General features: G+C 46.8%; 3 protein-coding genes and 1 pseudogene across 13 annotated transcripts; 2 read left to right on the top strand and 2 right to left on the bottom strand.

Moving 5' to 3' along the window:
• Positions 1-9,918: 9,918 nt before the first annotated feature.
• CST7 (cystatin F) lies at positions 9,919-21,407 on the top strand. Of its 3 annotated transcripts, none has more exons than XM_045981539.1 (4): positions 9,919-10,132; positions 16,690-16,862; positions 18,246-18,362; positions 18,876-21,400. In XM_045981539.1, the coding sequence occupies exons 1-4, from the start codon at positions 10,063-10,065 to the stop codon at positions 18,951-18,953; spliced, it is 438 nt and encodes a 145-aa protein (XP_045837495.1). In that variant the 5' UTR covers positions 9,919-10,062; the 3' UTR covers positions 18,954-21,400. The 3 variants fall into 3 exon arrangements, with proteins under 3 accessions (XP_045837495.1, XP_045837494.1, XP_045837493.1); XM_045981538.1 differs by lacking the exon at positions 9,919-10,132 and adding an exon at positions 14,889-15,745 and having other exon boundaries at positions 18,876-21,407; XM_045981537.1 differs by lacking the exon at positions 9,919-10,132 and adding an exon at positions 15,078-15,821 and having other exon boundaries at positions 18,876-21,406.
• A 1,107-nt stretch (positions 21,408-22,514) lies between these two features.
• On the bottom strand, positions 22,515-59,098 carry LOC123926512 (adipocyte plasma membrane associated protein). Of its 9 annotated transcripts, XM_045980415.1 has the most exons (11): positions 58,925-58,949; positions 46,984-47,100; positions 44,827-45,173; positions 42,446-42,561; positions 36,439-36,528; positions 34,476-34,568; positions 32,911-33,027; positions 31,449-31,623; positions 30,711-30,845; positions 30,087-30,279; positions 24,832-26,900 (listed from the first exon to the last, which is right to left on the bottom strand). In XM_045980415.1, the coding sequence occupies exons 6-11, from the start codon at positions 34,561-34,563 to the stop codon at positions 26,544-26,546; spliced, it is 1,065 nt and encodes a 354-aa protein (XP_045836371.1). In that variant the 5' UTR covers positions 34,564-34,568; positions 36,439-36,528; positions 42,446-42,561; positions 44,827-45,173; positions 46,984-47,100; positions 58,925-58,949; the 3' UTR covers positions 24,832-26,543. The 9 variants fall into 9 exon arrangements, with proteins under 9 accessions (XP_045836365.1, XP_045836368.1, XP_045836367.1 ...); XM_045980410.1 differs by lacking the exons at positions 36,439-36,528; positions 44,827-45,173 and having other exon boundaries at positions 24,832-25,999; positions 26,745-26,900; positions 58,925-59,080; XM_045980414.1 differs by lacking the exon at positions 36,439-36,528.
• An 8,578-nt stretch (positions 59,099-67,676) lies between these two features.
• On the bottom strand, positions 67,677-130,353 carry ACSS1 (acyl-CoA synthetase short chain family member 1). Its single transcript, XM_045980656.1, has 14 exons — positions 129,991-130,353; positions 119,982-120,078; positions 101,555-101,754; positions 94,266-94,441; positions 93,746-93,898; positions 90,444-90,591; positions 89,005-89,142; positions 83,131-83,223; positions 81,862-81,974; positions 81,330-81,456; positions 80,448-80,575; positions 80,271-80,334; positions 77,377-77,495; positions 67,677-69,364 (listed from the first exon to the last, which is right to left on the bottom strand). Exons 1-14 carry the CDS (start codon positions 130,280-130,282, stop codon positions 69,185-69,187), a joined length of 2,028 nt encoding a protein of 675 aa, XP_045836612.1. The 5' UTR covers positions 130,283-130,353; the 3' UTR covers positions 67,677-69,184.
• LOC123926683 lies at positions 73,297-73,991 on the top strand (annotated as a pseudogene).
• Positions 130,354-143,565: the final 13,212 nt, after the last annotated feature.

The following is a 143,565-nucleotide window of genomic DNA, read 5'->3' as shown; positions in this document are numbered from 1 at the left end:
GGGGAGGGCCTGCCATTGGGCCCCTGGCATAGAAAGGAACTTGGTGACAGCTAGAGTAGATGTAATAGGGAATCGTATCAGGTAGTGAGTTTTCCGTCTCCAAGAGAGTTTAAACAGAGACCAGTCATTGGGCAGAGAGGAGTCCCCAGGATTCAACATCCGCTGAAGCATGGCTTACTTTGTGCTGCACAGACACAGTAAGACAAACCAATGGATGAACAGATGGATCCTAAAGCAAATGTTAAAAAAAAAAAAAAGTTACTTGTGGAATGAATGAGGGGGTGGGCATATGAGTGTCCACTGAACAACCTGTTCATTTATGAAAAATTTTACAATAAAGTGTGGGAAGAAATCAAGTGAAGAATTTAATGGAATAACCATCCTTTGATCCTGGGCTGTGGTTCTTTAACACTGAGTCCTGTAAATGCAGTCAGCCACAGGGTTGGATCCCAGAGGTGTTGGTGGAGGGGGGGTGGGGGTGGGGTAAAACACCTCAGCAGATTACTCTGCAAGAATAAAGACCACTAAAGATGGGACAAAGGTGAGGGAAGTGGTAAAAACCAACCCCTAAATTCTCCCACACCAAGGGGCTTGTTCAGGAAGGACGAAATTAGAACCCGGGAATTGCAATCTGGAGATTTTTTACAAGAACCACAGAAAGTAATGGTAGAAGGAAAGCCACTGATATGTTATCTGTGGTTCCACATCAGCATCAAGCCAAATGAATGACACCCGAGAGCTACAGACGCTGGAGAGAAGATACACCCAGGGCACATAATTAATGCAGTAGTACGTGAATCACCAGATGCAGAGGGTGACTGTGGCAGAGACACCATCTCCATCCATCCATTTAAGTCAGCAATTATTCCATGAAAAATGCAGAGAGTAAAAGGGAGGCCAATCAGGGCCATGGGGCAGGTGTGTCTAGTGGGTGGTCAGCCTGAGAACTGTGCCGCTGTGTGAGGGTCTACCTGGATCCCCAGGAGCTTTGCTCATTCCCTTGGGGCTCCTGAGTAGCTCACTTGGTTAAGCGTCTGACTCTGGTTCGGGTCATGATCTCAGGATCCTGGGATCGAGGCCTGTATCAGGCTCCCCGCTTGGTGGGGAGCCTGCTTCTCCCTCTCTCTCTGCTGCTCCCCGTGCTTGTTCTCTCTCTCTCATAAAGAAATTTTTAAAATATTTAAATAAAATAAAATAAATTCTCACTCCCAGCTCCACGCCCAGATCCACTGAATGGGGGTTCACTGAAAAGAAAATAGGCCGCCTTTTTCCCAAGTTCGCAGGCCTACTCTGATGAGCGGCCACCGTAAGAACCAAGAATCACCCCAAAAGTTACCTGTGCCAGAAGCACGTGCTCTTGGGGTCCCACCCACATCCCAGTGCCTCAGTGCAGACAGAAGGTGGCTGCAGGCACCAAATCTGCCCCAGGTACTCGCTGACAAGTACTGCGACAGCCCTCGCCATCTGAGACCCCCAGATACCCAACAAGAACCTGCTCATTAGCCGCCCCACCCCCACCGGATGCTGTGTTCCTGCTTCACTCTTCTAGCCATGTCTTCTGGTGTGGAAATAAGACTACCCAAATGGGCAAAAGCAACATTTTCAGAGCTGGTGATGACAAGGGAGGTGAGCCACCATCTCCCGCACGTGACAGAGACAGAAACATAAGCCAGGGAGCAGAAGAGCTTTATGACAGGAAAAAGGAAGGTTTCAGGTTGGTCTGGGGACATGGCAGAGCAGATGATCAGATGTAGGGCATCCATGGGGCTGGCTAGGGAAGCCTATCAGCTTTCTTTTCTGGTTAATGCTAAGTTGGAAACAGGGACAAAAATTAGGGAAATTGGCCGTTATTGACCAAGGCTGACGGTTGGGCTAATTGCTACAGAGGCTGTGGGCTGGTGTTGCAAGCTCTGGGTCAGGATTCCATTGTCACTAACGGTGTGGCCACTGTCCATCATGTGTACCTGTCTCTCACTACAATTGCCTCCCTGATACTCTGGGTACCCCCCAACCTTTGTCTCCGGGTCTGTTCCAGGGACTCAGCACAGGACCCTCTCTGAAGCAGAAGGATGAAGGCTGAGTGGCTTGTGAGACAGCTGAGCTGGGGGCCTGCCCCTGAGGCCTCACGAGCTCATGGCCTGCCACCTTGCAGGCTGCAAGGGTGCTCATCCAGTGTGGGGGGGGTGCTCAGCCCTAAGCTTGGCAGCAACAAACAGAGGTCTTACTCTTCCTGTCACATCCTGGAGCTAATAGGGCAATGGCCTCCAGAGATGCCCAGGCCCTAACCATGAGATCAGTTTGCGTATGTGATTAAGGATGGTGAGGTGGGAGCGGGGCGGGGAGGGGGGGGGTTGCCCTGGTTACCCCTGTGATCCGTCAGCATAATCACACAAATCCTTAAAGGGCAGAGAATCTGGCTTTGGTCAGAGAGACGTGAAGAGGGAAGACGGGTCAGAGAGATGGCTTTCCTCATCAGTCAGCAGCTCCCATGTCCCTGAGATGGCCCTGGGCTCTGGACTCCAAGGCATCCTGCCTTGTGCTTTTTCCTCTTCATCCTCTCTGGTTCCACCCTCTTCCAAGGATCTCCCAGCATCCTAACTCCAAACCCCCAGGGCCGAGGCTATCCCTTGCACCTGAGAGCCCAATTCAAGGAGCTACACCTTATGGGAGCATCTCAGCAGGGCAGGTGGGCGACAATTTAGGGTGAACACGCCGTCAATCTACACGGGGCCCTCGGCTCTCCCAGTGCCAAGTAATAGGTCACGCGGCTGTCACTGTTCTGCTGGGTGAGGCTTAAACAGCCTCGCCAATGACTATAGAACAAAGTTCACTCTCAACACCACCAGTCGTTCCCCTGGGCTCAGGCAACCCCAAGAGTGACCCAATGATCCAGGACCGCATGATGAAGCCTGGGCTGGCCTCACTGTCCCCAGCTGTAGCCACAGGGAAGCAGCATGACTGTCCTAAGAAGGAGCACCCCAACACCCACATGCCACGCCCTTGCTGGTGCTCTTCCTTCAGCTCTTGCCCCTCTCCTCTCCTTCCAAGAGAGCTCCTCCCTAATCATCAGAACCCAGCTTCAATATCCCCTCTATAGAGACAGCGCAGCCCATCTGTTATGGAAGAGTTCCCTGGGGAGCCAATGGGTGAGCAGCAGCCTGGCCGGGAGTGAGGGCAGCTCAGGAGCAGCAATGGGAGTGCAGAGATGTCATGCCATGGACCAAGGGGACGCAAGCTGCCCCTGGGAAAGGGTGCGGTCCTGTCCCCGGTCAGCTCTCTTCAGTCAAGGATGATCACCCCCAGGGCTGGGGAAGTGGGTACCACTGGGGGCCCTGTGCCACAGAGCAGCCCAGGCAGAGCAAGCAGCTCTACCCTCTGCTCCTGCTGGGCAGCGCTGGCTACCCTCAGGGCAAGCCCGGGCCTCGGACACCTTCAGGACAGGCTCGATGGCTCTGCAGACAGAGCTCTGGTCTCCAGGCATCCGGCTTCTCCTGAACCCCTTGGCTACAAGCCAGCATGCCTACTGCCCCCTGCCCTGTCCTGGCCATGCCCAGCATGATGAGAACAGGCAGTACTCTCACTGAGTAGGTCAAGTCAGGGAGACAGTCTTTCCAGTAGGTAAAGACACTGGATCTTTTCTGGATCGACTTGTGGCAGGTAACTCGCCCCCATCAGTGCATCCCCTCCCACATGACTTTCTGACGATGTGACAGTGACACCGTCTCGCTGAGACTAGGGTTTAGCCTACCCTCTGGATCTACATGGTCTGTGGTTGCCCTGGAAGGAACACTGTCCATTTCTGGGATCACAGCACCAGCATGTGGATAAAATTCTCCTCACACTTTCAACAGCCCTGGAGAAAATGTAAACTGCATTCTCTGTGAACAGACAAATACAAAGACAAAGATCTGTCTTGTGGCCTCACCACTCAGATAAGCACCATGGACTCGAAAAAGGAAAGTACAGGCAGAACATAAGGGTATCAGAAACCAACAAAAAGAAAAAACAACAACGAAAAGAACGTAAAGGGATCAGAAGCCCATCAGCTAATCCTCTCCAGGGACACCCGGTTTTTGTTTCTGCCATAAAAACGATCTCTCACTCACAAAAAAAAAAAAAAAAAAAAAAAACAACAAAAAAACGATCTCTCACTCGCACAACACATCGAGACTCCAGAGGCTACTGCTCGCTCTGTGAGACTTTGTGACTTTTTGGCTCACCGCCCTTCTGAATGGTGTAGCAGCACCAGCTGCTGTCTCTGTCTCAGTGAATCAGGCCACCCACCATTAGATACCTCCATTGCCAAACCAGCATCTTCAGGCCAGTCAGAGCTCAGGAGTCACCCCCTGCCCATCCCAGCAGAGCTGGTGCCAATGTGGTGGGCACAGATGCCCCAGGGCCAGGCCCTGGGCCCAGCAGCTAGGACCCAGAAGCCAGAGCCACACTGCCAAGGCTTGGGCGCCTGCTCTGCAGAACTTCCTGCAATTTGTCACCCTCTGTGGGCCTCAGTTTTCTCTCTGTATAGTAATGGAACAGGGATGAAGTGAAGAAGTAGTCATAGCATGCTGAGGAAGTCCCCAGCATATAGTAAATGCCAGCAACACGTTCTCTCTTGCTGTTATCATTTCTGTCACTAACTGATGGAGCCCTGGGGCCCGGTTGTGGCCAAGACAGGCTGCAGGGAAGCTCAGGGTTGGGAAACAGCAGGGTGGTTCAGATGTTCCTGTGGCTTCTCAGCTGTGTGGCCAGGCAGCTGGGTACAGTACAGTGTTAGAACTGGATGGTCTGGTCATCTGAGCCCCTGGGCACCAACACAAGCTAGATTCAGGAAAGACAGTCAGCCATGAAGCCAGTGCTCCCCACCACCCCCCTAGGTCCCCTACCCAGTCCCTCAGAGCTCCACTCTGGAGTCTAGTCTGCCCTCCCAGGATCCCGGCTTGCACTGTGGGACTCTCCCTCTCCCACCTCACTACTCACCCCTAAGCCCCTGCATCTCCCTCACCTTCAGACTCTCCCCCATGAGGCTGGACCTCCTAAAATCCCATCCCTGGGGTGAGGGCCATGGACTGACTGAGGATGTTGGGTGCAAGAACAGAAAGTTGCCTTTTCTGGGATTAAATGCACTTGCTCAAGTCACAAGGTGTAAAAATCTGAGCCCAGAATCCCCCCAAACTGGCCTTCAGACCCCACACTCTTTCTCACCTCCGTGGAAACAAACAGATGTGCTAAAGAACATCAAAGTTCAGATAGAAAGTATCCCAAAGGGGCCTGCCAGCTCTTCCTTCTGGACAAGGCTATGGCCTTCCACTGTATCCTCTAGAATGCCAGGACTCTAGAATGTTCCCAGAATCCTGTGTTGCTAAGCAGGTGAATCTGCAAGTAGCCTCCTCTGCTGGAAAGAACACTGTGGAAGGTCCCGTTAACCTTAAAAATAAAAGTCACTCATCTTAACAGCAAAAATGGGTTTATTCAGGAATAGCAGAGAGTTACAACTTGGGACATGCAAGCTACTGCAAGACCATAAGCAAGCCCAATGAAGCAGAGAAGCATTATTTTATGGAGAAGGAGGAGGAAGTCAAGAGTGGTTATTTCGAACCTAAATCTACCAGAGAGAAGCAAGAGTTCAGGGTGATGACGATTTCTCATTGGCTGATTTGCAGGGGTAGTAGATTTCTTGCAGGAGAGGCAGTGAACATCTTTTCCCTAAGGGAGCCTGTAATGATTTTTTTTTCCTGCTGAGGACTCTTCTGCTGGGGGTCCGTAATTGACAACTCTTCCTGTAATTGGTACTGAGTGGTAGGACCCTACCTTCCAGCCTCCCCATCCCACTTTAGTGAAGGTTCCTTTACTAATTTTCACAGTCCAGACCTCAGGCTGAGCCTCAGAGCTGGTGTTAAGCCGGCTGAATAAGAATAAGCATGCTGTGTGACCCTAGGAAAGTACTTTCCCTCCCTGAACCTCACTCTTCTCATCTATAAAGCAGGGACACTGACACCCATCTTAAAGACAATACCTATCTTATGATCTTATGATGGCAATTCACTGAGCCAGTTTGCTAACTGGTGCATGCAGGAGGTGATCAACAAACAGAAGAAGCTCTTTTGAGTATTTCCATCCATGCAACAGGCACTCTCAGACCTTTCCTGCCTCTGCCTGGAACCCCTGATTTCCAAAGCTCTGGACCAGCTGACTTCCCAAAGTGTAGGGAGAAGGTCACTCAGCTACTGGTCTGACAGTTATGGGCAAACAAACCTTTGCCATCTTTTTCAAGGGATGTGACTTTTATGACCTTGTAATGGCATTGTCTCTTTATCCTTCCACAGATTCTATGAGGTGCATTTGCATTGCCACTGGTCTGCAGGTGAGACACAGGCCTTGGGGGCTCCCTTCACACCTGCTCCGATTGGACCTTCACAAACCACAAAGAGTCCAGCTTGTGCCCTTTGTGCACACGAGATTCTCAGGGCTCAGGGAGCCTGAAGTCACTTTTTAGGACATTCTCACTCCCTTGTTTGCCTTAAGGAGCCCAACAGACATGCTGGGAGGTCCAGATGGCTAGGAACTGAGGATGGCCAACAAGCATGTGAGCTTGGATCCTTCCCCACTTGAGCCCTCAAATGGGACTCGGCCCCAGTTGGCACTTGCATTGTAGCCTGGGGAAGTCCTGAAGCAGAGAACCCAGCTAACCTTGCCCAGTCCTTACCCGCAGTAAGGACACAGTAAACATGTGTTTCAAGCTGCAAAGTTTGTCATTGTTTGTTTATGCAGCAATAGATAACTAATCCAGGCATGTCATTGGATTTTGCCTGCAAACTGCAAAAAGAACCACAGTGGAGGTAACAAGTCAGACACCCTGAGAGCAGGGCCTGCCTGGGAGTTCACATGGTCTGTGCTGAGATGAACCCTTCTGCAGTAAATTTAATGTGTTTGCATTGGCTGTGAGGCTGCCAGCTCTGTCTAAGATGGCAGAAAGGAGGGACATCAGAGTCAGGGAAAGCAGGCCACCCGGGGGCCATGTCACCTAAGCTCCATCCCCCTCTTTTTACCCCAATGGGAGGCAAGGAAGAGCTCCCAAGAGATCCTGGGAGAGAGGGACCCAAACCTAGGTCCCCACCAATGTCTCTGCTTCCTACCCACCCAGCCAAAGGTATGAGGCTCCTCAGCTGTGCAGGCTGGGCCTTAGAAGTCCTAGCTCAGAGGTTCTAGGAAAACTAGACTCCACAGCTTCATGCCCAGTGGAGGGATGGATCTGGGGCCCTGGCCACATCTGCTCAGGAGGAAGAGCACCCTGGCCAGCCACATGTCCCTCCCACATCCATTCACCCCAGGAAACTCACATAGGAGCTGTGCTTTATGAGCAGTTCTTCATGTGGCGGGATGCTGCATGGCCATGGCCAGCAGTGGGCATCATATGGAGGCCAGAAGATGTTATGCGTGTCAGTGAGACAAGAAGACAGGAGGGAAGACAAAATTGGTTCAGTCAGTGCTTCCCAGACTTTAGGAGCCAAAAATTCTCCTGGAGAGCTTGTGAAAACAGCCCCACTCACAGAGAATCTGATTCAGAATGTCTGGGCTTGGGCCTGAGCATCTGCATTTCCCTCAGGTTGCCAGAGACTCCCGTTCCAGGGACCGCACTTCCAGCAGCAAGGGGGTGGAAGGACGGATGGATGATGGATGAATGACAGGGACTCAGCAGAAAGCCTATCACCCTTGCATCAGTTCTGGCAGGCCTCAGATGGGACAGAAAGAATGTGTGTAACACAGAGACACATGGCCACACACAATCACATACGCACAGAGACACATATGTATAGAAAAGCCTTTCATCCAGATTCAAGAAACACACATGGGCACACAGACGCATATGAACATACAGAGCACAGAGACACAGACACAGACATACACATGATAGACACACACAGACACCTGTAGGTACAGACATGTACACAAATATGTGAGCCAAGGTTCTCCAGAGAAACAGAACCAATAGGGTGGGGTGGGGGGGGGTGGCTGTGTCCTTGTGTATAAAGAGATTTATTATAAGGAGTTGGCTCATATGATTTGGAGGCTGAAAAATCCAACTAGCAAAACTGATGGTATAAGTTCCAGTTGAAATCTGAATCCTAGAGCAGGAGAAGAAGACTAATGCCCCAGGTTGAAGACAGTCTATTTGTGTAAATAGAAAAATATTTCTTCTTCTTCAGCCTTTAGTCTACACAAGCCTTCAACTGATTAGACAAGGCCCTCCATATTGTGGAGGGCAACCTGCTTTACTCAGTCTACCAGTTCAAAGCTAAACAAGAAACACCCTCACAGGCACACGCATAAATAATGTTTAACCAAGTATCTGGGCCAATATCTGTGACTCAGTCAAGCTGACACATAAAATGAACCATCACAACACATACACACAAGCACACACTCAAACAGACTTACACACAAGGCACATAAGTACATACCTAACCTCCTTTTGTGCACAATCAGAACAACACACTTACGTGTGTTCCTACTCCCAACATATGCAAAAACAGAAACAAAGACAGACTCATGGATGCACGCACACACAGTGAACAGACACAGATATACACACTTACACACATGCACACTCTTCCCCCAGAGAACCCTGAAACTATGCCTCTGTAGAATAGCTCCTTCCTGCTGTGGCACTTTCTGATTTAACAGGGCCCCTTGTGCCTTGCCCTGAGGCACCAGCCTGGGCTTGTCTGAGTCACACAAACCCAGATCTCCCTACCTGAAAGCAGGTATGCCATAGCAGGACCCATCTGGAAAAGGCTCATCCATCTCCTTTCCCCTGCCAGGGTAGTCCTAAAGTCGGGGAGGGAGGTGCCCTGCAGCTAAGACCATACAATGTCTTCTATCCAGCCCTGAGCATTTATACTGAGGAAGTCCCCAAACCCCCACCACAATCATCAGGGGAAACTGAGGCACAGAGAGGCCATCCCTCATCCAAGGTCACTCAGGTGTTAAAAGGCAGATCCAAATTCAAACAAATTCAAGCCATGTGCTCCAGAGATCCCACTCTAACTACTGGGTTGGGCATGTAAAGGGAAACAAACCAACCTTTGGGTCCCCATCTGTTCTGGAAAACCTCTGTTCTTCCTTCACCTTTGCCAGTGTGGAGCCAAAGCTGGGCAGTGATCAAACATTTAACCAGCAAACACTGCTGTCTGCCAGTTTCCAGATGCAGAAATCACATGTCTCCTGGTATGTCCATTCTCTGAAATTTCAGTCTATACCCCATTTTCCTCCCCACTTTCTAAGAGAGGATGCCCACTCACACCAGCAGAGCAGAGTCTCCTACAGGGGGCTGGCCATTCCGAAGGCTGGAATCCTGGGACTGAGAAGCATGTCCTTTGGAGAAGGAAACCCAGGTGATTCTGTTTTCAAAACCCCTGATTTCTTTTTAAGATTTTATTTGTTTGTTTATGAGAGAGTGAGCAAGATAGAGAGAGCACACGCAGGGGGGAGGCTGGGCAGGGTGGGAAGCAGAAGTAGAGGGAGAAGCAGACTCCCACCGGCAGAGAGACCAGTGCAGGCTCATCCCAAGACCAGGGGATCATTACCTGAGCCCAAAGCAGACTCTTAACTGATTGAGCCACACAGGCGCCCCGGCAAACTTTTTAAATGCGATGTCTCTTCCATGTGTATTTCAAGGGTAGACACTCGCAGAGGTTTTGTTTTCTCACAGCTCTCATTTCTCTTTCTCCTCCCCTTGCAAATAATCGCTGTTTGAAAACTCTATAAAGGAAGCGGTTGACTTTGTAGCCCAGACATGTGCAGGTGAGGAGCTTCTGGTCAAAATGATTCAGCAAGAAACCATCACCGCCCACCCCCAACCCCTGCCCCTCCACTCCTACTCCCACCTCCGCCACGCCACCCCTACTCCCATCCCCCCCTCCCCGCGCCGCCCCACCTGAGGCAGGCGGCCCCCATCCCGGCCAGGGGCGGTTTGCGGGGCGGGGCCCCCTCTCGGCTCCCTAGCACTACCGTTAGCAGGGGCCCCAGCTCCCCCAGCGCGCGCTGCCCTCGGCGCAGGCAGCCATGCGGCCGGTTGGGGTGCTGCTCGCCTTCTGCTGCCTGGTCTGGAGCACCACCGGGGATCATTTGCGAGGTAAGAGCAAGGTGTTCCCTGGGCCGCTTCATGCCGGGGCTCCGGAGCTCTGACCACTCCCGAGGCGAGGTCCGAAGGCGGCGGGACGCGTCCTGAGCTTCCTGCAGGGATCCCCAAGGCTCATTGCCGGCTTGCCAGCCCCGGGGGACTGAGCCTCAGCAGGGACAGGCAGCTCCCCTCCAGGCAGCAGCTGCCCTTGCGGGGTTCAGGGATAGGGGGTCTGGGGCCTGCCTAGGGGCAAGAGAAGCGTCCTCTGTCATCCCCTGCCCTGCGGTCTCAGCGAGGACTGAGAACTGTCTATCCAAGGGAGAGTTCCCTGTGGCCCCTCCGGGAGGACCAAGCTCTGGGATGCCCCTTGGTGGTTAAGCAGTTTCTATCTGATGTCTGTGCTTCCTGCCTGCTGGATGCTGTCCTATGACTTGCCCCCGCCCCCACCCTCCACCATAGGAGCCTAAGGATCAGACACTTCCTGCCTGGCCAGCACAGGGGAGAAGGGGAGAGAGGGCGCTGCTGCTGTGCTCCAGAAACTGAGGCACAAGGAGATTAGATTACTTGCCCAAGTTACATAGCCTTTGAGCACCGGTCCTCAATAGAGCACAGAGGAGCAGGCCATGCCCTACCCTCACTGGAATCATAGGCTGTGGTTGCTGGTGGAGACTTAGAGGGCCCCCACCCCATGTTCTTTTACCTCCTGGCTGGTGGAGGGATCACATGCCCTCATGGTGATACTCGCTTCTGGCCCCTGGACTGTCTTGGGTGAGTGCTGCAGGGACAGGACACACACCTCCTCTTTCTCCCCAACTTTCATTCTTAGCTCCCACGCTGAGGCCTCTTCTCAGGATACCACTGTCTTTCTCTGTCCCTCCCCCCACTTAGTACCCATCCCAGAGGCACAAGTCAGGGGAAGAAACCGAATGTTCAGAACAGAGAAGCACACTCGTCACACTCTTTAGTGAAAGGTGTCCTGGAGAGATGTGGAGCCTGCCATACTAACTGCACGGCAGTTTAATAACTGATGGTCACTGTCAGCTGTTTTCCCAAGTTCCTTTCCCTTACTTCCATTTCTTCATGGAACGAGCAGGGACGGGAACAGGACTGCTTGGGGACTCCGAGACAGGTGGCACTGGACAACTGTTAGTGTCCTCTCACCGGCAGGTCTGCCTCCCTCTGCCAGGGCTCACTGTTGGGCCAACCCCTCTCCAGTCCATCGGAGTCTCCATCGGAGCAGCAGGCCTCCCCTGTCAGACCTGCTCTCTACCACTGAGCACCAGCTGGCAAGTCCAGAGCCCACACGCACATGCAGAGAGCAGGGTACTACAGACTCCCCAAACCTTGTAGCTGTGGAACCTGCAGCCTCCCTAAGCCTCAGGGTCATCACCCAGGAGATGGGTAAAGAACTTCAGTACCCCTGGGCCTTGGAGAGGCCTGACTGCACCGGCACGTGGAAGGCATTCTCACTGGGCCTGGGGTGCTTGGCAGCCACCTGTCCACATCCCGGCTCTGAGTCTCTGCCATACCAGTAGCCTACCCACGCCACCCCTCACACCCCTCTGAAGCAATCTCTTCTGGTGCTTCCTTCATTTGACAGATGAGGGCCCCAGCAAGGGCCTCAGAATGAGGGGCTTGGAGGTCACTCTGTCTGGTGGTTGGACAGAGACAGGAACTCAGCCTACCCCAACTCTGCTCCCACAGCTCCCACAGCCTTTCCTTTCCCTCCTCGGAGAACAGATTCCAGTGCCTTCTTGTGGGGGTGACAGGGCCCCTGATGCTGGTGTCCTCTGGGCATGCGACCTCCCCATGTCCGGACATTAAAGTGCACTGACCTAAATGCAGAGCCCTGTGGCATCTTCCCTCCCTAAGCCCTTCAGGACTTAGGAAATTGCCACAGCAGAGTCCTCAACACTTTTATATTCCGTTGAAACCCAAAAGTCCTTTCTCAACCTGTTAAGAGATAACTTTCTCCTGGGAAGCTCCACAGGGCTGCCATGTCACATTCTGCCCCCCTCCCCTGTCCCCAGCCAAGCTTGCAGTGGCTCATCTTCTCATTACAGAGCTTTATAATTAGTTGAGCCTGGTTTAACCCTGCCCTGCACTCCCCTGGGGCCTTAGTCTCTCCCCTGTAGAATAGGGACCCACATGCTGCCTGCAGAGTGGTGACAAGGGAGGGACTCTCCTGCTCCCCAGACTTTGGCTGCGCAGCGCACACCCCAGGTATCCGATCTCTGAGGACAGTTCAGGCCCCCTTTCATGGGGAAGGGACTGATCCCCTGGCCCGGGCCCCGGGCCACCCAGCCTACACTGTCACCATCTGCTCAGTACTTGCTTGGTGGCCTCCATTCTTCCCTGAGGGAGAGCTCCTCTTTGGGATGTTTATTCTCCATGAGAAGCCTTTCCCTGCTGATTTCTCTTGAAGAATCCTAAAAATAGATTTGACTTTCAACTCTTTTTTAATTAAAAATGGAGCTTTTATTGTTTGTTTAGACAACTGCACTGATGAAGCTTTCCTGACTTAAAGCCTATATTTTAGGAAAACATGTAGTTAGATAAAAATAAACCAACTTCAGTATTTTCCCTAAACCTTTTGTAACATTACCGAATCACTTAGGACTGACATCATGTGTTCCAAAAGGACACACATCTGAGGTTCAGCCTCACCTACTTTCACTTCACTTTTTTTTTTTTTCCGAGAATGAAAGAGTGAGTGGGGGCAGGGGCCGAGGGAGAGGGAGAGAATCTCAAACAAAACCCCCTCAGCGTGGAGCCCAGCTTGGGGCTTGATCTCACGACCCTGGGATCATGACCTGAGCTGAAACTAAGAGTCAGATTCTTAACTGACTGAGCCACGCAGGCTTACTCTTTCACTTCATTTATAATCCTGTTCCATGCAAACTAAATTACATTTGATACATTTTATTTAAAAAAAAATCAACCACCTGGTTACTAAGAGTGACTTTTAATTTGAGATAGTAAGAGTGATAACTTTTTGTTGCTGTTGTTATACTTTTCTGTATTTTTCAAATTTCCTACCCACAATAGGCAAGCTTATAATCACAAAAAGCAATTTATACAAAGCAAAACATAGAAGCTATGTTGATCCACAGTAGGGAAAGGGGGGGCCCTAAGCTCTGACAGCCAGAATAGACTGGAGGTTCCATCCCTTGTGCAAAAGTAGCTTCTTTCTTTCTCTGCTGTCTAGAACTACAGTGAGGAACAGAAATGAAGCCTGCAGTTGTTTGCCCAAATGGCTTTTAGTTTAGAGTACAAATCACACTGGACTTCGTGTGGTGCCTGAGCACGGGTGCCGGAGAAGCAGCCCTTGGCTTGCCCCTCCACAACTTAGGGTGTCTGTGCACAGAGCCCAGGAACCCCCCCAGCACCACCACCTGAGTCACAGCCATGGGGGCGGCTTGGGGAAATGCGGGTTCCAGGGCCTGACCCAGCCTGACCAGTCCAGCTGCTGGCACTCAATAGTGCCAGCAGAACACAAGCAGCTTTCCTTGTTTCCATCTTTGGAGACTTTTAGCAAAGACTGTCCTAGGAGGGCTGGATTCTTGCAAAGGAGAATCCTAGTGCTGGTCGTGGACAGAACTCGGACCGGCAGATGGCCATGACCCTGTGTTGGGCAAGGTACCGGCGGTATGCTGTTTTCATCAGGGACAGAGGGCCGGATACATGGGGCTGCTAAAGCTTAGGGAGCCTTGCAGAGGAATCATGAGCTTCATCTTGATGTTTCAGCTTTGGACTCAAGAAACCAGCTGGGGGAGACCCATTTGCCAGGTGGGGCCCTGCTTGGTCAGGCAGTGTTGACCATGGGATGCCCCCCTCCAGGGTCCCAGAACACGCACAGACTCGTGTTTTCTCTGCCTACTCTCAGTATTCCTTCTGCTGCACCCCACATGGGGGAGGGCAGATGACACAGCCACATGCGCCCCAAACTCTCCTGGTGCTCACATTAAGCAGGGCTATCATGCACACATGAGCCCATAGCAGGTACACAGCATACAAGGCACCATCCTGCTAGGCAGTTCACCAGCCCAGCCAGCCCACTGGCCCCATAACCTGAATGCCATACAAGGTAGGGGATGGTTCCCTTAGCCCCCTTCTGTCAGTCCCCATGAGTGGGGGACTCCTTGTCGCTAGTGGGACATCCCAGTGCAGCTTTTGTTAAAGCTCCCGTGCTCTGTTGAATTCATGCTGCCAGCTTCCTCCCCTAAAGTTGAGATTTCTTCACCGGGGAACCAGATGGTATCTTGACTCCCCCCAGAGCTTTCATGCCTTCCGCCATTATTTTCTACCACCCAAATATACTCAGGTGTTTCGGGTCTGAGCTGGAGCTTGTCTCTCAGGAGTGGACAGGGTGGGGTGGGGTGGGGTGGGCACAGGTCAGAACCAGTCTTCCCACCTTATATATGCTCAGCCCGGAAGCTTGGTTACCACTGCCACTACCCACACTCCCCAAGTCTCCACTTCCTGCTGCCTCGGCACCTCCTCCTCCTGCTAAACACAGTCTCCCCAGACTGAACACAGATGCTTGAGCCACAGGGGGTCCCCGAGATCACAGCAGAGGGAAGCAGAGTGAAGTCTCAGGACAGTGCAGTCCCGTGGGGTCTTCTGAAAGGACACGGTGTCTCTCTCTGCATCCACCACCATGACCCCGTGTGGCTACTGGGCCCCTGAAATGGGGCCATGCCACTGAGCTGCCAAACTTCACACTGTTAAATTTAATTAATGAAAGAAAACAGCTCAACTCTGAATCATCTCTGGCATGCTAACATTTCAGGGAAATCTAGGAGAGTATCTTCCAAAAGAGAAGCATTTTACAAATCTAAAAACCCTCTTTCCCTTTTCCGTCCTCTCGGTTTATTTAGATTTCCCCCCCCAAACTGTTATTTTTTAAAGATTTTATTTATTTATTTGATACAGAGAGAAAACACAAGCGGGGGGAGGGGGGCAGAGGGAAAGGGAGAAGTAGGTTCCCCACTGAGTGCAGAGCCCAACACGGACTCGATCCCAGGACCCTAAGATCATAACCTGAGCTGAAGTCACACGTCTGACTAAGCCACCCAGGCACCCCAACTTTTTGTTATTTTTAGACATCAGTTATCCACTGTAGAAATTGACAGAAACTTAAATTAATCATGAGCCACCAACCAGAAAAGGCCACCATTCACTTGTGGCCATACAGAGCCTGTGGGGTTTTTTACAGCCCTGTTTTCTTTATAATAAAATCGGAAGTTTGTAACCCCAATGAACACACACCCATGGCAGGCCCAGCCTTGCCTCTCAGCCCTTCCCCACAAGCCCTCCTTGCTTCGGCCACGCTGGGGCCCTGAGCCCTCAGACCCCTCTCTCCTCCCGGCCCCCAGCTTGCTCTCAGCCCCTCCACTCAGACTTGGGCAAATGGCACAGCCTGGTCCTACATGTGCTGTGGACAGACCCCCGCACAGCTTCCACCTCGCTTCACCTGCTGCGCTGATGTTTGTCGTGCCTATTTATGGAACGTGGGCTCCAGTGAACATAAGCTTCTGTACGCCCAGTACCTGCCGGATGAGGAGGGCTCCAGAAGGGCCACGGAGCGAGCTGGATGGAAGAATGAAGTCAGGTCCTTCTTCGGTGAGGGCCCTCGGGGTGTGGCCCATCTCTGCTTCTGTGGGGCCTGTGACAGAAGATGTGGAGAGGAGAGGGGCGGGTATGGGGGCCCCTGGTTCTGTCAGACACGGGGGACCCATGTGCTGCAGTAGAAGCCGCTCATGTTCCTTACCCCATCTTTTATCCAAGTATGGGCCTCCTTGGAATACTGGAAGAGCATGGCAGGACGAAAGAAAGCCAATCATCCCTCCCTCCACCACATGCCAGCCCTGCAATGGAGCTGTATGGGATAAAGCCGCACGGGCCTGACCCCTGTCCTTGGACTTGCACCCAGATGGGCATGGCAGCAGGCAGCGCGTGAGGGGCATCAGGTGCTATGCCGCTGCTAGGTGCCAGGGGGCAGCCCCCGCATGGTCCAACCCAGAGCCTGGACGCTGGGTGGACTCTGACAAGATCACTGAGGGGGAGGACAGCAGCCATGTCCTCGCACAGGAGAATGCAGGACGGGCCTCTGGGCACTTCTCTGTGGTCCACTCGTTGGAGACCAATGGAGGGGCTGGATCCAGATGACAGTGTCCTCAAAGGCCAACTGGGCACCTTCTTCTAAGCCCTGGGGCTGCGTCCTATCTGGAGGCTCTGCCACCTGAAGACACATTCAGGGTTTCTTTAACACGTGTTAGCAACGACTCTGGGTTCTGCAAAAGACTGTGTGGGCAGGCACAGCAGGCCGGGACATTTCATACCTCATGGTGCCACCCCTCAGGCTTAGTCCTCAGCTCTGAGGAGGGAGCAATCGTGGGGCACACACAATGCACTTGGGGAGTGGGGCGGCTGGGGCTGAAGGGTAGGTAGACGGCCGGGGCCACACGGGGAGCAGATGGCAGAAACAAGGTGTGAGGTGCGACCCTGGGCCCAAGGACCCTGGTCATAGCAATGCTTTTGTCTGGTTCTGTGCGTCTCTGTTTCAGATTTTTGTTCCCAAACCCTTAACCCAGATGGGAAGCCAGGATTTCCCAAAAAAATAAACCCCCACGACCCAGGAGTCCTGCAAGCAGCCAGACACAGCGCTGAAAGGTTCAACAACTGTACAAATGACATCTTCTTGTTCAAGGAGTCTCACATCAGCAGAGCCCTGGTCCAGGTGAGGGTCGGGGACACCCATAAGAGGCCAGACTGCAGTGGCTCCTGTCTTACAGACCTGCCTAGTGCCCATCTGGAACCCAGACCCAGGCCAGGAGGCTGAGAGTGGCAGCCACAAACAGCCCATGAGCAGCCAGAGCCAGAGGCACCCTGGGCACAGCAAGAAGGCCCTGAGCTGCCTCTTGTGAAAGCAAGCTCCTCCTGGGCGGAGCCATCAGGCTGGGGCCCACAGTACATCTGGAGTGGAGCCCAGGAGGCCAGGGGTGGAACAGGCCCCCACAGATGGGCGTGCTGAAGGCTGTCAGTGGGGGAGAAGCAGAAAGCCGGCCTGCAGGAACCACTAACCCATCAGAGCCCCTGCCCTGGCTTGCCCCACCTCGCCCCATTGTCTGCACCACAGCCCCAAGGGACCTCTTGCCATTGTCCATATGGGCCCATGTCACTCAGAGAGCTTGCCCAAACCACTGCCCCTTTCCCACACACAAACCCCAGGGAAAGAGGGTGAGGGGGTCCCACTCTAACACCAACAATTGTTAGGCATACTGATAATGGTTTCTCCTATGTAATAGGATTATTGGAAATTCTTATAATCCTTATTCTTTTCAAAAATCGCAAATTCTTTAAGAGCAGCATATTTTTATGATTAGAAAGCATGTGGCAGGCAAGCTGGTGTGAGGTGGGCTTTAAAAGCCAATTTCCCATCAGAAAGTGTTACCTCCCCAGGGACTCAGCCCCAGGGACTGTGGGATCTTCCCGAGCCAGACTCTCAACTCCTGCTAAACGGAACGAGTTCCTGGTGCGCCTGCCAGTGCTCAAGGGCCTGTGGGAGGGGGCGGATGGGAAGTTATCCCTCAGTGACATTGGGACGACTTTATTCCACCTGGGCCTTGGCGGGGCTGAGGCTTTATTGCGAGACCACAGTGAGAATGAACCAGGTTGCTGCCACATGCAAGTGGAAAAGCTTTATTTTCAAACTGGGGGAAAAAACAAGCTACCACTTTTGGCACTCAGGGAGGGTCAGCACTGGCCACAGGTGGGTGCTGGGCATGGAGGTGAGGCACAGGGGCCATCCCCACTGATGGAGAGCTCTGGGCAGGAAGGAAATGTTACAGGACAGACTTAGAGCCTCAGTCTCTTCTGGGGACAAGAACGGGCATCGTGAACAGGAACGACAAAGGCAGAGAGGGGCCTGGGTCCAAGTAGCAGCTTCCCTCCCAGAGTTCTCTGGTGAGTCCCAGACAGGCCTCCTCCACACTCTCAGCCCCTTTAATGGGGCATATGTTGGCATCCTTCCCCCCTCTCCATGCCTCCTCCTGCTGGTGGAGGAGCAGCCACCCTTCTGTCCTGGACCGAGTAACACCCACCTGACCCTTTTTCCCCTTAGATCGTGAAGGGCCTGAAGTACATGCTTGACATGAAGATTGGCAGAACTTCTTGCAAGAAGATCCAGCACCCTATTCTAGACAACTGTGACTTCCAGAACAACCATACCTTAAAAAGGGTAAAACGAAGGGGTCTCACCACCTCACACCCACTCACTGCCATCCCAGCCCTCAACCGTTCCCCAGGACTTCGGGAAACAACTCTGCTTGCAAGTTTCCAAATCTCACTCCCAGCATCCCTGCAGTACCCACAGACCCGCGCATCCAACCACCCATCCTGAGGGGCACGGCTCCAGGAAATCAACACCCTGGGCTTGGGGCTGGGGAGGTTAGAACAAAAGGAGCTTTCAGACAGTTCAGAAATCATATACACACATACCCATGCAGGAGATAGCACACATGACAATCTAATTTGCAAAAGAAAGTGAAAAGCATATATTCTTAAACCTCTCAACTTCTCTGCAGATATGAAATTTGTCAAAATAGGAACTTAGGGCAGGGGGAGAACGTCATAAGGAAGAGGCATGCATGCACAGCCCACAGCAGCAGCACAGGCAACCTAACTGCTGTGGAATGTTTTGGGAGGGTGGCCTCTGCGACAGGGGGTCTCAGCGTGCCCTTCTTTGTTGCAGACTTTCAGCTGCTACTCAGAAGTTTGGGTCATCCCCTGGCTCCAGAAGTTCGAGGTGTCCGTTCTCCACTGTCACTGACTTCTGCCTCTCAGCCGCACTGCACTCGTGCTCTGTACTGCGCTAGGTCACGGCCCCGCCCTGGCTGTCACAGGCCCTCGGACCTTCCAAAGTAGTCCCTCACCAGTGAGCAGAAATGGGAGTGCCCTGGGCTCAGCACAGAGTAGCTGGGATTATGTATTGCGTATTTTCTTCTAACCCTAATTTCACTGATGCTCTGGTGGTAATTATTCAGGTTCTGGACCCCTGAGTGAGCTCCCTCCAATCCCCTCCCACCTGATTACCTGGTGGTCCCACATTCAGCAATGAAAGCACAGAGATCCATCCCTTTGACCAAATTAATGGTTACAGCACTGGGCAGGGGGACAAGTCAGCTATTGTGCATCTTGACCTTTTGTGCATGAATAAAGTTATGAATAAATATGAATAAAGAACTGACCATCTCAAAGCAACAGCTGTTGCTTTTTCCCTGTTAAAGGAAGTCAGGAAGGCGAGGTGAGCAGTGTGAGGGATCCCCCTCACTGAGTGGTCTTATGAGTCTAAGTGATTTCCATAAAGCCCTTTGGAGCCTTTTCCAGCCTTTCACTGCTAGCTAAAATATACTGAAGACCAGAACAGCTAGAAACAGGCCAGCCTGTGTCCACATCACGAACTGGTGTAACAAGTAGCACCCCACTTTGGAGGGCACTGGCTCTCCAGCTGGGCTTTCTTCTGACCAAGAGTCATACACCCAAGTTCCCTCCACCACCTTGGAGGCTCAGGATGTGCTCAGCTGTACCTGGGCAGGCAGAGTGCTGGGACCATCCCCCACAGCCCCTCAGGAGAGGGGAGCCTGGGTTAGGGATGGACGCCCTGTGCCGGGAGGGAGCAGTAGGCGCTGGCGTCCTTGTCAAATACAGGGCTCCAGCTGACACTGGAAGCAGTGCAAGGCCAGGCCACAGACATGCCCAGGAGCTTGCAGACAGAGATGGGCTTCACTCAGAGAAGACAGGCCCCCTGGAACCCTGCTCCAGTAGGCCTGGGTTGGAATGCAGAGCCTCTCACTTTGAATTTCTTCTTCTCCAGTCCTCTTCAAACTATAGATTAGTACAAAATACACAATACACTGCTGCCTTTAATATATATATGTATAGACTATAGACTTGGGGTGCCCGGGTGGCTCAGTCAGTTAAGCCTCCAACTCTTCATTTCAGCTCAGGTCATAATCTCAGGGTCGTGAGATGAAGCCCCAGGTAGGACTCCATGTTCAGCCAGGAGTCTGCTTGAGAGTCAGTCTCTCCCTCTACTTCTGCCTCTGCCCTTCCTCCCCTGCTCTCTTCTCTCTAAATAAATCTTTAAAAAATATGGACTTGATCATTCATAGGAAACAAAATCTGCATTAAAGACGTATGACAATTTAGTATGCAGCTGTAAACTTCATTAGTATGTACAACCAAAATTGAATTACCCTTTGGCTTCCTTCAGTGAGGAGAGAGCTTTTATTTCCATATCCTAATTCATTTTTGCTGGCTCACCTCCTTGTGGTCATTTAATTCAGGGACAGTGGTGGCAACTATGCCACAAGACATTTCATTTATTTGATGATTCTGAAGGCCATCCTTTCATCAAGATAAATGAGTTCACCAGCACTGTTGACCTCATGCATACATAAACAGGTTGGCAGGAACACTGGTGTTGGAGCTTCAGAGTCCGATGGGCCTCAGGGCACAGCTGAAGGGGCAGGACGATGCAGCAAATGAAGGGAGGAACCCATGTGAACTCCCAGTCGGTCTTCATTAACATTTAAATATGGCCCAGAGCACAGGAAGGCCACGCCTTTCCTGAAAATCATTACTTAGGCCTCCAGGGCTACGGCCCGCCTGGACTCACGTGGCCTCACGGTCAGACATGAGAATGCACACACAGATGTGGGGGAGAGTAGCCTCATAGGACCTCTGCTCTGAGCCCAGCTGCATCTGAACTTCCCCCCACCCCCTGGCCACCTCTGCCCAGCCAGAAGCCAGGGCTGACCATCCCTCTGGGACAGAAAAGGAAGCCTCAAATCTGAATCCCAGAATTCTCAGGTGTCAACATTAACCTATGCCCACAATTTTCAAAACATCATTTGGGGCCAAGTATTCAAAATCTCTTCCTGTAAAAAGAAGTGTAAGAACTAAGACAAACCAGCTCCTGCAGAAGACAGCTGACCGTAGGTCCCCAAATCTCAGGCTTCTGCAAACTTTCTCTACATGGGGACCTTAGAGTCTGAACTCTTTAATACGTCAGCTATTTCATTATTCCCAATCTGCTTTATGTTCTATACTTCACAGAAGACAACGCTTGCTTTTAATTAACTCTTAGACTGGGCATGGTGGCACCAGAAGGAAAGGGTCTGAGTCAGTGAGCCAGCGTGAGGCTACTCTGATTTGTGGAAGCCAATAGCTCACGTGCCTTGGTCCTCCACAGAGACACCTCTGCCAACCACACTACTGGAGACCTTTTGCTATAGCTGCCTGCAGAGCAGGTCCTATGGGCGTGAGGCTTGGTCTAGCAATGTAACTCTGTTCCCCCACCCCACCCCATGAAAGACTTCTCTCTAGACCAAGCACGCCAAAGCCCAACCTGGGAACGGACTGGCCAGAGAGCCATTTGGTAGGATTCAAACAGATGAAACAGAACACCTACATGGAGATGGTGTAACTTACTGTAGGGTAGCAGGCATGGTCTTATTAATAACTGGTTTTATTGCCGACTCAATTTTAACTGCTCTTTTAAACTTAGAGCTTTACTCTGACTCAGAGGGAATGACTCTGACACAGAGGGAAGCTGTGACATCATCAATGTTATTCTCACTGAGAAAATGTAAAGTTAAGTACCCAGGATTCTAAGACATACCAGAATTAGGACTGAAGGGAAAAAATACTCATTATTCAAGGTCTCAAAAACTGAGCAAAACCAGTCAAAATTCTTATAGTCTTGCCTTGAGTGTTCTAGAGTTTTCCCTGGCCATGCCTGACACCTCCTCACTAGCTATACAGAGATTCTCAAGGATTCAGCTCTACTGACCCTGCTCCAGGTGTCCGTCCAGCCCAGCCCCTCTCCAGGGTACAGGTGGGCCCTGGCAATGAGGAGTGCCCCACCATTGCCATGGGGACCACCTGTGAAGCTTGAAACTATGATGATGCTAGGACACTCTGGAAGACTGGGAATTCCAGAGGACTTTGATGTGCAGCCAACATCTAGCCCCGGGCTGGGAGGTGACCACCAGAGAGCTGGGTCCTGGGAATACCACCCTACCTCATCTCCCAGCTTTCCCAGCAAATCCCGAAGTCAAACCATGGGTTCTGACTCAGCAGTGTGCCCAGTGAGTCTGGGCAAGTCCTCTCCAACCACCCCCCACCAAGCCTCAGTTCCCCCTAAAAAATGACTATTATCTCTTTCCATCAGTAAAATGTCAGTGTTCACAAAAACACTTTATAAACTAAAGACCACTCTGCAAATGCATGTTGATGATAAAAATCATAAAACAGGGCTTCTGTCCTATTAAAGGTAGTATCTGAGTCCCACTGGAGGTTTTGTAGTAGATAATAAAGAAGCACACAATGAATGAATCACTTGATTTAATTTTAAAAGCATGTTAGTAATTCACATTAGGGCAAATCTGCTTTAAGTTTACAATAAAACCATACCACATATTTAAACTTAATGAGGCTATATTTTGTACCTCAGCATGGCAAATTACCAGATAAAACACAGGAAGTGACACGTTGACACAGAAAATCAACATCTAAGTCAAAATCAAGACTCCTTTGCTAAAAACTGTGAAAAGCAATTTACCAGCTTCTTTACCTTGGTGAAAAGCAAGGACTAAAAAGCAAAGCCCTCTGTTCTCAATCAAGAAGTCAGCTTTTATACATTCCGTACATTTGTTTTTTTTATGGCAGAATGATCACTTTTTACCTTATTTCTATACAGCTGATATATGGGGGTGCACCATCAACTATTAAAAAGTATTTCATAATCTATATGCAATTTTCTTTCCCCTAAAGTAACATAAATAATATTGAGTCGTTGACCTAACAAATTCTGGGTCACACCGGCTGGACTGAAGCCGGCATCCGGCTCTGTCTCATTGTTGCTGCACTTAAAGCCATCCCTGAGCACGCAACACAACAGACGAGCCAACCTTCAGATCCTGACTCTTTCCCCGACGATGAGACCAGGCCAGCGCAGGGGAGGGGGGCCACGGTCGGGAGAGGGAGCAGACGGGTTGTTGTCAGCCAGTGCGACACCGCACAAGCAGTTCAGGTTCTACCACAGTCATCATTTTGCCTATTTCAAATATTTCCTTGTCAAGTGACTGAAAACGATTCCAGAGACACAGTGTCTTATGTATTCTTACAAACAGCCAGGACAGAAAGGAGCAGGTATCAGCCCCATTCTGTGGGCTGGAAATAGGAACACAGTGTAATATCGACTTGCCCAGAATGAAGCACCACCAGGAGGTGATGGCCAGAGGCCGTTTCCCTGTGAGAGACACTGAGCAAGCCAGATGGACTGCTTGTCCCTAAGCAAGGTCCTGGCCAAAAGGATCCTATCAGCCCGCAACGGAATCAAACTCCATTCGCCAACCTTATTAGAGAAGAAACTCCCAGGCAACACCATCAGAAAAGGTTAATGAGCAGAAAAGCCAATTTAATTATCATTATTACACAGGTCCCCCTGACAAAATTAGGACCGGTTTGTACATACTTGTCAGGATATATAGCAATTTCGGGCTTGTGACACTCCAGCAAATGATATTAACATGTGCACTATTCATCTACTGGTCTATAGGTAAGGAACAAAGGGGTGTCAACAGGACTCCCCTAGATCCTGCCCTGTGGCATCCAACTGCTGGATCGTTCTATCGATGTGGCAGATTATTCACAGAGAAGTCCAGCAGGTCCATTCTGAGCTTCTGGGATCAACAGGCCTCTATCCACTTACTCAGGTCCTTGTCTTCAAATGGTTGATGGGGACTCAGGAGTCTTGAAAACCCTGTGGTTCAGAGTGGGGCTAAACTGAAGTAGGCTGGAGGGGACGAGCTATAGAAGGGAACACACAGGGTCAAGGGCCCATGTCCCATATGGCTCTGGAGAATACAGCTCTACCACTTACAGAGCTCTACCCACCAGCCTCCACACACTTTAGCACTGAGCTCTCCTTGCCCTTCCTGTGCCCCACCCCCAAAGACAGGTATTACTGCATTTTATAGTAAAGGTACTGAGGCTGGCAGGACAGCAGTAGTGAAAACAAGATCCCTGGACATCTCATCTACTGCTCTATCCACCAAACTCTGAGGCCTACTATAAGTCCTAGAGAATCACTGTACTTAGAAAGGTTTTTAAAGAAAAAATGGTTTAACATGGATTTATCTTCCCTGTGGCATGTTATGCTTCCCTCTAGCTGCAATGTGAAACCCAGGTGAGGGGTATCCCACAGGGGCCCAGACATCCACAGGGTCTCACTGTCCACTTCCAATGTCCATGTCCAAGAACCGGCAGGTGCAGGAAGAAAGAGCTTTGTGCACAGGATCTCCTGGACCAGTGGTGGTACCCAGTGCGAGGACTCCTGGCACAGCCTTTACTGTGCTAAACAGACTGGAGGCTGAGTCTGCAGAGGAAGGGGGCCCTGAAGGAGCCCAGGTATAGGTGACCGTCGTGCTCGTGCACTTCGCTGATGTAGGAGGCCACCTGCCCGTTGGGATCATGTAAGCTTCTCCGGAAGGCCCCGCTGTCGCTGAGTTCTAGAACAAGGCTGTACCGTGGTACAAACTTCATCACAGTCTCCTGACTAAACAGCTGGGAGGGAAGCACAGTGTGAGGAGAGGTTAGCTTCTGACCAAGAGGGTGGTGTGAGCAGATCCAGCCTGCTAAAAACAAGACCGCAGGCTCAAAATGGAGTCAGTTACGCTTAGCCCCAAGTCACCAAATTGAGACCTACCTTATTTACAGTTTGGGTTGTCCTAGAAATGGAATCTTAAACCAGTCAATCAGGAATCACCTGAACAGTACCAGATGTGTAACCTCCTTGCTCCCTCTCCCTCCTGCCTTTAAAAGTCTTTCATTTGGTACTGCTCCTCCCAGCTTTCTATCTGTATTGTATGGTCTCTGACTCATGAGTCACTGAACAAAGCCAATAAGCTGACAGGTGTTCGGCTGAATTTTGTTTTTCACAAATGCCACATCCCCTCACCATCCCGTAAGGGCCCAGCTCTTCTAACGACAGGGAAACTACATAAAGCAGAGGCAGGTTAACCCAGCTCCCTTGACCCTGGCACAGGGCCTGTCGCCCCGCAGACCTCCCCCACATCGGCCCCCATGCAGAGCAGGCCAAGGAGCCTCCCATCACCTGCATCCAGAGGCAAGGCTAGCCTGGCACCAGGATGGTAGCTTTCCAACACCCATCGCCACAGTACCCACCAGACCCGATGCGGGTGCCACTCCAGAAGACCTGGGTGAACCGAGAGAAGGGTTCATGGCTCCTCACATCCGAGGAAGACACAGTACTGAAGCTAAGCCCACGCTGACATGGACCCCAGAATGCCAGGTTTAAACCAGCACAGCCTTACTAGAATAAATGCCATGCCCTCAGACTGGGCTTAAAATATTTCATATGTGCAAAGTGCAAATGATGGAGATCTGAGAGTGGTTCATGTTGGAGAAAAGACCTGGACAGGTTAAATGAATGTGCCCCTGCCACCCAGGCCCTGGTGGCTCTGCTTGAAGCCAGTGTAGCAATAACGTCCACAAGGAGCAGAGCACCCTCCAGGAGCCCCATGGCTCAGCCAGGTCAAGGGCCACAAGGGACAACTGAAGGGTTTTAAGCAGAGAAACCAGAGCGTGAGATAACACAATTTCTGGCAGAACAGGATACCAGGGAGGAAATGACGACAGTATGCTACTGCATAAGACCAGTGAGTGAAAATTAATAGACAGATGTATACCTTTTAATGTGAGATGTATACCTTTATACTGTAAATGTCCAATGAATAATGTCTCCTAGTCATTGGAAAGGTCCAAGCAGCCATGTAAGTCAACTGTGTTCTAGAAAGCGGTAGGGCAATCAGAGTTGATTATAGCTTAGAATACTTCATAAGACTTCCCACGGCCCCTGAAATGCCACCTCACTTCAGTGCTAGGTCCTCCTTCTCTGTTCTCTCCATCTTATCCCTAAGGCATATCATCCCCTCTCCTGGGATTAAGTTGTTTTCCCAGAAAGCTCCCAAATCTCCACCCCAATTTCCAAACCCTGGGGCTGGCCCTTCTCCACCCAGAATTTCTAATAGCTCCTCAAACTTGATAGACACCCTGTCTAAGGAAACAGGGTCCTGGATACCAGCTGCTGACCCCGGCCTGCCCTTCTCTCCTGTCCCTGCAAGCCCAGCACCATAGGGTCTTATTACGTGCTCTGTACGTACCATCCCCACCCCAGGCCCTGCCCCACTACCCTTCCTGGCTCAGCAGCCTCCTCCACACCAGGCTTTTCACAGCCTGTGGAACCATGCTACAGGCTGCTCCCCAAGAAGCAGCTACAGTTGTCTCTTTAAAACTGTCTCATTCTACATCACACCTCTCCTGCAGAAGTCAGTCAGGGAGCAGCTTGTAGGGCCCAGCAAGGTAGGTGTGTGCAGAGGCTGGAACTACAGTGGCCCAGACCACGAGTCAGTCCAAGCAGGGTGAGGGAGAGTCCACACTGGGGGTCGGGCAGGGGCACAGAATGGGGTATTGGAGCCCAAGCAGGGCCTGGCACAGGCTGGCAGAGCCCAGGAAGAGTGAGGAGGGTGTTTACCTGGGGACAGCTTGGTATAAGCATCAGAGCCCTTGAGGAGAAATGCAGGCGCCTCACATGGCCAGGAGGAGGGAGAAGGCCCAGTGTGGATGCCAGAGCCCTAGCAGTGGCCGTGTGATGGGGGAAATGGCCACAGACTGCTGACATCCTGGGAATCTGATCAAACAGATATGAAGGATAATAGGATCCAGGTGTTTCACTATTACAGAAGTACTATTATGGAAGTGGAGAAAACCAAAATAAATCCTGTGGTATGGGACCAGAAGCCAAAATACCAGCACTACTTACAGTTTTCAATTTAAATAAACAGACAACAAATAAATGAACACATGTGTAAACATGTACACATACACCACATACACAGCTGACCTTGAACAACACCAGTCTGAGCCACAGCAGGTCTACCTATATGCAATTTTTTTTGATAAATACAATGCTATGCATGTATTTTCTCTCCCTTATTATTTTGTTAATAATATTCTTTCTCTAGCTTACTTTATTGTAAAAACACACATAACTACAAATTACATGTTAATCAACTGTTGCTGGTGAGGCTTCTAATCAACAGTAGTTGTTAATAGTTAGTCTTTGGGGAGTCAAAGGTTATATGCAGATTTTTGACCGCTTGGGGCCTAGTGCCCCTAGCCCCCATGTTGCTCAAGAGTTAAATGTATTTATCTATGTACGAATACAAACGCATATGTTCCCCAGCTTTGTCTGTTGAGGGGGACTAGGAGCAGTGACACACCAAAAGCCATGAGCACATGTAGCACCAGATCCCCTGTAAAAGGAACCAGGGCTCATGGAGAAGTGGTCGATTACGGAGTTGGAGCATGATAAGCCTGAACAACGTGTTGTGCCAGAAAGCAAGGAACCACTCCAAAAACAGTAGGGACATGTGCAAAAGTCAAGAGCCACACTGAGGGGGCTCCCGCTGGCCACAGCCAGACAATCTGAGCCTCAAAATAAATAATGGCAGTAAGAGATTATAAACCACTGAAAAATAAAGGCAACCATGAGATCACACTGATGTTTACTTATTTAGAAAGTACCTCCCCACAAAATACTTATTAATTACCAATGGAAAAAGAGTGACTTCACAGTGGAGAAGCCAACATTCATCACTGAATCACATGGCCAACGCTGCCACCACCAGTATGGGACAAGCTGACATCATGTGCCTCCAGACAAGACATACTAAGAACACATGTTCTGTGGTCTTCCTGCCAGAGACATATAACTTAAGTCTAATCACAAGAAATGTCCGATGACCCACATGGAGGAACATTCTACAACATGACTGACCTGTAATTCTCAAAAAGATCAAGACTGAGGAGCTGTTCCAGATCGAAGGAGAATAAAGAGACATGGCAACTGAAGGCCACACCTCAGCCTGGGTTGAATCCACGAGGGCAACTTCCCAAACCCTGATGATGACAGGGCATCAGGTCAGCAACTTACTTGCAAATAGTTCAGGGAAAGAAATTCTTTGTACCCTCTTGCTAATTTCCTAAGTCTGATACTATCTCAAAGCTAAAAACAAACAAAAATCCTCCATGACTTCAACGAAAGTTAGGATAAGATCTAGACTTTGTCATGTCTGCAAGGCTATGGTCCTCTCCCACTGCTCTCGATCTGCTTCAGGAAGGTGTGGAGCTCTCCTGTGCTGGGAACATGTGCCACCACTCCAGCTCCTTCTCACACTTGTAGCCTCATCTCTCTGAGCACACATCACTTCCACAGTAATTTCTGAGCACCTATCATGTTCTAGGTTCTGGGGACAAGCGAATGAAACAGAAGAACACCTGCCCTGATGGAGCATGCGTTCTGTCAGGGGCTGGGGTGGGGAGAGACACACCAGCACCACTTCACTGCGGGAAAATAGACAGGAATAGAAAGAGAACACCTACAACAGTCAGCTATTGGCATTATATGCATATCCCCATTACATTTTTTCAGTTCCTAATGAAATAGAATGATGCTGTTATTCCTCCCACTTGAAAGATAGAGAAATTGAGGCAGAGAGATCACATCATTTGGCCAGGGTCCCACAACGGGCCTAGACTTCAAAACCCCTGTTCTTAAAAAAAAACAAAAAAACAAAAAACAAAGAACAAAAGCAAAAACTAAAACCTGACCTTCCTCCTACCTCACCATTCTGCCTTCTTTTCACAGTGGGAAAAAATTCTGGCTCTGGAGCCAATGAGGCAAAGAAGAGGAAAATACCCACAGAACTTGCAACAAAACTAAAGGCCATACACTAGCGTCCAGGTGCCTACAGCCCCTCAGCAGGGCCCAGGCATAGGGCCCCGTACTGTGCAGACTCGGTAATTGCTGCCTGGTACCTTCCAAGGCCTTAAGTTATAATTATTTTAATATCTATTCAATATTCAAATCCAATCTCAGTTTCAAACGTCTATTCAGCCTGTGAAATGGAGCTTGTTGGAAATGAAGACTTCTGCATGACGGAAGTGCCAATATTAGCCAGTTCCTCATCCATAGTGTAAGACACAGGGAATTACACTGAGGACATTTCAGGGAAGCCACTGGAGGAAAGGCTTCATTAAAGGGTCTGTGGCTGGCCATTGGTGAGGGTGGGTGATTATTTTGTAATGAAAAAGAGTTTGGTGTGCTAAGAGGTCAAAGGTCAGGATCCTCTGGGGATGGGGGAGTATGACTGACAGGAAGGCTTCAGAAGGCAGGAGGAACCAGGGTGGGATGGTGTCTGAGGAAAGTGTGTCTCCATGTGTGGCTGCAGGAAGGTGTGCCTGACACCCTTTGAGGAGGAACAGTAGTGTGGTCTGCAGGGGCCCCACTTGGAGGCCAAGTTGCAGGGTCTATGGAGGCGGGGAGAAGGCCTGAAACAGCTATCACAAAGGGGCAGGTGTGATTGACAGGACAGGATGGTGAGGGTGATGGTAAAAGTACCCAGACAAGGAAACCAGAAGGGTAACATCAAAGAGTTCAAGTGTTTCACCTTACATTTCAGTCTGAAGCATAAAATGTGTTTTAAAGAAGTCACTAAAAGTGGGGCGCCTGGGTGGTTTAGCTAGTTAAGCATCCTATGCTTGACTCTCGATTTCAGGTTGGGTCATCACTCATCATCTCAGAGGCATGAGATCCAGCCCTGCAGCGGGCTCCACACTGGGTGTGGAGTCTGCTTAAGACCCTCTCTCCCATTTTCCTCCCCTTCCCTTTGCTCACTCAGACTTAAAATATAAGTCACTATAAGTACCAAATATTATAAGCAGCACAAGAATTTTTCGAGCTTCAAAAGTCAAAAAAGATCGTAATTAGATGCATTTTCATTTTGTTTTCTGGAATTACAGTTTTCACAGTTACCTTAAAAATCATTCTTTTTATATAGGGTCTCTCGGATAAGAAATCCAACATAGAAAACCCGGGGTTGGAGCGAATGGTTGCCATGCCGACCCAGTACCCTCCAGAGCTGCTAGGTCGGATGTTGTCTGGAAATCCAGGCAGGTTCTCCACGAACAGATCAGCCCCTCCCTTCATCAGGCCTGACAGGTAGAATCTGAAAAATTTATCCAAGCAAATGGTGAACAGTGGCCCCCAAATTTAAGGAAAACTTTTAGTCAAACACCAAAATTGATTTATAATTGTAAACGTGTCCACCGTGAAGGAAGACACAAGATGGTGAAAAGGGCATGCACCACCCTGGGGGAAAGCTAGAAGCGGTAGCAGGGAGTCGTCCCACCCGATGGGAAAGGGACCCAGGATGTGTGGTCAGCATTAAATTGAGACTCTCCCAGACTGCAAGTTACAAGCAGTCTGAGATGGAGGAGAAAGAAAAGGCACCCCTGAATTTTACTGCTTCCACTATCAGACAAAGGAGAAGGTGCCCTGCCCCATCTCCAATCATGTAGCTCAACACCTCCTTGCAACCCAGGCTGGGCCACAGTGAGCTATGGCACACCCCCAAAGCTCGGCTGGGGTCGCACGCACCTTCTTATCCTTGCCATGGTCGTCTCCGCCACCAGGACAAAGTCCTCCGTGGGAGAAAGCTGCACTCCATTAGGGAACCGCAACTGGTCCAGTAAAACCTTCACTTCCTTGGTCTCTGTGTCATACTCTAGTAGGCTGTGGAGCACCAACAGCAAATGCTCAAGCGGAAGAGTCTGTGGCCCCTGCCACCTTAGAGCCTTGCTCCCCTCTGAGCCTCAGGCAGAGGGCCTGTGGAAGGGGGTCCGCCTCATGCTGTAGTGACAAGGCCCCCTGGTGGTCCTCTGCCCAGACCTGACTCCAGGCTGGCCCCTGGGGGCCTTCCCATCCAGAGCAGACCCCAGGCATCCTCTTCCAGAGAACCCCTCAGTCAGTTCTCTCTCTGCGCTGGGAGCTGGCTCACCACCAGGGAGGGCCCCCATGGCTCCAGCCTCAAAGGAGTCCCCCTTGGGAGGGATGACCTGAAACAGAGGCCAACCTGGGAGGTATCACCCAGACTGCCTAGACCACATGCTCAGATCAACTGGCCTGTTTTAATTACATTTTTTCAAAGAAAAAGTGAGGACATCTTGTTGTTTTATTGCATCCATCACCTGTTTCCAGAAATCATGAAAGTCCTGTCTCTAGAGCTATAATATTATTCTCAGAAACACTCCAATGACTCCCACAGATAAGCTCTGTCGAAGTCACCCTGCCTGACTGATGATCTCACCGAGTAGAAGATCTGAAATGAACACTCACCGCCCATCATCCGTTCCCTCCATAACCAGAAGCAGGTAATCTCGTCTTTGCCATTTGCTGCTAGAATCCGTAAAATAAATCTTCCTCCCATCCTGAGTTATTGTAAGATCATTCACAAAGGACATTTTCCTCCCCTCAATGGGTGTCTCAGAGGAGATCAGCAGTTTCACTTCACCTGAGGTAGGACGAAAGAAAAGAAGAGAGGGAAGGAAAGAGGGAAGGACAAAGAAGGAAAAAAAAAAGAAAATAATGGAAAAAAGGAAGGAAAGGAGGGAGGAAGAGAAGACCTGTTTTCATTCTAAGAACTTGTATGTCAATAATTTCAAAGTCTCAATCAGCATACCTGATTTAAAAGGAAAAACTAAAATGAGCTTCTCCATGTCATATGCTAGTAGATTTATTCCCTCTTCCAGTAAAAAACACTGTTTTCCTTTCTTTCAGCTCTTAGAGATGAATGTTTTTACAAAGACTTCATTAACGGCAAAACCCTTCCTCTAAGGATGAGGACCTCTTCCTTTCACCAAGACCAAATGACTTTTGGGGTACCTGGGTGGCTCAGTTGGTTAAGCAACTGGCTTCAGCTCAGGTCATGATCCCAGGGTCCTGGGATCAATCCCCACACTGGGCTCCTTGCTCAATGGGAAGCCTGCTTCTCCTTCTCCCACTCTCCCTGCTTGTGTTCCTCTTTTATTGTCATTCTGTCAAATAAATAAATAGAATCTTAAAAAAAAAAAAAAGACCAAATGACATTTAAAAAATCTATTAAGAATCTTGGGTGAAAGGCAGCTATCTTTCAGTTTGCTTGACAGAAATACAAGATGTCCCATTCATCCAGTTTTAAATACAGAAATGGTGACAGTGGTAAACTTTAAAAACAGGAGAGTAACCATTTATAGAGTGCTAAACTGTCTCCATGTACAATCTCATTTAAACCCTCACACACTCTGACAAGGCAGGCACTACCCTTAGCCCTGTTTCATGGATGAATAACCTGTGCACAGAGAGGCTAAGGCACCTGCATAGTCACACAGCCAGCCAACGGCAGAGAGGGCTATCCAGAGCCCCAGACACCACCCCCTCTAACAATAACAAATTCTTACGTCATACAAACTCCCCTGCTGCAGCACATACAGGGAAAAAAATGGGACGAGGAAGTGGATGAAGAACAAATAAAGAGACAGAAAACAAACTGGAAGATAAGACAGAGACACAGAAAAATAAAGATAGGAGTTCTAACATTTTGTGGAATAGACCCTGTTGCTAAAACACAAATAGGAAATTAGGGTATTGTTAATTGATAGCTGATATGTGTAGGCAGTACTTCCAAGATTGTTCAATGAATAAGAAAATATTAGAGTTTCTAGTAGACTGTACTGAACAAATTCTATTAAATCCACTTATGCACATATTGTTTAAAAACATCTGAAATAATCCCAGAAGGAAATAAGGCATTGCTACGTACGTTTCCAGGGATTTACTTCAAATAGTCCCTTATATGCATCAGCCACAAAGAGGGTTCCATTGGGCCCTGCCCGAATGCCCAGGGGCCTTCCACAAGCAGGCTCATCATCTCGGGTTTCTAGGGAAACAAATGGATAGCAATCAGTGGCTGGTCCCAGACTGTACCTGTGCCTCCAAGTACCTATTCCATCCCTTCTTAAATATACATCCTGCTGTTCAGAACAGAAAAGGATACGGCATTAGAAACAGAGCTATTCCCCAGTATTCCAGTCCCCTCAGAACTTATGACATTGTCTGGTGTATCTAGAGGGACCACCTGAGAATATGGATCTGAACAAATCAACAGCAATTGGTATCCAAGAATTGCATTCATATCAGCATCCTGAGGCTTGAACAGTTAACTCAGGGACATCATCAGGACCCAGACCCCAACTCTAGAATTCCCCCCCAGGACCTCGGTAATTGTCAGTTTAATCCCTGCCTGACCTGAATATTCTGCCTATCTAGGGCCTTGGCAGTCTTCCCTCCACCTGGCTTAAAGGGAAAGATACTATTTTATTCCTCAGATTAATACCTATACTTTTTAAACCTGTGGCAATGCATATTTATTGCAGGTATGTTCACTGCCAGGCTTCGTATGCAGGGATACTTAAGTAAGCTGCTTACTGCAGGCATGCTCAGTGCAAGGTGCTTTCTGGGGGGTGCTTTATGAAGGGTGCTTACTGAAGGGTGCTTAGTGCAGGGTGCTTTCCATGGGGTGCTTACTACAGGAATCCTTACTGCAGGACACTTACTATTGGGCCACTTCCTGCCAAAATACAGAGTGGAAAAGGCAGGTTAAAAAAAACGAATGCAGAGTATGAGTCTATCACAAAACCAAAGTACACATGAACAGAAAGAGCTCTGAAAATCTATGCACTAAAATGTTAATAGTTAAATCTGTGAAGATTCTGAGGTGACTTTTACTTTCTCCTTTGTACCTTTGTACAATAAAAATGCATCATTTTTACAAAAGCATTCTAGCTATTAAAAAGTGGTAACCACTAATTAAACTGTGGGCTACCAGGTTTTAAACAGTGAGATTCTTCTAGTCTAATTTCCCCAAACCTGAGTGACATAGAGGTGTTTTCACTCTGAAAATTCCCGAGAAGCTAACGCAGGAACAACATTTCGACATGCAAGTGATAACCGAGCCGACTGCTTCTCCATAGCAGCACTCTGACCCTGACCATGGCTATTAATCTTCCTCAAAGTGACCTCAAGGGGGAATGCCACTACGGAATGGTGGAGATGTGGGGCCTTAAAGTAACTGGCAGGTGCTGGGGCCACTGCCTAGCTGGCAAGCTGCACCTGCATGGGGACAATCAGGTACCATGAGGTCCAGGGACCACACTGCAAATGAAGAGCTGCAGGTAACACTCAGGTCAGGCTCTGTTGGCCACGTGGTCAGGGGCTCTTCATCTGCAAGGGTGAACCTGACTTCTAAGGAAATTTACCTCCGCCCAGCCATTCAGCACCTTTCTCAATGACCACAGACATACATTGGGGCTGCTGTCACTGACTTACTGCATGGGCCTGAACCAAGCCAAGCGATGGTCTCTATTTCACCATTTTCAAGTTTTACAATCCGACCATCTGCTGTACCAGTAAACATCACATCTGTTTAAAAAAATAAAAAGGAACAAGAGAGTTACTAGATTAACCGAAGAACTGTGATCATACTGCCTTCTACAACAGAGGGGGCCTGTTTGTATTTTGCATCTCTAGAAAGAAAATGACAGCTTTGAAGATGAAGGAGAGGTATGTCTGAGTTCTTAAAAAGTCCTTAAAGCATGCAGTGATGAAACCATGGAGGCCTGGGGCACTGGCACGCGGGCTTCAACCTGAATGCTTTCTGTAGAGCTCGGAGGACGGGAATGAAAATGGCCGCCTAACAATCTCTGGCCCGAAGGAGCTCAGAGCTAAGGACCCTACCCCTCAATGTGCCCACAGAGAAAAGCAGTCAATCACTCCCATCTCCCCAGTCTCCCGGTGGCACTTGAGCTCACCCAGCTTGTGACTGAGCGTTTCTGTCTCTGGCACACAGCCCGGTTTGGAGTCTCCAAACCCAGGAGATTCTTGGTGCGCTGTTCTTCCGGCAAAGGAAGGTGGGTCTCCCCCAATCTGCCACTTGTAGGGTCCCTGCTCAAAGAGCAGTGGCCCGACTGTGCCACGGATCACAGTTTAAGGTAACCCCAAGCTGAGAGCTCACTCCTCAGCTCCATCTCTTAGTCGGCTTCCCCGCTCTGATACCTGTGAGCTCTGCTACTTAGACACCCTCGATTCTTCTGTGATCCCGTGGAACTTGAGACCACACTGTCCCTGTGAGGGCTCCACCCCCGCTTAGCCTCTGGAGCAATGTTTCTCAGTGGAGCAGACTTCTAAAAGTTTGGATTTTGTGCTCCATTGGTCCACATTTGCCGGGAGCCGGCCCTTCCCCCTGCGGTCTATCCTCCTGTTGCTTCAGATTCACTTCTCCTCAGGTCCTACCTTTCAGAAAATGGTCAATTTTCTGTTTCTAGAACTGCTACTCTTCTTCTCTTTGATCTCTTGTTGGGTTTGTAGGTGTTTGGAATGATTTGATAGCTGATCTCCTGTGACCTGATGTCATCTCAGTCTGCTACTCCTCCACTATCTTGATTCTCCCCTCTCCTGCCTGCTTTTCTATCTCCCTCTGCTCTTCCCTGCCCCAACCCCCTGCTCATGCCCTCTCTCTCAAAAAATGAATAAAATCTTAAAAAAAAAGAAAATCACTTAAGTAATCCATAATAACAACAGATTAGAGGAAAATCACGTGGTCATATCTACAGATGCAGAAAAGCATCTGATAAACTCCAACATCCATTCTTTTTTTTTTTTAAATTTTATTTATTTATTTGACAGAGAGAGATCACAAGTAGGCAGAGAGGCAGGCAGAGAGAGGGGGGTAAGCAGGCTCCCTGCTGATCAGAGAGCCCGATGCCGGGCTTGATCCCAGGACCCTGAGATAGCCCACTGAGCTACCCAGGTGCGCCTCCAACACTCATTCTTGATAAAAACCTTACAATAGAATATTACACATCAGAAATGATGAATATCCAACTTTTCCACCAACATGAATGGAACTGGAGGAGATTATGCTAAGTGAAATAAGTCAAGCAGAGAAGTCAAGTATCATATGGTTTCACTTATTTGTGGAGCATAAGGAATAGCATGGAGGACATTAAGAGAAGGAAGGAAAAAATGAAGCGGGGGCATTGGGGAGGGAGATGAACCACGAGAGACTACGGACTCTGAGAAGCAAACTAAGGTTTTGGGGGGTGGTGGGGGATGGGTTAGCCTGGTGATGGGTATTAAGGAGGGCTCATATTGCATGGAGCACTAGGTGTTATATGCAAACAATGAATCCTGGAACACTACATCAAAAACTAATGATGTACTGTATGATGACTAACCTAACATTAAAAGAAGAAGAAGAAGAAGAAAAAAATAATCTAGGGATCTAACACACCCGAAATTAAACTAATGTAGTGTAGGTTAAAATTAGGTGATAGAAGGATGGAGAAAAAAGTAGGGAACTAAATATATAATGTTTCACAACCTGTAAAAAAAAAAAAAAAAAAGACTTTCAGAAAATTAGGAATAGAAAGGCACTTCCTCAACTTGAAAAGAGCATCTACAATATACTGACAGTTAACATCATAATTACTGGTGACAAACTTAGAAACTTTCCTATTAAAATGAGGAACAAAAGCAAGAATGTCCTCCCTTCACCACTCCTTCACAATACTGTACTAGAAGTCCTGGCTATTGCAATAAAAGAAAGAAATAAAAGGCATACTGATTGAGAAGGGAGAAATAAATCTTTGTCTTTGTTCATAGATCATATGACTGTCTATGTAGAAAATCCCAAAGAATCAACAACAAAAAAAACCTCCTAGAACTAATAAGTGATTATAGCAAAGTTTCAGGATATAAGGACACTATGTAAAAATCAATTGCTCCCGATATACCAGCAATGAACAAGTAAAATTTAAAATTAAAAACAGAATAGCATTTATATTAGCACCCAAAAGAATAAAACATTTAGGTCTAAATATAGCAAAATATGTACAAGATCTATATGAGGAAAACTATAAAACTCTGATAAAAGAAATTTTAAAAATCTAAATAAATGGAAAGATTTTCCAGGTCCATCCAAAGGAAGATTCAATACTGCAAAAAAGCTTAGTTGTTCCCAACTTGATTCATAGATTCAAAGCAATCCCAATCAAAATCCCAGGCAGTTATTTTGTATATATCCTAAAACTGATTCTAATGTTCTTATGGTGAAGGAAAAGATCCAGAATGGCCAACAAAATATTGAAGAACAAAGCCAGCGGTATGACACTACTTGATTTCCAGATTTACTGAAATGCTACCGTAACCACGATATTATGGTAATGGCAAAAGAATAAGACAATTCCATGTAACAGAATAGAGTCCAAAATCAGACCCACATAAATTAGTCAAGTGATGTTTCACAATATAATCTTACATAATATATTATAATATAATGGAGCAAAGACTGTATTTTCCCCAAATGGTGCTGAAAAAACTGGACATCCACGTGTAAAAAATTAATCTAGACACAGACATTACACCTTTCATGACAGTTAACTAAAAATGGATGATAGATCTGAATGTAAAGCACAAAAGTATAAAACTCCTAGAGGAGAAAATAGGAGAAAATTTAGGTGACTTCTATCACCTAAAATTAGGGTGATATTAGTTATTAGTTATTAGTTATTAGTTATACTAGATACTAGATATTAGTTATTAGTTAGTTAGGTCACCTAACATTTGGGTGATGACTTTTTAGATACAGTAAAGGTATAATCGATGAAGAAATAACTGCTGTTGGACTTCATTAAAGGAAACTTCTGCTCTGTGAAAGGCACTGTCAAGAAAATTAGAAAACAAACCACAGACTGGGAGAAAATATTTGCAAAATATACATCTGATAAAGGAATTGTTATCCAAAATATTCAAAGAACTCTTAAAATCAACAATAAGAAAATGAACCTAATTTTGTAAATGGCCAAAAGCCTTAGATACCTCACCGCAGAAGATATGCAAATAGAAAATAAGCATATGAAAAGATGCTCAACATTGTATGTCCATTAGGGAATTGCAAACTAAAACAATGAAATACCACCACACATATCTCAGAATGGTCAAAAATCTAAAACACAGACAACACCAAATGCTGATGAAGATGTAGAGCAACAGGAATGCTCATTCATTGCTGGTCAGAATGCAAAATGGTTCAGCCATTCTGGAAGACAATCTGACAGTTTCTTGAAAAACTAAATATATTCTTAGAATCCAGCAATTGTGTTCCTTAGTATTTACCCAAATGGGTTGAAAACATAAGTCCACACAAAAGCCTGCATGTTGATGTTTATAGCAACTTTATTCATAATTGTCAAAATTTGGAAGTAACCAAGATGTCCTTCAGTAGGTAAACAGATAAACTGGTACATTCATACATGGAGTATTACCATCAATAAAAAGGAATAAGCTGCATGGATTGGAAGAACAAATATTTTCACAATACTTCACAATATTACTGAAAAGAAATGAGCCGCATGGATTAGAAGAATAAATATGCTACCTAGAGCAATCTACACATTCAGTGCAATCTCTATCAAAATACCATCAACTTTTGGGGCGCCTGGGTGGCTCAGTGGATTAAGCCGCTGCCTTCGGCCCAGGTCATGATCTCAGGGTCCTGGGATCGAGCCCCGCATCGGGCTCTCTGCTCCGCAGGGAGCCTGCTTCCTCCTCTCTCTCTGCCTGCCTCTCTGCCTGCCTCTCTGCCTACTTGTGAGCTCTCTGTCAAATAAATAAATAAAATCTTTAAAAAAAAAAAATACCATCAACTTTTTTCAAAGAAATAGAAAAAATAATCCTAAAATTTATATGGAACCAGAAGGGGCCCTGAATAGGCAGAGGAATGTTGAAAAAGAAAACTAAAGCAGGCAACATCACAATTCTGGATTTCAAGCTCTATTACAAAGCTGTAATCATCAAGACAGTATGGTACTAGCACAAAAACAGACACATAGGTCAATGGAACAGAATAGACAGCCCAGAAATTGACCCTCAACTCTATGGTCAACTAATTTTTGACAAAGTAGGAAAGAATTTCCAATGGAAAAGTCTCTTCAACAAATGGTGTTGGGAAAATTGGAAAGCCACATGAAGAAAAATGAAACTGGACCAATTCCTTATACCACACATAAAAATAGACTCAAAATGGATGAAAGACCTCAATTATGAGACAGGAATCCATCCAAATCTTTGAGGAGAACACAGGCAGCAACTTCTTTGACCTCAGCCACAGCAACTTCTTCTTAGAAACACTTTCAAAGGCAAGGGAAGCAAGGGCAAAAATGAACTATTGGGACTTCACCAAGATAAAAAGCTTTTTTTGCACAGCAAAGGAAAAAGTCAACAAAACCAAAAGACAGCTGGCAGAATGGGAGAAGATATTTGCAAACGACATATCAGATAAAGGGCTACTATCCAAAATCTATAAAGAAGTTATCAAACTCAACACCCAAAGAACAAATAATCCAATCAAGAAGTGGGCAGAGGACATGAACAGACATTTTTGCAAAGAAGACATCCAGATGGCCAACAGACACATGAAAAAGTGCTCAACATCACTCAGCATCAGGGAAATACAAATCAAAACCAGAGTGAGATACAACCTCACACAAGTCAGAATGGCTAGGTGCTGGCAAGGATGTGAAGAAAGGGGAACCCTCCTACACTGTTGGTGGGAATGCAAGCTGGTGTAGCCACTCAGGAAAAAAGTATGGAGGTACCTCAAAAAGTTGAAAATAGAGCTACCCTATAACCCAGCAATTGCACTCCTGAGTATTTATCCTAAAGATACAAATGTAATGATCTGAAGGGGCACATGCACCCCAATGTTTATAGCAGCAATGTCCACAATAGCCAAAATATGGAAAGAGCCTGGATCTCCATCAACAGATGAATGGATAAAGAAGATGTGGTATATACACAATGGAATATTAAGCAGACAGCAAAGAAACCCAAAAAACAAAATCTTGCCATTTTCAATGACATGGGTGGAACTTATTATGCTAAGCAAAATAAGTCAATCAGAGAAAGGCAATTATCATATGATCTCACTGATATGAGGAATTTGAGGAACAACACAGAGGATCATAGGGGAAGAGAGGGAAAAATGAAACTAGGTGAAACCAGAGAGGGAGACAAACCGTAAGAGACTCTTAATCTCAGGGAACAAACTCAGAGTTGCTGGAGGGGAGGGGAAATGGGACGAATGGGGTGGCTGGGTGATGGACACTGGGAGGGTATGTGTTTTGGTGAGTGCTGTGAATTGTGTTAAGACTGGTGAATCAGAGACCTGTACCCTTGAAACAAATAATACCTTATATGTTAATTAAAAAAAAAAAAAAGGAATGAGCTATGAAGCCATGAAAAGACATGGAGGAACCTTAAGTGCATATTAATAAGTGAAGGAAGCCAATCTGAATAGGCTACATGCTATATGATTTCAATTCTGTGACATTCTAGAAAAGGCAGAACTATGGAGAATAGTAGAAAGATAAGTGTTGCCAGAGGTTGCAGGATGGTAGGGATAAACAAGTGGAGCTCAGATGATTTGGGGGGATTTTTAGGACAATGAAACTACTCTGTATGATACGATAATGGTGGATACACATCACTTGTACATCTGTCCAAACCTATAGAATATATGACACCAAGAGTGAGCCCTATGGTAAATAAACCATGGCCTCCACGTCCTAATGACATGTCAGGGTAGGTTCATCTGTTGTAACACATTTCCACTCTGGTGTCAGTGCTGATAACAGAAGAGGTTGTGGGGGGTGGGGTGTATGATAAACCTCTGTACCTTCCCCTCAATTTTGCTATGAATCTAAAATGCTCTAAGAATTGCTCAACACTACATCAAAAACTAATGATGTACTACATGTTGGCTAATTGAATGTAAAAAATAATAAAATAAAATAAAATTTATTTAAAACAATAAAAGCATGTTAATTGGTGATTACTCTCCCCACACCCTCCTGAGGCCAGTGCCTTCCTCCACTGCCAGCTATATCCCCCAAAGGCAGATGGGAAGCGGTGGTTCCCTGGGGCCTACGCACACCTGCAGGGTGGGTAACAGACCCCCACTGTGCCTAACAGTGTTCGCATAGAGAACAACCAACTCCTTTAAGGAAAAAGGCAAGCCCTGGTGCCACGGAGCAATGAGGTGTCAGCCCAAGAGGAAAGGGAGGGGACAAGAGAAACATTCTTTGAAAGATAACAAAAAAAGGTCACTCTTACTCCTTGGAGTTCTATTTAAATATCAATTTTGGTTTTTCACCAAAACAAAACAACAAAACTTGTTATATTAATAAACATCAGTATGTTTTGAAGAGAAATACAAGGTTCTATCATGAAAGGTCTATCCCTCTTACAATTTTGACTGCCAGCCAAACCACTAACATTTGCAGAAAGGCACCAGACTGGGTCCTACATCCAACAGCAGGGGAGAGAGAAGGGGTCCATCCCACTGAGGGACCGCCATGCCCTGCCCAAGGCAAAGCCATACACACAGACACAGGAGTTTACCAACGCTGCAGGGAAGCATACCATACTGCCCAACAAGGCGGCCTGCCCCAGCAAGATGCTCAGAAATCCTCACGCCATTTTCAGCTCTTCAACTGCTCAGTAACTGTGTCTTTTGATTCTGGAGCTTAATCTTCATTCTAAAAGGCAGACAATGCCTAGTGGCTAGAGACTTAAGAATTAGAACCAAATCCATGTCTAGCTCTCAGGTTTGGGCAAGTCTGAAGTAGTTAAGTTACCCTTAAACATACCCACCAAAGCCAGCTTCAAACAAAACAAACAAAACAACGTAACAGTGGAAATCATTTGTAGTCTCTTTTTTTTTTTTTTTTTTTAGATTATTTATTTAAGAGAATGTGAGCTGGCATGAGCAAAGGGAGGAGCAGGCAGAGGGAGAGAGAAAGGGAGAAACAGACTCTCCACAAGCAGGGAGCCAACTCAGGTCTCAATCCCAGGCCCCGGGATCATGACCTGAGCCGAAAGTAGACACCCAACCCCCAACCGAGACACCCAGGTGCCCCTCATTTGTATTCTTTTCAGAAATGGAATCTTTGCAAAGACAAACTGAATGAAGAAACAATATCCTATCAAGTAACACCTACCTTTGATAAATGAGCTAAACATCAGTGTATGTTTCCTTTTTCCTTTCAATTTAATGGGCCCAACACTTTGAACAGAATAAAGTGCTCCACAGACATGAACTCAAAACCTGTAACTCAGAGAGCTGTCTACAGCTGAGGAGGACAGCCAGAGCCCCCCACCCCCCCAGGAGCAGGGTGCATCAAGGCTGCTCTGGCAGAATCCCCCCTCAGGGAGCCTTGAAGTTCCAGGGCTTTACTCACCCCCAATATTTGCTATGGACTCTGGCCCAATAAGTTGATTTTCAAACAGCCTTTCCGCCTGTTGTAACTTCGTATTTGGTTGCAGAACACCAAGCAAGAGAGGGGGTTCTTTGAAGCTGTAAAATAATGCAATTATAGGGATTTGTCTATAAGAAATACATGAAGAAAGTGTTTACTGAGGACATTCATGCATAACTCCCCACTCTTTGATAAAGAGGGCATGTTGCAATAACATCCTTAGTTGCCAGAAACACAAAGGTTAAAGAAAACACCATTCTAGGAGATTAGAAAAGGTCATAGTATTAAAAAAAAATTAAAATATGATTATGGTTAATGCAAGAACTTTGGTAATCAGCTGAGAGTATCTGGGGCCTCCACTTACCCAAGCTCCAGTCTCAGTCCCATGCCCTGGCACAGGTTAGACGTCATCCCACCCTCTGATTCACACGCCCTGGCATTTATTTTTCAGTGTCTGCCCAGTCATTAAAATCCAACTGAGACAGAGGGGAGTGGTGCTGATATCCCACAGCTGATAGCCTTGCTTCTTACTTCACAGAGATAACAGAAGAAATGAGAGGAGTTTGTCCCTGGCGTCACCAGCTTATCATCCAGCACAGATGCTCTCTGCCTCCTGCCTGTCCCTTCTCTCTGAAGCCAGGTTCCACTGGGCCCTGGACCCTTCCTCTGACAACAGACTGAGCTCCAGGGATCTTCCCTCTCTGCTGGTCCTTCTCAGCCTCCAAATCCTGCTAGTGGCACTCTCAGAAGGCAGACATGGTTGAAGGTCCTCTCCCCATGTCCTCTGCTACCACCCTGGTCCAGGCCACCATTTTCTGGTCCCTGCTTCCTCCATAGTCTCTACAATGTATATCCTCAACCCAGCACTGTGCACCTTGTGAAATACATTCAGATCACAGTGTTCGGTTCTCACAGCCCTGCAATGACCCCATCTCAGCTAGAGCCTATGGTCTTGCAGGGGTGCCCTTCCCCCTGCAGTCTGGCCAGTCACCTCTCTCAGGTCTTCTCCTCCTGTTCACTCTGCCCTCTACAGGGCCCTCCCTGCTGGTTCCTGACCTAACAGGCACCTCCCACCCTTAAATCCTTGGCACCAGCTCCTCTGTGCTCAGCCCTCACCTTCTCAGGGAGGCCTGCTCTGACCACCCAATATAATACACCGGACCTCCCCCCAAAGCCCAATTCCTGACACTCTATTTTCTCTATAGCCCTTAGCAGCTTCTCACTTCTCTGTTGCATATACTGTCTATCCCCACTAGAACACATGGCCCATGAGATCAGGGATTTGTTTGTGTTTTTCACTGCTGTATCTCAAGCACCTGCCATATAGGAGGTTCCCAACCAACACTTCGCGAAGGAGGAAGAAGGGAAGGGAAGAAGGAAGGGGCATGGAGGGAGAATACCTCCCAATTCCCGCCCTACCTTGCCCTCAAGCAGGGCAGTTTCCTAGCCACCCTTCCAGAGTGGGAGACCCAAGAGGGAAGGGGTGGATGAAGCTGTCAAATGATAAAGAAGTTTCCCTGTCTTGCCCAACACTTCCATTTCCAGCAGAACACCTACTGCCTCCTCTGAGTCAGGCATGTGCTTAGGACACAGCACAATTACCTTGAATTAAACTCCCCCACCCCACCCTTTCACTCTACCCTGCCTCCCAGTTATGGCTTTCACCTGCTTTAAAAGAAAAAAACAATCATGATTTAACTAGGAGTTAATAAAGTTATTAAAAGATATTAAGTTAATAAAGTTATTAGATAAGTATCTACCTAATAAAGCTACAAGTTTTACTTCTAAATGAAGAGAGCAGGGCTGCAACCTGCATACTTTGTTGAGAAAAGCCTAGGATATGGAGATGGACATAGCTAGGTTTGAATTTTGACCTTGGGAAGGTCAGCCCTCCCAAGGTGTACGTGAAGACTGAACAACACAGACAAGCCTGTACATACAGCCCAGGGATAGAGGACAATACACCCGAGACTCAGCCACCCCCTTCTGCCCAATCCTTGACCTTGCCTAATTCCCTATACAAAGGAAGTCCTCCAGAAATATTTGTAGCATCAACCTAATCAGTATATCATGCACCATCCCTGCCAACAAGCAGCCTGAGTATTATTTCAATAGGGAGGCAAGAAGAAAACTTATATGAGAAAATGCAAAGGATGGGCAAGAAAGGGCCCCAACTCCTGCAGCCTGAGCAGCAGAAGCATCAAGGAAGAATGGCCTCAGGAAGGCCAGCCAGGCCACATGGACCCTTGTTAAAGCCTGTGAACTCATAAACTCTTATCAGCCCCTTGTTAACTCCCAAGTGCTGCTAACTCTTATTAAATCCCATTAACTTCATGTGTCAAATGTATCCTGAAAGAACTGACCAAAATCCTCCAAAAGTCAGAATGTCTTGTATGTCCTATCTACCAAAGTCTGCACATTTTCCAAACAAGGAAGAAAGAAGGGTGCCTTGCATGGCAGGTTTTTGACAAGGCCCTGCAACCTTCCTGGTGACTGCTCCCTAGAACTGAAACCAACTGCATAATAGTCCATTCTGGAGGAGCGTGCACCCATCTTCATTTTTCTCTGTTGATTTCCCGGCAGTTGCTGAGTGCGGTCTCAGATCTCCCCGCCGGAGGACATGGACACCAGAGGTAGACTCTCTGAGGCACTTCGATCAGCCATCCTCCCTCCTGGCCAGCTGGCCGGATCCTGTTCCCCACGGCACCGGCTGGTGGAGAGAACAGAGGTGCAGCAGAAGCTGAGAGCTCTGCTCTCCCATCAGCGTTAATACTGTAACCACCCACTTGCTCCAAACAGTGTATTTCCCTTCCTTGTTCTTTTTGCTCTGAACAGAGTTTGAAAGAAGTCCTTTTTGCTGCTGCTGTTAGCATTTTCCTCCAAACCTCAGCTCATTTCTGTTCTTGTACCTCCTCCAGTCTTCTGCTTTTGTTCTGCATTTTGGGGTTGCCCCTTCCAATTTCTGAGCAAGTCACTTTCTAAATCTGAGCATCAGAAAGATACCTGTCAGCCACCTTGGTCTCACTGGGCTTCTCCTCCCTCTCCTCCTCACAAGGCTCATTTACTCTACAGACAGAACGCACTTTGTACAGTTTCAAATCCTTAGTGGGCCACTTTCCCTTGCAGTTTCTGGTCAGGAGCACACACCTGTCTTTCCTTTGAATTTCTTTCCACATATAAATTCACCTTTACTGAGATCAGAGGTCTCCAGTCACTGAAGCTCCATGTTCCCCTGCTCTTTTCACTTTCCTGGCTCTTCTCCAAGGCTAACTCCCCAGTCCAGAGTTTGATGCCCAGCTGTGCACACAGTTCACACTCCCACCTTAGCCAACGAGATTATTCAGAAAACCCCACATCAGTTAGTTTCTATTTGGGGTAGGTTGAGCCACATCCTTCTACATGTTGACAGGGGCTAGCAAGAGAGAACCCCTTTCACCCCCAATGTGTCCTGAGAGCCTCCCCATCAGGCAGGACACCAAGTATGACCTTGGGCCTAGCTCAGCCAGAAGACACATGGAGAGGTCCACCAACACACCAGGAATTAGAAGTCAACACCATCATGGGTCTACAATGCCCAGGCCTTCACCCAATCCCAATGTTATGAAAGCTAATTATGTTTTAACAGCACCATATACATTTACTAATTCTAAATCCAGCAACAGAAAAAGTTGACTCTTGTATACAAATGTCAGTCTAAGGTAGAACTGTGTCCTCTTTGTACCTTTGTATTCAGCTACCTACCTTAAGCATTCTAGATGCTGAATACATTCTCAGTGAACTGAGTACAACATAAAGCCTTAATTTTTATTTATAAAACACTTACACATTATTCAATGTTATATTCACTCTATAATGGGACACAGTTCTTGCCTGAAGTTTTTAAACTCACTTAAAATAAACTTCCAAAAGCTTCACCTCTCTGGAAAGTTCAAGAACAAAGGGGAATTTATTTGTCAAACTAGACTGCACAACCCTTTTGGCATAAGTTCAAATCAATGTCATAAATCATCACACCATTAAGAGCCTGGCTCTGCATTACTATAATTACAAACGTGAATACATTTCATAGGGTCCTGGGTAAATACTATTTTTTTTCAAGTTATAATGGACTGCATTACTCATAGATGCCCACCAATGAGAAGTAACTTAGGAAAAACAGAATACTAATTATAAGGCTTTTGAAAAAATCAGTACTTAACAAAATTTAAACGAAGTAACTTAACCTTTGTGTGTGCTTTTGCCACTTCAAATGAATTCATGTTAACACATAAACTTCTCTTATTTGGGATTTTTCTGGGTTTTATATGTGGTTTTTCATTTTTGTTTTTGAAATCTTATCATGAACAATACCATTCATATACTGTGTAACAGCTGATTCCACACAAACTCAAGCATTAAAGAAATCACAAATATCTCTCTTTCTTAGTAACTTACCTTTCAGAACAAATTGATTATCCTAGACATTAGCCCACCCTACCCTTGCCAAGCAAGCCCTCCCAAGAATGACCAGGATAGCTCACCTGAGAGGCTGTGGGTCTATGGGAGACTCCAGGAGCAGCATGGCTCCGAGCAGGGGAACGGTGAGGGAGACAGCCAGCATCAAGAAGGTCACTCGGAACACACGGCCACTAAAGGAGCTGCCAGAATCAGGGAAATACAAATCAAAACCACAATGAGATACCACCTCACACCTGTCAGAATGGTTAAAATTAATAAGCCAGGAAATGACAGATGCTGGCGAGGATGCAGAGAAAGGGGAACCCTCCTACACTGTTGGTGGGAATGCAAGCTGGTGCAACCACTCTGGAAAACAGCATGGAGGTTCCTCAAAAAGTTGAAAATAGAACTACCCTATGACCCAGCAATTGCACTACTGGGTATTTACCCTAAAGATACAAGCATAGTGATCCAAAGGGGCATGTGCGCCCGAATGTTTATAGCAGCAATGTCCACAATAGCCAAACTATGGAAAGAACCTAGATGTCCATCAACAGATGAATGGATAAAGAAGATGTGGTATATATATATATACAACGGAATACATGCAGCCATCAAAAGAAATGAAATATTGCATTCACGATGATGTGGATGGAACTAGAGGGTATTATGCTTAGCAAAATAAGTCAATCAGAGAAAGACAAATATCATATGATCTCCCTGATATGAGGAAGTGGAGATGCAACGTGGGGGGTTTGGGGGGTAGGAAAAGAATAAGTGAAACAAGATGGGATCGGGAGGGAGACAAAGCATAAGAGACTCTTAATCTCACAAAACAAACTGAGGATTGCTGGGGGGAGGGGAGTCGGGAGAGGGTGGTGGGGTTATGGACATTGGGGAGGGTATGTGCTATGGTGAGTGCTGTGAAGTGTGTAAACCTGGGGATTCACAGACCTGTATCCCTGGGGCTAATAATACATTATATGTTTATAAAAAAAATAAAAATAAATTATAATAAAAAAAAAAAAGGAGCTGCCAGAGATGGAATATACAAAGGGGATCAGCAGCAGCTAAGATGGGACAAGCTCAGCTGGTCTCAAAGCCTGTGACGCAAGAGCAGGCCTTTAGCCTGGTCTCGCTGCGAGACCACTGACCTCTGGCTTGTGATGAAACTTTAGGACTGTTTGCTATGATTGGCAAACTTGCTTCTGTTCTTTTTTTTAATCTTCCAGCTATGTGGGAAAGTCTTATCAGTTATTTGCCAGAGAGTCTGATAAGCTGAACCTTCAGTCCTCTAGTGGAGTCTCCAAGAGAGCAAATCAAAGAACTGGTAAACATAAAAATGGAATAGAGTGCGATGATGTAATGCAAACACACCCATCTACAAGAGAAGTGTTTACCAAAAGCCACTATTTCCTAGTACGTGGATTTAAAGCAGCAACGTTCAGTCCTATGGGTCCCTAAGATTCTCAGCTTTGGTGGATAAAAGAGATAAAGACAAATTCATGAAGCAAAGAGAACACAATTCAACTTGCTGAGAGTTGAATTCTCCAATCATTTTGCCAACTGCACCACACCTTCAAGAATTCAAAAGCAAATCTCAGCTCTCTACCTTTAGAGGGCTGACAGATACTGACAGTTAACTCACAAAGAATCTATACAATCACAATTCCAAGTCATCACTACTAAAGCCTTGGGAAGATCTAAAAGCTGCCTTGGGAATCTTGTGTGATGTTTTTGGACGAATGACCAATGGCAACTAAAATACCTCTCCAACGATCCTCACTAACATCATTACTCATGTGGTAAACAGCACATTTAGCCTCTTCGCTACTGCATAGGATCATTACTTGCTTTAAGTGCATTTAAATTTATTATATACTTACATCAAGATTAACTTTAATCAAATAAAATCATGTGCTCCTAAGGTGGAGAATCTTTCCCTATTACAAAAAAAAAAAAAGTTGACTTAAAGAAAAAATATCAAGACTCATACTTAACAAACACTTCATTGAAGGGCTGTGTTTTGTTTGAGTCTTGACAGGCTAGTCTTCCACTGTATAAACCTGATTCCAGGTACAGTACAGAAATGTGGCGCCTAAAGGCCAGCTCTAACTTCGCCAACAGCCAGCTATGCCACTTCAGGCAGGTTTCTTCACATGAAGCCCACGGGCTCCCCACTATGAAACAGGGTTTTATACCTCAATGTCCCTCCAGTTTAAACATGCATGATTTTAATAAATGAAATGGCAGAAAATAAAGCATCTGTTTCTAGTGGGTAGAAATGAAAAGCAAAGGGAAAGAAAAAGAGGAGAGAGGAGAAGATTCTTCCCTAGTGCCTCCAGAAAGGGACACAGTCCTGCCGACACCTTGACTTCAGCACAGGGAGAACTGTCTGGGACTGCCTAAAGTCAGAACTGCAAGTTCATACAGTGTTGTTGTTTAAGCCACGATGTATGGGGTCATTTGTCATGGCAGCCATAGAAAACTAATCTAGGGGGCGCGTGGGTGGCTCAGTGGATTAAGCCGCTGCCTTCGGCTCAGGTCATGATCTCAGGGTCCTGGGATCGAGCCCCGCATCGGGCTCTCTGCTCCGCAGGGAGCCTGCTTCCTCCTCTCTCTCTGCCTGCCTCTCTGCCTACTTGTGATCTCTCTCTCTGTCAAATGAATAAATAAAATCCTTAAAAAAAAAAAAAAACTAATCTAGTTTTCTAATTAAACTAGTTTCGTTGCCTGGAATTGGGGTGTTCCTGCAACAAATACCTGAACCTGTAGAAGTAGCTTTGGAATTGAGCAGCAGATAGAGGAAGGAAAAATACTGAGAAGCAGGATAGAAAATTTTGTACAGATTTCCTTAAACAGACTTAGTGGAAAAACAGATGGTAAAGACCCTACTAGCCAGGACTCAGAAGGCAGTGAGGAGCATGGTAGAGGAAATGTACATCATCTCAGAGGATGCCTAAATCGTTGGGAACAGACACCAAAGGCGCCACTGATAAGGGCTCTCAAGGATGTCAGAAACAAGTTATTGGAAGCTGAAGGAGAGCAGATCCTTATTATACTGCGTCCTGCAGCGATGTGGAAAGCAGAACTTGTAAATGATGAGCCAGGATGCCGAGCTAAGGCCCTTTCCAAGCAGAGTGGAAAGTGCAGTCTGGTTTCTTCTCCTTTCTCTTCCAGAGCAGGACAGCATAGGGAGTAGCACTGAGCAATTCCTTTTGCCTTTGACACTTCCCCTTTTGGTAATGAGAATGCTATTCTATGTCTATCTTCCTTCTAATAATCCTTCAAAAATGAATTTTTCTCCTAACTTCCCTCTCTGCACTCATACAGGTCTCAGAGCCCAAACCCTACCTAGGCAAAATGCTAGGTCGCCAGCCTTTCCCTTTTGCTACCTGGGAAAGGAGGTGATCCATCCCACAGACCTGGCTGGGAGAGGCCAAGGGTGCCCAGGCTCCTGGAAGGGAACCCTAGAAAGAGAAAATTCAGGCCAACATCTACCTCCCAGCTCTATCTCCAATCTCCAGGTCCACACAGTCTTCTAATGCAACTGACTGATGCTAGTCAAGTGTGCAAGAGCACAGTGCATGAAAATGCACATACCGCATAGATCAGCTGTGAAACTGTCATGACAGCAGGCTGATGCAACCTGCTGAGAGGTCTGAAAAGAAGAATGATAAAAACGATAATAAGAACATGCCATGCAACATGCTTCATGTGGGTAGCTAGCTAGGTGGAACTATGTATATCTCTACTTTTCAAAGAGAAAAGTGGTCAGAGAAAGACAAGTGCGCCTGCAGCCCACTGCCAGAACTGGAGGAGCACAACAGAGGGCCAGGTCTGGCTCTAAACCTGCAGTCACTGTTAACAACAGCACCTGCTAAGGACAAGCAGACAGAGAGAGGACCTAGTGCCCTCAGGGCCAGAGTTGGAAAAACTCAGAAAAACTTGATCATGACGTTATTCTGCACATTTCGTATACATGGGATCATACAGTATGTGACCTCCATGAATGACTCCTCCCACTCAGCATATGTTTTGAGGCTCATCCAGGCTGCAGTACAGATCAGTACTTCATTTCTTTTCACGACTCAGTACTATTCCATTGTAAGTATATACTGGCATATCTCATTTTACTGTGCTTCACAGACATTACATATTTTTTTTTACAAGTTGAAGGTTCAAGAACTCAGTGGAGGAGGTAACTGCTGATGTGGTAGAAACAGCAAGAGAACCAGACTCAGAAGTGGAGCCTGAAGATGTGGTTGAGTTGCTACAATCTCATGATAAAACTTTCACAGATGAAGAGTCGCTTCTTATGGATGAGCCAAGAAAGTGATTTCTTGAGATGGGATCTACTCCTGGTGAAGAGGCTGTGAAGATTCTTGGAATGACCACGGGGGAATCAGAATAGCACATAAACTTAGCTGATAAAGCAGTGGCAGATTTTGAGGGGATTGATTCCAATTTTGAAAGAAGTCATATCAGTGCTATCAGCAGCATCACCTGCTATATAGAGAAACTGTGAACGGAAGAGCCAATCGATATGTCAAATTTGTCTTATTTTTGAAGATTTTATTTATTTATTTGACAGACAGAGATCACAAGTAGGCAGAAAGGCAGCCAGAGAGAGAGAGGAGGAAAGCAGGCTCCCTGTGAGCAGAGAGCCCGATGGGGCTCGATCCCAGGACCCTGAGATCATGACCTGAACCGAATGCAGAGGCTTTAACCCACTGAGCCACCCAGGTGCCCCCAAATTTGTCTTATTTTAAGAAACTGCCACAACCAACTTAGGCTTCAGCAGCCATCACCCTGATCAGTCAGCAGCTCAAATGACAGTTAGCATTCTTGGACAATAAATTTTTTTTTGACTTTATTTATTTTTTCAGCATAACAGTATTCATTGTTTTTGCACAACACCCAGTGCTCCATGCAAAATGTGCCCTCCCTAATACCCACCACCTGTTCCCCCAACCTCCCACCCCTGACCCTTCAAAACCCTCAGGTTGTTTTTCAGAGTCCAAAGTCTCTTATGGTTAGCCTCCCCTTCCAATTTAATAAATTATTTTTTAACTTAATGTAAAGGTATGTACATTGTTTTCTAGACATAATGCTATTGCACACTTAACAGATTACAGTATAGTACAACTTTTCTATGCACTGGGAAACCAAAAACTTCATCTGACTCATATTATTAAGATAAAAGTGGTCTGAAACTGAACACAAAATTTCTCAGAAGTATGCTTGTATCAGAAGTGGTTTATCCACTCATTACCTGATAGATATATGGGTAAGAGGGGGAAATAAGGAGTGATTACTTAATAGGTACAAGATGTTTTTACGGGGTGATGAGAAAGTTTTGAAACTAGAACATGTTGCCTGACACTAAATATCACTAAACTGTATACACTCTAAAGCAGTTAATTTTATGTCATGTGAATTTCACCTCAATTTTTAAAAGTGTTAACAGTGATGAAAATTTTCTAAACTTAGATTATGGTGATTCTGGCAAAAATTTGTAAATATACTAAAAACCAAAGAACTGGACATTTAAAAATACATGAATTTTATCCTGTTAAAAAAAAAACAAAAAAAAAAGTCAATGACCCAACTGTGCAAACTGCCACTCTGAGGCTAGGATGCTGTAACTTAAGCTTTTTTCTTTAAGTGGCCTAAAGTCTTTTAATACAATAGAAATAACAAAGTATCTATCTGGTAAAGCAGGACTGTTTACAAGTATAACTGACAGGAATGGCTGACCCTGTGGTTCTTTTACAAGCAGAATCCCAAGAGAGATAAATACAGAGTCACACGGTTAGGCTACACTGCACAAATCATTTGGGTAAGGTCCAATAAGGAAGTCCATGTCCTTGAAAGGGGGCTGATGTAATCACTCCTCCCCCACCTCCCCAGCCCAGGAGAGGTATAGTCCCTTAGGGGAAACTGAATTATAAAATCTTTCACCACAGAGCTGTCATTAACATAAGTGACACTGACCAAAATGCTACTTTATCTTTTCCTTACCTGACATGATTCCACATAAAACACATCCTTCTCATTTGTCTTAGACTCCTATACTGTACACTCTTATACCACACTGTAGCTTACATTTTTGAAAACCTTAAATTTAGTAATCCAACTCACAGATTGTGACATGCTGCTTGAACATCTTATTACCCCTTACCCCTTCACACAATAGTAAAAGGATCACTGATCCCCAGAAGAAAAAGTCCAGCCAGGACTGAAAGTGGATGCTTCCAGCTAGAAAGGCAGCCAGACACTGGGAGCCAATCCTTGCCAGAGTTCTAGTGAATGCCCTCTTACAATCACAGTCTAAAAAGCTGAAGGAAAATTCAGAGGCCACCCAGTCCAATGCTCCCAAATGTGGTCAGTCCCTGGACTGCCTACACCAGATGACTGGGGCAAGTCTAAAGGCCCAGAAATTCTTACTGGGCAAGCCAGCGTGGGACTGGGGAGCCTTTTTTCTTGTGCTCCCCAGATGTCCCTGATGTGCAGCTGGATACCACCAACCTCATCCAACTCTCCACTGGGTGATAATATCCATCAGCATCCCCCTGGCTGCTCATAAGACACAGCCTCTACTGGAAAGTTCTACAGTCAAGTTTTACAAACAACCACTTAAACTCCTTTAGCAGTGCTGTCCAATGGAACTCTCTTGGTAATGACAGAAATGCAGCAACCACTAGCTAGGTGTGGCCGCGGAGCACCTGGAATGGGGCTAGCATGTTATCTACATGAGCCAAAGACAGCCACTGTGTACTGGCCCTACACTATTTATTTCCTCACTGCAGGCTGAGACCCATTAGCTCAAAAGGCCCACCAGCACCAAACTTAAACTTTTATAGACATGGTTATTTTAAAAATAGCCAAACAAGCAAACTTTTAGCTATTTAGAGTCTGCCTATTTTCCATACTCTGTAAATCTCACCAACAGCAGTCACTCATTGATAAGACAGGGCCTGGATGTTTTAAGGCCCTGAGCTGCTGCTGCTGCCCCTGGAGCTCTCTGACCCAGAGACTCACCTAGATAGAGGAGGCTGCTCTCTTACCCCCTTTACTCCCCTCCCCTTCTGGACTGGGGCCTGTCTCCTGCCATCAGATAATGCTCTCACATGCAAATCTGTCCAAGTGTCACCCAATAAAGCTTGTGCCACTGCCACCTCATATCCATATCTTTTTTCCTTGATTAGCCCCCAAATCCCTCAAGCTCCCTACATAGTACAAATGAGGAACTGAATTTTTAATATAGTCCAATTAAATTAAATAGCCTCATAAGGCAAGCGGCTGCCACATCAGACAGCACAGCTTCAGCTCACTCAATCCTTCACACACAGCATTTAATAATCAACTACACACATGTGCCAGGTACTACCCAAGGCCCTGAGAGTTTCCTGCCCTCTATATATTCTAATAAATGAGCAGATACCAGAGAGTGACAAGTACAACGAAGAAAAACACAGCAGAGTCAGGGGGAGGGCTGGCCACAATAGGGGTCAAAGCAGGTGACCTCTGAACAGAGACTTCAGTGAAGGTAGGAAAATCTCAAATACCTGGGACAGAGGAATGCAAGCAGAAGTAACAGCAGGACTCAATAAGAACTCAGTATGAGTGAAGAATACATACTTTAAGGGGTTAAGTTTAAGCCCCCATTCCCAAACCTTGGCCACAGAGACAGAATGGCCATGGCAGGCAGGGAGGCTGAGGCGTGGTAAGTGAGGGGAAGCTGCTGGAACAGGTTCGGCCCACAGCTGGGGCAGATCCCACAGGCCCTGAAGGCCAGGGAAGTGCCGGCCAGTGTGCAGGGTGGATGTCCATGAAGGTTACAGCATAAAGCAGTTCCCTAATTATTTTATGGGGAACACTGGCTGCTTGGGTCACCTCATGCAACATGTTCTAAGATAGACACTTTCCCTTTGCTTGCACTGACTGGGCCCAGATGAGTGCCCTCAGGAAGAGCAAACCCTTGACCTCCCAGATCACACCATCCTTCACAGGCAAACCAACCCCAATCCTGCAGGAGTCCCTCAGATGGTGGGGCTTGCAGAACTTTCCTGGTTGTCTCAGAGTTTGTAAAAATTCCCCCTAAAATGTGGTGCCCAGAGCTCAAAGCAAAGCTCTAGTCTAAACTGTAAATGTCACTCCACAAAAAGGCTTTAATTGCCATAACTGAAAACCAAGGAGATTTCACATAAAAATCTGGGTTTCCAGCTTCTCTTGAAAAAGCAGAGATCTATGAAACCTAAGGCTGCAGGGCAGGTGCACATGACTTTCCGCTCCTCAGACAGACACATATGCTCTTCTTCTCCTGGCCCCACGCCTGCTCCAGACCTTAACACATCAGGATTTTCTAAGAACTAAACCAAGTGATGGATGTATGTGCAGTGCTAAGACCAGGGTTTGGAACAAGAAAAGTGCTCCATAACGGACAGGTAGCAGGACTGTTGCTCTTCTGAAGGCATCTGAGTCTGTGTCTGGCAGTGGAACCTCTGTACCTAAGCTCTGGGCACATTTATTTTGGCCCAAGGTTCATTCCTACAAACTCAGTCACCTATAATTCTGCCTTTCCCCCACCTTTGCCCCCTGCCTCTGCACACCTGCCTCACGTTAACTTAAATAAAGGACACTCCATTTATCCTTCTCTATTTTCACTGACAAAGTGCTGCACATTCCCATCATATTCTCTTTCCCAATCTGTGCTCACACATCCAGGAAGGCTTGCAACTTCCCTTCCAGATGCAGTTTGGGAAATCAACTTTTTGGCTCCAATCTCTCAGAGAGCCCAAAGTGATGCTCACCTCTTTGAGGACATCTGAACCCTGAAATTTCCTACATTTCTAAGCCCAAGAAAGCAATCATAGTGATGCAACAGGAGCTGGCAATAACTGTTGGCTCAGCCATGTATTACAAAACGCTCTGTAACTTCACCAGGCAAACCTAAAAGGTGTTCTCCATCCCCTTCTGCATACAGGACATCAGGGCCTTAAGTCATAGACTGAAGGCTCCATGAGATCAAAAACAACCCGTGGTTTTTTTTGAAAAACCTATTAGTCACAAATCCATGGACCAGAGCCCCAGGTGTCAAGGTGACCCCTAAACCTGAAAAGTTAAATAGCAGCAAGCCCAGTCTTTGAACTGACTGTACCTTGAATTTGTTGGTGTCTCACATTCATTTACACTGGAGCTCCCTGACTATAGATGCCTTCATTCATTTTAGCATTGAAAATAAGTTAGAAACAAGTTAAAAGAACGATTCGAAACACACATCCAAGGGGAGGGCTGAGAAGAAAACACTGATTCCTGACTCTTCATAACCACAACTTCATGATGGCCCCATCTGTCTCTCTACCCTGCCTTCCTTAATCTTCAGTCTTAAACAGGGAAAAGGAAAATGAATATAGTAGGGATTCTTAATTAGCTTAAAATCCTTTAGAAGTTTACTGAAAAAGCAGCTGTTAAGTTTTGAATGTACTCACTCTTCAATCCTTAACAGTTACACAGAGACATTAAACAGCTAATCTCTCTTCCCAGACTGAACTATGTTCCAAAAGAGAAGGAACAGTATTAGTGTTGGCAATCCTTCCGACAGAGTTTGTAAAGCACTGGAGAAACTGATGCCAAATAAGAGTAATTAAAAGTTTGCACTAGTATGTTAAAGTGCATAGTTCATCTATATTCCACACTGAAGAAAAGGAGTTAATGACCACATTCCTCATTATAGCTTAAATACAGAAATTCAAGAGTTTTGGCATAAAACCTTATTTCCAAAGCATAATTTAAAAATATGCTTCTCAATCATTGTCCAGTTCCCAATGCTATCCTCACTCATTCATTTCTGCTTCTCCTTTGACTCCATTACTCTAACTTTATATAAACCACTTCACTCCCATAGACTTAGGTGACATTAGGTGTCAAACAGAGCTAACATTACATTTCATGTCAAGAGTCAGGAGACTGGCTAAGGTATCAGTAAGTGTCCCATCCACTGAAATCTACTGTCCTATTTCTGTTCTCTTGATTGAAGAACATACCATTCAAGGTCTTCTTTTTCCTGCTTAGCTCATCTAAAGTTACTCTATAGTTGTCAGATTTCTCCTTCCTTCAGATTCCTTTACTTCACTCACTATACACAATGCTTTCCTGTCTTATGGTGAATCCTCAACTTTTAAGGTAAATCAAGAAAACAGTGAGGTACTAGACATGATCACAAAAGAAATGAAAAAAAAAAAGAGGAGAATCGCTCAGAAAAATAAGAAAAACAACTATAGAGTTACAATAATAAATGTAGAAAAAGTGACAACTCACTTTGAAAAAACAGACCATTACAGATACATAGAAATGGGATCAAATACGTAGAGAAATACAGGAAAATAAGAATAACATTCATGGACAGGGAAGTCAAGAAAATGTCTTAAATACACATGGTTTTGTAAAAGGCTCAGTCGAAAAGAACAGCAGCAGATGATGATTCTGTAACATCCAATTCATCCTGCCATTAAGTCAGAAATCCCACAGAGAAACTGGAAAACAATTTAACTAAGTCTGCCCCTCTACCATGTGGTCAGGAGTATCACAGAAGCGCAGCTGAGAGTTGGGCCCATCCAACAAGTGCCCTCAGGTGCTATATGCCCTGGTTTTCAACACACTCCACCTCAAGGCAAACTCAGAGCCAGCTGTTCTTTCATTTCCCATGTACAACACGAGCAAGCCTTGTTTTCATGGTTTCTGCAGTAAAGCAGTGACAGTCCTTGCATGTCCATTCTAAAAGGCTCCTCAGTCATCAGCAGACCATGACTTCACAATATCCATAATCAGTAAGGTGACCAAGTTGTCCTGGTTTCCCCAGGTTAGCAATCAAAGTCCTGCGTCTTTGGAAACCTCTGAGGTTATTCAGCATATTACTGACACCAGCCCCAAGAGTCAAATATCACCAAACTATCTCCTATGCAAATTGCCTTTCTAAAACCAAAACACTCCTTTCTGTGATAGCCCTCCTTCAAGTGTGGCCCTCTTATTATCATCAGAGAATATTCAGCCTGTTCCCACAAAACCTAGCCCTCATTATGTACCACAACCCTAGGCACACCAATAAATATTTCCAATATTTCTATCAACTTCTAGGTCAGTCGGTTCCACAACTTTGAGGTTGGTCTGCATGAGGCCTCTTGGTTCTCCCTAAAAATTTACAGTTATGAGACTCAGGAGACAAAATTAAAGGGAGAAGTGTAAGTATTATATTTTTAAATGCATGTCTTCAGTTTTAGCTAACAAAACATAGTATACTCAAATTCTGGAAGGTTCAGACAAGTGGAGCCAAAAATCTGAGATTTTTTTTTTTTTAATTAGGTAGGCATCAACTAGTTTCCTACGCTTCTCCGTCCCTATCAGGAAAAAATCTGCAAGCCTAAGTCCTTACAAAAGTTACTTAACAAGTCACTTCTGTTCTCTACATTTTCCTGAAAACCACAGTGAAAACTGGTCACACAGCGAGAGGTGGGAAGGTGTATAAGAGCAGGTGCAGAGTCCAGCTCTTCGCGGAACAGGAGCCGCGGCCGAGCATGCTTTCCGACTTCCTTTCAGAACCGGGAGAGCGGGGACTTGGGAAGACCTAGGACCGTGGCAAGGTGGCAAGGTGGCTCTCCCCCGGGGGACTGGGTACTCCAGTAGGAAGGAGGAAGAAGGGGGCGAGAGAGCTTGGGAAAGGCGCGAGGAAGCCACAGCTCTGTAAACTGGGGAAGGAATGAGAGGCAGAAAGGGGCAGCTGCGGAGCGAGGCGGTCTCAGGACCCCAAGAACCAGGGAACAATGCTGAAATCGGGCGCAGGGCGCACCCAGGCCTCAAGGACCTGGCAAGTGCATCCGCTTGGTGGGAGCCTGTTTCTTCCCCCATAAAATGAGTTTTGCCCGGGGAATTAAATGGGATGAAGACTGCAGAGCGTTTGGCAACGCATTTACCCAATTCCTGTTACTGCCGTCCTAGTGGATACAGAGGGTTGACCCGGCCTACCTGCCGTCTTTGGCCTCGGGGGCCTGGCCATCGTCCGTGACGACCTGCGGCCGCAGGGGCCGCCGCTGCCGCAACCCGTCCGCCTCACTCATGGTGTGAGCACCTCAGTCGTCAAGCCCGTCACTAACCCGGACGGAAAAGTACAAGCTCTGCCCCGGCCCGCCCAGATCCGGGCCACGCACCGCCCTCGGCCCCGCCCCGGCAGCGCACGGAAGTGACGTCATTGGCCCGCTCCTGCCAGGCGCCCTCTGGAGTGCGGGTTGGGCAGCTCTTCTCCGCGAGCTGGAGTGGGAAGACGTCTGGGAGGCCTCTGGCCAGGCGCCGGGCTCTGAAGTGGGTCCCGATCCAGTGAGGACGTTTCCGGAGCCCCGGATTGCGGGTGGTCTAACCCCGGGCACTTCCAGCCCAGCCCTTCGCTTCCTGCGTTCCTTTTACAGCTGGCGGTGGAACCCCCGCAGTCTGTAGGCGGGTGAATGTGCACATCGGCGGCGCTGGGCTGAGGTGTTGGCCGCTTGTGTGGGTAGAATGTGGCACTGCATGTTCAATGACAAAGAGCCTGGTTCCTATAGGTGGGGTAAAAAAAATAAAATAAAATAAACAAATAAAAATTTAAAAATTTTATAAAACGAGTTGTATTGGAGCCTGGTTCGTATAGGCGTGGTAAAAATTAATTAATTAATTAATTAATTAACGGGTTGTATTGGAGGCCTAGGAGGGCAGTAATTCTCACCGGAAAATCATATGACCTTTTACAAACAGATCCCTTTAAGGGGAAAATCTGGGATATATACGCTGTTCTTTGGATTAAGGCCACTGAGTATTAAATCTTTTTGCTACAACAGAATATTTGATAAGGTTTGTGTAAGGGTTACCCTTGGAAGCAAAAGTGGGGTATATAGAAATCATTAATTACAACATAAGGTCTAAGAAAGCACAAAGCAATCATCAGTTCATCCATTTAACAATATTTTAATCAGGTATATCTCTAGGTACTGGGAGGTGATGGTGAGCAAACCACAGACAAGCTCCGTCACTGAAATTAAACTGGTGAGAGATGACTTTAATCAGGTCATCATAAAGATAAATGTGAAATGTAAAAATTGCATTACAGGGAAGTAACATGATCTTGTGAGAGTATTTGATGGATTAAAGACCTGAGAAATGACTAGGATTTTGAGAAGAAACAGGATTTCCAGGCAGAGAGAACCATATCCCATTACTGTGCATCATTTTTAGAAAAGGCATGTTCAAAATGAAGTATTAAGAATTAATTTCCTTATTGCAACTAAAGGCTTTCCTGATCAAACATGCCATTGCCGTTCTTAGTGTTAGGTGGCGGTAGAATCCCACATGACTGTGGTAAGAGATGAAGAATCAGCATGAGGGAAGTGAAGAGCTCTAGTATCAATCCAGTTCTACAAGGATTATCAGGCCTGGCAGGAATATAATTAAGGCCTTGGCAATATTTTACTTCATTTCCTATCCAATACAACCAGGATAGCTATTAGATCCAGGATAGTTCAGACAGCACTGCATGATCTGGCCCTGTCAGGATAATCCTATCTGGATTTTTCCCTCCTCTTGAGTTTTAGACACTCAGCATTGCTTGCTGTTTCTAACTTTACACCTCCCTGCCTTTGTCCATCTTATTCCTTCTTGTGAAAATGTTTTCCTTCACCACTTGGCCAAAACAACTTTTGTCATTTAGGACTCACTTCAAGTATCATTGCTGAAAACTCTTCCCCTAATTTTTTAAGCAGAACATCTTTGCATCTAAGCCACTTTGAACTTACCCCAAATATAGGATTTAGCTCATTGGATTAGAATTATTTGTATTCCATGCCCAGCATTTAAGCCCACCAACCAAAACAGTCAGGAACATACCTGTAAGTAATAGTAATAAGAAGTTAGGTTTATTGAACTTGCTGTAGCAAAGAAATTAACCAGAGGACCTGTGAGGCTCCTAAAAAATGGGAGCATTATGGAAGGTCCTTGAGGGGTTAGGGCTGGTGTTTGTAACAGATGGTCTTGGCAGAGATGGGTCAGAATTTGTAAACTAGGAGACTCATTGGGGGGAGCCAGTGGTCCTACCTGGAACACATGAATCCAAATAGAGTTATTGGGAGATCAGCTTGTCTTGTCTCAGAGAAAATGGCCTGAATGAGCTAAATTAGAGGGTTTGAACTTGGATTGTGTTGGGTGGCACAGTTTAGTACCGTTTTTCATGGTGAGATCCACGTTGCCTGTCGTGGTTTATTTCAGTTCTCTCCCCAGGCTGTAGCCCAGCATCCACCCAATTATCAGCAGGGAGATGGAAATAATGTAATTGGTTAGTTCAGTGTTATCAACCTCAGCACCACTGATATTTTGGGCCAGATAAGTCTTTGTTGGGGGTGGCAGGGAGAAGCTCTCCTGTGCATTGTAGGATGTTTAGCTACATCCCTGGTCTCCATCAGGTAGAAGCTAGTAGAATCCCACCAAGTCATGATAATCGGTAATGTCTCCAAAAATTGTCAAGTATCCCCTGGAGACAAAATAGCCCCTGATTGCAAACCACTGGGTTAGACCAACCAGAAGCCACCCTCATGCACCCTGAAAGTGGGGATGAAGCTCACTTGCTTTGAAACTGACCCACATGGAAGTTATTTATCTCAACAAATCGGGGTTCTGCCAGCAGGGAAGAGTGGCAGTGATGCTGAGGGAGCAGCCAATAGGGTGCCTCACGGCTTAAACTAGCTCTCTATTTGCTCCCTATTTCCCTGTGTCCAGTCCAGTGGACATAGAGAATGCTCCCTATTTCCAGTCCAGTGCTTTTTCCCTATCCTATACTGTTCCCATTCCTTTTGTAGATATCTCTTGAAAGCCTTTCGGGCACTTAGCCAAGTGCTGTGACAAAACAAAGGTGAAATAAGGTAAGCCAACGTGCAGACATATTATAATCTCAGAGGGAAGATTAGATTAGATAACCAATCTAAAACAGGGCCATGGAGGAATTACACTGTGCATTGAGGGCCACAAGGAACAAGTCCCATCAGGTAGCAGTGCCCAGAGAAGATTTCATGGAGGAAGTGACCAGTGAACCAGGTCTTGGATAAGTAGGACTATAACGGGCAGGATGAGGGGATGGAAGGGTACAAGAAACAGGCTTAAGAGGGAAGCTTGTGATTTCTATGGATTGATCAATAAGAGGGTGACAATCAGGGTAGATTTCAAGGTTATGAGTAATAAAGGAAGAAGAATCATCTAAAAGACACTCTAAAGGGGTGAAGAAGAACAGCGATGGACTGAGCCCTTCTTCCCGCCCCACATCCAGGAGAGCGGGAGTGACCTGCTCCAAACAGGATTTCAAGCTAAGTTGTTGTGTTGGAGTGGGAAGCTCTGGTGTCAGCTCAGGTGGGACAGTGGAGAGCATAAAGTTAGAGAATGTAGAATTGCTTGTTTAGAGTAGAAAATTATCTCAGAGATCAACCAGTTGCCAGACACCGACATTCACAAAAGTCCATTTAAGATGAGGGAGGGATTTATTAGAAGGATATGGGTATATCCCATGGAACTCCAAAACAAAGTGCAGTCCAGCTTCACAGGAACTGGTACGAGAACCTGGAAAAACAGGAGCAGTATTCTTCTCAACCTCCCTGGTACCCCACTGTGTTTTGTCTCTTATCCCTGTATGATTTGGTGACACGCCTTGTTATGGGACTGTCCGTCTTTGTCCTTGATGCCTTTTATTAGAGCTGGATACAGTGACACAGGCTACAATCTGGCCTTGAGTTAAAAGGAGAAATCTCAGGTTTCTTTTAGCCTTTAGGAAATGTTGCTTTTCCAAAAATTAAAATTGAAAAAGGAGAGATGGGGTCCTGCCCTTTCTTATCCTGCTCTGACCCCACAGTTATACTTAAAATGGCAGTAGCATCTTTGTGACAGTGGAAAATCACCCTGAGGTCTAGAAGACAACACTCTGAGAACAGAAAACCCAGGCTGCTGACTCTTTCCAGTAACCATGTACCCCTGGGCTTCTGGGTTACACGAGGAAAACCACCCCTTGTATATCCAAGGTTGGTCAGCTGAGCAGTATGTCCTTGCTCCTAAATGCATCCTATCTCATATGCCAACATTTCTGCTTGGACATGCCCATGCAGACAATTACTGCCTCAAGCCCAGCTCTCCATGACCTTCCATTTCAGGTGTCCCACCAGTTAACTACTCTCTTTATCTGCAGGTATCTTCAACTAACTCTTTAACTATCTTTAACTAACTCTCTTTATCTGCAGTCCAGATTCCTGGAAGCAGACTCTGATGTTTCCAACTTTGGTGAGATGCTCACGTCTGATTGCCATGTTAGAGGACAGGGTCCCATGTTCCACTGAGTATTCAGCGCAGAGAGGAAAGAGAGAGGAGACTAGGTGGCATAGGCATGAGCAGGGTGGGGATGGCACATCGAATGATGTCTGCCCCAGTGAGAAGTAGGCAAGGAGAGAGATAAGGATTATTAGTAAGCTGACTGGAGAAAAGTGCCTTAATTACCCTAATGAGAAGGATTCTTAAGGTCAACCCTGACTTGGTAGGAAAAGTTGCTCAGTAGGAAAGACATTCACCAGTCAGCATCTACATAGACCTGGACATTCATTATTGTTCCCCTGTTGAGAAATGAGCTCATCTGCTCCATCGTTTCCTTGGGAATCTTAGCACTGACGTTTCCTGGTTGGCACAGGTCACTCGTTAATTACATTTCATTACATCCAGAAACCATTTCTTGAAAACAACCAGTTATTTCCCTTTGGACAATTTCTGCTCTGCCTTTTTGTGCAAATGTGTATGAGTTAAGTGTTTTATTGGCTCAGGAATACACAGATGTGTGCTTGGCTGAAGTGATGTCCTTTGGGAAAGAATCAGCCCAAAATGAGGCTGTGCATCCAGAAGGCTGCTCAGCAGAAGTTTGGTCTGCAGGAGCAAGAAGACTAGACACAGTTACCCAGTTGGTGGCTCTTACCAAGAAAATTCCACCTTGTCTGCAAAGGAAGTTGGCAGGTCATCTATTCCAGCAGGCATTCTAAACTCCTTGGTACTTTCCAGTGTGTTGATGATGTTCTAGGCCAGCCAGACCTGGCTTTCTTCCCCTTTGCTCTTTCTAGGTGTACATCGCCTCAGACTTTTGCTCTCTGGTTTGTCACCTCCTTGGTCATAGTTGGTACGCTTTGTTGCAAGCCCCAGGAGCACTAACCAGCTCCTTCTCTGCTATTTGGAATAAAGACTAGTGCAGACAGGAACTTCCCCTTCACATTCTGCAAAGATCACTGTGATGGAACTCCCTGGGGGTGCGCTTGGAGGGTCACAGCTTGCCTCTGGCATGGCTGATTGGGAACAAATTTAGGGGCATGCCCTAGTCTCCACATATCCTTAAGATAGGGAGAAGAGGAATCTGGGCAACTGAGCAAAAGAGCGTAGAAACAGAGGCTCCTTTTTTTTTTTTTCTCTTACCCCTCTTTTCCCTCCAAAGAGCAAGGTTAGTGAGAACAAAAATGGTACTCTGATACTTATAAACCAGGGCAGCAGACAAGAGGGCTTTTAGGGGGACAGAGATTCAGGGAGGTGGTCCCAGTGCCAGGAGCCACTTTTTCCTGAGTGCATCTGCAGACTCCAGAGGAGAAAGTTGAGAGGCCATGTGGTGTTTCAGACAGATCTTTCTGAACTGGGTCATAGACACACTGGTTAAGATCCCTACCGAGTCACGGGGAATGGAGCAGTGGTTCAAAGTGCTGGTTGACCCAATGCCACACTTGCTTGCACTGTCCCAAGAGTTCCGTTCCTAAGCAAATCACCCACATGCAGGCCCTCATCTCAGGCTCTACTTTCAGAACACAGGAGATAAAAGCAGTAAGAGATCTAAAAAATAGAAAGTGAGATGTTCCAACATATGGGAAGTTTGGGATCTGCAAAAAAGGAGACCAAATAGATGAAAACTGTATTTGAGGTGACAATGAGTGAGGTATTTCCTTTTTCTTTTTTAAATGTTGAATTTATTTATTTTTAATTTTATTTTTTCAGTGTTCCACGATTCATTGTTTATGTACCACATCCAGTGCTCCATGCAATACTTGCCCTCCTTAATACCCATCACCAGGCTCACCCATCCCACCACCCCTCTCCCCTCTAAAACCTTCAGTTTGCTTCTCAGAGTCCACAGTCTCTCATGGTTCATCTCCTCCTCCCAATTTCCACCCAATTCACTTCTCCTTTCCTTCTCTTAATGTCCATATTATTCCTTACATTCCACAAGTAAGTGAAACCATATGATAATTGACTTTCTCTGCTTGACTTATTTCACTCAGCATAATCTCCTCCAATCCCGTCCATGTCAATATAAAAGTTGAGTGTTCATCCTTTCTGATGGCTAGAATATTCTATTGTATATAAGGACCACATCTTCTTTATCTATTCTTCTGTTGAAGGGCATCTTGGTTCTTTCCACAGTTTGGCAATTGTGGACATTGCTGCTATGAACATTGGGGTACATATGGCCCTTCTTTTCACTATATCTGTATCTTTGGGGTAAATACCCAGTAGTGCAATTAGAGGGCTATGGGGTAGCTCTATTTTAAATTTTCTGAGGAATCTCCACGCTGTTTTCCAAAGTGCCTGCACTAACTTGCATTCCCACCAACAGTGTAAGAGTGTGCCTCTTTCTTCACATCCTCTCCAACATTTGTTGATTCCTGTCTTGTTAATCTTAACCATTCTAACTAGTATAAGGGTATATCTCAATGTAGTTTTGATTTGAATTTCCCTGATGGCTCATGATGAACATTTTTTCATGTGTCTGATAGCCATTTGTATGTCTTCTTTGGAGAAGTGTCTGTTCATGTCTTCTGCCCATTTTTTGATGTGATTATCTGTTTTTTGGGTGTTGAGTTTGAGGAGTTCTTTATAGATCTTGGATATCAGCCCTTTGTCTGTAGTGTCATTTGCAAATATCTTCTCCCATGCCATGGGTTGCCTCTTTATTTTGTTGACTGTTTCCTTTGCTGTGCAGAAGCTTTTGATCTTGATGAAGTCCCAAAAGCTCATTTTCGCTTTTGTTTCCTTTGCTTTTGGAGATGTGTCTTGAAAGAAGTTGCTGTGGCCAACGTCAAAGAGGTTACTGCCTATGTTCTCCTTTAGGATTTTGATGGATTCCTGTCATGAGTGAGGTATTTCCACTCATTAAGATGATTAAGATGGATATCAAGCTACAGATCTAAGAAGGCCTACAGAGCCCAAGTGGGATGAATAAAAACAAGTCAACAAAAAACAATACTGCAAAAACCAAAGACGATTGGTATTCACAGACCCAGAAATTATGTATTTATTTGGTTTATTCATATTATACAACAAAATTCCCAAACTGATGAAGGGAAAACTTACAGAACTCCAGTTAGAGGTCATTACAACTCAATTTGGCATCACCACACCCTCCAAAAGCACTATCTCTAGGAAAGCTTCCTCTTGGTCTGGATTTAGGCTTCTCAACCCAATCCAAGATAACAGTTCATAGAGCTGCCCAGAGGTCAACAGTAAAGCACCTTAAGAAATAATAATAAAATCATAAAAATAAAATGCAGTTGATATTCTTCAAAGCTCTTGAAGGAAGGGGCCACACCTTTGGTTTGAGCTTGGGGATCAAGGGTGGAGCCAGACAAAGGTGGTCCATGCAGGGGGTCCAAGAGCTCATGTTAATTCCACAGAAAATCCCCTCTCTCCACTCAGGCCAGGGAAACTGCATGAGAGTTCACACTCCCTTTTCTTCACCATAAACTCATTGTGGTGAGTAAACCAGGGATGAGTATTCACCTGAACCAACTCATGACCTCTCTTTAGATAAATACTGTTCACTTATGTCATGAATGTTAGCCGTGATTTCTTTTTTTCTATTTTATTTAATATGGACATTTGCCCTTTAGAAATTATGTTGAATAGCTGAATTTTTCCCTTTGAGCACAACTTTTGTTTTCTTTTAGCTGCTCTAAATGAGAATTATTCTTCAACAACATCACATACTGCTTTTTTTCTGAATCTGAATAGAATTTGCCTCTGGGATTTATGGTTATTGTCAGTCATGCTGGCCTGGAGACACCCTTAGCACTGAGATTAGCTGTCTCTGGATCCCAGTCCAACCCTGTTTACACACCATTGGATGTCTCTTCTTTCACTGTAGCTGCCCACTCTTCTCATCCCCCAACATCTAGAGAAAGGATAACCCTGAGTCAGGGCAAGCCTGTGCTGCTCATGGAGGCAGTCTGTGACCCTGAGATCATTTTTGCTTCCTCGTTCTTGTTGGGTGTTCCAGACCAGCAACCACCACCAGAAATCTGTGCGTTGGTAGGAATGCTCTTGTCCATGCTGTCCAATCTGGTAGCTACTGGCCACATAGCTACTGAGCATGTGAACTGTGGCTACTGTCACTTGGAACAGAATATTTTATTTTATTCCATTCTATTCTCTCCCTATATATATTTTTTACTTACACCTAAAGAACTATGTAGAACTCGTGTATTGGATAGCACAGCAATCTAGAAACCAGTAGGTTTACCAAATAACAGTCTGAGATAGGTGAGCTCTTAGTCTATATTTCCTCCCTGTAATAGATTTCCTCCCAAATGGCTTTTTAAGTGTTCTCTTTGGAATTAATAGGCCCCTTCCAGTTTGTCCTTAGGATTACATTCAACAACAACAATAGCATTATTTGATCAAAAATATCACCACAGAGAGAAGAGAATGAACAAAATAAAACTTTATTTGAACTGTGCTGGTCACTGTCCAAGTTTATATCCAAGCCATTTCATAAATAGTGCCATAACTACAGTCTGCCAGGGCCACCGCACATGCCACAGGTCTCTGTTCCTAAGCACTGTTTGTTGTTTTGCACAGAGAACAGACCATGACTCAGTATATTTGCGGGCTACAGCTAATGTCTACCCTGTTAGTGTCATAAGCATACACATCTAATTAGAGAGAAGCAAGCACAGTTATGATCCACAGTAGGTGTTGAGTACCCCAGACACCCCTTAAACACCTACACAGCAGCAAGGCACCATATAACATGGGGTATAGATAAGGAAAACCTTTCCCTGTTCCCAAGAACCCAGATCAGCAGGCTGCTGTCACCTGTACTCCATGCCATTGGCCCCTGCATGCTTAGCTAATAAATAAACAACCTAATGATTTGCAACCTAATGATTATATCATCTTGTTAATGTTAGATGACCTAAGGCATACTTAAAAGAGAGAGAGAGAGAGAGACTTGATTCAGAGTTCCAAGTCTCATCCTTGGAACATACCAACCACAGAATGAAGGATGGGCAGTTTTCAAGGATCCATATCTAGCCAAATTAGTGCCCTAATGAGGAGTCACCTGAGTTTTCATTGGCTTTCCTCCCTGAACATCCCCACATATTTGGAGCATGTTGACTTCCTACCAAGAGGCATCCAAGGTGGAAAGGGAAATCTTTCCACTCCACAGCTTGGAGAAATAATACATGAATGGTTCTAGAACTAAAATCAGAGCACATTCATACCGTCAATTCTAAGAGTTAGATTTTATTATACATAAACTAAGGGAAATAGAAATATATACCAAAAAAAAAAAAAAAAAGATGTTACAAGCTTGAAAGTTCTCAAGATAGCTATATTTAGACAGAGGTACAAACATTTCCAATATGGATTCTCCAATATGCCAAACATTAAAAATACACCCTCTGACCCTCTTCACATTTTCCCATGAGCAGAGGCACAAAAGAGTCTCACAATTCTAAATGTTACAAAGAGCATGTGCATGTAAATCCACATACTACATGTGTGTATTTGTACATTCTTCCAAAATATAAAAGTATAAAAATAAAATTTCTGCCTTTTGTATCTAGAAGCATCTGGGGGAAAAAAACATGATTGCTTCTAGTTCTCAGTCATCTGAGCAGGAACATATTACCAGGCTTTTCCCCTTTCTGTGCTGCCAGGAGGTGACACAGAAATGGAGAGCCAGTGATTTTCATTCCAGGAAACCAAATCCAGGACAAGGGGAAACAAATGCTAAGCATGTCTCATAGTACCTCTTCATGGGTTCTCAGCAGGAAGAAGGCAGGGCTTAGCACAGACTTCACACTGGGGCAGTATGGGTTATGCTCTGGGAGGGGACTGCTTCTGAGACAGTAGGAAATGAGCAAATTTGAGAGCTATATTCTGGAAGGACAGTTAGGGGTATAGGCACTGGGTCTTGATTAGAGGCCATCACTGAGAGGCATCTTGCTTGTCTTTGTACTTCTGGTAGGCACTCAGGATTTCGGTGATGACACTGGGGTCCTCCAGGGTGGTCGTGTCCCCCAGATCCTGAGTTCTGCCTGTGATTATCTTCCTCAGGAGCCTCCGCATGACTTTTCCAGACCGAGTTTTTGGAAGACGCTTCACTACCTGGCAAGGAAGAGGTACAGCATTCAAGTTTGGGTGGTACCCAGACTCCCAGCAGCATCCTATTGTGTTGGGATAGGAAGGGCTCTGACCGGGGTATGACACCCTCACTGGGGACTCAGGAATGAATGACTGAGGGGCCAGAACAAACCTAGAGAACATGAAGGCCCGTGTTCTCTTTTTCTTTCTTCCCACAGTCTGGACATAAACTAATTATCAACCCAAAGGTCAGGATCAACCATATGTTAGGGGTTTTGCTAAAGCCCTTTTTCAGGCAGAGTCTGCCCATACCCACATCTGCCTCACTGATGATACCTCTGTCTCCCATTTGCTATATTACTGAGGGGTCCCCAGTAGCAACAGAACCATGCATATGCCATGGCAACTCATCTCCACCAACTGACCCAGCCCAAGGTTGCTTTTTGTTGACTTAAGAGATAAGAGCTACCAAAGAGAAAAGGTTGTCTTGTTTAGTGTTTGAAAATTTAGCATTTAACTTATTCAAACAATCATGGCCCCCTTAATGCCAACAGGAATATGCTAAGAGCTGTGTTTTGGGCTTATTTAACAGTTACCATCTTTGAGAGGGTTGAGTTCACCTATGGGAGTTCAAGTCCCCCTGAAACTCTGTTCCAGGCCAACAGCTTGAATTTGTGTAATACCAGGTAAGCCGGGGCCACTCCTACCTCCGCGGACCTGCTCTGAACCAACGAAGACTGTGGGGAAAATGTTAATAAAGAAAGGAGTGGAAACCTAATGGGACTGGAAAGGTGGCCCCACTCTTCCCTAGACCTGACTCCCAACATAGACTCCCTCAGATAGGGTCTGGCGTGTTTTCTGCACTGACACCAGGTGTGTTCAGAAACCGTGTGTGTGTGTGTGTGTGTGTGTATTCATATATTCATATTTCTATAAATAGACATATAGATATATATAGATGTATGTATATATATTCAAAGTGCTGAATGGGAACAATCTGCAGCTAAGAATACTCTACCCAGGAAGGCTGTGACTCAGAACAGAATAAGAGATAAAGAGTTTCCCAGACAAAAACTAAAGGAGTTTGTGACCACTAAACCCACCCTGCAAGAAATATTAAAAGGGTCTCTTTTTAAAAATTCTTTATTTAAATTTATTTAAATTTAATTTGGTTAACATATACTGTATCATTAGTTATACCAGGGTAGAATTTCGTGATTCGTCAGTTGCATATAACAGCCAGTGCTCACTACATCAAGTGCCCTCCTAAATGCCCATCACCCCATTACTCATTCCCCCTACCCACCTCCCCTCCAGCAACCCTCAGTTTGTTTCCTAGAGATCAGTATCTCTTATAGTTTTCTTCCCCCTCTATCTTCATTTTATATTTTTTCTTTCCCTTCCACTAAGTTTCTCTGTTTTTCTTAAATGGCACATATGAGTGAAATCATATGGTATTTGTCTTTATTTGACTGACTTTTTTTGCTTAGCACAGTACTCTCCAGTTCCATCAACATCATTGCAAATGGCAAGATTTCGTTCTTTTGATGGTTGAGTAATATTCCATTGTGTGTGTGTGTGTGTGTGTGTGTGTGTGTGTATGTGTGTGTGTGTGTGTGTACACACACACCACTTCTTTATCCATTCATCTATTGATGGACACCTGGGCTCTTTCCATAGTTTGGCTATTGTGGACATTGCTGCTATAAACATTGTGGTGCACGTGCCCCTTCAAATCACTATGTTTGTATCATTTGGATAAATACATAGTAGTGCAATTGCTGGATTGTAGGGTAGTTCTATTTTTAACTTTAAAAGGGACTCTTTGAGCACAAAGGAGAAACCAAATGTGACAACGACAAAAAAGGAACAGAGAAAATCTCTAGACACAATGACAAAATAAGTAATAAAATGGCAATAAATACGTATCTATCAATAATTACTCTGAATCGTGGCACCTGGGTGGCTCAGTCAGTTAAGCATCTGCCTTGGGCTCAGGTCACGAGCTCAGGGTTCTGGGATTGAGCCCTGCTTTGGGCTCTCTGCTCAGCAGGGAGTCTGCTTCTCCCTCTCCCTCTGCCCCTCCCCAACTCCTGCATGTTCTCATTCTCTCTCTCAAATAAATAAATGAAAGCAATAATAATTACACTGATTTTAAACAGACCGAACACTCCAATCAAAACGTGCGTGGTGGGGTGCCTGGGTGGCTCAGTGGATTAAAGCCTCTGCCTTCAGCTCAGGTCATGATCCCAGGGTCCTGGGATCGAGCCCCACATCGGGCTCTCCGCTCAGCGGGGAGCCTGCTTCCTCCTCTCTCTCTCTGCCTGCCTCTCTGCCTACTTGTGCTGTCTGTCAAATAAATAAATAAAATCTTTAAAAAACAAACAAACAAACAAACAAAAAAAACGTGCATGGTGCCAAAATGGATAAAAAAAGAGATCCATCTATATGCTGCTAACAAGAGACTCATTGCAGATTGTAAATGAGGGGGTGAAGAAACATCTAGTAATACTTATCTTCGACAAAATAGATTTTAAAACAAAGATTGTAACAAGAGACAAAGAAGAACACTATATAAGCATAAAGGGGATTTCTAATAAGAAGATAAACAATTGTAAATACTTATGCTCACAACATGGAAGCACCCAAGTATTTTATTAAAAAATAACAAAGATAAAAGACCTAATTGATAACAATATAATAATAGTTGGCAACTATAACATCCCACATACACCAATAGATCATCTAAACAGAAAATCAATAATGTAATAGAGGCTTTGAATGACACACTAGACCAGAGGGACTTAACAGATATATTCAGAACATTCCATCCTAAAACAGCAGAATACACATTCTTTTCTTTTCTTTTTTTAAGATTTTACTTATTTATTTGACAGACAGAGATCACAAGTAGGCAGAGAGGCAGGCAGAGAGAGAGCGGGAGGCAGGATCCCCGCTGAGCAGACAGCTCGATGCAGGGCTCTATCCCAAGACCCTGAGATTATGACTTGAGCTGAAGGCAGAGGCTTTAACCCACTGAGCCACTCAGGTGCCCCCACATTCTTTTCAAGTGAACATGAAACATTCTCCAGAATAAATCACATATTAGGTCACAAAACAGGCCTCAACAAACACAAAAAACTGAAATCATACAATACACTTTTGTTTTTTATCATAACTCTATGAAACTAGAGATCAACCACAAGAAAAACTTTGGAAAAATCACTGATACATGGAGGTTAAACAGCATGCTATGAAACAATGAATGGGTCAACCAGGAAATCAAAGGAAAAATAAAACATAGAAACAAATGAAAATGAAAACACAACAGTACAAAACCTCTGGGATCTAGCAAAGGCAGTCTTAAGAGGGAAGTATCTAACAATACAGACCTACATTAAGAAACAAAAATCTCAAATAAACAACCTAACTTTAAACCCAAAGAAGCTAAAGAAAGAACAACAAATGAAGCCTAAATCCAGCAAAAGGAAGGAAATAATAAAGATCACAGGAAAAATGAATTACATAGAAAATAAAAAAATACTAGGACACAAACTGAGGGTTTCAGACAGGAGTGGTTCAGGGGCTGGGGTAACCAGGTGATGAGTATTAAGGAGAGCATGTGTGGTGATGAGTACTGGGTGCTATACCCAATTAGTTAATTGTTGAACACTACATTAAAATTAATGATGTACTATATGTTGTCTCACTGAACATAATAATAAAAAAAAAACACTAGGAGAGGTCAATGAAACCAAGAGCTGTCTCTCTGATAAATTTCTGGCCAACCAAAAAGAAAAGACAAAGGACCCAAATGAAATCACAAATGAGAACAATGAACACCACAGAAAGAAAACAATATTATAATATCATGGGAAGCCATATGCCAACAAATTGGACAACCTAGAATAAATGGATAAATTCCTAGAAACATATAAATTACCAAAATTGAAGGAGGAAAAATAGAAAACTTAAACAGACTGGTCACCAGCAAAGAATTGAGTCCGTAATCAAAAATCTCTCAACAAACAAAAGTCCAGGCCCAGATGGCTTTACAGGTAAATTCTACCAAACATTTAAAGAAGAGTTCATACCTATTCTTCCCAAATCACTCCATAAACTATAAAAGGAAGAAAAAGTTCCAAAACCAGGTAAAGATTCCACTAAACTTACTGTCTGACATCTTAGCCAGGCTGCAGTGTGGCTGCTGTTCTCTGAGCCTCACCATGCTGCCCAAGGACAACAGGAAGAAAGATGCTGGGAAGTCAGCCAAAAAAGATAAAGACCCAGTGAACAAATCCAGGAGTGAGGCCAGAAAAAAGGGGTCCAAAGACAATGTTTGGGACAAGCTCAATAACCTGGTCTTGCTTGAAAAAGTGACACATGACAAACTCTGTAAGCAAGTTCCCAACTATAAGATTATGACTCCTGCTGTTGTCTCTGGGAGACTGAAGATTCAAGGTTCCCTGGCCAGGGCAGTCGTTCAGGGGATCCTTAGTAAAGGACTCATTAAAATCTTGTTCCAAAGCACAGAACTCAAGTAATTTACACCAGAAATACCAAGGGTGGGGATGCCCCTGCTGCTGGTAAATGTGCATGAACAGATCCCACCAACTGTACATTTTAGAAAATAAAACTTTATTAAATCCAAAGAGAAAAAAGGACTCCACTAAAAAAGAGAACTAAAGGGGCACCTGGGTGGCTCAGTGGGTTAAAGCCTCTGCTTCGGCTCAGGTCATGATCTCAGGGTCCTGGGATCGAGCCCCATCTGGCTCTCTGCATAGCGGGGAGCCTGCTTCCCCCTCTCTCTCTGCCTGCTTCTCTGCCTATTTGTGATCTCTTTCTCTAAAAAAAAATTAAAAAAATAAATAGATTGATTAAAAAAAAAGAGAGAGAACTAAAGGTCAATATGCCTGGTGAACATAAATGTAAAAATTCTCAATAAAAGACTAGCAAAAAACACATTTAAAAAATCATTCACCATTAACAAGTGGGATTTATTCCTATGTTGCAAGGGTGGTATAATATTTGTAAATCAATGTGATATACCATATTAATAAAAGAAAGGATAAAAACATGATTTCAATAGGTACAGAAAGAGCATCTGACAAAATACAGTACATTCATGATAAAAAATCCCTCAACAAAGTAGGGTTAGAGGGAACAGACCTCAACGTTATAAAGGCCCCATACAAAAAACTCACAGCTAATATCATCCTCAATGGGGAAAAACTAAGAGCTTTTCCTTTAGAGCCAAGAACAAGACAGGGATGTCCATTCTCACCAGTGTTACTCAACATAGTACTACAATCCTAGCCATAGCAATCAAACAAAAACAAATGAAAGGCATTCAAACCAGCAAGGAGGAAATAAAATTTTCACTATTTGCAGATGACATGATACTCTATGTAGAAAACCCAAAAGACTCCAACGAAACACTGCAAGAACTGATACATGAACTCAGTAGTCGCAGAATACAAAATCAAAATACAGAAATCTGTTTCATTTCTATACATCAATAATGAAGCAGCAGAAAGAGAAATTAAAGAATCAGTTGCATTTACAACTGCACCAAAATCAGAAAGATACCTAGGAATAAACCTAACCAAAAGGTTTGAAGATGTGTATTGTGAAAACTATAAAACACTGATGAAAGAAACTGCAAATGACACAAAGAAATGGAAAGATATTCCACGCTCATGGATTAGAAGAGCAAATATTGTTAAAATCTCTGTACTACCCAACCAACTACACACTTAATGCAATTCCTGTGGAAATACAATAGCATTTTTCACAAGAACTGGAACAAACAATTCTAAAATTTATATGGAACCACAAAAGACTCCAAATATTCAAAGAAACCTTGAAAAAGAAAAGCAAAGCTGGAAGCATCACAGTTCCAGGCCTTGACTTATAATACAAAGTTGTAGTGATCAAAACAGTATGGTACTGGCACAAAAATAAACACAGGGATGAACTGAGAACCCAGAAATGACCCACAACTATACGGTCAATGAATCTTCAACAAAGCAGGAAAGAATAACCAATGGGAAGAAGACCATCTCTGCAACAAATGGTATTGGGAAAATGGACAGCAACATGCAAAAGAATGAAACTGGATCACTTTCTTACACTACACACAAAAATAAATTCAAAATGGATTAAAGACCTAAATGTGAGTCCTGAAACCATAAAAATCCAAGAGGAGAATACAGAGAGTAACCTCTTTGACATAAGCCATAGAACTTCTTCCTAGATAGATCTCCTGAGGCAAGGAAAACAAAAGCAACAATAAACTATTTGGACTTCATCAAAATAAAAACTTTTGCACCAGGGAGAGCCCAACCTCAATGCCCCCCAGAATGTGTCATCCCCTGCCCCATATATTCTTTCTCTCTGGTACATATGAACTCTTATTTTATCTTTTCACGTTCTGTATGCTCTTTATTATTTGTTTTAAATAATATTACTTGTTTCCAATTGGGAAAAAAAAAAGGCAACCTACTGAATGGGAGATGTTTTGCAAATGACATATCTGATAAAGGGTTATTATCCAAAATTTATAAAGAGTTTATCAAATTCAACACCCAGAAAACAATCCAATTTAAAAAATGGGCAGAAGACATGAACAGACATTTTTGCAAAGAAGACAATACAGATGGCCAATAGATACATGAAAAGATGCTTGACACCATTCATCATCAGGGAAATACAAATCACCACTACAATGAGGTATCACCTCATACCTGTCAGAATGGCTTAACTCAACAACTCAGGAAACAACAGATGTGGAAATGGGGCACCTTCTTACACTGTTGGTGGGAATGCAAACTTGTGCAGCCACTCTGGAAAACTGTATAAAGGTTCCTCAAACTTAAAAATAGAATAACCCTACAATCTAGCAGTCACACTAGTAGGTATTTACACAAAGACTCCAAAACCACTAATTCGAAGGGGTACATGTACCCTGATATTTATAGTAGTATTATCTACAATAGCCAAACTATGGAAGGTGCCCAAATGTCCATCAACTGATGAATGGGTAAAGAAGATGTGATATCCATCCATCCATCCATCCATCCATCCATCCATCCATCCAATGGAGTACTACCCAACCATAAAAAAGAATGAAATCTTATCACTGACAACGATATGGATGGAGCCAGAAAATATAGTGCTAAGCAAAAATAACTCAATCAGAGAAAGACAAATACAATATGATTTCACTCATATGTGGAATTTAAGAAACAAAATATATGAGTGAAAGGGGAAAGACAGAGAGAGAGATGTGAATCAAGAAACAGACTCTTGGGGTGCCTGGGTGGCTCAGTGGGTTAAAGCCTCTGCCTTCGGCTCAGGTCATGATCCCAGGGTCCTGGGATCGAGCCCCGCATCGGGCTCTCTGCTCCGCGGGGAGCCTGCTTCCTCCTCTCTCTCTGCCTGCCTCTCTGCCTAGTTGTGATCTCTCTCTGTCAAATAAATAAAATAAAATAAAATAAAAGAAACAGACTCTTAATTATAGAGAACATACTAATGGTTACCACAGGGGAGGTGGGCAGGGGTGGGTTATGCGATGGAGATTAAGGAGTGCACTGGTTATGATGAGTACCAGGTGATATATGGAAGTGTCTAATCACTACATTGTACATCAAAAACTAATATTACACTGTATGTTAACTAACTGGAATTTAAACAAAAACATGTAAAAGATACATAAGTAAAATCTCTGATTTTCTTTGCCACCCAGCCCTGCTCCTGTAACTGGCCTCCATGTGCCAAAGTAAGAGAGCACCTAATCCTCCCCAGCATGATCTTCTGGACAGGTGAGCTTTGTAAACATTTGCTGTGAGGTCTTCTGGCCTCCCCCTTTCTCTGAGGATGCAGCAACTCACCTTCCCCACCTACATCCCAGGAAACCAAGAGCTAACCTCCATTTTGCTGCTGATGGAAGGGGTCACTGTTGGCTCTTACTTGTGGGAGTACAGAAGGAGCTTACAACACAGTGCCAGCGCACCTGAGGGGCAGGTGCCACTCACCAGAATCTGATCGGGCACGGCGTACTTGGCGATCTTGGTAGCCACTGCAGATCTGAGCTCTTTCAACACCGCGTCTGTGTCACCTGTGTTGTCCTTCAACACGATGAAGGCAAATGCAACTGAAAGGAGTCAAAGGTTTGGGATGTGTTCAACCATGAACCATCTCCCAAGGCAGAGCATTGTACACAGTCATCATATATCTCAAGGAACTGTAAATCATGTATTGGTGACCTGTAACAGCCTCTTCCTTTAGCCCTAAAGATGCATTTCCATTTCATCCGAAGTGGAAAGCGATTCTTTTTTTTTTTTTTCTTCTCAAAGTGGAAGCGATTCTAAGAGCTCTTATGAGCAGCCCAGCGAAGCCAACACGTAGATGAGAGCTCCCTTTGGCTCTGGTGTTGACTGGAAGGGGATGTCACCTTGGAGGTGTGACCTAACCTTTCTTGCTATCCTTGTGCCTGTGAAGTAGCCCATCATGTGGGTTCCCAGGAGATGTACTACCCAATCCTTTGACATGGTGCATGAGAACATAGCATGTGCCACTAATCCTATGGGTGTGTGTCCAAAATGGTGGGCCCTAGCCACAGTAGCTATTTAAATGTAAATGAAATTAAGGTTAACATGTAGTTCCTGGGTGGCATGAGCCATCTGTAGCTTGTAGCTACTGTCCTGGACAGTGAACTCCATCCTGGCTGGAAGCTTGCCTGGGCAGTGCTGGCCAACCCATATTTTAGCAGAAACATTAAGTTTCGTTTGTCAATAGCCTACCATGTTCCAGAAAGGATTAACAGTGGTTCTCACAGGTCTCTACATTTCTTTTCAATCCACCTGGGATAATCTTGCATATGTGAGACACAGAGATCGAATTCCATTGTTTTTCCACATGAGCCATCCCAGCAGCACTGTGAACAAGGACCTCAAGGTCCTGCAGGTCCCCTTGCATACATGAAGTTCCTACATACATTCAACCTGTGTATACCTGCACCAATCCAACCCCATCTTAATTAATTCTCCCCATGGCACACACCACCTAACCTATTATGTAGTTTCCTCATTGCTTGTGTTTACTGCTTATTGTCTGTCTCTCCCCTCCACACCTTGACCCTCCAGCATGTAAGCTCTATGAGGCAGGGACTTCTTGACAAGTCTGGGTCCTAATCAGACAAAACCAGATCAGGAACTCTCCTCAACTAGACCATGTGCAAACACAGGGAGTGGGAATAAAGAGGTAACCAACAGCTATTGCTGATGTTCATGTATTATGAATGCATAGGTGCTCAAATGCGTCAGAAATCAGAAAAATATGTATCATTACAGTCATTATACAAACATTCTCCCCAGCAGCCTGATGGGCAGTAGAAGGCCTACTGATCCCAGAGTGACTTGGGCTGTGGCTTCTGCTAACGGGGATGCAAGCTGACCCAAGGCCTCTGAGTCTCACATGAGAGGACCTGTTCCTATCCCCTCCCACCCTCCCTCCCTCCCTTCCTTCCTACCCCTGATTGCTCTCATGCATTCCAGTCTCCTGCTAAGGAAGGGGCCAGCCTCATGGACAGACGCTTCCCAGGGAAACTGAAAAATGCATTTTCAAGTGTTCAAATAGGATGCCTGGGTGGGTCAGCCTCTTAAGTGTCTACCTTCTGCCCAGGTCATGATCCCAGGATTCTGGATTTAAGTCCTGCATTGGGCTCCTTGCTCAGCAGGGAGTCTGCTTCTCCCACTGCCTGCTACTCCCCCTACTTGTGCTCTCAATCTCTCTCTTTCTCTCTCTCTTTCCTTCCTTCTTTCCCTCTGACAAGTAAATAAAGTCGTTTTTTAAAAAGTGTTTACATGAATGTTAAATTTTTTTTTTTTAAGATTTTATTTATTTATTTGACAGAGAGAGATCACAAGTAGATAGAGAGGCAGGCACAGAGAGAGAGAGGGAAGCAGGCTCCCTGCTGAGCAGAGAGCCCGATGCGGGACTCGATCCCAGGACCCCGAGATCATGACCTGAGCCGAAGGCAGCGGCCTAACCCACTGAGCCACCCAGGCGCCCCACATGAATGTTAAATTTTACAGTGGGTCAATTTAGATAAGGTGTTTGAGTAGTTAATGGAACTGTAGCACACAAATATGGCAGGAAGGCTGATGACCCTGGGGCATGCTGAGACAGAGGATGCCCCTGACGGCAAGAGGGCAAGAGCCCTTCCCAGGGTGCATGGCCAGGCAGTGTAGAATGGCCTGCTCAGCAGTGTGGCATATAGTCAGCAAGCATCCAGGTCACACCAGGCCATGTGAGTGTGACCAACATTCACTGGGCATTACAATACTCAGGTGACCCTGCCCCTGCCCAGACCCACCCACTTAGATACTGGGAGACTTTAGAACAATGGGTGTTTTCAAATGAAGACTCTTCTGGTTATCATTCAGTAGCTGCAGTGGGAACCACAGGTTAGATTCTTCCAAAAACAATCCCAGAGCTGCACAAGGGCCCACACCAGGGCCTGTCTGCAGGCCCCCATGGCAGCCGCCCAGGGTTCTGTGCCTGAGCACATGCAAGGAGATGCTGTGAGCAGGACTGAGTATTTCATGGGCATCCTCCATAACTGAGCTGCCATGCGCATGTGGACAGAGGAGGAAACTCCCAAGACCAGCAGGGGCCCACTAGGTCCTAGCTCCTGTGGATGTGTGCCCTTAAAGGATGGCAGAGCTAGGACATTTCAGAAATCTGACCCTTGTCTAACATACATGCTATCAAGTCTCCTCACCCAAAGTCTCCACCTGGGACAGAAGAAAGCAACAACTTGACGCATACAAAACCCTGACCACCCATTCCCAGAGTCCGTTCCTTTTACAAAGTGCCACAGTGCGCGTGCCACCAGGAATGAGGAGCACCTTTGGTGGGTGCTCACCTTCTCCTTTGATGTCATGGGGATAGCCAATGACAGCAGTCTCTGGCACAGCAGGATGGTTAGCCTGTTTAGAACACAAGACAAAACATGCAGATGAACCAACTGCCTGAGTTAGCACATAGGTCAATCCAAGGCCTCCCAGAGGTACCCAAGCAAGGGAGGCCCAACTGTGCTCACCATCGCGTCCTCAATCTCTGCAGTCCCTAGCCTGTGGCCGCTGATGTTGATGACATCGTCCATCCGCCCTGTGATCTGGTAGTAGCCACCTTCTGTCCGGTACGCCCCATCACCAGTGAAGTAGTGGCCTGCACCACAGTGAGGTATTCAGCAGCAATACCTCTGAACTAGGACCCAGCAGGGCTTCCATCCCTCCATGAGGGACACAGCAAGACACATATCCTGACCTCACTCTGTGGAAGAAATCTCCAAAACCCCAGCTCTGCTGACTTCCTGCCTCTCCACCCTCCTGCCAACCCCTTGTAGAGACACTTTTCTAGATGGTACCATCTGGCTGTGTGCTAGAGAAAGGGCAGTGGCTCCGAATCGGCAGAGTTCTGACCATGTCACAGCTGCAAACATCCGGGGAGTAGATGATAGGCAAAGAGCACACCCAAGCATCCCCCAAAGTGAGGCTCATTCACAAACTTGAGAATGAAGATGAAGGGTTCCAACAGGCACAATGTGTACATAACCTTCCAGCCCAATGACATAAAGCAAACCAGGAAAAAATAAAAAGTAGGCCAGAATAAAACTTGCAGTCAAACATCAGGCCAATTTTCTGGAGTTGTTTCTTCATTCTTCCTTCCTAGTAGCCTAAGGTGTGGTGTGCACAACAAGGGCCAGGTGCTTCAGGTTCTGCACGCAGCCCCACTTAAACCCCAGGGACCCAGCCCACTCCAGAGACCAGGAGGCTCAGGGAGCTGAGGGGGAGGGGCAGGACTCCAACTCCAAAGTGTCAACGCACTACACTCAGTCATCATTACCTTAAAGACGTTTTCTGAGCCTATGATCCCCAGGGTGTGGAGAAACGCATGATACAATCCATTTTAGCTGGCTCACCTGGGTAAGGCTTGAAGTAGGCCTCCATGAATCTCTTGTGGTCTCCATAGATGGTTCTTGCCATGCCTGGCCAGGCCTGGGACAGGCACAGAGCCCCAGAGACGTTACCGCCCTCCACGACCTTTCCCTGTGGACCCAGAGACCCATGTGAGACAGAACACGCAGGTTCTGCTTGAGAAGCAAAGAACTAATAATGTTCTTCTGAGAAATGACAGATGGAAGTACCAGAGAAATATGTGAAAACAGAAATGTGAAAAATGACAAGCGTGCCCCAAAAGGAACTGCCCTTCTCCTCCACAAGAATCCAGCCTGAGATGGAGGTCTAGGAGGACCAGGGCTCATGCTACACATGGATTTCAAGTGTGTGTCCTTGAGGAGACGCTGCAGTGAACACTCACCCTTCTGCCCCCCACCAGAGCTGGGCCCGTGTGACATGAGATAGTGGACAGGGGAGGCCAGGAAGGCAGACAGGAGCACCAGGAGCTCAGCAGGGCAAGCACGCAAGAAGGGGATGCCTCCACCAGACCCTGACCTTCTCGTCTATGAGCACTGGGACAATGCCAAAAAAGGGCCTCATTGCCATGCCAGGGAGGATCTCTGCTCCTTCTTCTGAGGGCCGTGGCGCAATGCAGATGCCACCCGTTTCTGCAGGGAACATAGAGAAGAAATGCACAGTGGGCCTAGGAGCTACTGAGATGTTTATCTAGACATGTCATCAGGGGTCCATAATGGACACACAAGTGCTGCCCCCGGGTGGGAGATGGGTGTTTGTCCCTATTTGGCCCCTAGTGACACAAAGATATCTTTCTGAGGCAAGACCGGACTTGGGTTCTGTGGAAATAAGATGTGGGCCCAAAGCGGAGGGGTCAGTCCCAGAGCTGGGGCACTCCACAGGGACAGGTGCTGCCTCTCCTCATCCTCAGCTCTGTGGAAAAGGACAGAGTCCACCTGCTTGCAAAGGAAGAGGAAATGAACTGCTTCTGGGCCAGTGCTCCCCACCCCCACACTCCGAACAATGAAAAGCAATGCCCACAGTTCTGTTCTCAAGTATTTTCTTTGGCACTTCCCTCTCTCAGCCTGCATGGAAATGCCTCAGGAGACTTAGTTGCAGAAAGTCTCCGTCCCGAGCCTTCCCAAATGGAGAATGGAGCTATTTGCATTGCCTCACTTTCTGGCTTCTTGAAGAACAAGATACCCATTGGCTACATTTATTACATCAGTGGTGGTCTCTTGCCCTGAACATCCCAATAATTCCGTTACCCCAGAGGAGAGAGGGCAGAACAAAACCAAATGGCACAGAAGAACAAAGGTCTTTCCCACTAAAATCTAAATTCAGACTCTGGTGCTTACAGTTGGCCCATCTGCAACAGTTGTACTTGTTTTGGGCATGCGGGCCCAACAGGAAAATGACCGTTTAGCTAAGCACCTACTACCTGTCAGGCCTCGGACAACATACAGCAGTTCTATCACCTTCTTCCGTCCTCATGGGGCCTGTAGTGGAGCACCCCCTTCATAAATGAGGAACCCAAGTCTCAGAGACATCATTACATATCCCGAGTCCTCCAGCTGCAATCCCTCAGCCCCGCTCTGCCTCTCACTCCAGACACTGGGATCCATGTGACGTGTGCTGAGGGGCTGAGGCATTAGCGGTGTTGGATGGCAATCGCAGAGCCTCACTCACACTTGACCCTCCAAGACTCGGGCCCGGCCACATGTTCTCTTGTGCTATCATACACTGCGAGCGAGCCTGGCGCCAGGTTCCAAAGGCATGCCTGAGGCCGTTCTCCTCGGGGACTCTCACCTGTCTGCCACCACGTGTCCACCAGCGTGCATCTGCTGTCCCCCACCACCTTGTGGAGCCACTCCCAAGCCTCCAAGTTGATCGGTTCTCCCACTGAAACCACACACAAAAGGAGAAACAATATAATAGACCTCAGTAAACCTGAAACCAAAAAGGATAGGTTTCACAGGGAAAACAGCTCTGTAATTTCCCTAAAGGACATTAGAGGAAACTTGAAAAAACAGTGAGATTCATCACATTTGTGGTGCCAAAGAATAAAAATTACCAGATATTTTCACCATCTGGTCAAAAATTTAAAAGTTGCCTAGAATGTGAGAGAAAAAACCTCAAATAGCCTTAACCAACTGAACATCCCAGGGACCCCTCATTATTATTATTATTATTATTATTATTTTTACTTTTTATTTTATTTTATCTTCCGATTTTGGCCAGTAGCTTTCTATTTTTTTATTATGTTCAATTAGCCAACATAAAATACATCTAACTTTTGATGCAGTATTCAATGATTCATTAGTTGTGTGTAACACCCTTATATATAATTCCATGTATATGAACTATCCAGAATAAGCAACTCTAGACAGACAGAAAGTTCGATTCATGGCTGCTTTAGACTTGGGGTAGGGGAAAGGGCAGTTGGAGGAGATGGGGAGTGACTGCTAACGGGTTCAGGGTTACCTTTAGGAGTGCTGTAAACATGAAAAATGAATAAGGGCCAGGTAGGGAGAGAGAGGTAGGGGGCTACATGGTTAGGATTACCCAAAATCCCAGAAATGCTGAGGTGTGAGGAAACCAGAGATAAGGGAACAGAAGCAGACCACCTCATCTGTCTTAGATATCAGAGATAAGATATTCAAAGGAGAAGTAATCATCAGTGGTAAAATCAAAGATTTCAGTTCCCTGGTCGGTTTCCTATAAAAGACTGACCATGAAAGACTGACTGGCAGCTCAATCAGAATCCTTCTCCCTCGGGGCACCTGGGTGGCTCAGTGGATTAAGCCGCTGCCTTCGGCTCAGGTCATGATCTCAGGGTCCTGGGATCGAGCCCCGCGTCGGGCTCTCTGCTTTGCGGGGAGCCTGCTTCCTCCTCTCTCTCTGCCTGCCTCTCTACCTACTTGTGATCTCTCTCTCTGTCAAATAAATAAATGAAATCTTTTAAAAAAAAAAAAAAGAATCCTTCTCCCTCTAGAGTGATTTTGTTCTTTCCTTCCTGTTCTCACTTTCACTTAATACACTTTCACTTCACTTAAAAAAAAAAAAAAGCAACGTGAGAGAAACAGTACAGTACAGGAATGTAATCCGGTATGTAGCTGGGAGAAACCAGATGTGTCTGTTAATACACAGCAGCACACACACCTGATGTGACTACTTAGGAAACTGTGGTAGAAATCTACTAAAGCTACACCTACATTATCTTATTCTCAAGAACATCACGCCTGGCGTATGACCTACAGAAAAGAAAGCAGATGTGCTCACACACGAGGATGATCACCGCAAAGACCAGAAGTGCCATCCAGAGGGGGACGGAGAGGTAAACCGTCTATGTCCACGAGATACACAGTGTGAGAGCACAAGAACGGAACCGCAGCCTCACTCAGCAGGGCTGGCAGGATAGTTGCCGCCCTCCATGTGCAGGAGCCGCATTAAGCCGCCTGAATCCTGTTGCGCAAAGTTCAAGGACAAGCGCATCAGTCCCTGCGTGGCATGGTCAAAAGGTGGGTGTGTGTGTGGGGGTGGTGGTTACTGACTGGGAGGGGCCTTAAGGGAATGTTCTGGGGTCTGGAAATTTCTAAGGCTTGATCTGGGTGGCAGTTTTAGATACATGTACACAGTTGGTGGTTGAACACCACAGGGGTTGGGGTGCCAGCATCCTAGGCAGCCAAAAATCTAAGTATAACTGGGACTTTATTTATATATAACTAAGTTAAGTGAAACTTAACTACTGATAGCCTGCTGTTGACCAGAAGCCTCACCAATAACATAAACATTTACCCCACATTTTGTATGTTGTATGTATCAATATACTGTATTCTTACAAGAAAGTAAGCCGAAGATAAGGAAAAAAATTAAGAAAATCATAAAGAGGGGTGCCTGGGTGGCTCAGTCGTTAAGAGTCTGCCTTTGGTTTGGGTCATGATCCTGGGGTCCAGGGTTCAAACCCCACATTGGGCTCTCTGCTGGGTAAGAATCCTGTTTCTCCCTCTCCCACTCCCCCTGCTTATGTTCCCTTTCTTGTTCTCTATCTCTCTATCATTAAATAAATCTTTAAAAAAATTAAGAAAATCATAAAGAAAATACATTTACAGTCCTGTACTGCATTTATTGAAAAAAAAAAAAAAAAAAACCATGTGTAAGTAGGGCCCACCCACACAGTTCAATCACATGCTGTTTAAAGGTCAACTGTGTATATAATATAGCAGCTGCTATGTATATATGTCCCCCCCCACAAACAAAGAAATGGGCTTCTATCCTAGGACTCTACAACCCAACTTCTCAGTGTCTACCCACTGTAACCTCCAGGTGTGTGCCCCCACCCAAGATTTCATATGTTGACATCTTTTTTTTTTTTTAAAGATTTTATTTATTTATTTGACAGACAGAGATCACAAGTAGGCAGAAAAGCAGGCAGACAGAAAGAGGAGGAAGCAGGCTCCCTGCTGAGCAGAGAGCCCGATGCAGGGCTCGATCCCAGGATCCTGGGATTATGACCTGAGCTGAAGGCAGAGGCTTTAACCCACTGAGCCACCCAGGCGCCTCATATGTTGACATCTTAACCCCCAAAGAGGATAGTATTGGGAGGTAAGGCCTTTGGGAGGTCATGAAGCCCTCTGGAACGGGGTTAGTGTTCTTACAAAACAGAACACACAGAGCTCCCTCTTCCCCTCACTCATGTGAGGACTCAGGGAAAAGGCACCATCTATAAACCCAGGAAGGGGGCCATCCCCAGAAGACAATCATGCTGGCACTTTGATTTGGGACTTCCCAGTCCCCACAACTGTGAGAGATAAATTCATGTTGTTTATAAGCCACCCAGTCAGTGGTGCAGCCCCAGTGGCTAAGCTATGACCGTAATGAAGCAGCCATATAAGACTGGCACTCAGCCGGAATTGACCAGCTTACACACACCGCTGCTAGAACAGTGAAACACTCCCACTCTGGTTGCCTCTTGCTCAGGACCACCCACGATGCACCACAGCCTGACCTGGCCAGGGGCTCCTGTGCTGGTAACATGGGGGCACATTACTCCTGCACTCACCCACACCCACGAGGAGGTTAAGAGGCTGCCTTGAGGTACACTGAGAAACTGCCAACAGCCCAGATCTCCAACCACAGGGGCAAGACCACCAGACCACGCCCACGGCAGCCCCCACTCCAGGGTAAAATCAAATTTTCACAAAGCAGAGCGGTGGGGAAAACTGCATGTTGCTGAGTTAAAATACACACTAGGATAAGAGCACAGTGAGATCATGTTTACGTGAAAGCAGACATCTTAGAACCATGCTGTGTCTTTCATAGGAACGTGACTATGCAGAAGGGCTCAGAAGGGGCACAAGCAGCAGAGTTGCCTGGAGCCACGCTCACGGAGGACGTCATGCATTACAGTGTTCCAATGATTTCTTTTTCTCAATGAGAGGAGAGCTATGCGTCACTTGTGAAATTAAAAGTTAAAAAAAAAGTGTAAAGCAAATCTTGGGGTAAAAGTCCTGAGGAAGCTGGGTTCTGGTGACTGGTAGGATTAAATGAAGTCAATTCACCCATAGTGTGGTGTGCTGTGAGGGCTAATTCAGATGTCGGGAAGCAGCCAGAGCTGCGGAGCCTCAGTGGGGGTCAGCACCACATGGGCCTTGGCCAACCATGCAGCTTACTGGTCCACATTCCTCCCATGCGAGCAGATGCCCAGTGCTGTTTGTCTGCCTGCTGGCACTACTTAGTAACAACCAGGTCCCAAGGGAACCCCTGTAGGACTCTCCTCTCGGCGCTGGTTACGTGGCAGGAATGTGCCCACAGCACCAGCAAAATACACAGAGTTTGGAGAAGGCTCCGAGTGTGCTCCCTGGTGCAGAGCTGCTCCATGCCTGGTCCAGGAGAGGAAGTGGGTCTGGTCACTTACGGAGTGAGGACCCCAGAAGCCTGTCTGGCTAAGGGGGTGCCTAGATGAGGCAGCTTTAAGCTAGGATGGGCTCCCCCACTCTAAGGCAAGGGTTGGGCACCTCCTTCCAAAGCACTTGGAGCATACGCCTTGTCACTGGGGTCCTTGTGAGTCTTCCTTAGCAGAGCACATCTGGAAACTCAAACCTCCCTTCACCACTAACCTGACCCAGCTCCTGGGCCCACTTAGGTGGTCTGCAGATGACACCTGGAGGATCTGAGTTTCTGTGGCCCTCCACCTGCCCTCGGGCCCCAAGCACTGCCAGGCTCAGAGTGCAAGAGCACCTCACAACCCCAGCGTTGGAGGGTAGGTCTTCTCCAAACATATGACTCCCTTTAGGACACGCAGGCTTCGCCCTCTACAGAGGGAACATGCCAAGAGAGGCATCTCAGACTCACCACCACCTAGAAAAGAGCCAAAACTCTGCAGACCCCACCTCGAAGATTCTAAGTACTTGGTCATCCAGACACCAACTGACCCCAACCACAAGGCAGGCCCTTAGTAGGGGGGAGCTGAGCACATGAAAACACATCTTCCAGCCAAGGACACAGGTCATCCTGGGCAGGAAGCTGCCCTGCTGGGTAGTAACTGCTCTGGACATGCCAGCATCTGGGTATTGAGCCCTCAGAACAACATTTGGGCCTTCAGCTCCTGGGCCTGCCCCACAGCTTCACAGTGAACAGTCAGCTCTCACTCATCCTCACTGACCCACAGTAGGGTGCTGAGGACACAGATGGCTGTGACTTTGGGGAGCTGACCATCCAGTCAGTCAGCAGAACAGATATCCAAGTGCAGAATACAGATCTGTCTGAGAGCAGAGAGCCTGAGGTCCAGAGCAGCTATGGAACTCCATGGGAGAAGGGGCACACAGGAGGGCCTTGAAAGAAGGATGGAATTCCAAGAGGTGGGGAGGGACATCAAGGCACAGGCAAGGGAAACAGAGTGAACCAGGGCCTAGGGCATGCAACAGCGCTGCCTACGTTTGTCACTGCTAAGTGACATGCACATGCTTTCCTGAGCTTGCTTGCCCATGGATGAATTGGCAGCTAGCCACATCCCTGGTGAGACCGCCCCACATGCTTCTGCCATGAGAAACCACTGAGCAGATCCAAGTATTCACGGAAGGAGCACAGAGGGCCTCCCCGCCCTGTTCCCTTACTGACAGCATGTGTAGGGGCAGAAATGACAGGAGTCAGGAAAAGGAGACAGAAAGGGATTGGGTACCCTCCACCTCACCCATATCACCTGAACTAACCCCACATCCTCTTCCAAAGTGCGTTCATGGGCTTGGCCACCTCTATCAAAATTACGAGCAGAGATAATCTTGGATCTCACTACCCTCTGCTTTGGAAATATCTACAGCAAGAGCAGCACACAGCACAGTGTGCTTACCACAGTCCTTGGGGGTTGTTGGCCCCCAGCACAGGGGAAAGCCTTCGTGACCCACAGTCAATTCCCCTCATACTGCAATCCCACGCGGCCACTAAAGAAGGGCTTGAGCTTCTTTACCAGGTTTTCATAATAAAGATGAAGCACAGAAACGTCTGGAGTGTTGTTCCCCAGGCCAGGATCAGCTAGGGCCTCCAGGAAGCTGCTTACAGGCAGAGACATCTGTTTCCTATTTAGCCAGGCACTGTCTGAATTCACCACAGACACAGCCACACAGCCTTCATGATTAAAACCATCTGGAAGCCTGCACTGGCTCTGCCCCATGGTGGGCCACTCACCTGACCCCAGGGTCCTCAGGGAAGAGCGGTCATACTTCTTTACCCAGGAGTCGCCGTACTTCAACAACAGCCGGACAGCCGTCGGGGCCCCATAGAACTGATTGATCTTTAACCTCTGCACCGTCTCCCAGTATCGACCTGCAGAAGGGCCCAAGTTCACTGTCAGTCTGAGCCCACCACACATTATCTAACTTATTTATAAATCAGTCAACAGTTACTGTGCCCTGGATACAGGCAAATACCTGTGTTCACAGAAATGGAATCCCAACGACCCATCAATGGGATGGGAAGGGAGCCCTCTGAGAAGGGGCTCCCCGTGGCAATCATCTCCCAGCATACCCCACATCCAGGGCCAGCACATTTGGCAACAGCCTCCATCTGGCTCTGGATGGCTGCATTCACAGGGTGTAACCCAAAAGATACAGCAAGGATTGGTTCAGAGAGGTATCACTGTGAATTTTAAAAATAACCCATGTCATACTGACATAGAACTTGTGATCAGTCACACCAAAATGGTCTCTAAGGGGGTGACTGGTGCTTCCCCTGGCACAGCGGCAGCCACCACTGAGTGAGCCCTGGGGAGCAGGGCAATTCTCCAGCACTCACTCACCTGGTTCCCCACAATCCCCCACAACTAGCCACCAGGCTCTACACACGGAGTGAGCAGAGCTTCGAGGGGCTGAAGTGACATGCCTGAGATCACACCCAAGATGGCTTGCACATTTATCTGAGAGTGCATCCTAGCCCATCAGGAGGCTGGAGAGGAGCAGGGGAGGTGACAAAGAAGTTCCACACACATCACTGTTAGCACCATGGAGGGTTTGGCAAGAGCCTCCTGGCAGAGCCACCACCATTCCATGGCATTACAACAAATCCTTGGGGTTTTGTGCTGCCTCGGAGGAAGATGCCAAGGTGAGCAAGATGTGGGTCCTCAAAGTGATCTCCATTCACAGAGGTGGCTCTAGGCCACAGGCAATGTTGTCTGACAGAGGCTCTAGGCCTCTGTCTGGCTCTAGGCCTCTGTCTGGCTCTAGGCCACAGGCACAGAGCTGGAGAAAGTCCCCTCCGCCTGGCGTAACGGGAGGTTGGCACCTGGCCTGGGGGTTGAGGAAGGGCTGGATCTGGTCAGGTGGCCAGAGAGGAGAGAGGAACAGTGCTAAGGGGATGGCCCAAGGCACCCAGTTTGCTAGGGGGACAGTAACGCTGGAGTGGGCTGTCCTGAGATGGCTTTCAGTGACAAATCTATGACTTATCTGACCCTACTGCAGACACCACCCCTAGCTCCAGCCCACCTAGCAGGGCGAAGAACTTGGCAGCTATGCCACAGGACCACAAGGACCACAGCAGGGCCAGAGCAAAGACCTCTACTCCACCCTCCTGTGAACTTCTCCTTCCTCCAGCTCCCTCGGGGGGACCCTGTGTGCATCCCCAGTCCTCACCAGCATCAGGATAAACCGGGGTACTCTCAAAAAGGACGCTGGTTGCTCCATTGCACAGGGGTCCATACACCACATAGCTGTGTCCTGTGATCCAGCCAATGTCAGCCACACAGCCAAAGACGTCACCTGGCCGGTAGTCAAACACAAGCTGTAGAAACAGGAGAGGCCATCAGGAGCCTGTCACCCCACATTCTCACAGGTCACTAATACTGTTCGATAAATGCAAAACACAGCTGCGCCTAAGGCTACCAAGAGCAGGAAAAACAAGTGCATTGCTGGGGCTCCGTGCAGCTACAGCAGTGACAAGACAGAGTTACTATAACCCACAACATGCCGACTCTCACAGGTGACAGTGAAAGAAGTCAGACTCCAGGCTTATGTTGCGTGAGCCCCAGCCAACCAAAGCTTAACTGTATGCTGGAGGTCGTGCAAGTGCCGGCCCCACTGGGGGGGCTTTGGAGGGGTGCCAGTGCCTTTAAGAGCTGGAGACACCCCACATCTGGATACAGGTGGTGGCCACAAGTGTACCCAGAGGTAAAACCTCATCTAGTTATAAGTCTAAAATAAGGGCACCCTGCACTAGTTATACCATAATCTTCTTAGATCCCTTAAAAATTGCAAAAACATGAAACCCAAAAAGACCAAGAAATGCCTCAAGTATCATCAACTTCTGAGAGCCTGAGCAGAGAGACTATGTGTCTCCTGTATTCTCGCCACAGGGTCCCACCAGAGCCTGGATCCGAATGTCCCTTTTCAGGAAACACAGAGGACAGAGGGATAAAACTGCTGGGTGCCACAGAAAAGTGTAACAAAACGGAAAGGACAGAAAACCAACAGGTTAAAAAAGGCTTAAAAGACATCTCAAAGAAGCGTCAGCAGGCAAGAGTCAACTACAGGATCAGGGGACACATGCTGGGTGACAAAGCAAGAAGAGGGGAAACACAGGACCACGATGCTACCAGTCAAGATACAGGGAGGGGCTGTGGTCAGACAGGGAGGAAGGGCTTCTGTGACCAAAGTGGGGTTTGCCTTTTCATAATTCATCAAGCCACACAGTTGATTTGGGTGGTTTTCTGGATTCTACTCTGTATTCTGTTTTCCAATGAAAAGATTTTCTTTTAAATCTTCGGGTGAGTGGCCCAGTTTCTTGCTGCCCCAAAAGAACACTGAGATTCTCCAGGAGTCTGCGTACAGTATAGTGGTCTTGAGACAGCCTGGGCCCTGTGCAGCTGTGACCCAAGGGGGAGGGATGACTCTTTCAAGGAGGACTGTGATTTCATCACCGTGGAGAATCAGGATGCTGAGCCCCAAAGCCCCATAGCATTCTGGGACTGAAAGGATTTTTAGTACAACTTGGACCCAAACTGCCAACTCTTCCCTGGGGCTGGAGATCTCTCTCCCCACAGTTCCGGGAACAGGAACAAGTGCCTGGGGCCAGCCATGCTCCAAAGGGCCCAGCAGGCAACCCTGAGTTCCCACCCCAGTCATCCCTTCAGAACCAACTATCCTTTTCCCTGAAGAACCAACGGTCCTAATGTCCTTTACATGTGTTCATGCTTTCATCTATAAAAGGCTGAAAGCTTCTATTCCTAATGCTTCAAAAAAAAAAAATCTCTTATTGAAGAGAAACTCAAAAGATACCTATACCCTGACTTCTTGTGCTCATATAGACTGGGTTCTGGTAACAATTGGAAAATACAAAAAAGAATCTCTCACCACATTTACAGCTTCCCTAATGTTAATTTTGTTGTAAACTGGTAGAAACAATTTGATCTACTTTGTGAAGTTTTTGGTATTTGCTCTTAGTAGTTATATTTTCCAAGGTATTTTAATTTACACGATGTATCAGTCTTTCCAACACTCCCAACGAAAGCTGAGGAAAGGTGGGGTTTTCCAGAGAACACTGAGGTCAAGAAGGTCCTGTGGCATGTTCAAGGTCACCCAGGAAGCAGAAGACAACTGTTTTATTATTTGTTTGGGCTCAAGTAATACCTTGTCTGCTCTGCCTGGTTCTGTACCACATCCACCTTGCGGGCTCACTTTCAACATTGTTAGCCCTGGGTGTGGGTGGCTGCCAGTGGGACCAGTACATTGCCACTCAGAGACTGTGTCATGTGCGGTGTGCATGCCTCCCAGCCCCCGCTGCTTGCCACACTCATTTCATGAGATTCACCTCCTGTGTGAACAACCCTGGACAATCAGTACCTTCCTCTCCCACCCCCAGCCACAGTGACTGAGTCCGAATGGGGCCCTGGACTTTGCTGGGACCAGGCGGCTCTCTCCAGCCACTGGGGAGGAATATGGTCAGCACAGAGGAAGGGGGCCAAGGAAGGAAAGACACCACCACCCAGGACCAATGTCTGAGCCCTTCTTGGATGAGTCTGGGCTTGCTGGTCACCAGGTCAGTCACTTCCCTTTGCTGCTGGTACCAGCTAGAGCAGAGTTTCACCTTTTGCAGCAGTCAGGTCCATAAATACTATCTTGAAACCAAATCCTCCCTAGGAAGTGTCAACTATTCCTCAAGTGATCAGGGATGCCCATTAAACCACAAACCCCGCCCAACCCACCCACATTCAAATCAGGCCTGTTTTTTTAAATGTATTTATGAAAATAAAAGCATGTCACACCATCTTCTTTATAGGCCCTAAAGGGTGGTCCACTGTAACACAATTCCCAAATAATGGACTTAGTTTTCCTTAAGAAAAGTAAATCTTTTTTCTAATTTTACTTTTAAAATGTGGCTCCAGTGATCCAAGCCCAGAATACCTTTAAGAGCATATGAAAATGTTTTACTAGAAGTAGACATTTGATACGTAAAAGTAACATATCCATCTCTATACCAACTCAGTTGTAAAATATGATTTTTGACGTTTTTTATGAATGAAGGGGCCCAGGAGGGCCCTTAGGTGCTTACACCTGGGCCCCTGAGCATCAGAACACAGCTGTAGCAAAAGGAGCATGTTGGGCCTGGGGAGAGCCAGATTCCTCCAGAGCAAACGATGGCAAGGACACAGGGGCAAAGGGGCTAACGGCCAGCAGTGCGCGTCAGATTAGAGACCCGGACTCTTCCAAGGAGCACAGAAACTCGGGCCCCACACCCACCCAAGCACAGTGCCAGTGCCACAACTTAGAGCACCCTGCTCCTGAACATACTAGGAGAAACATTAGCCCCTCACACATACAGGCACTCGGTTATAGCAGGAGTTCTAGCCCTAACCCAGCCTCTGAAGGCCCCCTACCCAGAGCCCAGCCACAAGGGCATGACTCCTCGAACCCTCAGCCTCCCCCAACAAGGCACATACCCGATGTGTCAGGGCGGCATAGAGCAGGTAGCCCGCCTGGGTGTGGACGAGTCCCTTGGGGGTCCCAGTGCTCCCTGAAGTGTACAGCAAGAAGAGCATGTCCTCGCTGCCCATGCTCTCTGGGGTGCACACAGGGTCCTCCTTGGCCATTTCCTGCAAGGGGGAAGACATACACAGTCCCATCCAGGGAAGTTAACCTCTGCCCCTATTCACCCTCTCTGAAAACACCTCACCTGATGTCTAAAGGATTTGGCAGACTGGGTTCAGTTTGCCTTCTCTATCCTACCTTAGTTCATTCAACTCCAGATGCAGGGAACACAAAGGGAAGGATTCAGTCATTTCTGTTACACTGTTTCAGTATGTTTGTTGCATCTGAGTTCCAGCTTCCCAATCACAATATAAGTCCATCAGATACCACTGGGGAACCCTGCAAACCTTTAGGGGACCGGGTTGAACTCAGACCCAGTGTACCCAATAATTACCCCTCCTCTTCCAACTGTACAGAGCAAAGCAAACACACCTGCTCAAGGGGGATGTCCCGAGGCCCCATTTGGACCTTGTTGTCTGTCCTGTGAGCCACCAGGACATGCTGGATGGTTGGGCAGTGCTTCACAGCTTCATCCACAATCTTCTTCAGCTCCACCACGCGCCCTCCCCGGAGTCCTTGGTTGAAGGTGATGACTACCTTGCACTTGGCTAATGCATACAAACAGAGATTTCTGGTCAATTTCCTTCCCACTCTGAGCTTCACAGCCCAGGCTGAGAGCCACACGGTCCAGGCCTGAACATGTGATAGACAAAGTCCATTCTTGAGCAAGAGTCCACAAAATGGGGGGATCTGGCTGCTTTGCAATCTTTGGCTGAGTGCAGAAGTACCAGGCATTTTCACAGCTCTAAGGGGGAGACTTCCATCAGTCCCTGCCATGCCCTGGGGGGCTTTCCCAGGTAAGGGGCCATCATACCTCAGCCTCAGCCACCATGGTGGCAAAGCAACACCAAGATGCAGAGACCAAGAAAACTGGACAGCCAAAGATCAAGCCCCAATTTGTCCTGTGTGGCCCCTGTCCTGTCCAGGGTCAAGAAGCTTCAATGCCAGAAAATAGAGGCCACACTCCCAGTGGGTGCCAGGAGTTACAGGCCCCCACCCTTGCCTTTAGCAGATGGCCTTCCAGGCTCCACACCTGCTATTCAATGACCTGGCTAGGCTTGACCAGGCTCAGGGCAAGGATGGGAAGACTGAACCTTCCATAGCAGACCAAGGGTAAGTCCCTGAGCAGGATACAGACACAAACTGGGCCTCAGAACCACAGGCAAAGGAATGAGCTCCCACATCGTGCCCCAACCTGGGATGACCCAGAGGAATCAAGGTTGCAGTGGGCTATTCTCTAACTGGCCCCTAATGAAAGAGCACAGAACAAATACCAAGTTTTAGTGCTGACCAGCAGGGACCCACACATCCTCAGACCTTTTAACACTCTGTACCAGGGACTTCTTCCAAAGCCACAGGCAGAAGCACTAAGGATTGCCCCAACCCCAGCAGCCTTCCACCAATGATTCATTGGTTGGAGTATAAAGAGTCCAACTCCCTCGCCCCCCCGTCCCCCCCAGAGGCCCAACCCTATGTGGTTCTATCACCTTCCAGGGCTCTCTACGGGACTGAGCTCCAGGAACCCGCTGTGGAAGCTGGTCTACTGGATTTCTCTTCCCAGCCCCACTCCCCAGCACCCTAGATTGCTTCCCAGAACCACCTCCCAAATGAACTGGCTACCCCTGAATGCTCATCTCAGGGTCTACTTCTGTGGGAGCCCTAAGAGAGGTACCATCTCCCTCAGCTTTTCTGTCTGAAAAGTGCCTTCTAGCAACACACTCATTTTTTCTTCATCCCAAGGGCCCTAGAGTTGACATGACCTTGAGAGCCACCTAAGAATTCTCTTAGCCCTTGGCTGGGTCACCCAAGGATCAGAGAAGTACTCTAGAGGCCTTCAGGAACCAAAGTGTCATCCAGCTCTGCACAGCAAGGGACCCCAGTAGCACATTCTTTGCTCCTCAGACCTGGCCATTGGTCACCCTGGGAAAACAAAATCAGTTGGGTGGAGTCTGTCAGAGATCACCCTGGCCTACATCCTGGGTGCTGAGATTGGTCCAGGTCAACTCCCCATGGGGCAAGAAGGGAGATGATCCAGCAGGTAGAAAGAACCTGGCCTCAAGGGGGTGAAAGACAAAGAAAAATCAGGACCCCCTGGGGAAAGCAGTGGTCCCCGTCCATCCCAGGTGCATTATGTGGATTATAGCTCCTCCGCAGCCTAGCATGGCACATGCCTTGCTCCTGGCTCTCATTTGTTGGAGGCTTTCTACTCAAGCAGTTCTCTAGGGTAGGAACCTGCATTGCATGCCTAGTCTCTAGGAGGTGCTTGGGGACATGTCTCACTCTGTGGTTTCCCCCGAAGTTCGGTGATGGGTACAGGGTTTGTGCACAGCATCAGGGCACAGGCCAGATCAGCATGACACTTTATCTGGGAAGCTTTGATTTTTACCTCCCTGGCTTTTGAGCAGGTATTAGCATCTGTCTTCATTTTTTACTGCTCCTATAGCCAATTACCACAAACATAGTGGCTTAGAAAACCCATATTTTAGTTCACAGTTCTCTAGTCCAGTGACCTTGCCAGGGTTCTTTTCTTGAAGTCTCATGCCCCAAATCAACATGTGAGGGAACAAAGCTCTTATCTCGGGGCTCTGGAGGAGACTCTGCTTCTGGGCTACTCAGGGTGTTGACAGAACTCAGCTGCATATAACTTCAAGCCCGAGGTCCCCATTTCTCTCATTTTTCATGCTGTCAGTCAAGAGTCGTTCTTAGCCTTTAGAACCACCTACATCCCCTGGCTTATGACGTCCTTTATCATCAAAGCCAACAAAGGCAGATAAAGTCCTTCTCATGCTTTGGCCTCCCATTCTGCCACATGTCCTCTGCCTCCAGCCAGAGAAAGTTCTCTGCTTTCCAGGGCTTACGTTTTTAGATTGGGCCCACCTGGATAATCCCACCATTTTAGTGCTCATCCCATTTGCCAAGACCTTTTGATGTAAGTAACATATTCCCAGGTTTGGGGGCATTATGGTGCAGACATATGTGGGGGCCGTACTTGCTCCTCCCCCACAGCCTCTCAGAATCATTCTGCCCTCCACCCTCCCCACCATACTACACTCTCTTTCCACTCCTAATTCATGCTAAAGCAAGAGGGAATATAAAGAGAAGAGGAGTGGTTAGAGTCTGAAGGCCAGGCCAGGCGACAGAAACTCTAAAATAGAACATATTGACTGAATGGCCACCTAGCTCATGATGAGACCCTGGTGGCCATGCTAACACTCCCACCCCCAGTGATGGATTAAAGAGAGCTGAAAATTCTTCCACCTGGTCTCATACTATTTCTCAAGGAGAAACAGGGTGTTGGTGTCCCCCACCTTGAATTTGGAATGGGCAGACTGGTTGGACCAATGGAGTAATAAAAATGATGCTATGTGTATTCTGAACCTGGCCTTTAGGGCAATTGGCACTTTCTACTTCCATCCAGTAGAGACTGTGAGCCACCATGCAACAGTCTGACTGCCTGAGGTTGCCCGACCTGGTCATGCAAAGAGGCCACATGAAAAGAGATGTTTCACAGTCCCCAACTATGCAAGCCAACCCAGCTTGCATCCCAGATATCATGGAGCAGAGAAAAGACATGTCCAGGAAGCCCATCTGATTCTTGCCCCCATGGAATCATGAAATAACTAAATTTATTGTTCTTTTTTTTTAAAAAAAAACATTTTTTTTAATATTTTATTTATTTGACAGAGAGAAATCACAACTAGGCAGAGAGGCAGACAGAGAGAGAGGAGGAAGCAGGCTCTCCGCAGAGCAGAGAGCCCGATGTGGGGCTCGATCCCAGGACCCTGGGATCATGACCTGAGCCGAAGGCAGAGGCTTTAACCCACTGAGCCACCCAGGCGCCCCCTTAGCACTAAGTTTCAGAGTAGTTTGTTACACAGCAATAAATAACCAGACACTCCTCTTATGGACCTAAGAGGAGGCAAACACCTGTCCCAACAGAGTCTTGCCATGGACTGACATCTGAATAGCTGGATGTGGAAGGTGTAGGTGTTGGGTAAGAATCTCTTAATGGCAAAGTATAGAGAAAATTATAGCAGCTTCATCTGCTGGAGGCCTCAGAACTGACCTGGCCCCTGTCCTTCTATGACCTTGTTGTATAGGATTCCTGAAGTTCTGGGACCTGTTCCGGGATCCAGCTACTAAATCTCCAGGGCCCAATGCTTTGAGCTTTGATTCTTTTAAGAATCTTAACAGAAACACTTAGCAACCATGATAATATCCTCAGCAAAGGAAAGGATTAGCCTAGTGTAATGTGTTTTTGTTTTTTTTTAAGACTTTATATATTTACTTGAGAGAAAGAGGCAGAAATAGTGACAGAGCTAACAAGAGACAGCAGGAGCAGGGAGGAGAGGAAGAAGTAAGCTCTCCGCTGAGCAGGGAGTCCAATGTGGGGCTCAATCCCAGGACCCTGAAATCATGACCTGAGCTGAAGGCAGACACTGAGTTGACTGAGCCATCGAGGTGCCCCAGCCTAGTGTAATGTTAAAGCATGATCTCTGGTGGAAGAATGCCTGGGTTCAAATCCTGGCTCTGTCACTAACCAGCAATGTGACCTTAGGCAAGTCACTTAACCTCTCTGTGCGTTAGTTACGTCATCTTCAAAAATAGAAGCTCCCGGGGCGCCTGGGTGGCTCAGTGGGTTAAGCCGCTGCCTTCGGCTCAGGTCATGATCTCAGGTCCTGGGATCGAGTCCCGCATCGGGCTCTCTGCTCGGCAGGGAGCCTGCTTCCCTCTCTCTCTCTCTGCCTGCCTCTCTATCTACCTGTGATCTCTCTCTGTCAAATAAATAAATAAATAAAATCTTTAAAAAAAAAAAATAGAAGCTCCCAACAAAGAATAGCCCAGGACCAGATGGTTCTCACTGGTGAATTCTACCAAATATTAAAGACAAATTAACATCAATCTTCCTCAAACTCTGCCCAAACACTATACAGGAGGAAATACATTCTAACTAATTCTATGTGGCCAGCACTACCCGGATACCAATGCCAGATGAACACACCACAGGAAAAATAACAAAACTATACACCAATACCCTTCATGAATACTGATGCAAAAATCCTCAACAAAGTGTTAGCAAACTAAATCCAGTAGCATATTAACAGGATTATGCATCATGACCAAGTGGGGTTTATTCCTGGAATCAAAAGAGCGGTTTGACAACATGAAAAATCAAGGACACAGGTTCTCTGCTCAGCAGGGAGCCTGCTTCCCCCTCTCTCTCTGTCTGCCTCTCTGCCTGCTTGTGATCTCTGTCAGATAAATAAATAAAATCAAAAAAAAAAAAAAGAAAAAGAAAATCAAGGACAGATATACAGATCATTGGAACCAAATACAGATTGGAACCAATACAGCAATACACCTCAACATATGTGGCAAATCAGTTTTGATAAAGTGCCAAGGCCATTCAATGAGGGGGAAAAAACAGTCTCTTCAACAAATGGTGCAGGTACCACTGGATACCACTGGCAAAAGGATGAAGTTGAGCCTCACACTCAACTTTGTATAACTTTTATACAAAATTGTATAAAAATTGTATAATTTTTATACAAAAACTAACTCAAAATGGATCAAAGACCTAGTAAAAGCTAAGACTAGAAAATTCTTGGAAGAAAACATGGAGGCAAATCTTCATCACCCTGGAGTTGTCAATAGATTCTTAAATAATACACAAAAATCACAAGCAAAAGAACAAAAATGGACGATCCAGACTTTATCACAATTAAAAACTTTTGTACATCAAAGGACACTATTGAGAGAGTGAAAAGACAACCCACAGAATCGGAGAAAATAACTGTAAATGATAAATCTAATAAAGGTTTAGTATCCAGAACATAGAGATAACTCTTACAACTCAACCAACCAAAACACCAACAACAATTTAAAAAATGGACAAAGAGCTTAGGTAGACATTTCTCCTAAGACATACAAATAGAGAAGCACATGAAAAGATGCTCAATGATGTTAGTCATTAGAAAGGCAATCAAATCCACAATGAAATACTACTTTGTACACATTGGATGGTTATGATTTTTTTTTTTTTTAAGTGAAACAAGGGCTGATGAGGATTCAGAGAAAGAGGTAACCTCGTACATTGCTGCTGGGAATGTAAAACAGAGCGGCAACTTTGGAAAACAGTTGGCAGTCTATCGCTAAGTTAAATACAGATTTACCATGTATGCCAGCAATTCCATGCCTAGGTATATGCATGAAAAACTGGAAGAAGTTATTCTTGTGAAAGTTCACAGCAACTCTATCCAAAATAGCCAGACGTGTTAACAAGTCAAATGTCCATCAACAGATGAATGTATAAACAAAACATGGTAAAGCCGCACAGTAAAATTTATTCGTAGAAATGGAAATGAAGCAATGATACATGCTACAACATGGATGAACCTTGAAAACACTGTGAGTGGTCATAGAAGTCATATACAAAAGGCGACGTATCCCATGAATTCATTCTATGAATTAACCTGAATAGGCAAATCACTGACACAGAAAGCAGATTAGTGGTTGCCAGAAGCTGGATGGAGGGGGAAATAGGGAGTGCCTGCTTAACAGATATGAGATGTCCATTTGGGGTAATAAAAAGGGTCTGGAATAGACAGTGATGATAGTTGCCCAACACTATGAATGTGCTTAATGCCACTGAGCTGTATACTTTAAGATGGTTATAATAGTAATAAAAAGGGGGGAAGGGAGAAATAGGGAGAATATTATCGCCTATCATATTTATGAAGACTAGTTTAGTTAAATTAAAGGGGATGACTTTTGCAAAGTGCTTAGAACAGTACCTGGCACATGGTAGGTGCTACAGAGTTGAGAGAGAGAAGGAGAAATGAATGAGAGCACCAACCCTTGAAAGTGGAGGGAGAGACGTAGAAAGGGAGTGGAAAGGCTTCTCAGTCCCTCCTAAAGAAGGTGGGCAGCTAGGGTATAGGTCAGAACTCTGCCCTTGAACTCTGTTCACTAGCCAAAGGCAAGTCTTCAGTGAGACACAAAGATTCCCCAGTAGTCCCCCCTATGCATCCTTCTTGGTGAGCCAGCTCAGGGAGCTCTCTAGGATCTCACTGAGCAGGGGTCAGACCTTGCAGGCATGAGGTCACCATCCAGACACTCAGCTCTCCCACACCAGAAAAAGGAGAGAGACAACATTGTTCTGGACACTGTTCAGGAGACTCTGACCTACCTGCAGATAGAAATCCTTAAAGATGCATCACAAGCCCCCACACCTAACTCGGGCCTCTGGAAATGGTCTGCCCCATCCTTCCTCAAGATGGAAGACTTCTAATTGTTGACCTGGGAGACATTCCCCATACATCCCCAGCCTCTTGTTGCCCTACACTTTTCTCTTCCACCACAGCCATGCCAGTCCCCTCCAAGAGCTTATATGAGTTGTGCTCCTCCCACGAAGCAGCTGAGAACTACACCATTCCCTCCAGCTGAAATCTTCCTTTTTCACCTGATTAATCCAATGCCATCAGATTCTCAGTTCACAGAACAAATGCTCATTCAGCCGTGTCCTTGTCCCTGGTGGTCTCTGTCATTCGTCTGTGTGATTTTTATTAACGTCTGTCTCCACTCCCAAGTCCCTGATGGCCAGGCCCCAAGGAACAAAGGCCAGGGGCCACCAGGTTTCTCCCTCCCTTCCATATGCTCACCATCATTGATCCTCCCAGCCAAGGACTCTGCACTGAAACCAGCAAAGACCACGGTGTGGATGGCTCCAATCCTGGAACAGGCCAGCATTGAGGCCACAGCCAGTGGGGAAACAGGCATGTAGATGGCCACACGGTCCCCTCGACGGATGCCGTGTCTCTTCAGCATATTTGCCAGGCGGCACGTGGTCTCCAGCAGTTCCCTGAAGTGCAGGAAGAGAAGGCCATCAGAGACGGTGAAGGACCAAAATGCTGAGTGATTTGGGGAGCATAATTCTGCAAAGAGAAAGTACTGTACACCCAGCCAGGGCCCGGAAGATAGTAGGTACTCAGAGGCTTGCTGCACGGCAAATTCTTTCCCAGCCAATAATGTTTTCAACTTCGCGGGCTAGTACTAGTAGAGATTCATGGCCATGTTACAGTGGTCAGATGGCTGTCCTTGGGTTCACTCACAGCAGGGCTTCTCAGACAGCACAGGGGTCCAAAGCCTAACTCGTCACATCCCTGAGACGTCTCGGAAGTCGAATGGAAAGGTCCGTCCCCAAAAGTGATCTCCTAAGGCCTTTAGTGGGGAAAGCAAGGCCCCCGTTTTCTGAATCAGCACAGACCAGTTGCACCAAGCAAGGCTCTAGCCCGGAGGAGGCCCCAGCTCATGCAACAGATTCCCAACCCCGTGTAGCCACGCTGAGTCAAAGCCAAGGTGGCCGCGTGATAATCACCCACCTGCAACCTAGAGGCAGGGAAGGCGGAGAATGAACGCGCCTCCTTTTTCCCCCTGCAAGGCACCGAATGCACGTGGCACTTTGAAGATGCAGGGCCCGCCACGTACCCACCCCCTCGCACCTCTCCTGTCCACGTGACCTTCCCTCCATTTCTGGACTAATCACAAGGTTCTGCCTGCCAATCAGAATGCAGCATCTCCCTGGAGAAGCAGATTGGCTTAAGGCTTGACATGTGACCCAATCCGCCCTCTCAACTCCGGGAACAGGGACTCTGAGCCTTAAAGCGCCCGCTTGTCTGGAATGGAGCTGGGAGTGGAGAAAAGCAACCTGTGGAGCTCGACACTCCATGCCCTGTGGTTCCAGTGGCTAGGCCAGCGTGACCCCGGACTATGCAAATAACCAATCATTTTACCCGTTTTTCCTGTGATTTGATTTTAATTTATTTAATCACAGAACTAACAGGGAAAGACAGAATAATGCTCTGCATCTCCCCGATGGGTCTGAGTAGGGGCTGGGGGGCAGCACCGACTTCTGCAGGCCGTGGCGGCCAGAGACCGGACGCTCCGGGCTCTGTAAGTCCCTTACAAGTGTATGCCTGCTTCCCCCTGTTCAAAAGGTCCTCAAGGAAAGGGCTCTGAGAAAGGCCAAGTTCAGCAAGAGGCCACCTAGAAACACCAGCGGAATGAAAATGAACACGCCCCATTTCAGGCAGAGACTTCAAGGGGACTATTGTTTCTTCCCAAAGCCATCCTGATGAGCCATGGAGACCTGATGAGAACCAGATAATGATTCCAGCCTGCACTTGGCCTCGCGACCAGTAACTCCTGCCCAGGCTGGCTCCAACATGCCTCTTCTGCAGGATTTCATCCCCGGCTTAAAGCTTTCAGGAGGACAAAGACCCCATTCAGGGATGCCCCACCCACTCCTTGCCTAAATTTGTGTTGAAAGAAAACGTAATTCCTGACAGACCCCAGCGCCAAACCCTGGAATCCAGAACCTGGGAACATCCTTACTAATCCAGGGAAGGAGGCTGGGACAGCCCGTGATAGTATGGAAGAGGCAGCTATGGTCAATAATGCAGGAGAATAACTCAAGCCCAGTGGAGGCACCATTTTCATAGCTAAGGATTTAAGCCTCTGGGCAGTGCTCAGGGAGATGGAAGCTTATTGATGTGTTACACATCAATAGTGATGAAATTCAGTCCTTACTCTGTAGACCAAAGCATCAGTCAGAAGTCAAGGAACACAAGTGAACTGTCTAGACAGAAGAGCCTGGGTTAGTTTTCCATAGGAGCTGCATTAAACATGGCAGCTTACCTTTCTCAACTGCCATGCAGTCATCTGAGAAACGGCAGGTGCCATGCAACTTGTGTACCTGTCACAAATGGTAGTGAAAAGCATCACCCACCCAGGACCCTGCCAAATACTCAGTAGGTATTATCTTTCCCATCAGATCTCTTTGCCATCATTTTCTAAAATTCTAAAAATCTAAATTCTAAAAAAATATTTCTAAAGTCACGTAACTGGTAAATTCCTAAGATGCTGGGGCGCCTGGGTGGCTCAGTGGATTAAGCCGCTCAGGGTCCTGGGATTGAGCCCCGCGGAGCAGAGAGCCTGCTTCCTCCTCTCTCTCTGCCTGCCTCTCTGCCTACTTGTGATCTCTCTCTCTGTCAGATAAATAAATAAAATCTTTTAATAAAAAAAAATTCCTAAGATGCTAAAAATTCCATCCAGACACTGAAGATGAGAGTGAAAGTGTCCTACAGGATCACAGTTCTGACTAGAGATGAAGACACATGCATGAGTGTGTGAAGGGCGTTTTTACCTCAGCTTGGTGCAATAGTCTCTGAGGGCAACAGGGAAAACTTTCTGGACAGATTGGCTGTGGTGAAGAGGAGCAAGGGAGCAGCAGTATGAGTCACCCCTCCACTATAGGACAGTTGAGCCATGGCCCTGGAAGAGGGTCTGGAGACTAAGTTGAGGCAACCTATGGGTTCCCTGGAGGATTGAGAGGCATCAACTTTGTGCTGCATCTGGAGCTGGGTCCAGTGGGTCTCGGACTCTTGCTGCTACATCCAGGGGAGCAGTTTCTGATAAAGAATTTGCTCTGGGTAAATCTCCAGGCATGCTCCCCTTCCTATCCACTCTGCCAAGGCCATAAACCTCAAAATCAAAGGGTTCCTTGAAGGTCAGATGATGCAGTCTGCCTTGGGGTCCAGAAATCTTGTTGCTACACTCTTGTCCACAGTGGTCCAGCCTCTGCTTAAGCATTATACTGCTGGAAGTCACCACCTCACAGAGCTGTCTCTTGCTTTTTCATTTTAGTAGAGAAACAGTCTTTCTAAAATTGGACCAAGTTCTGTAGCTATACAAATTCCACACGTTGGTTCTAGCTCAGCTCTTTAAATCTGAATAAATCTAGTTTGTCATTCAATGGCAGCCCTTCAAATTTCTCAATACCCTCCATACCTCCAGGAAGCCTTTCTTCTCCCAGTTCTCTCATCCAGCCATCCATGACCCCACAAACTCTTTATAGATATGCCTCCAGGTTATCAAATGGACCCCCACATTCTCATGGTCTCTCTAGAGCAGAATATGGGCACCCAGACCCTTGATCTCAACTCTACACTTAATAATGTAAATTAAGAACATGTTGATTTCCTCCACACTTTTGCCATTGGAAAATAAAGTCAGAAAACCTAGGTCTTCAAATCATTGAAAAATAAATGTTATTTGAGTGATCCTATCATTTCACATACTCAAAAGCTGTCCAAAAGCATGTTCTTAGATATTTGTGACTTCTCAGAGACTCCCACGAACTGAAATGCTACTATTTCCGTATCAGAAAAGATAATGCAGCCACTTGGAGGCTGGTGCTTCAGTTTGTCACTGCAGGAAATACTAGCTTCCTTATACCAACAGGGTCTTCCCAACAGATAGCAGCTTTCAGCTTTCTGAGAAATGATCTTACTGAAGTTAGCATTATATTTTCAAGTGCAAAGAGAAAAGTAACATTTGTTATTCTGGTATTGACCAAGATATCTAAGTTTGTCTGCAATGTAGAGTCTTCAGGCCTAAACCTTCAATATGAACATATGCAAATAATGTGCACAAATACATAAATTTGGCATGGTGTTAGTAACTGCTAACTGGCCTTGGGGAAGGGAGAAGACTTTCTATAGCCAACTATTAAGCAGGGAATAATGTTTATCCAAAGCTAAAGACATAATCTGACCTCAAGTATTTGTAACCAACATGATACCTGCCAATGTCTCAGCCAGTATAAAGGCCCCTGGACCAGCTCAGTCCAAAACAGGACACAACTGGAAATCGAGTTCAGAAGAAAGCCAGGAATAATACACCGGTATTTATTTATTTATCTATACTCTAATTAAAGCTTTTCTTTTTCATGGAAAATATCTTTATGTCCTAGCATTTCCCAATAACAGCCCAGGGAAGTAAGATAGGCCCTGTGTGTGTGTGTGTGTGTGTGTGTGTGTGTGTGTGTGTGTGTGCGTGCCTGTGCGCATTTTGTATTTAAGAAATAAACAAACTGAGAATGCATGATTTGCTCACTTCCCACAATTACACTGGCTTTTAGTGTTCATTAAATAAATACCACCTCCATTGTCCATCTATCCCACTAAGTACAAGCTTTACTTGGGCGGGGATTTGGGGGTTACTCCCTTCTTCTAGGGCCTACAGCTGAGCCTAGTTCATAGAAGGCTCAGTAAATATTTGTTGAATGACTGGGAGCAGCAGATAAGTGAGAAACGACAAGGGCTCTGGCAGGCGCAGGACTCCTCAGGCCTGTCCTCTCACTCTGAGTGCCTGTCCACTCTGCAGACGCCTTCCGTCTCCCTGCAGGGAGAGAGGGTGAGGCTGGCCAGCCCATGAGCATCATACAGGCAGGGAATTGTCCTACCCTTCTGACAGCAGGTGAGAGGGACCGCTTCCACTGATAAAGCACCCAGAGCTACTTCTCAGTCTCTTTAGCCAATAAGGGAAATAAACTCAGGTGATCATGTCAATACTGTGTATGTAAGGCCTGTGACAGACACAAAGCTTTTCAGAGTCCCTGCTCTCCTCCAAGCCTGGGTGCAGACGGAGAGGAGGGCTCGACTCCAGGATCTAGATGCAGAACTTGAAAGGGCACTCAGCTGCTGTTCTGCAGTTCAGCATTTTCTTCAGCAAGCCACTTCTGGAAGATCGCGTAGTAGGAGAAGAAAAGGAAGCAGAACAAAGCAGGAGGGCCCTTTCTCACATGGGGCTTGCATGGAGGGATAGGCAGGGCACGTCGATGGCTCATGAATTGTGTCTCAGAACCAGGTCTAGGGAAAAACTCCTTCCTTCTAGACAGACTCCTCTGACCCTGACATTATTGTAGCCACTAACTCTGATTTGATGATGATAAAATTTGTTCACTCTTCTGCTCATGACTGCTGGGAGAATAGAGGCCCAGGAAATTCAGCTGAATGGGTTCATAAATCAAGTATAAAATTCCTTATACATCATCATTTGATTTCATGACCATGACCTTGAGTAAAGAGAAGCTGCAATGGAATATAAAGTAGTAGCCACACTTAAAGATGTAAAATTCCCAAAGCTGCTATTTGCCAAGAAAGGCCCCAGATACAGAATTTTCAAGAAACAATAGCTGAATTGCCACTGGTGACATAAAGTCAACCAGTGAAACTGAGGAGACTAGAGCTGCATGTTTTCTACCTTCCTTACAGAAGTGTATTTTCAGGGTGGCTCAATCAGTTGAGCACCTGACTCTTGATTTCAGCTCAGGTCGTGATCCTGGGATTGTGAGATTGAGCCCCATACCAGGGTCTGTGCTCAGGGAATCTGCTTGAGGATTCTCTCCCTCCCTTTCCCTCTGGCTCTCCAGCCACTGCCCACCCCCCCACCCGCCCCATCTATCTATGTAAAAAATAAATAAAATAAAATAAAGAATTATATTTTCCTTCAATCTATGCTATAGTTTATGGAAAGAATTGGACATGGAAAATTTATGTTGGGAGAGTGTATTGTTGGAAGCCAAACTACATCTGATCGGAGATAGGTTCCCACCCCAGTTCTCTGCACACCTGGGGCCTTGACAGTCCTGTCTGCAGCAGCCTAATAACAGGGCCCACTACCATGTTGTTTGTGAGACTGCTGTGGTCTGAGGTGTGTGTTCCCAAGTTCCTACTTGGAAATCGTAAGCCCAAAGGTGATGGTTTAGGAGATAGGACATTTGGGAGGTGATTAGGTCATGAGGGTGGCACCCTCAAGAATGGGGTCAATGGTCCTATAGAACAGATCCCACAGAGCTCCCTCGCCCTTCCCTCCACGTGAGAACAGAGCAAGAGGGGAGTGGCTATAACTCAGGAAGAAGGTCCTCAGTGGAATGTGACCATGCTGCTGCCTTGATCTTGGACTTCTTGGACTGTGAGAAATGAATTTCTGTTGTTGATAAGATACCCAGGGCATGGCGTTTTGTTACAGTAGCCCCAACAGACTAAGACAAGTCTTAGTCTTGCATACATGAAGTCTCACACACATAAGAAGGCATCCTATAAACAGTAGCTATAATTATGGTGGAAAAAGGAAATCATAAATCAGTGGTTCCTCAAGTGCCTCTTGCTAGGAGCAAGAATGAGAATACCAGTTTGCTTTGGTGTAAGTCATTGTGTTATTGGCTTAGCGTATTCAAAAGCCTTGTGAAGCCCTCATCTGCATAGCCTACCTGCTGTGTGCTCCCCCAGCAGGTGCTGACAAAAGTCCTCACCTTGAGGGGGTCAGCGGATCTGAGAAGGATACATCACACACAGTGTGCATTGCCACTGGCCTGCAGGTTGCAGGAACTCAGCCCATGGACATTGGTTCCGAGAGGCTGGAGGTGCCATGCTCTGAGGACCTCACCTGTCTGTCACCCAGCATGTCTCCACCGTATCCACCAGCCATCACACCTTCTGCAGCCACACTTGCCATCCCCGGTGAGTACAGGGAACCTCCTCTCTGTGGCCAGCCAGGACCACCTTCCTGTTCCTTCCCAAACCCCACATGCTGGCATCCAGAACACCCCTTCCTTCCTACCCATCGCCCCATTCACACTTCCTTCCCATGGAACAACAGTAACAGCTATTCAGTAAATGTCCCGTGCCCAGGACTGCTCTGACTGCACACATAGCCTTCACAACTGCTCGCGGTATGAGCTGCCATTCCCTCCCCCAACCTCCACTTCTCAGATAAGGAAGCTAAGGCAAACAGAACTTAACTGACTTCCCGAAATGGTCAGGGAAGGATTCAAACCCAGGCCTGGTTCCAAAGGTCCTGCTTTTAAGCAGTTCCCCCCAAAGCCCTCAATGTCAGGACAGCCGGTTTTCCACGGCAAACCTCAAATTTCGTGATTTCTGCCACCCACCAACTCTGTTGTTATGTATGTAACATTTGGGGGAGGGTAGGTTTTTTGTTTTGTTTGGTTTTGTTTTTAATGTACATTCATTTTTAAGAATAAACTAAAAACTCTGAACTTGAGGTTGACCTTGTTCAAAAGGAAAATTAGCACAGAAATGTTCAAAGCTGGCTCCCTCCAGTTACATGCAAGTTACATCTTGCAATCAGCATAGAGGAGAACAGGAGAGAGGAGGGGTTGGGGGTGGCTTTTTCCCTCAGAGTCCATGTTTGGCTGCACATTCAGGACCACCTCCCCCAGGATACACTCACTAGGAATATCCAGGTCGAAACATTCACCCAAAGTCTTTTTCTCCTGCTCTGTCAAAGCCTTACATGCAGTCAGCCTCTAGACAAACCCCTGGGTTTGTGGGAATGGAGGTAACTGTCAGACTTGAAAAACACCTCTGTCTTGGGGGCCTGGGTGGCCGCTGCCTTCCGCTCAGGTCATGATCTCAGGGTCCTAGGATCGAGTCCCGCATCGGGCTCTCTGCTCAGCGGCGAGCCTGCTTCCCTCTCTCTCTCTCTGCCTGCCTTTCTGTCTACTTGTGATCTCTCTCTGTCAAATAAATAAATAAAATCTTTAAAACAACAACAACAACAAAAAAAAAAACCTCTGTCCTAATTAATGCCTGAATTCTCCTCAGACCTCAGCACTTGGCCTCCAGCCTACATCTTGTCTCCAGAAAAGAAGTTCTTCCTTTCCAGACCCAGCATCCGGCTTCCGACCCTGAGGGAGCCAGAGGCCAGGCTGGTAGCTCTGTACAAGAATGTGCTGGTGGACTCTGGTCCTGGACACCCGCCCAGAAAACAGCTGGTGCCCTGGCAGGACACTCGTCCACTGGCCAGCCAGGCTTGTTTACCTCCCAAGGAAAGCCACATAATTGGTGTCCCTTCTCTGGTGGAATCAGGAACAGGATGTAGGTTTTAACTTTCTAAAAGCATTCCCTTTTCCCTCGTCAAAAAAAAAAAAAAAAAGCTATTGGATGTTTCTCAGGCCCCACTCCAGCGTGACCTGTCCCACGTGTGGCCTGGTGGGTCTTCCCACAGTGCTCCACACGAGTCCACTGAGCAGCAGGGGCACCAGCAGGATACAGGGTGGCCAGCTTTAGACCAGACACGAGTTGGGGGCTGCTTTATTTCCAGGCTTCACCGTGAGTCCACAGATCATTCCACATTAGCACGCAGAGGAAAGCAAGCAAGGAAACCGGTGGGAATCTGAAGGCTATGTGGTGGGAATCCAGAGGCGTCCCTCCGGAAGAGGGAAGAATTTGGTACAACTGCCTTGGGCCCAAGCTGATTTCCTGGCCTCTGGTAGCAACTTGGAGAAACTGCTAAAGAAAACACGGGACCCATGAAGCGCACTATTGTGCTGTCTAATGTTTAACAACCAATTTTCCCGGGGGCGGGGGGGGAAGCCCTGATTTATAGCATTTGCCAATTATTGTAATATTCTCCCGGTGGAGGATTTCCAGCTACCAATATGACTCACTGATCAACCGAGCAAGGGACTGGGAAGAGGAGTCCTGTGACAGCAGAACCAATGTCATGAGCCCTCAGCACCCCAAAAGCTTCCTGTGACCTCCTATTGAGGCTGTCCTTAAAGCTTACGTCAACTCTTTCCTTCATAAAAACAATAATTTGTTATTTACTTATTTAACTCATTTTACTTAATAATCATGCATTTAATAGACAAATAATTGCTAATAGAAATTTAAATTGTTCCTCTGGAAGGAAGGGGAGGAACAAAGGGCACACCACATTCATTCCACTCAAGCTATCTCCTTTACCAGGCCACAGGGCTCCTCTATCCTGGGTTTAAGGCACTGCGTTCTGTGTGAATTCCCAAACTGGGCTTCCTGTGGCTCTCCCCCTATGCACATATGGTCCATGGCAGCCCCATCACCTGGGCCGCTGCAGACGGCTGCGCAGTTCAGCCCTGCTTGAAGGCACCTGTCCCGGGATGCTGGAGGACATACCAGGTCCTGTACCCCTTCTGAGGGATGCCCATGCCCTTTGCAGTTCCACAAAAGCACCCCCATCTCCACCAGCTGGTAACATGCCAAAGACCTCCTCGTGTAGAACATTAGACTGGAAAACTGTCCCACAATTTAGTCATAAGGTCCAGAAAACTAGCAAGTTTCTAATGTAAGGATAGGAGGCGTCCCTTTTGGAAAATGGCCCGGCCTGTGATGAATCCACATCTAGATGGGCTTATGTTGGTGGAAGGGCTGAGTGAGTGACAGGATGAAGATCAGAGCCTGTTAGCTAGAGCAGACCTTGAACAGCTGTGGTGCACAGAGGAGTGACTCTGAGAGTTTGGTCACTTGCACCAGGAGGAACGACCACCATGCCCCACCTTAGTGGCCTGGGATCTGGGCAGTGACAGGTCTGGTCCTCATACTGTCACATTCAACAACCAGGAATCTGAGCAGAATCTGGGTCCACAAACTCACACCGCATAGACTTGCCTGCGGTTGCCATGCCATTCTCTCCATCGGCCTCTGTTCGGGCCTCCTCAGCCTGCCAGCGGCTGCCTCAGACACCTCCCATCTGGGATTCTGCATGTGACTCAGGTTGCACCAGGCATCTGCACGTGGGGAGCAGTTGCACAGTGGGTTGTGCTTTGCTGCAGCTCGGGAGGGACTTGGGTTTTCCTGGAGAGATTCCACTGGTTGTAAAGATGTTGGGAGAAAGCTGAGCAGCTGAGCCAGCAGAACTGTGGTTTCCTGGCTGGGACCAGAGGCACAGTGGTGTGTTCTGAGCACTTGGTGGAGCCTGTGGGGTGTCCACTCTTGTGCCAGAGTAGGTGCTGGGAGTCCACTCAGAGGCTCTCTTAGCACTCTGTCAGCTCCCTTTCTGCTTAAAAGAGTGGTACTGACTTCTTTTGTTCACGGCTGATTCCTGACAGACCCGGCCCCTCTGACCAGGGCAGGCAGCTGCATTACTGGAGATATAGTTCCGAATAAAGTCCCCTGACCCCCTGAGGAGATCCTGACTTGGCATGGCTAAAGTTCATTGTTGGGAACCTCTCTGGGGACTCAGGCACACCCTGCATTGGCAAACCCTGCTTTAGATGCTACCAGAGTGACACATCACTGATGTGTGGAGACCCTGGGGAATTCAAATCCCAAGTCCTTGTTGCCTCATTAACCCAGTCAAGCAGAACCAGCAGGGAAAATGGGGATGTGTTGGTCCAGATGACTCAAAAACCTGCCAATGACTCAAAAACCTCACTCAAGGCTTTTAGAGGAAGTTTCTCTTGACTTGTTGATGGGAAATTGTCAAGCCTCTCACCCAACCTGACCCACTGCTATTACCACATTCAGATCAGGGGCAAGACAGTCTTGGGCAGGACCAGCACAAAGAATGAAGGATGAAGGGGTGCCAGGCCAGGCAGCCCCTTTCTGAGAAATAGACAGCACCCTCTTGTCACCCCTTCCTCTGGCACACACGTCGTTCCCGACCCTGAACTCGGAAGGTGCTCCAAGGCCCAGAGTGCCCATTGAACATTCTGCTTCCTGCTCCTCACTGTTCCACGGTCACAGCAGGACTCCCCAGGCCTTGGCCCCGCCTTCTTCTGCAGCTGACCCTTGTCCTGCTTCAAGGGCACCTAGAGCCTGCTGGCACCGAGAAGCCTTCTCCTCCCCAGCTGATATTAGCACTTACTGTGTGTCTGCTTAAGCAGGAAGTGGGGACAGACAGTGCGAACACAGGGTCCTGGTCACTAAAGGGCTATTGTCTGCACACAACAGAGTTTACCCTCTACACATACCTCCAGGAACCACGAGGAACCCCCAGCCATCTGGCCTGTCACCAAGTTAGTGCTGCCAAGCAGGAGGGGTCCCGTTACAGGGTCACTTCCTCCCTCTCAGATTCCTCAGTGCACTGGCTAAAGCCAATCAAAGCTGAACTCTAACCCCACTTCTGACCTTTCCAGCCGGGTAAGCTTGAGGAGCCCAGAAGCTCAATGGGCATCAGGTCCTGGGCTTTAAAACCAAGTGTGAGCATGAATGTGAGCTACAAGCATCAGTTCAGCAACTGCCTAGTCAGCCAGGGACTGCCCGCCGATAGCAGGGTCAGGTATGACTCCTGGAGGACAGAGGGCTGGGACACCCCATTCCCATTCCCAGCCTGGTATGCAGGATGGTCACCAACAACTTTCCCAGGAGCTGTTGCTGGTGCCCTTTGTTCCAGGTAGGCAGTGGACAGATGAGTCCAGCCTGGCTGGCGCTGGGGGCTGGATGTGGGCTGAGCACAGGAAGGGGCTGCCCAGGGCACACACATATGCCACCCTCCCACTAGGACCTCTTCTCAGCCCTGCCCAAGACTGGATGCCTAGATGTCAGCACTGCACGGGCTGCCCTGCTGCGGACTGCCATGCAGTGGCACACATGCCTACCATAGCTGTGTGTAGATTTTTAAACTCTGCATCAGACAGTGGGTCTACCCTCACAGCGACACTTTCCTTCTGAGTCCACCAAGCAAGGGAGAAAGAAATGGACACTTGTGGGGAGAGGGGGCAGGAATGAAGATGCATTTCCCCAAAGCCGGGGCCCGATGTGCACATCTGGACGGGTGAGGAGGTTCAACCACATCCCTCTATGCCCACAGTGCTGCCCGGATGAGAACAAACAAGGGGCAGGGCCGCGTGACACCAAGCGCTACCCACAGTGAACCTATGAGTCAGGCTTATCCCAAAGTCTTGAGCCTTCTGAAGCAGAAAGGAAGAAAACAGGAACAATAACGCCTAGTCCTAGAAGACTCGCCACCAAGCTGTGGCAGGAAATCTTATCCCCACTCCTGAGGCAAAGAGCTCCTCCCCAGCCCCATCCTTCAGGCACCAGCTACCCTCCCCCACTCCCACCCCAGGTGTGCACTGTGCCCTTACCAGGCCTTGCCCTGCCACCTCCCACAACCCACCCATTCCCCAACAGCCCCTGCATGCAGAAGAGGGTCCACAAAAACAGAGATCCAGCTCAAAGGCAGGTGTCCACTTACGCAAGCTCCTAGAAGTAAATTTCTGCCAGTGTTTGCCCCCAGAAAATTCTCAGAAGGATCCCCATCAAGGAGGTTTCCCTGGCCATGGACACTCTCAGAGTGGATCCTTCCTGCTGCAGTCCCAAGATCTGGCTGTTCTAAAATATGAAATTCCAAGAGACTTAGCTGATCTAAAAGAAGGACAAGAACAGTAAGAGGTCATGTATAGAAAGATGCAAAACACTTCCCAGTTTCAACATCTGGATCCAAAGTCTTAAGGAAATATAAGCGCACAATCCAGGGGACCCAAGGTTTCTACCAGTTCCTGGCAGTCGGCATACACATTCCCGACCGAGTTTTGCAATCACAGTTACTCAGAGGTCAGCAGGGGAAAGGGTGTACTCAGGGTACCTCCCTCCTCTTAGTCAGGGAAGCCAGGACACTGCACATGAGCCAAGGGCCTGGGCCTCTCCTCCCCCAACTCAGGGGAGCCCACGGAGCAAACTGACTTTGCCCTGCCTGGCAAATGGCCCTTGCCATGGGAAACCTCACAGATCATGGGGCTATTTTACTCCAAAGCACCCTGTCCATCAACCTCATTAGGCCCATTAAGGATCCTTCCTTTCAATTGCCTTTTTTATTTTAATAAAGGAGTTTGCTCACTAAAGTAATTAATTTGGGGCCAAGGAGAAGAGCAAGTAACAAGGGTCAGGCCCGCAAGAGGGAGAGGGGCTATTTTTTAGCTGACTAGAGATTGTTCTCCGGAGCTCAAGTTCCTGCTCTGAAAACACCACCCTAACAGCTCCCAGCCCGCACAGCCACAGAGCAGCCCCATGCCCTTTCACCTCAAATCCCAAATCCTCGTCTTCCTAGACCCTACTCTGGACTTTCGTCATCTAGGTGCTGCTCCACACTTGGCCATCCCGCAGAGGAGAAGCAAGTTTTCATTTTGCAGATGAGGAAACAGTAACAATCAGTGCCTGGCCCCAGCGTGCCCAGAAGAAAGCCGTCCCCTCTATGCCCACCCAGGGCTTCTGAGGCAGTCAGGGTAGAAGTAGGCCTGACAACCCTTCTGCTCCTCCGGACAGGGCTTCCTCACGGTGATCACCTTCCACCAGAAAGAAAATGGAACAGCCACAGAGATCGGCCCCTCCAGGGGCTTGACCCATAGTGAAAACTATACTTAGTTCATGTTGTACGCACATTTAAGACAACATGGGCCCTTTATGGTGTGGCCTGTGCGTGTCGGGCTCTGTTGTGCTGTGCTGGTTGTGACTATCGCACTGACCCAGGCCTGCTACTGCTGGAATGGTGCTCCTCTCATCTGGTCCTTTATTCTTTAGCTGGGGACGTGGTAGAGTGACAGGCCTCGAGGTCACAGGTCTCAAATTTGGTCTTTGCCTTAAGTTCTGAGCTCAAGTTCAAGTTCAGACCTCTGTTCGGAGCACTCAGACACAAGATGAGCTGAGACTTGGTAAATACTCAGAGGAAGAACCCCACAGCCTGCTGTCACCTGTGTTTCATGGCACCCACATACAGCCCAGAGGCTGAGACCAGCCACGGGGCCTCCATCTGCTCCACTCCACGTCCTGTGTCCATCCCCAGCTTAGAAATCCCTAGCCCAAACCTCCAGGCTCCAGACAGCAGTCTAGAAGCCTCAGAATCTACCCAGTACCCCACCATCAACTTCTGAGGATAGGGATTTGTGTTTTGTCCACATCCTCATCCCCAAGGGCCTCTAGAATCTGTCTACTTGAACTAGATAGAATTGAAGGACAATCTTCTAGAAAGACACTGTGCTGGAAAAGCACATATGGACTGTTGGAAGGAGATGCACCCAAGATGTTATCTGGCCACACAGCCTTGGGGAGCCACCCAAGTTATCTGTCCCTGCCTGGCCTCTGCAGCTTCTGCCCGCGGAGGCCTAAGGGGAGCAGGAGGGGGTGAGGGCTTGTAGTCTGCTTGTTTCCTAGGACAGAATAGTGTTCTCAGGCCGGCTCTGAACATAAATAACTTCTCTGGGCAGCAGTAGGCTAGAAATTGGGCTGGGGCAGACCTCTGCCCCTGCTTCCAGGCTAGGGACTCAGGTTGCCCTCTGCCCAACAGAGTCAGGCTGTTGATGCCTCCTTCTCCCAGAGCCCCATGGCCAGCTCAGGGCCCACCTGCACTGTGGAGTGCGCTTCTGCAGCTTCCTGGCCCATCTGGCCAGGCGCTCCTTGGTACCGGTGCCAACAGATGTCACAGAGGGAAGGAATCGGTGGGGCAGGCGAGGACATGGGGCTTCCCCAGGGTTCCCAAAGCCTATCCTGCCAGGTCTCCCCTGCCCAAGGGAGATGAGGTTAGAAATATGTGCCAGTCATCAGAATAGTGGACTCCACCCACAGGCAACACAGGGCACATGTCCCAGAACAGGTGGCAGGGCCCTAATTGCCACCCGAGAGAGTGTTTCCAGGATGGATCCCAAACACAATGAGCATGTTACAGAAATGTGCCTTGAAAATGAGCAAGCTTAAAATGTATGTGTGTGAGTGCACAACCATGTGTGTGCGTGTGTGTGCGTGTGTGCCTGCCCAGACATGGGGTGAGCAGTGGCGATTCTGGTGAGGAGGGTGGAGGTGTCACTAGGGTCGCTGGGTGGGAGTTGCTGGTCCCCATGACAAGCTCTACAACGATGCTCCAGGAACATGCCTCCTCAGAAACATTCTGCAGCCCCACGAGGGAAAGGAGATCCACTCCCCTCTTTACCTCTAAGATAAGGCTTTGACAACCTATTTGGGAAAAATCAAAACAGTGATTGCTTGGGGAGGGTAGGGATAGTGACTGAGAAGGGGCACCGGAACCCTCTGGGACAGTAGTCATTACTCTGTATCTCAATAAGGATTTGAATTACACAGGTATACACATTGTTCAAAACTGAGCCAATGTACACTTGTGCATTTTATGGCATATAAATTTCACATCAAAAGAGAGAAAATAAACACACAATCAACTCCAGTTAATTCTATGCTGCTGAAATGCATCCAAAACATAAGATGAACCAACCCCAGAGGGATGGATACACAAATCACATGGGATAAAAACCAGCTTTGTAAAACCTTAGGGGTAGAAACTGGGTGCTAGGTACACAGTAGGCGTATTGCTTGAAATTTTTCAAATTATGAAATTTTTCATAATAAAGTGTTGGAAATAACAATAACAAAATTAATTCCTATGTAATCAGGTTGTGGTATTTAAATGAAGTAACTCAGGTATGATGCTTAAAACAGTTCTGGAACCCAGAAAGTACTGGAAAAAACACTGGAAAAATGATAATCATCATTTTTATTTAGTCCTGCTACTTCCACCATCAACACATTCCATCGCATCCCTGTGCCTACAGCTAGGATCACTTTGGTTATGAAGATCACGCCATTCTACAGATGGGGACAGATGGAGGAACGACAGGGCTGCCAAGATCACCATGGCAGCAGAAGGTGGCCTCAGAACTGCAGACTACAGAGTCCTCCGTTCCAGAGCAAAGGCCATAGTGCTTGCCCCAGGGGTGGGTCCGTGGGTCCTACACTTGCTGACCTGCCACTTTTTTTTTTTTTTTTTAAGATTTTATTTATTTACTGGAGAGAGAGAGAGAAGGATAAAGAGCATACAAGCAGGGGGAGTGGCAGAAAGAAAGGGAGAAGCAGACTCCTGCTGAGCAGACAGCCCAACTTGGGGCTCCATCCCAGGACCCTGGGATCACGACTAGAGCCAAAGGCCGATAGATGCCTAACCCACTGAGCCACCAGGCACCCCCGACATGCCCCCTTCTGTGCCTGAGGTCATGGTGGGGGAAGAGTCAGAAGGGGCCACCCCCAACCTCCAAATGGACACATGGGTGTGGTCCCCAGCACGCCAGGCTCTGAAAACCACAGCCCCACGAAGTGTCTAGAAAGGGCTCAGGCTCCAAGTCTGGAACCTGGTCTTCGGACCAACAAAGGCCCCTTGGCTGCTGCCACATGAGACTCTAGGGCAGGAAAACACTTTCTGTTGGTGGTGGTTTATATGCTGCAGGACATTCAGCACTGGCTTAGGTGACTCTCCTCTGAGCAGGCAGAAAGGAAATTTCATGTCAAAAACCTAAGATGACCAGGAGAATAATTAACCTGGGGCTGCCAAAAATTAGCTGTGATCACAGACAACCCATACACACACACTTCTCTTCTTTCTCAAACAGCGACTAGAATCAATCTTCGGGGACTCAGCCCAGCCAAGGTTTGTAAAATCATTCCAGGCTAAGTCTGCTTATTTTTAGAGAGAGAATAATAAATGCTTTGCCTATACTCAGAAGCATGTCCCTTGCCTGGAGCTGCTGTGGAACAAAGGAACGAAAGCCCTTCTGGGTTTTAACATACCAGTGCATTCTTGCCCATCCCCCATGGCTTGCACGCAACCACACATCTCAGCAGGCCAATTCAAGCCCAGCCCTCAGACCATCCAAAGCCCCTAATTCAGTGTGCACATGGGGGATATCCAGCCAAGGGGGTGTCCTGGGGGTCCAGGCACATCTGAGACAGTGACAGAAGGAAAACAGTCCATCCCTGGATCAGCTTATCTCCAGCATCCAGGAGGTAAGCCTATCTACCCCCACCTAGACAGTCTTCATATTTCACTAAAGAATTAAACATAAATCTAGTTGGGCCAATAACAGTAATGAATGGTGAAACCGGTTTGGTTGTTAGAGCTGTACACCCCAAACTCAAGTGTGCACAGGGGCCTGGGCATCTGCCTCAGTTGTTGGCCCAGTTGTTGGGCCCTGGGCCCTGGGCCCAAGGCTCCCAGGGCCAATGCTCCTGGTCGGTGGGCTACATGGGGGCAAGAGGCTTATCTGCACAGGCTGGTAGGGAGATAGGTCAGCAAACAACACAGACACTAGAAATGGGGGTGACAGCTGAGGGTTGTTGATGTGGGAGGTGGGTAAGGTGGTGCCCACAGGGAGTTGCAGCAGAATAACAGACATCTTTTCGCTGCATCCAAAGTCAACTTGAGTCCAGTTTTACCAGGTTTGGTGGATTTGGTCTGTGATAAAACCTGAGTCTGAGAAACAAACAAACCTAGGGGTTCCCAATGGCCCCCAAGTCACCAAGCAGGGGAGTCACTGCTGCTCTCAAGCCCCCTGCTTCCCTGCAGGGAACCCTACCACAACCCCCCTCATTCCCACTGCCCCAGCCACATACACCTTCTCTCTGTTCCCAGAACACCTACACTTCTTCACAGTCTTGGATGGGCCTGGGAATTATTCCTCCAATCTTGGCTGCTCTTTCTTGGCAACAAGATCCCAGCTCTGATATCACTTCCTCAGAGAGGACTTCCATGACTATTCAGTCTAAAGCAACCCCCTAGTCACACCCTACCATGCATTTGGGGACTGTTTCTTACTATGGCATACCCTAGCCTGTACTGACTGATACAGTGGCCCTCAGTGAAACCTGTGGAATGACTGGACAAGAAAAGTCATAAGCCGCCCACCAGGGGAATGAGCATGACTTGACTGCGGGCGAAGGGTGGTATTGGTGAAAAAGGACATACAACTCAGGTTGACGGTGGGTCTGAGATAGCATCGTAAAGGCAAGTTTAGGCTTAAACAAATGGGGTTTAACCCCAGGGAAGGGGAAACCACTGGCCTGTAGGGACAAACCAAAGAGACCCCTGAGCAAGGCAGTCCCAGCAAGAGGGAGTTCCTGGATGCTGGGCTCCTTCAAACCCCGACATGCACACAACATCCAGAAAAGTGCTTGACACATGGAATGTGTGGAGAACTTACCTAAAGAATCCAAGATAAATGTCAAGAGGACCCTCCCCCCCTTGAATGGCTTGATCTTATTTACGGTCCCCCTCTCAGAGAGCTGGGAGAAAGAGGCTGAATGGGCTCATTTGTTTATTCCAGCATGTATTTTATTCACTTTGTACTCATGTTTACTGTCCTGGGACCAGAGAACATTTCCAAAGCTGAAACATGCCCCTTGAAACAAAGATGACCTCTGCCTAGAACAAGACAGAAGCACACGGGACTGTGCCAAAAACCTCCCATGCCTTGAACATTCATCATATTTGTGTACAAAGACCAGATCCTTCTGTGGGAACCTAAAGGCACCAAGTGCCAAGGTGAAGGGTAACCCTCCTCCAAGCTGGGCAGTCGTGCTCCTGCTAACAGCCCAGCAGAGATGTTTGGTGCTGGTGTCTACCACAAACAGAGACGTAAAGGGCCAGGAGACCCTGATGGACACTGAGATGACGTCAGGGGACACACAGTACCTGTATGTGATCCTCACTTCAGTTCCAGGTTCATCCCGCTCCCAGATCAAAGCGACGCTCTCGGGGGACTTCTGAACATGCTGATCCAAGCAGTTGACTGCACAAAAATAGGTTTTACAGATGTTACACTGGGTTCTTTTAAAGTTGGATAAGGGGAGGGTTTGGTTTGCCATGGCTTGTGCTGCTTCCCACTGAGGTGGACCCTATGTTCCTCAAAGGCAAGGGATCTACTCTTTGCAAGGAGAGTGATTGTCAGAGCCTGCAAAACAAGACAACCAGTATACAAATAGCATCTCACAGGTGCAGGGTGATCCCTTGTGAATACCTGAAGCAGGTGCTTCACACCTGTGGTCCCAACCCTGGCCACATGTGGGTATCACCCAGGACACCCCCAGGGTCCCTGACCCAGTCGGTCTTGTGGTTTTCAAGGCTCCTTGGGTGGTTCTAACATGCAGCTAGGACGGAGTGCTGTAACCTGAGATGCTGGAAAGAAGGCTTAACGCAAATAGCCTGACCCTGATTCAGTACGCAGTTCATGCGGCGGTCTCTCAAGTCTGCTGGAGGTGCAATCCAGGGAAAGGATTCATATTGCCTCTCAGATAACCAGCCAGCACCCTACAAACCAGCCTCTGCTCCAACAAGTGATGAAATGATAGGGAAATGTCGTGCTGGTTTTCCGGAAGACTCTGCTTCCTGCCCCCTCTATTACCCAAGCTCAGATCACATGGCTGCCTGCAAAAACAGGTTAGTGCTGACAATTTACTGTAAACCTGAAGATTAGTAGGATCGGGTAATTTGCTAACATCCTGTTCATTACTCTTGATTTCAAGGTGAGCTTCGATCTGGCAGGTTCATTTAGTGCCCCTTCCTATCAGCCCTCACAAACAGATTTCATTACTCACTTCCTCTTCAGCAGGAGAAACAATGATGGCAATAGCTTCTGGAGCCAGCAGTCATCTGCCCACCTCGTCTTCAGGGTCACCCCCAATGTCCAGATATACAAATTCTTTCTTTCTTTTTTTATTTGAATACAGTCACTTATCTTCTCCAATCTCCTCCCATACAAATGGGAGAAGCATTATCTACCACGTCTAATCACAGGATTACAATAGGAATCAAACAAAAGACCGAAGTTGAAGTGCTATTGTATGAATGCAGGGTACTGTTATCAACTGATAATACCATGCAATGAGCTACAGGAACTCCAATAATATTTCTTGAGGGAGTAACTGTCCTGAAAAAAGTTATGGGAAACCATACCCCTAAAAGATCATATGATTTTCATAATTCTTGAGAGGGTGAACCCCCATGAAAATATTTATATACTTTAGCTGTTGTATGTGAATAACAATTTTTCCGTCTTGGGTTATTTTATCTATCACTTACTCTTATAATAAAAAAATTACATTTGAGAGCATCTGGGAGGCTCAGTCAGTTAAGTATCTGCCCTGGGCTCAGGTCATGATCTCAGGGTCCTGGGATTCAACCCCCTATTGGGCTCTCTTCTCAGCAGGGGGCCTGCTTCTCTCTCTGCCTCTGCTCCCACCGCTGCTTATGCTCTCTCTTTCTCAAATAAATATATAAAATATTTTAAAAATTTATTTGAACTTTTCTGGATCCTAACAGATATATGTTATACCTCAAAAAATTTAATAAAGATAGATGTCATCAGGAAGAACTATTAATACTAATATTACTTATTGATACCAGAAAGTTCTTTGAATTACTAGAAAAACAGAAGAGAAGAAATGCCATAAAAATAGAAGATAGAAAATATAAGAAGTCAAACTGAGGGGGAGGTTGGTGGCAAAACCTGGATTTACACAATAAACCTGATGTGTATGTGTCAATCAGTCCAAAATTTAGAAATCATGAGTTTTCACACGAAAACCACTGATTTCTGGCTTCTCTTGAGCAACCAGCAGATGAGGCCACACCCCATCTGGAAGTTGAAGCAGTGAGCACCCCCCAGTAATGCCAGGCCCTTTCTCCCTCCCATCCCCTACCACTTCCCGACTCACACCATGAGCCCACCAGCCCCAACACCCCACTCCTGCTGCCTGGCCCTGAAGGACCTAAGGGATGGACTAAGAAGAGATGACCCTAGGCAGGTCACAACAAGCCTAGAAGTGCCCAGCTGAGAACCCACACACTGAGTTACAGCTGTGCCCTGCATGGGGGTGGCTGGTCTAACTGGAAGAGGGTGCTGCTCCCACCTGCACACAAATGCTCATTGGCCCATGGCTGCTTCACGCATCACAGGTGAGCTGATTACACCTGCTCCTATCCAAGAAGCCCGCTCTAAAATTTCTCCCACTCTGAGTTTGACTCTTTGAGTCATCCTGAAAAGTGGGCAGCCCAGGGGTAGCCTGGGAAACAGTTTCCAGGTGCTCTGGGTTGTACAGTGACCTGCCTAATGCCACAGCCAGAAAGCAGCAGGAAGGGCTTCCAATCACACATGACACCTCACCGCATGGTCTGTTCCCATGGCAGCCAGAGCACCAGGACATACATACTCAATGAGTGACGGTCCAGCTTTGAGCCAAGACCCTCACAGCCTTGGACCCCAGCAAGGCATCCTGCACCTGGTTTATGCCAAACAGGAAGGCAGTGTACACAGGATGGACATTGGGTATCCAGGGTATAGATGGGTGGTCAGTGAGACCAGCCATGTATCTGTCTTTCTGGAGCTGATGGATGGCAGGAATCCAGGCAGATCAGCATGAAGCCCAAGGTACAGTATCCCCTACATGCCTCATTGCCCCTCCCCACCCCAGTCCAGAACATAGGAAGTTCTAAACAAGCAGCTGCTAAGGCTCCATGTGATCTCCCTCCTCCCACCGATCATGTTGAGTCTAGTGAGCACCTTCCTCCCTCAGGGCTTTTGGACTGTTTCTCCATGCCTGGGGGATGCTGTCCTACTGTCCACACTGCTGCCCTTCACCTGGTGTCCACACTCCTATAGGTCTGGCCTACAGATTCCCACTCTCACTGAGCACTTCACATCCCATGGACCTCATGCTTCCGTCTAACTTTTCCCGAGATGTTACATTTGTAGTCCCTCTGTGGACAGGAATCCAATATCCTGTCCATATTTGTACGTGTGCAGCCGAACACAGAGCACAGAGCAGAGAAGAACCACAGCTCTGAATAATGGAGGGACCATTTAGGTCCTCAAGCTGGAGGGCAACACTGGAGTCTAAATGACACCATGTTGGCTCCCCGCCTGAGGAGGGAACAGATCTTTTCTTGTTTTAGTAGCTTTATCTCTCAAGGTTTCTTTCTAGTCTAAATTAGCACTTCTGAATCCCCCAGAATCCCCAGAGGGCTTGTTAGCCAGAGATGGTGAGGCCCTGCCCTGAGTCTCTGAATGAGCAGGTCTGGGTGGGCATGTGCATCTCCGCCTCTACTAAGATCCCAGGTGCTGCTACAACTGCCGTCTTAGACCCACTCCAGCAGACACACACTTAGGCTTACAACTACATACATTCTGTTCCAGATTTGGGGCAGGCTGGGGGGACCTTCTTCTTCCTTTGGGGACAGGAGTAATTAAAGACTTTCTGTAAGACATCTGGACAAACCTTTGCTGGATGGTGGCCTGGAGTCATAGGGAAAACCCATGCACTGGAGTCTGGACCCTGTCCAACCACTTGCTAACCACAGATGGTGCACTGCTTATCTAATTTAAATCTCACTTTCCTCATTCGTTGTGGGAGCGATGGCTCCAGACTCAGAGATGTGGTAGGAATTAGATGCTTTGTGGGTTTCCTTCATGAGGTCAGATGGGAATAAAAACAGCCTCTACGGCTACCGCGGACGATACTGAGATGACACCAGCATATTCACAAAGCTCCATGCAGGGCCTGGGGTGACAGTAGCCCTAAGATGCTGTGTGTGTGCTGGCTTTTATCACATGGGCACGTTTCCTGCTGTTGCCTCAACTGCAGGGAGGAAAAGAAAGAAGAGAGGGTAGGTGGAAGGAAGGAAATTCTTCCTTCTCCACATCTGAAAACAAAGCCTCCACCTAAAGAACTGGACAGTGGGACAAGAAAATTCCATTTCCAAGAACAAGCAGTTAAGGACCTAGTGTGATTTTTAAGGCTTAGCTCAAACCCCACTTCCTACTGCAAGTCTTTTCCAATTTCCCAACACACAGTGATCTCTTGCTCCCTGTCATTTTCACACCATTTAATGCTTACTTACCTGCCCAATAGTCACCACTCTGGGACACAATGCTAGTTTTGCTAGATCCTCCCCTATCTGGGTAACAAGTCCCTGAGGAGAGGGACCATGTCCCTAAGATTCCTTTATCATGGGTTTGGGGTAGAGGGGATGCTATCAGAATCCTCCCCTTAGCAGCTATAAAAACCTTGAGCAAGTGACCCCCATGTGAGGTCACTTGCTTAATGATTTGTGGTTTCCCTCCTCAGAAGAATGCAGGCTCTGTGGCGTTGGGCATTTTCCATACTGTTCATCACCATACATGAATTGGAGCCTTCGTTTCCATATCTGTACAATGGGACCACCAACCACTTCACATAGGGATCAGGAGGATGAGGTGATATGAGGTTCCATCATGTTCCTAAGAACAGGTCTGCACCTGGGCCTAACACAATTCTGCAAAAAGTTAGGCAAATGCCTGCTGGTGGTTCATGTGTTCAGAGCTTTTTTTTTTTTTTTTTCGATGTTATTTTATTTGCGAGAGAGAGAGAGAGAGAGAACAAGTGGAAGGAGGGGCAGAAGGGCAATCAGACTCCCTACTGAGTATAGAGCCAGAAACACCAAGCAGCGCTTGATCCCAGGACCCTGAGATTAGGACCTGAGCCGAAATCAAGAGTCAGATGCTTAATTGACTGAGTCACCCTGAGTTTTGTTTTTTAAAAAAGATTACAATAGGATTATCATTTCCATTATAAAGATGGCACACACTTACCTAGGAATTTTCAAGAACTGTTGTCAGTTGCTTAAATACATCTCTTCCCCTCCCCAACCTTAAGTGAACCTACACAGGGAAATTCAATATTATTCAAAAGAAATGAGGGAGTTAATATTCACAAAAGGATTCACAATGGGCTTTCTTTAAATAGAAAATCTCCCTGGCACATTTAAAGAAATTACATCAGTCGCAAATTGTATTTGCCAACTTTCCAGAAGCATCTGCTATTTAAAGTAAGTCGTGCATCTGACAACTGGGAAGAAGTCAGTCTCTTCAGGGGGACCCTCCTCCTAAGACCAAGGGTTACACTTTCATTTAGACTTCCTTGAAAGACTTTAGAAAAGTTTCTTCAGTCACTGAGAGAAAAATGAAGCACAGAAATGCAGCATCTTGCCACTCTCAGTGTGTCTGCCTTCTGGATTATGGGAGGTGCAATCAGAAAGAGGAGAAAAGTACAGCAAAATCGTTTCCATACCTTCAACTCATGCTCCAAAAAGCACCCAGAAATCTCTGCGCTCAATGGTCAATTAAAAATAGTTTTTCTACACCCTTCCTTTAAGGCAAGAAAACCCATATTTTTAAAAATCTGCCTCAGAATTTGGTCTTTAGAAAAAAGAATTTAGGGGTGCCTGGGTGGCTTAGTTAGTTAAACATCTGCCTTCTGATCAGATCATGATCTTAGGGTCCTGGGATGACTGGAGTCAGGCTCAATGGGGAGTCTGCTTCTCCCTCTGTCCCTCCCCCCACTCATGTGTGTGTGTGTGCGCGCACTCTCTCTCTCTCTCTCTCTCTCTCTCTCTCTCGCAAATAAATAAATAAATAAAATCTTTTTTTTTTAAGATTTTATTTATTTATTTGACAGAGATCGCAAGTAGGCAAAGAGGCAGGCAGAGAAAGGGGGTGAAGCAGGCTCCCTGCTGAGCAGAGAGCCCGATGCGGGGCTCGATCCCAGGACTCCGGGATCATGACCCAAGCCGAAGGCAGAGGCTTAACCCACTGAGCCACCCAGGCGCCCCAATAAATAAAATCTTAAAAAGAGAGAGAAAACAGAATTTAGTTGTGTGTTTTGAAAGCAACACACGTCATTACCCTCCAGTTCTGCATTCTCAACTTCTTGACATCCTGAGCTCATGGGCAACAAAGCACAAACTTTTATCCATTGAGCCCTGTGAAAGACAGCCAAATTTCAGCTTGGTAAGAACACTTTCTAGATACTAACCTTTTATCAGCTATGTCATTTGCAAATATCAGAGGTGAGGTGGGTGGTGGGGTGGGTGAAATAGGTGACAGAGATAAGAGTACATTTATCTTGATGAGTTCTGGGTAATGTATAGAATTGTTGAATCACACTATATTGTACACCTGAAACTAATATAAAACATATGTTAACTATACAGGAATTAAAATTAAAAAACTATTTTTAAAAGATTTTTTTTATTATTATTTATTTATTTGAACAGAGATCACAAGTAGGCAGAGAGAGAGAGGAGAAGCAGGCTCCTGCTGAGCAGAGAGCCTGATGCAGGGCTCGATCCCAGGACCCTGGGATCATGACCTGAGCTGAAGGCAGAGGTTTTAACCCACTGAGCCACCTAGGCACCCCAAAAAACCCAATTTTTTAAAAAAAGTATCCTCTTTAGATCTTGGTTTTAAAAAAAAAAAAAAGAACCTTCTGCAAAGCAGTTTTACATAAATATAATGGAAGCAACTGGAGGCTCTCTCTACCTGCCCTGCCCAGGTGGCCCATGACACCATGACCCCACCTGGTGACCTGGCTGTTCCAGAGCCTGGGGATGGACTTTGAGAGCTGTGTTGGCCACCTGCATGCCTTCCCTAGCCTGCTTCCCTCTTATCCAAGATTGATCATATGCAAACTGGTGGGGTCCTGTTCAGAGGAAAAGAGGAAACAGCACTCTATTAACAATGCTGAAGGCCAAGTTTCCAAGGTCACAGCTTTCCCCATGATTCATTAATAAATAACAAAAGCCAGTGATTGGATGCAAGTAATGCTTTATAAGCGTTTTCTCATTTGCCACTAACAACAGCCCCAGATGTCCCCAGATCATACATACACTGCCAGTCAGAAGAAGCTTAGCAGCGTGGTTCTGAGTATTGGTCTCAATACTAGTCTCTGAGACCTCCTGTCGCCCATGTTCTCTCGCCCAGTGACAAGCCCTGTGTAGGTGCTTCAGGCCACAGTTCCAGTTGAGCCCAGTCTACAGCCATCCCAGCCCAGGTCCCAGACTTTGGAGTGAGAAGCAGGGCAGATGCAAGAGACCCAGACAGACTTCAGGAGCAGAAAGAAGCCATCCCCTGGCGCTTACCCATCAGCCCCTGTCCAAAGTCCTGACCCACAGAATCCGGGGGATTAATAAAATGGTTGCTGCTTCATGCCACTAAGCTTAGGGTGGTTGGATATGAAATAATAGTAACTAGAATAGAGTTTGGTTACACCTATCTTTACTTTACACATGAGGAGATGTATGCAAAGTACAGTAAGGGGAAAGCAAGGATTCAAATCTAGGTGTGATTCTAGATACACTCTAGACCACTAAACTATATGGCATTACCCATATACCATTTTTGTTTGCTTAAAGGAGGCATCCCCAGGACACTAATCCCAATCCTATCCATTTTAGAAGTGACTTCATCGTCACTGGTATGGGATATATAGGTCAGTGGTCCTCCACCTTGACTGTGCATCAGAAGCCCCTGGAGGGCTTGTTAAAAACACAGATTCAAGACCCCGGGTGGCTCAGTCGGTTGAGCAACCAACTCGTGATTTGGTTCAGGTCATGACCTTGGGGTTGTGTCAAGCCCCGTGTCAAGCTCCACACTCACTGTGGAGTCAGCTTGTCCCTCTCCTGCTCTCGCTCTCAAATAAAAATCTTTAAAACACACACACACACACACACACACACACAGAAAGATGGCAGGGCGCCACTCCCAAGGTTTCTGATTTTGACAGTCTAGAATGGGGTGTGAAAACTGTTTCTAAAAAGTTCCCAGATGATGCTAACGCTACTAGTCTGGGGACCACACCTTGAAAACCGCTAGTATAGATCCTCCTGAAGTAGTAATGCCATTTTTGAGAGCAATACTTCTTCGGAGCCAGCCATCACTGTGCTGTCTACAGATCAGGCCAAAACATCCCCACCCATTCCACAAAGTTTTAAGTGGTTCCCAGGGCAGCTCTGGCCTGGCCTGGCCCTTCTCCATACCCTCCCCTCTGTGGTTTGCAGACACTGGCAAAGGGCAGAAATATTCCTCACAGCTGAGTGGGCAGGCATATGTACTAGAGGTAGGGAGCTGTGAAGAGCTTTCTACACAACAGTTTTCTGAAGCTCAGCTGCTGACTATATGTAGCCAGAAAGGAGAAATAAGTGAAGGAAAAAGAAGCAGAAGAATTGTTTGCTGACCAGACCCAGCCCTGACTGAGTGAGGCTCATGAGGTCCTTGGTGCCTGTCCCATGAGGTCCGTCCCCACTCTCTTATCAAAGAGTGTGAGGTGGCAAGCCACCCAGGAATGTTCACAGTGGCCTCAGGCCTCCAGAAGCTGCACTTTCTATGCCTCCAGAAGGTGTTCTCCTCCCCTTTAAAGGCACATGTCATCAACCCCACAAACCTAAGTGTTTGGTTTTCTTTCCATTGGTTCAAGGACACTTGCTGCTGACTCAATTTTAGAAAAAACACTTACCTAGTAAGTGACTCACTTCGATTAAACCAGCAAAGTAATATACAATATGAAAAAACATCTGTCTGGTCCAAAGTTCCCTCAAGTTTCTTTGTTTGAAAGTTAACTGCAACACACTACCCATAATTTTATGGCTATTTCTAAATATAATAAGTTAAATTCATTACTACATACTGATCACCAATAAATGCCGGGCTGTTCCATACCTTCTGGCACTGTGTCCTCACAACCAGACTAGCAGGTAGGCATTATTGCCTGCAGTTTATATTGAAGGGGGGGGGGCACTTAAGTTCAGAGGAACAGAAAAACTTGGTCACTACTTGGTGGAGCTGTGCCACACAACAGATCCTACCTAGAAGTTCAGGTCCAGTCATGGCCCTGCCATGAAGATCTATATGTCCTTCCCTTAAATACCTCGTAGACTCCAATCAACTCCATAGTCTGGGACAGCAGGCAGCCCCTCTGACTCGGCACCAGACTGCAACTCCCATCTTGCCCTGTAAAACCAACCCCAGGCCTACCCTTCCTGGCCACTACCGCCTCCAGTCCCTGGACCTTCTCCCCTTCTGGCATGGGGATACAGTGTACCCACCTTCCATCCCAAATCTTAAAGAAACACTAGTGGATTCAATCTCAGCAGATATCAGAGGACTGACTGGCTGGTGGAGTTGGTTTCTGGAATCTCAGTTACCACTCGGTCTAAAGCAACCTGTGGGTCTTCCAAGGCAGTACACAACTGAAACAGTCAACTGGGAGACACCCATTCCTTCCTTCCCACCCACGAGCCCCAGAGCAAGGAGATAACTAATTCCAACTGCTGGCGGGAATTTTTCCCTACACCTCTGCCTGCCACTCGGTTTGTTTACTTGGGCAGTTTCTCCCTGAGCAAGTCTCTGGGGTACTCAACGGGATGCAACAAGTCAGCGCCTTTTCATTTTTGCCTCTCCCAGGGACAGGAGTGGGGAAGTCCCAGCCGACATCTGCGAGCCGGCGCGCTCCTCCCCAGCCTGGTCCAGGGGTAGCCCGGAGCGCAGTGGAACCCCCAGGTTGAACTCTGGGGACAGTGGATTGAGGAGCCGCGCTGGGGCAAGACCAATGACTGGGCGACCCGAACGGATGCCCGCCTGGTCTCCGCAAGCGCGAACCGCAGCGGGTAAGCTGGAGTCTGGGTTCAGGGTGGCAGAAGCCCGGACTGGAGCCTCCGGGTGTCCTGATGGGATGGGGGCTGGGGCGGTGAGGAGCCACCGTTGAGGGTGCGAGGAGCAGAAGACTGGAGGAGGGGCCTCCCGTGCGGCCGTGAATGGCTGTTAAATGCCCTCCGGACTCCTGAGCTGGGGGCGCCCTGGACTACCCCTCCCCCCCCCCCGTAGTCCACTCACCAGACACGTTTAACTGGCCTCCCAGAAACCAGCCGATCTTCCCGCTGCTGAAATCACAGTCCCAGACGGTGTGGTAGGGGGTGTCCCACACCAGCGTGTCCCGAGCCAGCGGCCCCCAGAAAGCGGCGGGATCCCGGGCTGCCTGTGCGCTCTGCGCCTGGTACGAGCCTGGCTGCCCCGCAGCGCCGGGGGCGGCTCTCACCCCGCGCAGCTGTGGCACCGGCTGCACCGAGCGCCCGCACAGGCTGCCCAGGAGCCGCCCCGCGCCGCGGCCCAGGCCACGCGCCGCCATCTCGCCAGAAGCCCTGAGCCACTCTCAGCCGCAAGCCGGTGCAGCGAGCCGAAGCACCCCTTAAAGTCTCTGCGGCCCCGCCCCGTCTCCTCCTCTAGCCACCACCCACTCCTCCTCGCGCCTGTCCTGTAAGACGCTGCCTCCCGGAGCCTGCCCCGAACCGCACCCATTCTTCTCCTGCCCCAGAGAAGAGGTCCGCTAAGTAAGAGTGGGCATGGGGAAGCACAGGCCAGAAGGTGGCCCTCGGTTCTGGTGGACCTGCGATGCCCTTGTCTTTGCCTTCCTGGCCTGACGCTGGGCGTCAGGCTGTTTTGGTTTCACTTTGTGGGTCTTCAGGAACCAATAGTTGTGCCAGGCAAAAAAAAAAAAAAAGAAAAAAAAAAAAGACGCATGCGTCACCGGATATTAGCTTCAGGCTCCAGGTACCCTGAACCATCCTTTATGGGAAGGAGCCGGCAAAAAATGGAGGAGGGAAGCACGTAGGTGGGTGTGAGGACTACCACAGTTAGGTTCTTTCAGCATCTCAGAGGCTGAAGTCCAACTATCAATCCTTTTGTGCTCCCTTGAGAGGGAGCCCATCATCCTGCCAGGTCGACCGCTGACGCCACCCTCCAGCACACACATAAGCGGCCCCTGTGGGCCAAATGGGCTGGTTAGTGTGCCTATGGCCAGGATGTTTGTCTGGGGTCTGAGGCTCAGACCCTGGCCCGAGGACTGATGCTCTTAGCAGCCAACTGCCAGCCTTAGGCCCCTTGGGGAGTATAAGTAAAGCAAATGCTCTGTTAACCTTGACTGATATGGAAACCTAGGGGTTTCTCCCATTGCTCCCGCATCTGTGGCCTGGGCTTAAACCTTGGCTTTGACCTTGGTCAAGTTTCTTAAACGCTCTGTGCCTCATTTTCATTTCCTGGAAAAGAGGATTAACATCTCTTTCCCCAGGGTAAAGGTCAAGATTAACTGCAATAGTATCTGGGGAAAGTCTAGCCTGCAGTGGGCACGCAGGAAGCTCAGTAGTGGAAGCTATGTTGTTGTCCTCAAGCCAAGAAGGGTAGAAGGAAACTCATGGAATCTTGTTTCAACCAGATTCTTAAGGATTTCAACACCCAAGATGTAAAAGTGTAATAAAGAAGGCAAGCAGAGGAGAATGGGGATTTGGAAAACTGGTTGGTTGAGTTCTTTGGGTTTGGGAAAGATTCCTTCCTGCTAGCTGTACGATCTGCAGAGGGAAAGATCAGGCAGAGGAGAACACGTCAGATGCGCTTCCACTGGAAGTCAGCCCCAGCAATGCACACACGCACGGGCACACTTGTGTGTGTGTGTGTGTGTGAGAGAGAGATGTCCGCCTTCTGCCAGAGAACGGAGGATTTTAAGGCTGGTGAGGAGTGAAATAGCTAGCATTACACATGTGACTTGCTCTGTGCCAAGCACATTTTTTAGTTAGCTTTAAAATTATCTACAGCTACCACCAATGACCAACCCCCTGGTGGGACAGATACACAAAGAAATAAACAGGCTTACTGAAAAGCCCACAGCGGTCACGTGAAAGAGCAGCACTGACACCCAGCACTCCTGCTGCCATCTCAGTAGCTGCCTCACCATTTGGCCTGAATCTTCATTTTCAATAGAAAATGCAAACTGTCCATGAAGATTATAACTGTGGTGGGGTGTCCCTAAGACTGCCACCAACATTTCATCCCCTGTGTATAAGGGATATTATGCTGCTCCATGGAGAGAGGAGCCTGTCCCCCACCCCTTGAATGCAGGCTGGTGGATTTCTTTAGTGCCAGGCCACAGGGGGTATCCCTGTCTGACAGACCCAGACTTCGGCCCTGCAGGACCCAACTCCAACTCCAGCTTTCTTGGAACTCAGGTTTGGTGCTGTAAGGGAGCTGAAGTAGCCTTCCAGAGGAAGAACCTCATGAGAACAATGAGAAAAGTACATAGAATTGACTTGACTTTAAAATAAAGAAGTACAGGGGAGCCTGGGTGGCTCAGTGAGTTCAGCCTCTGCCTTTGACTCAGGTCATGATCTCAGGGTCCTGGAATCGAGCCCTACATGCTCAGCAGGGACCTCTCTCTCTCTCTGCCTAATTGTGATCTCTGTCTGTCAAATAAATAAATAAATAAAATCTTTATTAAAAAATAAAGAAGTACGAGGGCAACTGGGTGGTGCAGTTCGTTAAGCATCAAATTCTTGGTTTCTGCTCAGGTTGTGATCTCTGGGTCTGGAGAATGAGCCCGATATTGGCCTTCCAACTCAGTGTGGAGTATTCTTAAGACTCCCTCTTCTTCTCCCTCTGCCTCTTGCCCTCTCAAATAAACAAAGAAACCTTTAAAAAATAAAGAAGTACCTAGTTCTTGTTTTCTTCAGGTTGGGTAAAGAGAAGTGATTATGTGGACATAAAACATTTCAGAATTCAGGTGGTACAGAATTGCACTTCCAGCAGCCAGCCCATTACCCAAGAGATGACCTGGGAACCTGCCTCTTGAGTGTCATAGCCCTGGGGTCCTTGAGGCCAAAGCCATCCTTTCTGCCTCCTGGAAACATATCTCCCAGAACTAGAACCAAGTGGAGCCACTGTCCACCTGCCTAGCCATATCCACCAGCTGCTTCCATGGGGCCCCAGTCGTGCTGAGAGAGCAGCTGACCATCCGGCAGAGCTGGTCACATGTTCTTCCCAACGACCCCTGGGCAAAGTCCTCAGCACTGAAAGCTGTACATTGGCAGGTGCAGAAGTAGGGAGGCCTGGGAAGTTTCCCATGGGAAGCTGGGGCTTACTTTACATCTTAGGCCTGATGTTCACATTGGAGGCTATAGCCCACCAACACCCCCTTTGACTTTTGCCTCCTTAGATCCAACCACCTACATTACTCAGAGCACATGGGTGCTCCTAGAAACAGTTTTGCTGGTAATGGACCTGGGAGAACTGCCTGCCCCCAGTCAGTAAGACCTAGCCCTGACTCACCAGATCTGTAAAGTTGGGCACTTCCACAAAAGCCTTCAAAGCTCTCTGCTTACCCACTCTGCACTTGTCTTCAATGACATGCAGAGGTGATCTGTGGAGCCCCTCCTGTGTGCAGAGCCCAGTGCTAAGGGCTGACAGCTTGACAAGGATGACCTCAACACAGCCCCTGAGCTCAGGCTTACCACGGGGGGAACAGGGAGAGGCAGAGAGACAGACAGCCACTCAAATGAATGAAATGCAAAACAAAACCCAAACAAAAATTCCATAATGGGAGGCTTGAACCAGATCTGAAGGAGGAGAACACTCGGTGGGCGGGGAGTCTAGGAGTGCTTTCAGAAGGGTGTCAGGGAAAGCTTCCCCCCAGGCTCCCACTTTGCAGTGTTGCCATGACCTCAGTGGTAATGACGACATCTGGGGAGGTTTGTATCCATCCCCTTTGGCAGTGGGGGCTCAAGGATTCCCATACAGATGCAGCACAACTTTTGTCTCCCATCCTGTAACACTGCACACCACATCCCTGTGGATGAGCTGCCTGACCCCATGCCCTGTGGGTTTAACCTGACGATACACAGCAACTACACAGTGGGAGGGCTCCCCACCAAAAAGCAGCACAGGAGGTGAAAACCAGGAAGAACTCCAGGGCTCCAAATGAGACATACCATTTGCCTCAGCTCACACCCGACTGATACAGTCAGGAGCATGGTCTGTGGCTTTCTTTAAAGCTGGCCCACTTAGAACTGGCTTTGTCCTGGACAGAAGCGCCACCAGGGATGGATGGTCTGATGGGTTTCTGGTCCAGCAGCTTCTGAGAATGGCAGCCAGTTCTGCCTGGGAAGGTTTGTATTTCAATTTGGTTGAAACAAAAAATTAAGGGGGGTGGACAACTAGGGAAGGCTCTGAGCTCATTCTTGAGATTCCCGTTGAGCTAAACTGCTGACTCAGTGGGGAGGTAACAGGAGGAGCAGGAGGCTTATACTCCAGAGGGCAAAGTGGATGAGACAGCCAAGTGCAACACTGTTCAGAGAAGCCACCTCCCAAACTAGGACAGCCATCCTGAACAGTGTGTGGATTTCCTGCATGTGCCAGAAAGGCCCAGGGACCACTTGTCCTCATGGTTCATCCCGTGGGTTTATCCTCTGGCACAGGCTTGCAGAGTCTACTCACTCCTCTTCAAAGACCCTGATGCCCACTAGGAGCCCACCCTGTCCCCTTCATGGTCTCAGTGCAGTGTGTATCCTTACTCAGATACTAGTCTGGCAGTGATCATTCTGGATGCTTGGGTTCTCCATCACAAGAGTCTACAGGGGAGGAAGGGCATCCAGGGAGCAGTCTTTGAGCAGGTCTGAGCTATTGGGCCCCTTTTCTTGCCCTAAGAAGGCAAAAGACAGCTGAAACCACTCTTGCTATCTCTGCCTGTGGCAACAGGAATGCTTCCATGGGCTCCCCAGCCTCTCACCTCAATCAACCCAAATATGAGGTTTTACATACAGCACAACTTTGAGACAAACACCCTGAAAACAGAGGGCTCAGCCAGCAAACAGGTGCTGGCCACCTGGGGAGGACACTGCTTTCTCTGGGGAGGACACTGCTTTCTCTGGGGAGGACACTGCTTTCTCTGGGTGCTGGTTCCAAAGACAGATTAAACAGGACCCCAACCCTGAAAGCACCAGGTGAAAATACAGGAGGATATGTACTCATTAATTGGATCAGAACACCAGTGGTAGAAAATAAAAATCTGGTAGCGCCAAACATCTGATGCATGGTGTTTGGAGAAATTTAAAGCCGACCTACACTGCCACCTGGCGATGAATTCTTCATTTAACTTTTTTTCCCTCATAAATCTAGTCTTTAATCCCAGTCCCCCTTTTCACCCTTTCTTCCCACACACCTCCTTCCCTTCTGGTAACTGTCCTTTTGTTCTCTATAATTAAGAGTATGTTTCTTGGTTTTGCTCCCCTCCTCTCTTCTTTTTCTCATTTGTTTCGTTTCTTTAATTCCACTCATTAAAAAAAAAAGTTTCACATATGAGTATAATTATTAGGTATTTTTCTTTTTCTGGTTGATGTAATTCACTTAGCATAATACTTTCTAGATCCATCTATGTTGTTGCAAATGGCAAGATATTCTTTTTTATGGGAAGTCTACATTTAATGTTAAAGTTACTTCCTATCCTGTCTGGGAAACTGATATTTGTACTACAAGACAGGTCAACCAGATGACCACAATACATTCCTTGAAATCATGTCACCATCAAAGAAAATTCAAGAGTGTTTCCTGAATAATGAGACCCCTTGAAATAGTTTTTGTCTCTTTAGTGAGTTCCTGAGCATAGATTGATTGTGTCCAAGGTAGTGTGGCAGTCCTCAACTCAAAGGACATACCCTCTGGCTAAGGACATGAAACATCTGTCATATATGGTAGGGAGAAAGGGGAGGGGGAGAGATCATGGTGGTGGACTGGGTATATGAAATAATCAAAATAATTTATTTTAAAATTCTGATAAAATGGGAAAAACAAGCTTAATGCCTCAGTCCATTTGGGCTGCTGTAACAAGTACGACCAACTGGATGACTTCAACACAGAAGTTAATTTCTCAGTGTTCTGGAGGATGGTAAGTCCCAAGATGAGGCTCTGGTAGATTCAGTGTCTGGTGGGAAGAACCCTCTTCCTGTCTCATAAACAGCCATCATTTCACTGTGCCCTCACATGGTGGGAGGGGCAAGCAATCACTCTAGGGTCTCATTTACAAGGGCACTGAACCCAACCTGGGGGCTCCACCTTCATGACCTCAGCATCTCCCAAAGGCTTCACCTCCTAATGTCAGCACGCTGGGGTTAGGATCTTAACAAAAGCATTTTGGAGGCACACAAACATTTTTTTTTAAAGATTTTATTTATTTATTTGAGAGAGAGAGCATGAGAGGGGAGAAAGTCAGAGGGAGAAGCAGAGTCTCCAAGGAGCAGGGAGCCTGATGTGGGACTCGATCCCAGGACTCTGGGATCATGACCTGAGCTGAAGGCAGTCGCTTAACCAACTGAGCCACCCAGGTGCCCCTGAGGCACACAAACATTTGGTCCATAACACCAAATGTGGTTGAAGAAAAATCCTGAGGAGGAACCCCTGCCAGATGGGAGGCAAATGGTGGAATTTGGAGAAGAAACTATAGCCCAAACACACATAGAATATGCTTTTAGAAATAATTCTAGAAAATTAGAAATAGAGAATGTAGCTACAAACCATTGGTGAAGGAAATGGAACAAAAGTTGATCAATCAAAAAAAAAAAAGAAGAAAGAAACAAATAAGCTGGAATGAAAAAATGAGAAACACGGAAAAGGAATAACCAAAAATGGTAAGTTAGAAAATATAAAACAAGATTAGGGGATGTATGTCCAAACATCTTATCTGTAATAGCTATAACTAATCAGATTTTACCCATTAAATATGTTGCATAGAGTCAAAAGGATAGAAAATTTGAAAAAGAGGATGGAAGACATGTGGTGCGGCGTACACCCACACCCCCCCCCCACACATTTGAAGTTCCAGAGGAGACAATAAGAAGAGGCAATATTCATTGATTTAAAAGCTGCACATATTCCAGAGTTAATGAAAGACATACTCAGCCTCTAAAGTGCACAAAATCTAAGCCAGTTAAAGAAAATGAAATCAACACCTACACACATCATAGTAAAACTGTCAGAAACCAAAGACAAGACAAGCAGCAGGTCATAAAAACAGAAAGATAAGAAGGATTGCCTACACAGGAATGGTGATTAAATTGACAGCTGGAACAGGTGGGATATATTTAAACAATTATAGGAAAATAATCATTGACTGTGAATAGTGTAGTTAGTGAAATCATTTTTCAAGAATAAGTGCAAAGTACAAAACAAAAACTAATAGAGTTCTCCACTCGACTCCCTCACTAATTAATTCCTTCAGGAGAAAGAGAAATTAGCCCCAAATGAAGACTGAGAATTCAAGAGGGCCATAAGCAAGGAAGTCATTGCATTTGTGGGTAAATCAAAACAATCATTAGTTATATAACTGGAACAGCAATGTCTACATGGTGGAGTGAATCAGAGATGGAAACAAAATCCTGAACAACAAGAGTGCAGAAGTGGATGGGGGTAGCACCCTACTATCCTTCCCGTGTTCAGGAGAGTTTTAAATTTAAGTAAATATGACTGTCACAATTTCTAGATTAACCACAAATAGAAACACAACTTCTTTTTTTTAAAATTATTCTTAGAATGCATAAAGTAACTTTATTTTTTTAATGCTCTAATACATTTTTAAAATTTCTTTTCAGCATAACAGAATTCATTGTTTTTATACCACACCCAGTGCTCCATGCAATACATACCCTCCATAATACCCACCACCTGGCTCCCCCAACCTCCCACACCCTGCCCCTTCAAAACCCTCAGATTGTTTTTCAGAGTCCATAGTCTCTCATGGTTCACCTCCTCTTCCAATTTCCCTCAATTCCCTTCTCCTCTCCATCTCCCTATGTCCTCCATGTTATTTGTTATGCTCCACAAATAAGTGAAACCATATGATAATTGATTCTCTCTGCTTGACTTATTTGACTCAGCATAATCTCTTCCAGTCCCGTCCATGTTGCTACAAAAGTTGGGTATTCATCCTTTCTGATGGAGGCATAATACTCCATAGTGTATATGGACCACATCTTCCTTATCCATTCGTCCGTTGAAGGGCATCTTGGTTCTTTCCACAGTTTGGCGACCATGGCCATTGCTGCTATAAACATTGGGGTACAGATGGCCCTTCTTTTCACTACATCTGTATCTTTGGGGTAAATACCCAGCAGTGCAATTGCAGGGTCATAGGGAAGCTCTATTTTTAATTTCTTGAGGAATCTCCACACTGTTCTCCAAAGTGGCTGCACCAACTTGCATTCCCACCAACAGTGTAAGAGGGTTCCCCTTTCTCCACATCCTCTCCAACACACATGGTTTCCTGCCTTGCTAATTTTGGCCATTCTAACTGGTGTAAGGTGGTATCTCAATGTGGTTTTAATTTGAATCTCCCTGATGGCTAGTAATGATGAACAATTTTTCATGTGTCTGATAGCCATTTGTATGTCTTCATCGGAGAAGTGTCTGTTCATATCTTCTGCCCATTTTTTGATATGATTATCTGTTTTGTGTGTGTTGAGTTTGAGAGTTCTTTATAGATTCTGGGTATCAACCTTTTGTTTGTACTGTCATTTGCAAATATCTTCTCCCATTCCATCGGTTGCCTCTTTGCTTTGTTGACTGAGAAACACAACTTCTAATCTAGTAGCAGGGAAAATAAAACAGGAGAATCTGAGTAATCTGAGCTATAGAAAGAAAGGAGAAACACACTTAAAAGAAACAAAAGAAAGAAAAGGTGAGAAGTGTTTTTCCACACACATAAAAAAGAGTAGGTGAAAACAAATTCAAAAAGGTCAATAATTATATTCCAAGTAAACAGAATAAATTCTCTTGTTGAAGACAAAGATTGTTGACATAGGTTAAAAAAATCCCAACCAGGTATTTTTTCAAGCGATATACCTCAACCTAAAAGTGTAAATATAAGGAAATATTGATCGTGAAAGCATGGAAAAAATTTACCAAATAAATATGAATTAAATATCAGACAAAATGGGCTATAGTTCAAAATAGGATGGGAGATACAGAAGAAAATTTCATATGCTAAATGGTCATGAGGAAAATTCAGGAATTCTTAACCTGCATACACCTAAAAATACAACTCCAAAAGCATAAAGTAAAAATTGACAGAAATACAAGGAGAAACTAACAAATTGACCCTCATAATGTTCAGACCATGTATACACAATCCCCAAAACCAGCCATAAAAATCGGGACAGTGACTGGATATAATTTGGACTGACAAAAATGGATGTTTGATTGGAATCAAGCTTTGTTTACAAAACTGAACTCAGTAAAGCCAGTCTGTGGACAGAGGGAATTTTATTTTATTTTATTTTTTATTATGTTATGTTAGTCACATACTGTACATCATTAGTTTTTGATGTAATGTTCCAAGATTCATTGTTTATGTACAACACCATGAAATATGTGCCTTCCTTAACACCCATCACCAAGCCAACACATCCCCCACCTCCCTTCACTCTAAAACCCTCAGTTTATTTCTCAGAGTCCATAATTTCTCATGGTTTGTCTCCCCCTCTTATGACCTCCCCTTCATTTTCCCCTTCCTTCTCCTAATGTCCTCCATGCCATTCCTTAAGTTCCACAAGTAAGTGAAACTATATGATAATCGACTTCCTCTGCTTGAGTTATTTCACCCAGTGTAACCTCCCCCAGTCCCATCCATGTAGATGCAAAATTAGGTATTCATTGTTTCTGATGGCTGAGTAATATTCCATTCTGTATATGGACCACACCTTCTTTATCCATTTGTCTGTTGAAGCGTATCTAGGCTCTTTTCACAGCTTGGCTATTGTGGACATGGCTGCTTGGAACATTGGGGTGCATATGGCCCTTCTTTTCACTACATCTGTACATTTGGGGTAAGTACCCAGTAATGAAATTTCCAGGTCATAGGGTAGCTCTATTTTCAACTTTGGGAAGAACCTCTGCACTGTTTTCCGAAGTGGTGCACCAACTTGCATTCCCACCAACATATCCTCTCCAACATTTATTGTTTCTTGTCTTGTTAATTTTTAATTTTGTTAATTTTTTAAAAAGATTTTATTTATTTATTTGTCAGAGAGAGAGAGGGAGAGAGCAAGCACAGGCAGACAGCGTGGCAGGCAGAGGCAGAGGGAGAAGCAGGCTCCCTGCCGAGCAAGGAGCCCAATGTGGGACTCGATCCCAGGATGCTGGGATCATGACCTGAGCCGAAGACCGCAGCTTAACCAACTGAGCTACCCAGGTGTCCCTAATTTTGTTAATTTTTAATTTTAATTAAATATAATTAATTTTTTATTCTGGCTAGTGTAAGGGTGTGTCTCAATGTGGTTTTTATTTGAATTTCCCTAATGGCTAATGATGATGAACAATTTTTCATGTGTCTGTTAGCCATTGGTATGTCTTCTTTGGGGAAGTGTCTACTCATGTCTTCTGCCCATTTATTGACTTGATTATTTGTTTTATGGGGGTGTTGAGTTTGAGAAGTTCTTTATAGGTCTTGGGTATCAGCCCTTTGTCTACAGTGTCATTTGCAAATATCTTCTCCCATTCTCTGTGTTGCCTCTTTGTTTAGTTGACTTTTTCCTTTGCTGTGCAGAAGGTTTTGATCTTGACGAAGTCCCAAAAGTTCATTTTCACTTTTGTTTCCTTTGCTTTTACTCTATGGTAAAATAATCTTTAACAAAGCAGGAAAAAATAGCCAATGGAAAAAAGACTATCTCTTCAATCAATGGTGCTGGGAGAATTGGACAGCTACATACAGAAGAATGAAACTCGACCATTCTCTTATACCATACACAAAGATAAAACTCAAAATGGATGAAAGACCTCAATATGAGACAGGAATCCATCAACATCCTAGAGGAGAACAGAGGCAGTAACCACTCCAACATTGGCCACAGCAACTTCTTTCAAGACATGTCTCCAAAGGCAAAGGAATTTTAAATCATAAGAGTTCTTTTATCTTTTTAAAGATTTTATTTACTTATTTGACAGAGAGAGAGCGAGATCACAAGTAGGCATAGAGACAGGCAGAGAGAGGGGGGGAGCCTGATGGGGGTTCAATCCCAAAATCCTGAGTTCATGACCAGAGCCAAAGGCAGAGGCTCAAACCATTGAGCCACCCAGATGCTCCATAAGGGTTCTTTTAGATTCCACTATAATTCTGTCATGACTAGGATGTGGACCCATCCCACCCCACCTGAGACTCTTTGAGGGCTTTTTTTTTTTCTTTGAGGGCTTCTGAGCACATGGTTTGACTTGGAAGGACATCTAGGGAAAGGAGAGGAGTGATGGCAGAGGACCAGGAGACAGAGGATAAAGGAGGGAATGCCACAGCAAGGGTCCATTCTCCAACTGGTCACCCCTGTGGGCCACTGAGGCCGGGGACCCACCAAGACCTTCAGGTTTCTTTATGGGATGCACATTAGAGTTGCCCATCACAGAGGTGGGAAGGGGAACATTCATTCTCAAGGATTCAACCCCCCCACCCCCACCCTCAAACCACCGGTCATGAGTTGTGACTCTTGGCACTTCCAAGTCTCACAGGTGAGAGTACCAGGTCAGCTCCCAGAAGGATCCATACCTTAGTGTCCGAGAAGCCCAGGTGGAAAGCAAGAGACTGAAACTCTCTATACAGCAGCCAGACTTGCAAAGCCAGTTGATGCAGCCAGAGTAAGAGATGTTCAAGAAGATGTGATGTGTATCTCAATCAGAAATTTCTTGAAGGACTCTTCATTGGATGGAACTAGAAGGTATCATCCTTAGCAAAATAAGTCAATCAGAGAAAGACAACTATCATACGATCTCCCTGATATGAGAAAGTGGAGATGCAACATGGCGGGGGGGTTGAGGGGTATGAAAGGAATAAATGAAACAAGATGGGATTGGGAGGGAGACAAACCATAAGTGACTCTTAATCTCACAAAACAAACTGAGGGTTGCTGGGGGGAGGGGGTGAGGAAGAGGGTTTGGGGTTATGGACACTGGGAAGGATATGTGCTATGGTGAGTGCTGTGAAGTGTGTAAACCTGGCGATTCACAGGCCTGTACCTTAAAATGTGGATAAAAATACATTATATGTTTATAAAAAAATAAAAAAATTAAAATTAAAAAAAGAACATATAAAGCAATATGATGCTATGAAAAAATCCATAACCTATCCATCACTAATCAGATTTTACCTTAGTGGAAATAAAATCTCTAATAATTAAAAAAAAAAAACTTTAGAGATTTGGAGAAGTGACCAGATTCTGAAGTTTGTCTTGATGAACTTTAAAGTAACATCTGGTTCAAAAGTCAAAGTCTAAAGTCTTGGTAGGTTTCAGTTCCCAGGCAAGTCTTTGCATTCTCCTTCATGAGTCTATCCCACTCTTTTTGAGCTGGTTTATCTTGATCTCCAGCTGCCAAGAGGCCAACCAAGTCATTTATGTACTTCCTGAGCTCTGCTGATCTAAGTCCCTCTGATTTGTCCTTTTGACCTGCTTCTAGCAAGCTGGATAACCTTGGGCAGCCACATAACTTCTCTTAGTCTAGGTGAAATGGGGATAAGAACCCCAGATTTATGGCTGTGATGAGGGCTGAATGGGAGAAGGTAGACAAAATTGCTTTGCAAAATGGTACTGGGATGAGATGGCATTGTCCAGCCACCCTAATGCTGCCAGCGCTAGAATGTCAGATTCAAGTTGGTCTTTCCATCCCCAGTGCTGGTAACAACCAATTACTAACTGACTTTGATTCTTATTTTTTCATTTCATTTTATAATGAGGGAATACATCTGTCAGTCACATTTTACTCTCAAGACGTTCTAGGACTCCAGGATTTCCTTGCTGATAACCCTTGGCAATCTAGTGGAATTATTTAGCCTGCACCTATAGTAGGCAATCTCACAACCAGGGCTGAGGTGGAGTGGGGCAGAAATATACAAATGCAAAGGAAACAAAGGGCTTTTCTTAATATTTTCTGAAAGTTAAAAATAAAAACAGCTTCAACATTATTTTGTAAGGTGTCATCTTCAGATAGTTTACCCAACCAGACAGCAACTCAGGAACAAGGATTTTTTTTTTTTTTTAAATCTCTACCTATTCAGTGACTAGAATAAGTGCCCAGCAAGAGAAACTCAGTTAATGCTTTTTGAATCAATGAATGAGTGAGAAGAACCTTGAATTGTGAAAAGGCTCACTAAGAAGGCTTATTATTTGATTTAAAAATGAACATGTAAGTGCTGGAGAAAAACCTCAATTGGCATCTTTTGGATAGGTTATTTAAACCAAACCTTTTACACTGTGGGGTGTTACTTTGTTGTTTTATGACTATTATAGCAGAATTATTGAGAAGCATGGATGCAGACAGAGCCTGAGTGGCAAAGTTGCAGGGCCAGGTGAGGGCTGAGCAGCGGGACAGGGGACTGGTCCTGGGTCTTGGCACACATGCCCCCCCTCCTGCCTGCAAATCCATGCAGTCCCAACCTGTTCCCAGAGGCAAGTAGAATTAGTACCTCCTCTAGGAAGTCCTCCTTGATGCCTTTCCTCAATCCCTACTGACTAACTAGATGGGTCTTCCACTCCTTTCTTAGCAACCTATCCCAGGAAATGTGGGAAGGAGGGAAAGGGATGGAACCAAGGAATGTTCTTCCTAGGGACATCTCCGATACCT

This window comes from Meles meles, chromosome 16, assembly GCF_922984935.1.
Source record: "Meles meles chromosome 16, mMelMel3.1 paternal haplotype, whole genome shotgun sequence".
Classification (NCBI taxonomy): domain Eukaryota; kingdom Metazoa; phylum Chordata; class Mammalia; order Carnivora; family Mustelidae; genus Meles; species Meles meles.
Note: the sequence above shows the minus strand (reverse complement) of the source record. Positions and strands in the feature narration are given on the sequence as shown.

Coding starts and splice junctions, on each gene's coding strand:
- ACSS1 (XM_045980656.1), bottom strand. CDS start 130,282: ATGGCGGCGCGTGGCCTGGGCCGCGGCGCGGGGCGGCTCCTGGGCAGC. Junction 101,755..119,981: donor GAAGTGAGGATCACATACAG/GTACTGTGTGTC, acceptor CCTGCACTTCAG/GGAACTGCTGGAGACCACGT. Junction 83,224..89,004: donor CCTGAGGACCCTGGGGTCAG/GTGAGTGGCCCA, acceptor GTGTGGTTTCAG/TGGGAGAACCGATCAACTTG.
- LOC123926512 (XM_045980407.1), bottom strand. CDS start 59,016: ATGAGTGAGGCGGACGGGTTGCGGCAGCGGCGGCCCCTGCGGCCGCAG. Junction 31,624..32,910: donor TGAAGTAAATCCCTGGAAAC/GTACGTAGCAAT, acceptor GTCCTACCTCAG/GTGAAGTGAAACTGCTGATC. Junction 26,901..30,086: donor TAAAAAGAATGATTTTTAAG/GTAACTGTGAAA, acceptor CTGTTTGATCAG/ATTCCCAGGATGTCAGCAGT.
- CST7 (XM_045981537.1), top strand. CDS start 15,380: ATGAACACACACCCATGGCAGGCCCAGCCTTGCCTCTCAGCCCTTCCC. Junction 15,822..16,689: donor TGTGGAGAGGAGAGGGGCGG/GTATGGGGGCCC, acceptor TCTCTGTTTCAG/ATTTTTGTTCCCAAACCCTT. Junction 18,363..18,875: donor ACAACCATACCTTAAAAAGG/GTAAAACGAAGG, acceptor TCTTTGTTGCAG/ACTTTCAGCTGCTACTCAGA.